At 41.6% G+C, this 144,179-nt stretch overlaps 6 protein-coding genes across 18 annotated transcripts in view; 2 read left to right on the top strand and 4 right to left on the bottom strand.

The window, feature by feature from the left end:
- Nucleotides 1-10,458: 10,458 nt before the first annotated feature.
- LOC144518906 (cortexin-3) lies at nt 10,459-10,710 on the top strand. Its single transcript, XM_078251780.1, has one exon. The coding sequence runs from the start codon at nt 10,459-10,461 to the stop codon at nt 10,708-10,710; it is 252 nt and encodes an 83-aa protein (XP_078107906.1).
- Nucleotides 10,711-16,358: 5,648 nt separating this feature from the next.
- Nucleotides 16,359-34,441, bottom strand: LOC144519176 (GA-binding protein subunit beta-2-like). 4 transcript variants are annotated; one of them, XR_013502087.1, is made up of 10 exons: nt 34,293-34,441; nt 32,649-32,756; nt 29,257-29,424; nt 28,718-28,912; nt 24,003-24,111; nt 22,100-22,264; nt 20,221-20,342; nt 18,499-18,931; nt 18,064-18,121; nt 16,359-17,057 (listed from the first exon to the last, which is right to left on the bottom strand). XR_013502087.1 is itself a non-coding variant. In XM_078252137.1 (9 exons), exons 2-9 carry the CDS (start codon nt 32,754-32,756, stop codon nt 18,114-18,116), a joined length of 1,308 nt encoding a protein of 435 aa, XP_078108263.1. In that variant the 5' UTR covers nt 34,293-34,441; the 3' UTR covers nt 16,359-18,113. The 4 variants fall into 4 exon arrangements, 2 of the variants coding, with proteins under 2 accessions (XP_078108263.1, XP_078108262.1); XR_013502086.1 differs by having other exon boundaries at nt 18,064-18,931; XM_078252137.1 differs by having other exon boundaries at nt 16,359-18,121.
- Nucleotides 34,442-36,188: 1,747 nt separating this feature from the next.
- Nucleotides 36,189-62,914, top strand: ptpn23a (protein tyrosine phosphatase, non-receptor type 23, a). Of its 2 annotated transcripts, XR_013502088.1 has the most exons (25): nt 36,189-36,444; nt 39,096-39,170; nt 40,628-40,755; nt 41,402-41,478; nt 43,257-43,306; nt 43,503-43,634; nt 43,719-43,799; nt 43,902-44,033; nt 44,152-44,199; nt 44,875-44,931; nt 45,743-45,801; nt 45,918-45,997; nt 46,374-46,488; nt 46,595-46,660; nt 47,088-47,233; nt 47,743-48,060; nt 48,440-48,594; nt 48,835-49,166; nt 49,895-52,418; nt 52,690-52,874; nt 53,000-53,104; nt 55,610-55,748; nt 56,745-56,858; nt 58,010-59,764; nt 62,655-62,914. XR_013502088.1 is itself a non-coding variant. In XM_078252138.1 (24 exons), the coding sequence occupies exons 1-24, from the start codon at nt 36,361-36,363 to the stop codon at nt 58,601-58,603; spliced, it is 5,796 nt and encodes a 1,931-aa protein (XP_078108264.1). In that variant the 5' UTR covers nt 36,189-36,360; the 3' UTR covers nt 58,604-62,914. The 2 variants fall into 2 exon arrangements, 1 of the variants encoding a protein (XP_078108264.1); XM_078252138.1 differs by having other exon boundaries at nt 58,010-62,914.
- scap (SREBF chaperone) lies at nt 59,352-109,118 on the bottom strand. Its single transcript, XM_078252139.1, is given in 24 exon segments — nt 59,352-62,842; nt 62,844-62,897; nt 63,112-63,318; nt 67,554-67,634; nt 67,904-68,070; nt 69,400-69,482; nt 71,953-72,038; nt 72,193-72,739; nt 74,261-74,376; nt 75,128-75,329; nt 80,149-80,298; nt 81,742-82,130; nt 83,802-84,014; nt 85,686-85,784; nt 86,817-86,911; nt 87,629-87,741; nt 90,137-90,263; nt 92,172-92,344; nt 92,604-92,709; nt 94,155-94,375; nt 96,307-96,464; nt 97,829-97,949; nt 104,765-104,965; nt 109,019-109,118. Coding segments are annotated over 24 exon segments (3,975 nt in total). The 5' UTR covers nt 109,093-109,118; the 3' UTR covers nt 59,352-62,650.
- A 2,748-nt stretch (nt 109,119-111,866) lies between these two features.
- Nucleotides 111,867-120,552, bottom strand: elp6 (elongator acetyltransferase complex subunit 6). The gene is made up of 7 exons (XM_078252140.1): nt 120,253-120,552; nt 120,052-120,130; nt 119,854-119,924; nt 119,379-119,503; nt 118,209-118,425; nt 114,286-114,447; nt 111,867-112,653 (listed from the first exon to the last, which is right to left on the bottom strand). The coding sequence occupies exons 1-7, from the start codon at nt 120,304-120,306 to the stop codon at nt 112,528-112,530; spliced, it is 834 nt and encodes a 277-aa protein (XP_078108266.1). The 5' UTR covers nt 120,307-120,552; the 3' UTR covers nt 111,867-112,527.
- A 15,961-nt stretch (nt 120,553-136,513) lies between these two features.
- The window catches only part of cspg5a (chondroitin sulfate proteoglycan 5a), a 59,971-nt gene continuing 52,305 nt past the window's right edge, over nt 136,514-144,179 (bottom strand). For 4 of the 9 annotated variants that reach the window (XM_078252143.1, XM_078252142.1, XM_078252147.1 and 1 more), the window contains exon 5: nt 136,514-137,036. In XM_078252143.1, the coding sequence (XP_078108269.1) occupies nt 136,869-137,036 (168 nt within the window). In that variant the 3' untranslated portion in view covers nt 136,514-136,868. Of the gene's footprint in view, nt 137,037-143,295; nt 143,353-144,179 lie in introns of all 9 variants that reach the window. The other 5 variants (XM_078252145.1, XM_078252144.1, XM_078252148.1 and 2 more) reach the window with 4 other exon arrangements.

Genomic DNA, 144,179 nt, shown 5'->3' on the forward strand with positions numbered 1-144,179 from the left:
TCCAAACAGGAAATGTATCCAAGTGGAATAATCTTGTAATCAGTACACCTTGTCTGAGGTCAGGTTTTTTTGTAGTTTGTGCAACTTCTCTTCAACATGACAAAAACAATGTCTTGTGGCGTGAGCAGGTGTCAACATTCTCAGATGTTAAAATCTGTCTAGTCTGCACACAGAAATAACAATCAAATCAAATGTCAAATCGTATGTTGTGAAGTGATCAAGGTTCCCTTTTTGATCGCAAAACATTCTGTAGATTTGCAGATATTTCATAGTCCAGTTCAGTATCTTTCACCTAAATGATTAACAGACTATAAGATGATGACTTATTGTAGTAATAGTAACCTGGTGTGCATGTAAGATTCATCAAATAAGTTTGAAAATGTTTAGAAAGAAACAGGGGCTATTCTAGGATCCGACCTTTAGGGGGGACTCAGCCCCTAATTGGAATGTGACACGGATACAGTGCCTTGCAAAAGTGTTAACCCCCCCCTGCTAAATCAGTAATTTCATTAGCCGATAATCTCTGAGCTAGCTACTGAACAACAACGTCAGCTAACATTTTTTGACACTATTAACACTATGATGGAACTAAACCTGACACTTTATAGGTCACAGTAATAACGACCAATTTGACACAATGTTCTAATATTCAGCAAAAAAAAATTTAAGATTATTTTTTGGGCATTTTAGGTCTTTATTTCTATAGGACAGCTTAGATTTGAAAGGGGAGAGAGAGGGGGAATGACATGCAGCAAAGGGCGCAGGTCGGAGTCGAACCCACGGCCGTTGCGTTGAGGAGTAAACCTCTATATATGGGCGCCCGCTCTACATTCATCAATTTGAGTTGCTTACGTTTTAATTGGGGTTCTAATCTGCGCCATGAAATTACCAACTTCTTCTCTGGGGACTACCAACGTTAAACTTCACAACCGTCTCCTGCTCTCCCTCTGACAGATTAGATAGAGACTCAGCCAAAGGCGGGAGTCTGGCGAAACCACCTCCGATTGGCCAAAACTACGTTTCTGTTAAAGCAGTTACACACCGGGCCGATAATCATCCGTTGGACAGTCTGGCGAGGTCAGTGACTCGAGTCTGTTCGGTGTGTTCCGTGCCGTCGTCCGTTGGAGGAGCTGTCGGCCTTCATTTTCGGCGACCTGACATGCTCAGTCGGAGACAGGGCAGTCGGGACTCACCCGGAAATGGCAAGTGGGATGAGCGTGACTAAGCCTCTCAAAATCTGCCGAAAATCTTTTAAACTGACCTTTGTCGATCTGAAATGAAGACAGATGCCTTTTCTGCCAAGGGTCGGCCGTCTGGTTGGTCTGTAACTGCCTTTAACCCTTTCCTTGACTGGGTTACAGGTTCATAGCATTGGCAACAGCGACACAGTATATTAAACCTGTTTCTTTGAACCTTGTAATTGTAATTGTTTGTCCTCTGTCATTAACAGACACGTTTGCAAACTCTAATTTGAAGCACTAAAATTGATAATAAAAAAATTAAAAAGAATAGCTCCCCTAAAAAGGGTCTAAAATTGCCAATGAAAAGAAATACAGTACAATCAAACAGTTGTGTTGTTTGTTCATGTGTCAGGCACACAGCGTGTAGTGCAGGAGAGAAACAAATGCATTCATATCGCATCACATAGTGTAGTTGTTTAATGCAGCTGATGCACAGATCTGCTCCAGCAATCGGATATTAACGGTGAAATTGTGCAAAAGTCCGCTCTTATTTTTCTCTGATCTTTGTCTTCTGAAGCATGAGCTGAGGGCTGAGAGACTGACACCGCAGCAGCAAGAACCAATCGGCTATACCTCAGCTGTTCTAGCTGTCCAATCGGCAATTCCCCACCCAGGCTTTCATAACCATGTTGTATGTACAGTGTATTATATATGTGCATTTTTATACAGAGGGTGTCAAATATATTTTAAACTTAAAATCCCAACTTTATGTCACTCATAGTTGACCAAATTGCAGCAGTCAAGTCTTGAATTATTAGAATGTCATGATAAGGTGACAGTAAATCATATATCAAATGCTCGTCTAAAAAGCAAATGATAACCTAAAACAGGGTTTCTTAAACTTTCAACCTCATTTATAGGGTCAGGAATTCTCATTAGCACCTATTAAACAGATGTCAAGTTGTCATGTGGGCATCGAATTTTGTATTTCACTTTTGCATACAAATGATGCTAGCCAAATAAGAAGATATGAGTAAAAGAAATTACCAATCAACCGCCTGGACTGGATTTAAAGCAGCCCAAAATGGGCTCCACACCCCAAAACGTAGACAAGCAGCAGCTCTTTTATGTTTTGTGAGAAACTGATGATTGTTTCCACCGTATTATCCACACTCCTCATGCAACCACAATGGAACAGAATCCCCCCAATTTTAAACATTTAAATTAAGATGAATTAAGATATATGGAATAAGGGGTAAAACAATATGTATTTAATCCTCAGTGGACTCTGTTCTCATCTTGATTATTGATGTAATGTCTGACGAACTTGCAACAGAGCAATCCCAGAAGTGGAACGTCGTGAATATAGACTAAAGGCCGGCTAACCTAAACTAACCTACCTAAGTCCCCTAAATGAATCAGCTGTTAAACACACAATCAGGATGAGAGCAGAGTTCACCAATGATTTAAATACATATTGTTTTACCCCTTACATTTTCTCATATTTCTTACATACATCACCTTCATCGTCCTATACCGTAAAATGCTTTAAAGTTTAAAATGATGGGATTCAGAATCCAAATCCAAATCACAGAGCAGTTTATTGCCACAGTAGTGGAACTACTTGGAATTTGCCTTGTATTGGTAATTGGGTGCATACATATAAACAAACAAACGTAGTAAACATGAATAACAATACACAATAAATGCTAAAACAGAGACAAATATGTACAAAATAGTTAGTAGCTTAGTCTTTGTGCTAAACTAGCTAACTATGTCTTGGCTAAAGCTTCATATTAACCGTAGAGATATGAGAGAGCTATATTAAATTTAGAGCTATAGCTGTGTGCATAAATAAAGAGATTATTTATTTTAGCTTTATTTAAGAAAAGATGAACTCCTAAAAATACATCCTCTTTTCCTGCAGTTGAGCTTTGGATAATATCCACCATACTGTATCCCTCTGACATATAGGAAAGTAGAAAAAAAATCTCATTACTGATTAAATGTGGGTAGTCAGTGGATTCACTAAATATGTTTTAGCACCTGCAGTCCTCGCTGACCTCCACCAGGTGGAAACGCTGCACAGCATTTGGATGCTGACAGTGGACATTATGTAAGCTGAGATTTCCCCCAAAGTGCTCTGCACAGTCACTTTCTGACCTCTTTGTGGACTGTCACGTCCTTCAGGAGCACTGAGGCCATTAGCATCTGTCAGGATTAGACAGCAAAGACTCTGAAGCTTGTCACAAAAAAAAGAAGAAAAAAAACATACAAGGGAGTGTTTTCTGCTTGAGATGCCTATCCCACTTTAAACTCAACATTGTGGCTGTCCGCATCCAGCCTGAGCAACTAATTCAATTCAGTTTTATTTTATTTATAGTGTCATGGACACTTTACAGATCAAGTATGTCTACACCACGCTATAACACCCCCCCCCAAGAGCAAGCATTTGTCCATGCAGCAACGTCTGTGTTAATGTCTTTTCCTGGATACTGTTTATTATAAAGCCTATTGTTTTGCAGAATATGCTACTAATTTAGGATCAGAACAATGTGTCTTATATTAACATAATAAAATATATCATAAATATCACTTTAAACTCATCGTTGACCTCCAATGATATCTTTCTGAGAATGCTCCTTTTTTTTAAAGTGTTATAGCCTATTTGTTTATTATGAATAATTATTATTATAAATCAATGTACTGACATAGCATATGAGGGCCACACCTTTCTCCTCATCCGCCTGCAACATCTAGCCTATACCTGGAGGATTGCTATGGCAACAGGTTGCCAGTAGCGACTACATCCCTGCCTGTGTGTCTGCGGGGATGAGCGGCGCGTCAGGACGAGAAGAAAACAACAAGCGGAGCAGCAGAGGGTTTGGTCTGCGCGGGCTCAGTCAGCAAAACACAGAAAAATAACCACTGTCAGGCTTTTTTTCTGTCATAAAGTGAGGAGCCCCGCGGTCAGCGAGGACGGTCGTTGTTGTTGCTTCGAGTCTGGAAACAGAAAGGTCAGATCTGCCAGGATGGAGAGCCACCGCTGACGGAGATTCCCGAGCACCACTGATAACAACAGGTTAGTGTTTACAGACTCGGGGACTTCCACCTGCAGCCGATGCTCTCATGACCACGTACCCTTTCACCTGGAAGCCTTTTCCCCTAGAATATGTGCTTTTTATGTCTTGATTTTGCGCTGTGAAGGTGTGAAAGGTGTGTTCAGACGCACCGGAGAGGAACAAGATAGCCTTTGGATGCGTTTTGATGCATCCACGTGTGCAGCGGGGAGTCCGGCTGCCTGCGTTTGTGTGTGGCTCATCATGCAGCCTGCCGGCTATTTACAATGCAATGCTGCCAACGTGCAGCTGGTTTGGGGCCAGTTTTCACAGAAAATATACAGATTGTATTAGCCTACGTTCATTTAAATGGCGGCTCTTCATTTTTGCGTTGTATTGTTCTTGAGCTTGAAGCCGCGCGGATGTGTCTACCTTTGATCACAATTGGATAAGATGCTTTTGGACAGATCAGGCAAAAGAAAATAGCCCAAATTATTCATATTCTTATCAGCACTCTTTTTTGCATTTATTTATCACATACATATTTATGCAGGCTTACTTATGGCGTCATATTTATACCTCATAAGTAATTTTGTAATGTTTAACCCCTGTTTCTCCTTTGCTTGCATTTCTTTACATACAAATATGTCTCCTAATAGAATTTTTTTTTTTTTTTTTAAAGTTGAGTTATCGTTTACTTTAATTAGGCTATAAGATAAATATTAGCCTAAAATATTTTTAATGATTATTTAGACATTTTTATTACAATTTTTGCTGTTTCACTGGGTTTGTCACTGAAACGCCTGCATGTGTTGGTTTATTTGTCACATACACAGACAGCATGTGTAGTGAAATACAATGTGGCATTTTCTAAAGATGCTAAAAGATGTGTAGAAAAAAAACAGTAACAAATCAAGATTAAAAACAAATATATGTTCAAATATTGGCTACATTTCTACATATATAAATATGTATATTGTAGGCTATATTGTAATATAGTCTATATTGTATTATTTATTTTTTTTATAGTTAAGGGTTATATTTTATGTATTTGTACATTGCACAACTCATAGTGGCCATTCAACAGTTGCCTGCAGTCCTTTATTAACACAGGACATTTTATATTGTGAAATGATTGATAACATGCAGGAAAATAAAGTCCAATAATTCACCGAAACCACTTCATTTCACCTCCTCTAAAGCATTTTGAATTCTACATTAGTCATAGTCATCTCCGACACACACACACACACACACACACACACACACACACACACACACATACACACACCTGGCCCGGCCTGCAGGTTAAATCAATTTTTCATCAAAATCTGCTTCATTTCTAAATTTGGCTCTATGTCACACACTCACTTCCTTGTCAATTTCACTCTCTGTTTCTGGCATTGTTTCATCTCCTCACCACAGCAACTGTCACTGATGTTCTACAGTTTGATTAAAATAACCCGTCCACTTATATAATGCTGGTCACTTTCTAAAATCAGACACTCTATTTCTGTCATCTGGAGGCTTTTTCTGGGCTTCAGAAGTAATTATTTTTTCCTAAAATGCAGCTGCTGATGATCAAAGTACGCAGATGGACAGATAATATGACATTCAAACAGCGGAGATCTCATTCTAAAATGGGAATATCTCTTTCCAAACTTGTCAAAGGAAAGCTTAAATGTTCAGCGTATCTTTATGTTAAGAAAAGCTCTAAACTCTGAGTACTTAGTCATAGAGCTTCTGATCATGTAACTGTTGGGAGTCTTTGATGTGCATTACATAACCTGCTAACCAATAGCAGTGGGGTTTCTGGCCCAAAAGTGCTAATACTAGTAGCCTCACAGTGTCTTTGGAGGAAAGAAGACAAGATTATGATTTGACAGTAAACACTGATGGAAAAGCAGAGGACAAAGAAAAACAGCCCGTTGGCTATCATTTCTCACAGCGACGGTAATGACTCACTGCTGTGAAACATCATATTTGAGTTTTAAGTGTAATGGATTACAGGCTGCTCAGCGAGGCAGGGTTGACGGCTACTGCTTTTTTTCTGCCTCCTTTTCTGACTCCTGGGAGTTGCCCACAGAGATTTTTATTTTTTTATTTTCTTTAGGCAGAGAGAGGCCGCTCTCTTGCCTGTCTTGTCATTTCAAGCAGCCTCATAACATCCACCACCCCTCCCAAGTGATTGTCAGTCTCTCTGACGGCTCTTCACGCTTACTGGAGCGTGACCGAAGCACACAACCCAAAAAGAGTTAAGGTTATGCAAAAAATAATAATTCAGAGGCAATTCATAATCTGGTGAGGATTTAATTTATCTTAAAATGATTGGTGGAGCCAATTTAGCAAAGTCATTCAATTACATTTTTCAATTCAATTTTATTTATAGTATCAAATCATAACGAGAGTTATCTCTAGACACTTTACAGATAGAGTAGGTCTAGACCACGCTCTATAATTTACAAAGACCCAACAATTCCAGTAATTCCCACGAGAGCAAGCATTTAGTGTGACAGTGGCAAGGGAAAACTCCCATTAAGGCAGAAACCTAGCCTAACAAGCCAGGCCCACATTACATTTGCTGCCGCTAGGGTGTGACTAGATTTCTAGGCTAGCAGAAACCTTGAGTGGTGAGGAAAACTTCCTTTTAGGGAGAAACCTCGGACAGACCCAGGCTCTTGGTGGGTGGTTGTCTGCTGGTGCCAGTTGGGGGTACGATGAACAGTGGCAATAATAGTCACAATAAAGATAATGGAACTATGACTAGAAATAGTAGTTGTTGTAGTAGTTACTGGCAGCAGGGCACTGCAGGGCGCAGCAGGGAGAAGCAGGGCACTGCAGGGAGAAGCAGGGAGAAGCAGGGCGCTGCAGGGCATAGCATGACGTAGCAGGGCGTAGCAGGGCATAGCAGAGTGTATCAGGGCATAGCAGGGCGCCTAGCAGGACCATGGCGACAGTTGCAACAAAATTCTGCGCACGAGTGAAGTCAGGGCCACACAACACAACACACTGGGTCTTTTTTTTTTCTTAATTTTGGTTGTATTTCCTTTTTGGTTATAAGATTTTACTTGATAACAAAACTCCTAAGATCTGGGGATGCAGCTCAGGGCTACAGTGGAGTTTATGAGGACAAGCAACACAAGAAGTCAGCCAATCAGAGTTTGGAGGGAAAAACAATGGTGAATGGTTACATTTCCTTAATTGTTCCTCTGTTGTAATGTGCACTCAGTTTACAGAGCTACTTTCTGCTTCAGCTTCAACTTACTGTACTTACTGTAAATATGTGCACGGACATTTTGTCATTACAATGGACAATTGTAAAGGGCATTCGGGTATGTGTACTTGAACTTCATATCCAGATAGTTTGGTTGAGGTAAGTGTTTCCTCGACAGCCACAAAATCTGAGCAGTCATGAGAAGATGAACAGGATAGGAAAGCAGAAAAAAAGCTGTTTCTGCAACCTCATATTGTGTAAATTATTCAGATGTTCCTCTCGTCTTTTGCTTTTTTTCTTGTTCATTTAATCATTTAAATGAAACAAGAAAAAGAAAAACTACTTTGGTTGAACTGGCCACTACTAGTCGATATGCAACCATAGATGTTCACTTTAAGAGACCACAAGCCAAAACATTTGGGAAACTTTGGTTCACATAATTGCATCTGACTGCTCATGTTGCTTGCTGTGATATAACGATGCCCTCAGAACTCGGCAATTAAGTTGGTGAACAAATAGGATTTATGTCCTGAGCTACAGAAATAACAAGGAAAAAAAAACCTTTAAGCAGGAAAAGCAACCTTATAGCAGTCCACATAAGGTTTAAATTAAACAATGTTGTGTGTAGTGCTCCTGTACTGTAGGATAAAAAAAAGACAAATTGTAAAACTGGTTTGTGGCAATCACTCTGAGAGTTTGCTCAGCAGGAGAAAAGACATAACGATGAACAGCGCTGGTGGCTGTTTTTGGATTGATGAATTTATCTCCAACTCTCTTTATAGAACAGACGAGCCAACGGTCTTCTCCAAATTGAATATATTGGGCATCTTTTTGCCAGAACAAAGGATCCACACAGAAAGCTGCAAGCTGTTCTTGCTGTTCAAAGTCATTCATGAGAAAACTGTGTCCAATGCTATGGGAGCAATTACTGTCACTCCTCAATCTCTGTTGTGCTGAGCCTCAACTAACTAAACTTAGTTTAACGTATTATAAATCTGCATCGTATGAGCTGAGAATTGAACTCAAGTTGGTGGGTTTAAAGGTGATTTATTTCTTCCTTATGCCCATTATGAGAAGCAAACTCGTACTAGAACATTGCTATTTCAGGCCTGCGTAACCTGCCGGGGGCCCCACGGCAAAATTAGATGCTGGGCCCCTGTTAAACCCCCATTTCCCCGACTCTTTGGGCATTGTGTAAGACTTAAGTTATTGTATATTTTTGTTATTGTCAACAAATGCCATTCTAATCCCAACTAAAAGCAATGTTAGTCCATCTCTCAAAACTTTCCGACTTCCTAACCCTGTTGTGGCAAACAAACAGGAATAAATAGTCCATTTGTTTGGGACTATTTTCAGCAGTGGATTAATCCAAATTTGGTGCGCTAGGCAATATTTACGGCAGCAGGGCTGTGTCTGTGTGTGGGATTGACTGAAGCAACGATGTGGCTCCCTGATGCGTTTTTAATAGTTTTTGGACAACAATGGAGCTCTGTGGCGCAGAGGGAGAAGCTATATCAGGCTTTGATACACACACAACACTGTGAAGAAAAGAAATTCATTCGCTTTTGGTATTTTAATGGAATTGGTTGACTATAAGACAAATACAGAATATCACAAGCTTTATCCTTTGAACACACATTGATTTAATAATATATGAATCTGCATTATTCAAGCACAAACTGTGTTTACGGTGCACCGTTACAAGAACGTCAAGATTATAGGTAAAAAAGCAGGACCCATGTTAAGGCACACTCATTAGTTCATACTGCACTTTATTGATGTATATTTCTAAACAAATGTTCAGTTTTATTAGCACAAACCATTTGACACAGCTTCTCTGGGGGCCTGGGGCAGTTGCTACTCCAGATTTCATTCAGACTCATCAATCAGTCAGACTTTATTTGTATAGCACTTTACATACATATAAAATGTAGCACAAAGTATTTCACAGAATCCACACAAAGCAATAAGTGGTTTTGTAATTAATAAAACACTCAACCATAACAGCATTCACTAAAAATAAAAACAGCAGCAGAGGAACCACTATCGTCAATCTCATGAGGAAGGATTAGAAATAAATACAAACTCCAACTTGGTATATACCAATATACATAAAAAAGTAAAACAGGCTCAAATGCATAGATAAATAGACAGATACCCAAATGTTTCATTCAATGTTCAAAACTAAATGGTGACACTGAATATTAATTGCTGATGCGGACTGGTTGAATAGTAATATAGTGCATTGGAGACAGATTTGGAGACTTCAGAATAACAAGCTGTGGTTTAATGAAGCCAGTGACATATCTACCTCCAGAGAAGTGTTGTTTCCAATAAATGTTGTATAACTAAAACTCCAAAGTGCCAATTCACACTCCCTGCGCTGCAGAAATTGAAGGCCAAAGGAGTCCATTTCGCCTGAAATTCCAAAAATAAACTCTGAGAGCCACTTAGTACTGCAGTCACGTTTTGTTTCATTCCTCTCTTCTCTATAAAGTCTTTAGATTTTAGACTTTTTTCTGTTTCTACGATTACATTAAAGAGACATTTTGCTGATTTAAATCCAGCTCTGTGTCATGGCAGTGTGTGCAGATAAACAGTGTGTGGCTTCTCTCTGTGATCGCTGCGCATGGAGCTCCCAGGAGCAGAGGAGGTCTGTTGAGACCCGTAGGATGACACAAAATACGTCACGGAAGTCCTCTGAGATCCGCTAGAGGATGTGAAACATATCGAGATCGGCAGATCTCGGCTTCTCCAAGCTCTGTGTACTGGTGCCAACACACTGGCCACATAAAGTTGGCACCGAGCTGGATTAAAATTGGCAAATCATCCCTTTAAATTGATTGATTGATTGTTTGCAGTTTTATCTGTCATACCACAGAGGACACGATCTCCTGTGTAATCCATCTGTTTGGATTCTCTCACAGGTCTTATCCACTGAGCCCATCTTCCCCTCCAAAATATTTAAACAACCGACAAAGAGCTGGAGCCGAGACGGTCAAGCATGGATGTGCCCAGGATGGCTGAAGGCCTCTTCAGCAGCACGCTGTCCTCGTCAGGCGGCGGCCATCATGTGTCTTCCTACCTGACGCTGGAGCAAAAGGCCGCCTTCGTCTTTGTGCTGCTGCTCTTCATCTTCCTGGCCCTGCTCATCGTGCGCTGCTTCCGTATCCTGCTGGATCCCTACCGCAGCATGCCCTCATCCAACTGGACAGACCACACCGAGAAGGACACGTTCGATTACCGCATCGTCTGAGGAGCCCTGAGCGTGCATTACATTTACACAAATTAGAAGAAAAAAAAGGACTGATTTGATGTTTAAAGAGCACTTTGGCCCGAAGAACAGATGACTGCCGATTCACCAGGAAAACAACAGCTTTTAGAGAAATCTTCTGAAAGTTTGACAGAAAAGAATCTCAATGGCGGATTGTCGTCGAAATGAGCGCTAACCAGAGTTCAACAGCTTCTCCCTGCCAAATCTGAAAATTCTCAACTGTCACAAGAAAACCAGAACTATGCTATGAAGATTATTGATCAAACCCTCAGTCCAAGCGATGCACCAAAACCAGTTAGGGTTACCCATAACTTTCATTCCCTTCCATCAGTTCCCTTGTGGACTACCTCGTTCCTCCTCCTCCATCTCGTGTGTGGAAGACTTAGTGTTTTCTCACATCTCACACAGGGTCGAATATCTTTTGAGGTCCAAGCAGTTTGATGATAACAGTGTTTACATCTAATCATGTTTACGTCCTTAGATTTTTATTGATAATGTAGACAATCAGTGTTTAAAGTAGTTGGTGAAAAAACGAGTTACATAGTTGAGGTTGTTGAGGTCTTTTGTTTTTAGCGTATTTTGTCTTAATTTGTGGACAGACACGAGAGGTCCAAGAGACTGCTATGATTCAGGCGAAGAGGAATTTAATGCCTTATGTCTTTGTCAGATATATTGGTGGTTGTTGCCTTCTAGACAGTTGGGTAAAACTGGTATCAAGGTCCTAAAGCGGTTAAATAATCACAAAGAAGGAAACTGTCGTGGAAAAAGTTCTCCCTTTAATGTTTTGGAAAGGTTTGGATAGATAGGTGCGAGCTGCGAGTATCTACAAGTGTTCTGTGTGTGTGTGTGATACAAATCAATTTGTCCTTTAAGTCCTGGAGGGCCCTTCGGTGTCCACGTCTTTTATAGTGTTGACAGCCAAAAGAGGTAGTGAAGAAAACATTTACTGTGCTGTACCGTGTGCCTAATTTGAAAAAAAAAGGTTGATGTTTTGAAAAAGAAAGAACGTGGGTTCAAATGTCTGTCTTTAAATGTAGTTTTTTTAATTTTTTTGTGTAGTGCCCGTTTAAAAAAAACTTAAACAGCATTTTACTGCCTGCAGTTGGTATATTGACAGTTGGTGTGCCAGATCTGCAGAGTGTTGATGATGAAGATGACGAGGCATTTTCACATCAAACCCTTTACAAACTGATGTGGCTCTTTTGTCGGGCAATTTTTCAACTGTGCGCCTTATAGTGTAGACTGTTTACAGTATCGTAGGTAGCGGAGACGCTGGAAATCAGCCAACACTGATGCGACTGTGTCTTTGCACTTCACGGAGATGTCATACACACCCTGCTAAAAAATAATAATAAAAAAAAAAAAAAAAAACATTCCCTGTTTTTGTTCCTGCCGGGACAGGAAGTGAACTCTGACCCTTTCGGCGACGTGTGATGTGCTTGTGATCTGCTGTGGCCTTTTCCTACCTATCGCAGATGTTGCGATGTTGTGCTGAGGTGATGTGTCCCACGCCCCCCCGCCCCCGCGCATGTAGTATTCTCTCTGTGCATGATAAATGGTGAAGCGCTTTGATCCTGATGTTGTAGCTGTGGGTCAGTTGCTCAAGCAGCTATTTCCTGTCTGTACTGGGGCCTTTAGTTTCAATCTGTTTTTCGCCTGGAGCCACTGTTCTTTTTCTAATAAAAATGTGCACAACTGCCTTTGAATGTGTTTTTTTATTTATTTAATTAGATTCATTCACCAGGCGGTAAGAGTGGCAGGTGTTAAAGACAAACAAAGAATGGATGAGAAAAACATTCTTCCAAGCCACCTTGCCCTTTTCAAGGCGGCCCATATGTGCCAGAGGCCCAATACATTCTTTTCCCATTTTATCAGCAACTGGCAGTGGTAGCCGGGAGGTGTCCTGATTGGTTTTCTGTGAACCCAGACACTTTGTCTGGCTACACACACACACACACACACACACACACACACACACGGCTCCAGGCCCAGTTTGCTCTTTGAGTTGAGACCCTCCAGAACGCCATGCAGAATAACAATCTTCTCTCTGACACCAACGCTGAATATGTCTATATGCAATCATCGACTGCACACCTCCCAGAAAAACCTGCATCATTTCTCACATTGAAGCAAGACGTGAATAGATTGACTTATGAATTTTGTTTGCGAGTGCATGTGTGCATTTGTTCTGTGTTACTTAACAATTCTGCTGATATCACACATCCACAGGTTTTATTTATATTTTTTTTTTTGAGGGAGGGCCAGGGAGCTGAGCGGATCAGAATTTTAAATGCGAACTGATCCCACAGAGGAGAAATGTGCAGTCTCTGCTTTTTGGATTATTATGTAAGAGACAACCTACGTCTTTACTGAAGCCTTTTCACTGTTTGCTCATTTTTAAAAGTCAAAATAGTTTTGTGAATGTCATCCTCGGCCGATTACGGCTGTAATGTTAAAGCAGAACTAAACGTGCCTTTGCATTTGTTCCTACAGAAATCTGCTCTTGCTTAATGCATGCTGGCAGGCAGGAGAAAGAAGCCAGCTTGTTACCCAAGCAGCAGCTGTTAGTAGTGAAGACAATCTGCTGAGATGTAGAAAACACATCTGAGAATAAGGTAGCATATGGATTAGGTATCCATAGTTTGAAAAGAATAACAATTGAACTCAAGAATGATCCTGACATGAAAGAAAAACCTCTTGAAAGTTTTCTCAGCCCTCCTGAAACCTTTGCTTATCCATAAATACTTTTTGTTTTTACGAGTGTCACCCAAGGGGTTTGACATTCTGATCATTTTGAGCGATAACCCAAAATAGAAACAAATCATTTTGGAATGAAAGCCTTCAATTTCTGTCCTCAAAATCTCATTAGTTTATGCCAAACAAAGATTATAATCCAATCTAAACACGCCCAGCAAGTGGAAGCGGCGGCACAGAACATGAACCATTATGGATCAATATCACAGTCATGCTTTATGCAACATGACTCACATAGAAGAAAGCCTTTGATAATTGAATTATTTTCATTCTCTGTTATGCGCGCTCAGACACCTTCAGCTGAATTTATTCCCCTCCCAAGCGTCCCATTTCACTATTCAGTTCCTCCAGTTAATTTTCTGGTCTCTGAACAAGTTGGAAGGGACTGTTCCCTTGTGAATGTGTGCAAGAGGACATAAGGAAGGGGACTACTGATATTAATTGATTTTGCAGCGATTCCTCTTATTCCTGAGAGCCGGTGACGTTTACACTTATCTGTCACCGATTTCACTGAATAGTGTGAGGCTTCAGGGAACATTGGCACCACAGAAAAGATGATCGTCAGCATTATTCAAAGATGATTCAGGTCTGCACCTTTCAGAGAAATATTGGAAAAAATAGTTAGATCCAAGCCAAAGTCTATTTCCGTGATACCGGCCCCTAAAGATGGCGCTATGTGGAAAGTTGAGGGATCAGCAAAGTGATTACAAACTTAAGTGGATGATTTTGGCAATCCATCCAATAGTTGTTTTCACTCAAAACCACTAATGTCAACCTTGTGGTGCCACTAAAGGAAAAGTCAGAGGCTCACCAAAGCCAGTAAGATTCATCCTCTGAGGACCAGGAATGTCTAAACAAATTTGCATGGCAATCCATTGTGTAGTTTTCGAGATATTACAATGGTGGGCTGACACATCGACATTGCCATCCCTGGAGCGCAGCATGGCTGGCTAAAAATGGAAATGACCACCTCGCTGACACTGGTTCAACAACAGCTAAACAGTCTTAGCCTCAGAATGCAAGTATTTGTTCAAAGTCTATTGCATTGAATTGTAGCCTAGAGCTCTCCAACTAAAGCAACAAAAAAAAAACGAAGATAACTGAAATTGTGTGCAACTGCATTATAAAAAAGGTTAAAGGATTTTAAAAGGTGATTCTAAAGATGACAGATCAAACTAGCCATTCTCCTCAGGCAGGTCGTTCTGAGCCTCGGGCCCTGACAGATGAGATGCTGTCAGTCCTGGTCTCTCTGGGACAGCCTGAGGCGCCCTGCCAGGTGATGTCAGGCTATAAGAGAGTGCTCATACAGCGTTCAGAGCTGTATAACGTAGCAAGGACTGGGACATGAAGTGCTTTTAGGGCTAGAATTTGTGATCAGTTCTGAAAATTACAGGCAGCCTGTGTGAGTAGGATAAATATGGTTCCGTATGATCCCGTCTCCTCTCTCCAACGTCTTGTTTTAATTCTAGAGCTGGTCTGTCAGATTTGTGTCAGCCAACATCTGCTTTAGCCCTTAAAGTATCTCAGAGGAAGACAGCCGTTCAAGAACTCACATCAAATACAGCCACTCTCTCCCACTGCTTTTAAAGGGCTTTGCTAAGAGAGCCGAGTGCTACGATATTTTTCACCACAGCGTCCCACTTTTGGCCACTGGGCGCTGCCCAGTTTAATGACAGTCATTACTGGTGACCACCGAGAGCTACACTAGAGCAGCTGGAGGGTAGATGCTTCCACTGCAGTACAAAGAGAAAAATGGAACATTTACATAAATTCATAGGTGTAATTTACCCCCCTAGTCTAGCTTTGCCAGACCATCCACACGCTGCGGAGCAGAGGAGGGTCTGGCTAGTCCACACAGCATTCTGGGATGGGAGAAAGATGTGCTCTGGTTTATTGGCATTTCTTTAAAACAATCACAATCGTCATGGGCGGTGCTATGCTCCGTACGGACAAAGTTGTGCAAGTGAAAATTCAGATTGGACAGATGGTCTAGCTAGCTGTCTGGATTTACCCTGCAGAGATCTGAGGAGCAGTTAACCATAGTCCTCAGAAATCCACCAGAGTTTAAAATTACAACACAAAGAAAGAGGAAGGAAACGGACATCTGCGAAATGCATCCGGCAGAATTTCCTGCGGCACCGGAAGTGGAACATCAAGGATATAGACTGCAACCCCCCAATATCTTACCATAATGATGCATGGAAACTAGTCTTTAGTCCATATTTTGGTCCTTTTTTTTTTTGCTTTCCCATAATGCTCTGGGAGGGTCTCTTTGACCAATCAGAGGCGTTGCTTTGCCCATTAAATAAAATGTACATTAAATTAATACAAATTTGACCGACCCACAATGCTGCAATAATTTTTACAGAATATGAAATTAAGTGCAGTTTAATTGTAGCATGACTATCAAATGGCTGAAGATAAATACTCATTTTACTAACACTGAAACAACAGATTTGTATTCAAAAAGTGAATGATTTTATGCTATTCAACTGAACTAGTTGAGATACGTAGACCATGTTGTTTTGCTATGTCTCTTAAAATGAATGTGAAACAGCCTATTTGGGCAGACGTGTCCCGGGACCTTCGTAGATAGTTGGAGATCTTAACCCCCCCACAATGTTGAACCCAAAGTTACGCCCTTGGAAATTATAATTTTACATGCAAATAATGATGAGTAAGTGTTGGGATCTTTATATACATGAAGATACAATGCCAACTGGGAATAAAGAGCATTTTTATTGAAATGTAAATGTTTGTTTTTTTAAATATATTCCACATGTAAAACTATTCAACGGTATTAAATACTATTGTTTACATTTTAGTTTCCAAAACTAACTGTCCCTCTAATTATAAAAGCAAAACAACCACAACAATTAATGAGTACACACTTTATTGCCTCAGTGACAAAAAACACAGACACAAAAAGAATCATATAATTACGTTTTACAAACTTGTTGTGTCAAAAGATAAGACGTTCTGATGAATAAAGCCCTGAAGTGCAAACATGTAAACAAACGTCCCCTGACAGTTTCAATAATGAGAAGATGGGCTGTGAATTAATGAAAAACAAACAATCAAATTCAAAATCCCCAAACTGGCTCTGTAATTTGTCCTCGTGGGAAATGGCTCTAATGCTGCTGCGTTTAAAGATGAACCATCCTTATCCCTGCACTCATGATTTTGGTCGTAAATGTCTCCCAACAGACGTGTGTGAAAACCGTCATGTAGACAAAGAATTAACATTAAAACGTAATTTTACGTCTTGTTGTTACTCGTATTGAATCAATAATATTACACAGTAAAATAACTGGGTGGACGGTGGCTGAGTAGCTGAAGATGCCGTTCTAAAAATATAAAGGTCACAAGTTTGATTCCCAGAAAAGATAGGGTGTGTTCATCAACTGCGGTGCATTTTGGTAAAGCTCCTATCTGCTCACTGCAGGTCACCCTGGATAAGAGATCACCGAGTGCTCTTACTGTAATTGCTTCTCGATTATCTTTGTACTGTTCGCCTCCACTGAGGCACATTCACCGAGTGACACATCACAGTCTGAGCGCCCTCGACACAAATCCTGTCATAAAAAAATTATGTAAACACAGAAATACTTATAGAACAGAATAATGAAGGTACCAAATAATGGTACTCGTCCACTGTGGTGTTTTTTGTTTTTTTCGCAGCAGGGATCGCCCCGCTTCGCCGCATTGGGCACTTATGGTGGGCTCGCCACTAGCAGCTATCAATTTCTCTATAATGACCACTGGCAAGCAAAGAAAACATGCTACACCCTCCTACAACCGCGATGGCTGCACCTGATCGGACAAATGCTTCACGTGGGGCTGTCAGCTCCCAAATTTAAAAACAGAACAACGTGGGGGCTCGTTTGGAAACTTCCTCTTATTTTACGAAAAATGGCTCACTGAAATTTTATGCAAGAATTAAGCTGCTGAATCTGTCTTCATTTTAGATCGACAACGGACAGTTTAAAAAATGTTTGTGGGTTTTCGAGAGCAGCGAGTCGACTTGGACTCCCCTGATTTGCATGAAGTAGCCTGGATTAGAGCTGGGCAATATATCAATATTATATTGATATCGTGATATGAAACTAGATATCGTCTTAGATTCTGGATATCGTAATATGGCATAAGTGGTGTCTCTTCCTGGTTTTAAAGGCTGCATTACAGTAAAGAAATCATTTTCTGAACTTACCAGACTGTTGTAACTGTTCTGTTATTTGCCTTTACCCACTTAGTCATTATATCCACATTACTGATGATTATTTATCAAAAATCTCCTTGTGTAAATATTTTGTGAAAGCACCAATAGTCAACACTACAATATCGTTGCGGTATTGATATCGAGGTATTTGGTCAAAAATATCGGGATATTTGATTTTCTCCATATCGCCCAGCCCTAGCCTGGATTCAACTTTATGCAAAGCGGGCAGGCAACCCGTCGCCCCGCTTCTCGAAAGTGGCCGTGACGCTACCGGAATGCATTGCGCGGCTGCTCGCATGGAAATGGCGCTTCCCAGTGGACACGTACCATTATAAAGGTGAATTCTTTAGCTAGTACTATACCTAGCTCAGCTACCATTCAGTTGGGAGGCTGGTCACGAAATTACAGGTGATCACAGAGCTATGAAACACAAAGAGATAAAGTAGTGAAGAACTGAACATCATCCAAAGTCCATGATGCCAACCATTTTAATGGAATCCCATTGCTAGGCAACAGCCTGGCCTCTTATTAACTTCTTGTCAGTTGATGTCATTCACATACATTACAACAGGAAATCAACTTGGGGCCATTTAGAATGTTAATGTTTACAACTGTGAAATGGTCTATAAAGTCATGTAAATCTAAAGTCCTCTTGATGTTTGTGCTGCATGAAAACATATGGACATATTTACAAAAGTCTTTTTGTTTACAAAAGGTTATAAAATCAGTTAAATAGATGATCACAAAACATGTCAGCTAGTGTCTGCGTCCACCTCTGCCTCTCCCTCTCCTTCTACCTTGGCCTCGATGACGGGGGGAAGACTTGTGTGTTTCCTCTGTACCATCGACCTCCACTTCCAGCTCGCGTTCATTCACAAAAATCGCATCTTCTGGAAGGAAGATGACCTCTTCCCCCTCCTCCATGTTTTCCCTCTCCCCTTCTTCCACTTCTTTTGTTGCAGCTCCCTGTGTCGTCTCTAGCTGCTCCTCTACCATCACCTCCTCCTCCTGCTGCTGCTGCTTCACTGTAGCGCCGTTGTTTAAGGTAACGGTCGTCGCAGTGATGGCGTTGTTGATGCTGCTGTGACTGGTTGCTATGGCCTGCTCCAGTTTAAGGCGATACTGCTCGGCCTCCTGCTCCTTCTGCAGGAGCTGCTGCTGGTACCCCTCGGCTTTGAGATTGGCTTCCTGCAGCTGCCGCTGCAGCTGCTCGCGACTCTCTTTCACCTTCTGGAAATAAAAAAAAAAAAACAAGTCAAATATATGGGAACTTTCCTTAAGGAACACGCCACCGTTTTTTTTTAAATAGGGGTTATTCACCATCTCCCATAGATTTAGATAGGTGGGCAAACGCATTTTTGTCTCAGTGCATGCATTGTCTTAGTCTGGCAGCGCCGCCGCTAGTTTAGCTTAGCATAGTGAATGGAATCCTTTGTTGCCAGATAGCATGTCGTGAGTAAATATATGATATCTCTGCGCCCAAGTAGCAGTGCTTCGCCTGTGCTTCGCCCCAATATAGTCCCAAGTCAATATTTGCCTAGGAAATCGCCTAGTCTTAATCTGCATTGCTATTTGTACTTGTGAATACGCAGGCCACAAGAAGTTTTTTTTGTTGGCTCACTTTTACTCACTACATGCTATCCGGCAACAAAGGATTCCATTCACTATGCTAAGCTAAACTAGTGGCGGTGCTGCCGGACTAAGACAATGCATGCACTGAGGCAAAAATGCGTTTGCCCACCTATCTAAATCTTGGGGAGATGGTGGCGTGTTCCTTTAACGTAAATGCGAGTTGGATGTTGAACTCGATGTACAAGTTGAAAAAAGGTAATTATGGTATATGACAGCAGTTCTCATATGATTCACTTAAAGTCAACTCACTTTGAACTTTCAAGCAATATGTATTCAAGTTGAGTACTTTGTTTTCCTGCTCAACTTTTGGACCGATTTGGGAAACGTTACATAGAATTCGGTGCCGGTACCCAACGATACTTTTCATCTCGCTTTATGCAGTAAAAGTAAGGACACTTTTGTTGCTTTTATTGATGTTTTTTTCCGACCTTTGTTGTAGTTATTTTCAACGTTTTTGTTGCTCTTTTTCAACGTTATTTTAATGTTTTTTCTGCATTTTTTGTGCCTTTTTTTTGACAGTTGTGACGTTACAATTCATAATGTATTGTACTCATAACACAAGGGCTGGGTCCGGATTGACTTGCCATTTGGTCTGGGTGTGGACCTTGGTCCGGACTTTGAGAAGCGCTAGTATATGACATCAACGTGGCATTAGACTCAAAACTTTGCATTACAATTAATTTCAGGTTTAAATTAAATGTAGTTTAGTAAACCTTATTGTATAACATACAATGTAAATGATGTGCAGACCACAATTACAAGCTAATTGTAATATTGACTTAATCAAAGAAAACACTTGTATCCCAAGTTACCCTGTAAATCATTAGATAAAGCTAGTATATAACAGGTTTAAACAGTTGATATGTACCTAGGTACTTCTGGCTTACCTTGTCTTTTAGGCCGACGTGATTGGCTGAGGGGTCTGTGTACCTCTTGCGTTTGGGCGTGGCCTGCTGAGGATCCTCGACCACCACCTCCTCTGTGATTGCGCCAGCTGGCAAAGCCACCACTGCACCACAGAATAAAAAAATGTCAGAGGAGGGTCAGTGCCAGGGGCGGATTGGCCATCTGGCAACTCTGGCAAATGCCAGAGGGGCCGGACCATTTTTTTTTTTTATGTGGGCCGGTCAGATTTTTTTTTTTTAATATACAAATAAATTGTATTTACAGGCCGACAGCGGAGAGGACAGGTTTTTATGGTTATAATAATAATATTAATAATAATAATAAATATTAAGCATTTGGCCAGTCGGCAATAGCCGGGCTGGTCCCGAGATGGGCCGACCGACCCAATCAGAAGTTACTCAAATTGGGACATTCAGTCAAAATCAAGCACTTGCTCTGGGGGACCGGCTGCAGCAGTGAGAAGCTGCTGCTGACGGGCAGAGAGCTCCACCGGAGCTCTGACTGCTGTCCGTCCGCACGGCCGTCTGACGGCATCGGTATTAAATTGAGACAGTTTCATCACCGGTTCAAAACATCTCGTTATCGCGTTAAATAGTAGCCTAGTCCAGTTCAGTGTTTTGGTACAGTTGGTTTTAATGCCTGATGCGAAGTGTAGGCCTATAGGAGGACACATGAAAACCCTGAACAAGCAGCGTCGTTCTGCTCCGTCTTTCTGCTGTGCCCCATTCACGTAGTGTCACGTTTTACAATATGTAGGTTAAACTCTGCAATTAATCCGCGGTTCACATGTATGTATGAACTGTGGTGGCCCATTACACTGTAGTCTCAACATCACTGATCATTTTTGATCAATAGACTATAGAAAACATTACACTTCATAACGTTTTGTATCCATAACATGATTGTGTTATTGTACAATTTAGCAGTAAAAGCAGTAGCCTATGTAAGTCAACCCTACATTTTTCAACTTGGGAGCAAAACGTGCTCCTTGGGGAAAAAAAGTTACCATGAAGCCCTGTTCATGCTAATTAAACAACTGGACCTTGGGGTAAAGTGTTGTCGTATCCTGCCCATGTCCCAGATGTGAAAGCCCCCTTAGTGACTACAGTGCCAGGGCTGAATTTTGGTCCCAGTCCGCCCCTGGTCAGTGCAGAGCTGTGTGTTGCGGTCTCGGACGGTGTGTGTGTGTGTGTGTGCTGGTAGTTCTGCAGTCCTATGCAAAATGTCCTTGTGTGTTTCCCTGTCTGTATGATTGGGTTTCATTTCAGATAGGCGAGTGTAGTTTCTTTTTCCATTTTCTTTAAAAGCTCTGAGTTAGGAATTCTCTTTTTCCTATACTTTTGTCTTTGATTTGGCAACACCCACCCACCTGCACTTGCAACAAACAACTTAACTGGTTTTAAATTGCTTCTTTTTCTCCTCGAGACCCGGCTTGTAATATAGTGTTTTACATATTTAGACATCATTTCTCAATGAACAATCCTTTAGTTGACATACGAAGATGTCAAATAGTCACAAGATGCTGATTTTCCTGTTTTGTATTTTCTCCCATCACATATAAACTCATTTAATAAGCAGCTTTTTCCCCATGTTTTACTCCAAAATGCATGTAACAGCAAACTGCAATGTTGTCTGTACTAGTCCTAGGCGCTATACATGTGCCTCTGTTTTGTGTGAATTCTCCACAGGGTGTACAGAATTGTAACACTCTAACTAGCTGATTGCTAATGGGTGTATTGTTTTTATTGTTGTTATAGTCCTGCTTTTTTAGAAACTAGCTGCGTTTATGATGCCAATGCATCCCTATTCCCAGTTAGGTCCTGCTCAGTTTTCGAGAGCACCTTTGTGATGCCCACTCACTCTGCTGCCCCTGCAGGGTGAAGATGTACTGCTGGCCCAGGGACGCTGGCTGCAGGTTGCCGTGTTGGTCCGTCACTATGGTAATGACCCTTTGCCCGCCGTCGCCCACCACATGCTGAAAGGTTGCTTCCACCGACTCGGCAGCCATGACGTCCTCTGACTTGCCTGCAGACAACAGTTGGCTTGTATTGTTAGATAACACGCGTAGGACCACTCCCACATTATGATGCTGTTCAAAAATGAACCAAGGCCAGTATGTTACACAACCACAAAAAAGAAGAGGAAAAGGATTCCAATTTACACGTTTTCAAACTCTCGCTGGATGGTTAAAGACATTTCTAAATGAACACTGTTACTGAGAAGCTAATGTTTGTTGTTTTTTTCTGTCAGGAATAAGAGGATAGATCAAATAAAAAGAGGGAATGTGTCCCTTTTCCAGTTCCATTCATTACTTTATTGTCTTTATCTCAGGCATTAGTGTTATTCTTTACAAAATAAGATGTTGGCAGTGGGGGGAGAAGTATTCAGTTTCTTTACTTAATTACTAATACCACTCAGTAAAAATACTCTGTTACAAGTAAATGTCCTGCATTGAAAATGTTACCTAAGTGAAAATATGTAAGTATCATCTGGACAATGTACTTACAGTATTAAAAATACTCGATGCAGAAAAATACTCACATTTTAGAAACTGGAAACGATCCAAACTGTTCTGTCATCAACTAAGTGTTTAATGGTCTAATCATTTCAGCTGGACTTGTAGACCGTTATATTGTTGGGTAGTTTTATTTATTTTTATAGTTGTATTAAAACATCATATTTTATAAACGACATGTGTTCTGTGTGCAAAAGTCTCAGGGCCCTATTTTAACGATCTAAGCGGACGATGTGAAGTGCCTGGCGAAGGTGCGTTTAGGGCGTGTCCAAATCCACTTTTGCTAGATTGACGGCAGAAAAAAGGCTCCGTGCGCCGGCCGCATGGTTCAAAAGGGTTGGACTTAGTGTCTTCATTAATTCATAGGTGTGTTTTGGGCGTAACATGCAATAAACCAATCAGGAGTGTCATCTCCCATTCCCTTTAAAAGCCAGGCGCGTTTGTACCTGTACCTTTGTGTGTGTAACAAGCACAGTGTGCGCGCGCTGTGCATAAGCCTAGGTGCATTTTACTAATGCGCTGTTAAAATAACAATGAAATGCTGCGTTATTGGCTTTAGATCAGGTTTTTGTTGATCAATGGTGCAATCACTTCCCGCTGCCTCAAGATAACAATACGCCAAGAATGAACCTGAACACACCTCCCTGTAAGACCAGCACGCCCATGGGCGCAAAGATGGCCACAGGTGCATTTGCTATTTAAACGACGTGGGTGCTGGACGGGAAATTGACAACTGCGTTGGACTTAAACTAGCAAAGACACTTGCGTCGGGCTTTTGTGTAAAGAAACTAATAGCTAAAGTCAGATTAATGTAGTGGAGTAAAAAGTACAACATTTCTCTCTGAAATGTAGCAGAGTAGAAGTAGAACGTGGCATGAAAAGAAAATAGTAAAGTACAACTACCTCTAATTTGTACTTAAGTACAGCACTTAAGTGAATGTACTTAGTTACATTCCACCACTGGATTTTGGCAAATATGAATTGTTGTTCTAAAACTGTCTGCCATTTTGTTTCTATTCTAGATCGTGGAGTCCAGTCCAGATGTTTCTTAATTTGTTGTCAAATATGATATGTCTCTTGAGATAACACAGTAAGTCTCCTGAGGTTTCTTTTTTTTCCCCCACCTGCACAAGTTTATATTCCACATCCTTTTCCATCTGCTGTTTATTCATCCTTTTTTGGTCACTTAATATCTGTACTGTATCACTGCACCTAAACACAACTGATGGACGCATGTGTGCTGCCTACCTGCACTGGTTTTGGTGGCGTTGACCAGGTCTGAGAGGTTGACCAGCCCACCAGAACGGATGATGTAGTGGGACTCTGGGTCCATGTTTACCTGGTTCTGCATGCCGTCCTGTGCACACACACATATAACAGGAGCTGTGGTTACATGAAATCCTGTTGCAGTTTATGATAACTTACATACTGATTGAGAGTGAGAACATTTCAAATGAAATCCTTTGGGATAATATTCAAGAAATATGACGTCTGGCAAAACCTGGGACAAACTCAAAGCCTGCGCTTAACCCCACAATAACTAATTCTTTGGCTATTTGGGAGGAGTGGAAGGAAACAAGCTGTAAACACAACAGTGACATATCATGACCTTCTAGGTTGATATGGCGATAATGTAAGTCCATTTACTCTCTTTTAGCTCTACTTTGCTCTCCACCAATTCTGCTACATGGGCCAAAACTCTCGGGGCATCAAATCAATCCTGAAGGTATTCTGACATTTTAAAAACTGAAACTATATCCTAATTTTTGATTATTTTACGTTTTATTTACTACTTGCATGCATACTTGCATGCCCTTTTGAGTGAGAAAGTGGTATATGATACAATTTCTGAACTCTTATTCCATTTTAGATGAATGTGTAATCCAATTAAGGAGTTACAGGCATAAAATGAAATAATGAAACACTTTGATGTATTAAAAAAAAGAGAGCCTGCCAATTGTTTCAACTGTCTGAAACAATGATAAAAGGCTTAAACACAAGATAAGAAAGTAGATAGCATCAGTACTCTGTAATTGAAACTGACACTTTAAGCCACTAGTTTTATTCTGTTAGAAAAGAGTCACAGTAGAGCAGTTTTTGGGGCCCTGAAGAATTGCAGTTGAAAGTGATCTGTGCTGCTGAAAGTGAAAATTACTTTGAGAATGGCTTCAGTGATCATATGACATTATTTTTATTTTTTTTTAAATTGGCCCATTTTACGAGCAAAGGTAATCATGCGGTTAATAGTGAATACAATGTGATGGCTGCAATAGGTGTATGCTAAGGTTTAAAACCAATAGTTTGTTTTATTGTTTAACCACTGATGATTCATTTTCGGTGCAGCGGCGATGCGATTTCATCTGAAGGAGACATTTTATCTGCACAGACTTGATAAGAAAGAGAAACAATGGTCATTATTTTATGGATGGCACGCTAACATTTTTTGTGGCTCTATGTCTGTGTCTAAACCTAAAAATGTCCAGTAGTTTATTTGTCTTAGAAGCTAAAGTGCTTTACTTCCTCAGAGCACAGCAGTGTGTTCATTTCAGATAACAAACACATATCATGGTGCACTCACGGGGATTCAGCCCTTTCAAACAATGACCACAGGGGAACATTTCTCACTCATGGCCCTGTGGGTGTTTATGTATCATAAGCATATGTCAGTGTCCTTCTGTGTGCAGCCATCTCGCATGGGGCAACCATGCTGCTTCTGCTCGAGGCCCTACTATCTGTATCCTGGCTGGTTGGAGAGTCCTGTCCAGGGAGAGGACTTATCTAATGCTAACTAGAACCTCCTACGTACCACCTGGAGGCCCACACTCCCCTCTGTTACATAAAGCCTTGGTAGGAGAGCATGTGGACCTTTTATAATCTCATTTTTCCAAATACTGTGTCCACTAACTTCAACATAATCTTTCACCACAATTCTGTTATTGTCATTATTAGTGTGGATTCTTTATGCTTTTAAAGACAAGGTCTAATCCCATCTTGTGTGAAATGGTGTCTAAATGCGGGTGTTATTGTAAGAACTGTTTGTGCAACATGGCTGTCTGACAGAGAGATGCTGCATGGCCACTGAAACCATAGCAACGGCGGTGAGAGTCCGACTGGAGCTTTGCTAGTCGCACTTAGAAAACATCAAACCTATTTTTGAAATCGCAGGGGAACTGTGCAAACATGTCTGCGCCTGCAGTCTCACACTTTTGTCTTCTTATTTTCTTTTTACTTTTCTCCTCTTTTCTTTACTTTCCATCTGTTTTTTTAATCTCCTCTGCTCCCCCATTTATCATCTTCTTCTTCCCCCTCCTTTCTGTTTTCGCTCTCCCCCTAAGCTCTGTCCATCTTTCTCTATGCCTCTCTCACAAGCCCCTCATTTACCCGTCATGTCTTCTTGTCTTCCCCTGCCTTCGTCTATCTGTCCATCTCTCTCGCTGTTTCTCCTCTCGTCTTTATTTTTACCTGCCTCGGCTGAAATGTGCTTGGTCGTTTACTGTCTTTCTTCCCGCCCCCCCCCCCCGAGTGTCTTCTGTTCTGTTATCTTGTATTATAACCTTGCACAAAAGCGTTTAGCGTTACAGACGCCGACAGACACAGAAATGACCTGCCTCCACTCATCTCTGCTTTCTGTCCTCCTCCCTGCATGCCTCATCCTTCTTTTCTCTCTCAGTTGCCTGTCCTCATTTGTATTTCTTTCCCCCTACATCCATTTTTCTTCCCTTTCTTCCTCTCCCTCCCCTCATCATTTTTATCATGTCTCTTTTTCTCTCTCCCTTCTGTTATCCTCATTTTCTGTGTTCATCCAATCTTGTCTCTCTATTAGGGATGTCAAGAGAACCGATACTTCAGTACATAAGCTGATGCCAACATTCTGAAAACGTGACTGTACTTGTTTTTTTTCTAGGTACCGGAGATGCAATTCTTCCGAACCTGACAGGGGCAGCACATACGCCTACAAGTGTTCTAGTCTAGCGCTAAATGCCAAAGACAAAGAAAATTGAACAGCGCATAGCAATTAAATAGCAGTAAGCCTGAATTAAACTTATGCCGTACATATATGGCAATGGCTTTCACGGGTTCACCTGGAGCTCTCAGGGCCCTATTTTAACAATCTAAACGCTCGGTGCGCAGCGCATGGCGCAGGTGCGTTTAGGGCGTGTCCAAATCCACTTTTGCTAGTTTGACGGCGGAAAAAAGGGTCCGTGCGCCGGGCGCATGGTTCAAAAGGGTTGTACTTAGTGTCTTCATTAATTCATAGGTGTGTTTTGGGCGTAACATGCAATAAACCAATCAGTGTCATCTAGGGGTGTAAGAAAAAATCAATACACTTGAATATCGCGATATTTTATTTTGCGATACTGTATCGATTCTCAAAAACGCAATATCGAAGTTTCGAAGTTTTTTTATTCATGTAAGACAGTGGTTCACGTTTATGTTGTGTTTAAAGCCCCTACCGCTAGATGGCTATGCTGAGACGCACCACTAGTGTCCTTGCCTAACAGTAGCAGTGCCTGACTTTTTGCTAGAAGCTAACAATGTAGCTATAGCTGAACTTTGGCCTACTTTAGCATGTAAAAATTGGCTCACTAAGAACCTGTGAACCACATCATGTCAATATTTTTTTAAATATTCGTTTTTCTAAAATTATACTTTTAAAAAATCCCAATGTATCACCTTACGCACAGTATCGAAATATATTGCAATATATTGAATCGTGACCCATGTATCGTGATACGTATCGCATCGCCAGATTCTTGCCAATACACAGCCCTAATGTCATCTCTCATTCCCTTTAAAAGCCAGGCGTGTTTGTACCTTGGCGCATTGCTATTATGATGGCGGATTTGCACCGTAATATTTTTATTTGTAATATTGTGCATGTTTGTGTGCTGCTGCGCTTCCCTGTGTGTGTGTACCAAGCATAGTGTGCGTGCGCTGTGCATAAGCCTAGGCGCATTTTAATAATTCACTGTTAAAATAACAATGAAATGCTGCGCTATTGACTTTAGACCAGGTTTTTCTTGGTCAGTGGCGCGATCACTTCCCGCTGCCTCAAGATAGCAATACGACAAGAATGCACCTGAACACACCTCCCTGTAAGACCAGCACGCCCATGGGTGCACAGATGGGTGCAGGTGCATTTGCTATTTAAACGACGTGGGCGGTGGACGAGAAACTGACAACTGGGTCGGTCTTAAACTAGCAAAGACACTTGCGTCGGGTTTTGTGCTGCGCCGGGTGCTAGATAGGACCCTCAAACTGCAAGTAAGTCTGTTTTTCTCTGCCGTTGTTTTTCACATACAGCCTAACATCAATGATAGCTGACATTAGCACTGGTTCCAGTGGACCTCTGCATAACGACCAGTTATGTTCCATGTGAAGAAACAACGGCACAGAGAAACAGACATAACATACTTGCTGTCTGGGAGTTCCAGGTGAACTCATGGAAGACGTTCCCGTATGCTAGCTGTGTGGTGATGCCAGGCTTCGGAGCAGTGGGCCGTGGGTCCAAAAGACTGACGTTCTCTTCAGATTACATGGAAACTCCGCTCTCCTTCCCCCCTCAAATCCCTCTACTCTACCCCAAAACAGTGAGAGAAAGTTGAAACTGAAAAAAAATATGACACAAAAAAAGAGTGACATGACACCTTATCCTCTGACTTATCCTTATCCTGAAATACACATCATAAAGGAGTACATGGGATTTATTGTTTTGTGTTTGTTTGTTGTTACCGTGGTATCAAATTGGGTATCAAGAATCGTGGCATTTCACTGGTATTGGTATCGTGACATCCCTACTCTCTATCTCATCTGTTCGTCTGACTCCTCACATCTGATTCAATGTCTTTGCCCATCCTGTTTTTCTCTCCTCAGCGCTATCTGAGTGTCTGTCTCTCTCTCTTTCTTTCTCTCGCTCCCAGAATGTCTCTGTCTCTCCACATCCCCACCCTCCGTCCATCCACCTGTAGCAGTATCATCAGCTCTGTGTTGCTGGTGTCCATGGCGATGTCGAAGGGCGTCTTGTCAAACTTGCTGAGGCAGTGGACGTCTGCGCCGTGCCTCAGCAGGAGCTCCGCCACCTCCCTGTGGCCGTGCTGAGCCGCCCAGTGCAGCGCAGTCATCTTCAGCATGTCTTTGGCGTTGATGTTGGCGCCGTTCTGCAAGGGTGCACGTCGCCCCCCGTTGGCGAGAAAAGGGAAGAAAACAATAAAAGAGAGGAAGACAAAAGGGACGTGATGAGAAAAGATGTCTGTGACTAGGCAGGTAGGAAAGGTGGAGTGTACAGTCCAACAATGTTGAAAACATGTGTAACATGGTTGTAAAATGTCATTTAAAACACATTGTTGAAGTCTCTGAAAATGCTTTTGTATTTCCAAAGCAGAGATTAGAAAAGGGTTTGTCCATACACTTTGGCCATGCATTATCTACTATAATAATGTGAACATGTTGCGTGCATAACCACACTGAAACAGACAAACACACGGTAGATGTCTCTCCTCACCTGCGCTAACAGGTCCACTATGGTGGAGTGACCCTCTGAGGCGGCGATGTGAAGAGGGGTCTTGTCCACCTTTGTTCGGGCGTCCCTGCTGACCCCGGCACGCAGCAGCACCTCGGCGGTGGAGTGATGACCGTACTGGGCTGCGAAATGCAGCGGCGATGAGCCCAGCTGGAGGAAAAAGAGAAAAGAGAGAGAGAGAGACCAAGATATGTGAAGGAGCAGCTGGAGGTGCTTTTTAATTCTCTTTATGCAGGGAAAGTTCACTTAACATGAAGGTCCCCCCCCCCACAGCGCCAAGGTTTGTATTCACACAGTTGTACGCCATCACATCTGCATCACAGCTAGGGCTGGGCAAAATATTAATATTCTATCGATAACGATATATGAGGCTAAATATCGTCTTAGATCTTGGATATGTGACACAACTGTTGTCTTTTCCTGGTTTTAAAGGCTGCATTACAGTAAAGTGATGTCATTTTCTGAACTTACCAGACTGTTCTAGCTGTTCTATATTTGCCTTTACCCACTTAATCATTATCATTATATCCACAATGTTGATGATTATTTATCGCAAATAACATTGTGTGAATATTTTGTGAAAACACCAATAGTCAACCCTACAATATCGCCGCAATATCGATATTGAGATATTTGGTCAAAAATATCGTGATATTTGACTTTCTCCATATCGCCCAGCTCTAACCACAGCTAATGTTCAGCGTTCGAGGGAAACTCGATAGGTGGAACGACGAGGTGGAGCGGTTACTGAAAGGTATGTAAGCCTACCTAACCGCTAAGACTAACCGACGTGCATCATCGTTTCCAAAGGTCTCCGTTTGTGCCCGTCCCGACTACAAAGCAACCCCCGGAGTTTTCAGACCAAAACGGGGGCAGCAGTGTTTCCAAATGTCTCAGTTTCATGGACTCGAAAAAGAGTAGTGTGCTCGTGAGGCGTAAACCAGTGGTGTAGTCTACGCGATACGCAGGTATACGCAGTATACCCACTAAGAAAGCTCCAGGATTTCCATATACCCAGTTAAAAATGCCCAATGACACGCAACAACATACTTTGCATTATATGTTTGATATATTTTGAATTGTCATCTGTGTTTTTCTTCTTCACATAGGCTAAATAAAGGCATTCCCCCCGTAAATCGGTGCATAAAAGTGTATCTGAATACAGGAAACGAAGTCGTTGATGCTCAAAACTTCCCTGGGGGAGGACACCCAGACCCCCCACTATGATATGGTCCCCCCTCCCCCAAAGGCAGATTCTGGCTTATATATATATATTATATTATATTATATTATTATATATTATATATATATTATGTATATATATATAATATATATATATATATTATATATAATATGTATATATTATATAAAATATATATATATATATATATATTTATATTATATATATATTATATTATATATATATATATATATTATGTATATTATATATATATATATATAATATATTATATATATATATATATATATATTATATAATATATAATATATATATATATATATACTGTACAGTATACCCACTACAATACATTAGACTACACCACTGGCGTAAACGTAGCAAAAGATTGGTTTTTAAACCAAAATGTAGTAGTGTAAATGTAGCCTCATTTCCACAATCTGAGTACTACTCAGATCTCATGATATTACATTACTTTGACAAGTAATGAAAACTTGGGGCTAAAAGCTAAAAGTAAAACACCCCTCCACCTCTACTACAGCTCTAGGTCTGCTCAAATGCAGTGCTCACGACATGTCAGATTTACAGACCAACTAATGAAAACGCCTCGCATTAGATTTTCGGTGCAGTTACAACTGATGTAGGAGTTGAAAGGCTTGAAAGTCTCCCCCTGTGTATCATACACTGCAGCACACAAGACAGCTAATCCACCAATGTTGACACTTCCACGGAATCTAAATTCTCATCTGGTATATTCACACAGCTCAGCTTTACTTGGGAAAAATGTGACAAAGAAAGAAAGAAAAATTGAAAAAAAAGAAAATTGATTTGAATTTATACATTCTTCATTTATGAAAGCTGTGCCATTTAATACTGCAACTACTCTTCTACGTACATTTCTGAAATGTAGCACGTCGTCAGAGATGAATAATAGAACTCGAAAATCAATTCATTTTGACACACCGTTCAATCTGTTATCTGTTCTTGTATAGTAGATAAAGGTGGCATTAGGGAAGAGAACATTCAATAGAACCGCATTAGTGATGTACACACTGCCAGTGAGCAATAAATTATAAATGAATGTTATAGTGCCGGTGGATTATTTAGGTAGGCTTGTAAGTTTCTCAAAAAATCTAAGTTATTTCAAACAATTGATCTGTCATTACTGTAATAAATACATAGATACAATCATTTCATCAGTTTGCAGGCCAATTTAATTAAGTTAAAATGAAAATTAGGATAAAATGATACAAAGACACTGAATGTTCTGTGCTTGTAGCAAAAGCTCATAGATGTACTGTAAATTACGGCGCAATGGGGATTTATTAAAACTACTGCTATCCCTTTCGCTATTTTGACTGAGTGCGTGTGTAAAATATGGATAATAGTTCAGCTCAAACAATAAGTTAATTGTCGATTAGTCAATCGACAAAAAAAACTATGGGCAACTAATTTGATAATCCATTATTTATCGTTTGTGTCATCTTTCAGCTTCTTGGTTTGGAGGATTTGCTGCTTTTGTCGGTCTGTTGTGACTGTAAATTGAATATATTTTAGGTTTTGGACCGCTGTTCGGACAAAATATCACCTGGAGCTTTAGAAAATTGTGAGGAACATTTTTCAGTACCTGCTGACATTTTGTAGACCGAACGATGAATGGATTAATCGTGAAAATAATTAATACTAAGGTATTAGTTTAATAGGTTTCACAGACGTGGAAAGTTGTTATAATGCAAAGTATAGTCAGTTTATTTCATGTGCAAATGTGCAAAGTGTTGCTCACTTATGGTACCGTAACTGAGGATTGCACATGTTAGTTGTTGGCCTGCACCTACATAGAATTTGTGTGTTTTTCCTTCTTTGAACAGAGATAACCCATGAACGATATACATGTGCAGATGCAGGACAGAGTACAGTGAAGACAGAAATATAAGAGTATCTGAGTGTTGTTTTTTCCCAGCAGTAAGTGTCCGCTCAATGTTTCTTTTACTTTTTCCTGTCCTTTGACATCGATATGAGGCCTCAGCATTACTGTCATTCTGCCACTGCATGGTGACAAAGTCCAAAACGACATTAAGAGCTGACAATCTCGGTTTCTTGGCAACGGATGAGGGTTCACACGCATCTCATTACAGATTAGCCTGAAGATTATTCCATAATTAAAGCATATCAGCCTCACCCAGTCCGTGGTGAACGGAGCACCATTGGCCATCAGAGCTTTGACATCATCATCCTGTCCACTCCGCACCGCCTCCAGCAGCTGCTGCCCAAGATGCACCAGTGACATCTGCTGACAGGTAGGAGAAACACTTTGATGCTATCACATCTAGACATAACAGTCAGGCAAGGAGAAACATTTGAACGGAGCACACATTGATGTACTTTAACTGTGTGTATTGTTTCTTTTGTGGAAAAGTATAATATCCAGAATGCACATTAAGACTTGTTTGCCTTCTGTTAAGCCAATGTTTTGCAATTCAAAAAATCATGAGCTTCACAAATGTTCCAATATTCCTTACATTTGATGACAAAACGTTTAATGTCTGACTTTTCACGAAAGTGCTGAGATGATCTAAATTAATAGTTTATATAAAATGTTACTACAGTAAAAGTACATAAGTCTTATTAGTAAAATGTTAATTAAGTATCAAGCGTACAATGACTCAATATGCAGTGAAATGGTCTTCTGTCAGTGTTGGATTATTATCAGTGATGCATTAATGTGAAGCAGCATCTTATGTTACAGCTGTTCGAGCTGGAGGTACTGTTGGTTAGACTAACCTAAAGCAATGCATTTTATAAGATCATCATGTAGGCCTATTGTATGTTTTGTATACAATATCTTTAAAGTGAAAAGTGACTGGTATATTATTTATTATATTTTCCTCTGAAATACAGTGGAGCAGAAGTATAAAGCAGCAGAAAATGGAACCTAATAAAAGTACAGTATTTCAGTACCTCAAATTTGTACTTTATTCTTATTTTTGTTCTTTATGCTTTGTTCTAATGTTTATGCTTATATTTTTTATATTTTGTCTTTCAATGTCAAGTGCTTTGAGTTTCTTTCGTGTAATGAAAGGTGCATATATATATATTTTTTTATATATATAAAATTGCCAATGCCACTGTTGTTAGTGTACTGTGTGAGTAATTACAGTGGTAGTAAACAAGTGCAATGATAAGCCATTACATAAGGAATGTAAGTTACAAACTTAATTTAATAGATCATGAATGCATTTCAAAACGCACTTATAATTAATTAGTATAATAAAGGGTATGCTATATGACAGCATCGGTCAACTTGTTAAAATATAAGTTAACGATGTTGACACCGAAATGAAAGCTTGACTCCCCTGCACACGACTTATCGTTATTAGGTAGACAAGCTATATCAATACACATCATATTTGTCACTTGATAAAATACGAAGAAGGTACACAGGCGATCATTTTAAAATATAAAAATATAGTTTGACACCCATTTAAGTTAGGTTTGTTCCGGTGGAAGTTGAAGCTAGCAAAGGAGCTATTTCCACATCCGCTAGTCAATTCTCCAAACATCAGGGGGGACGACAACTCTGCTCGGATATTTACCAAATAACTATAACTATTTCAGCTATAATGAGAGCCAGCAACCTAAATATCGACACACTTGTAACTTAAAGCCTATTAATTCTGAAGTGACAATAAAAAGCTAGCGGTTGACTTAACTTAACGTTACTGTTGCTATTCGTGTTTATCACTCTGCTAGCTCTTCGCAATTCTGTGTTTAACGTTACATTAGCTAGCTATACAACCATTATATTTGATCGTGGTATACTTGCCTCAAAATGAAGGTGTCAAAAAAGTATCTATTATTTACGCGGATTTCTGGTACACGTTAGCGTATTGTAACTGTTTCGTAACTTCGCAAAAATATCATTTGTGTTTTTATTTGTGGGTCAAAGATGGCGGCGACATGACAAATGTAAAGTGAGGCAGATAATGGGTGTTCCGGTTGGACTTTCCAAAATAAAGCGAACACTGAACGCGTAATTATTTGTTTTGGGTGGGGCAATGCAGTACATGCCACTAAAAATCTTTGTATCTAGTAAAAATGACATTTTTGTTTTTGTCTAAAGCTCCTCACAGGATAAACTATAATATAATAAATATAATATCACGGCAAGAGAGGGTGGAGGGCCATGATGTGTTTCCAAGAAGTAAGTTTATTTTGAAGGTAAAATCTGGTTTCAGTTTTGTAGTTTGTAGTTAACTTCAGTCGATGTAAGAAGACTGCAGCAGGAAACGTCTGTGCAGAGTTGATCATAGTCCATTAAAACGTTTAGGAACATATGAATTATTTTCAGTAAACTTGTTTTTCTATTGTGAAATTAATAAGAACATTTCATTGACCATTAACTTGTTTCAATAAACATGCTGACTGTAAGTGTTTAATAAGATTATTCTTATTCTTATTTTTTATTTTATAAAGGACAACACACATTAATTAACATTATTGTAAATGTGCCAGTGTTAGCCAGCCGGCTAATTTTCAGATGTAGTCCTTTGGCCAGATGATTTTAGACCAGAGCGACAGGAAACAGCAAGACATTAGTACAGGTTAAACTATACAGACAGAAGTCAACAAGACACCACACAGACAGCTAGAGCAACAAATAAGCTTTCTCAGTAAGCCATGCAGAGCTACAGGATGCAGCAAGACATCAGCACAGTTACACATCAACAGTATCCCCATTCAGTATAAGAAGCCATGCAAGCATCAAAACACAGCCAAGCAACACAGACACCGTTCAACCATGCAAAGCAATAAGCAGTAGTAAAAAGATGAAATAGGCTACATCACTCATGAAATAGGCTATACATCACTCACATTATAGGCTACATGATGTCCCCTGTGGTGTCAAGGAAAGGCATAACTCTTTGGTTCATTATTCCCAATTATAGTGTTATATTATGGATAATTTTACGCCCCCAACAGTAAAAAAAGAAGAAGAAAAAAGCCAAACAAGCTCAACAAATTTAGCAAAATGAAAGCTCTAAATAAAAGCAATTAATTATAAATTTGAACAATTTAAAAGCCCTAATATTTTTTGCGTAATAGAGGCGAAACAATTTATTAGGCCTATTGGGATACAGGTTGGTAAAAAAACATAAAATACCTTTACAGACAGTGTATTTGTTTTGATGGTATTACATTACTTATTAATTATTCACACAATACAGTGGTAAACTGAGAATGACTTTGTAACTGCGTTGATGGTGATTCAGCACTGCATAAACCATTTTTGATTCTTCATGAATCTTCTTCTTTCATTTCTTGTAAAGTGTTGAAATTGAAGGAAAAAAAAATATCACCAAATTAGCAAAAAAACATGGACAAAAAGGAAAGTATTCAAGCATTGCACATATAATATATTGTGACCTGTCATATAATATTGTCACCCTGCACAAAAGTGTAGGCCTACAGCCTTGAAACAGTTATTGCACTTATTGTTTTAATGTAATATTTCTATTCTATATTTATGTTCTGTTGCAGGACTTTGCACGATTGTATGTTTATTCAATTTCCATATGTTTATTAACAAAACACACAAGGCAAATTCCATGCAAGTGAAACGTACTTAATAAACAAAAAAAATCTACTACTACTACATAAATCTCGTTCTGATTCTGACGACATTTCCCACGAACCCACGCGGCGGGTGCTGTAGTTAGGCGCTTACGTCACGTGCGCTCCCAGCTTCCGGTTGAAGTGTAAATGGATACATGACACAGTTGTTTGGAGGAAAAAGCTGCTTTTCTTCTTTTGGAAAACCGTTGACATTCACAAAACTACCGACGTGGGTTTGACATCGTAACGGCCGACAGTCCCGTGTAGACTCGGCCGCGATGGAGGCGGTTCCCCGAATGCCGATGATCTGGCTTGATCTGAAGGAGGCTGGGGAGTTCCAGTTCAGTCCGTGCGTCAGGCAGGTGAGCTGGGTGGGGAATGGAGCAACAGGGCTAAAGTCGAAAGTCAACCAAACAAGGATTATGGACGACTGGGTAACCCAACCAAGAGGCTAACGTTAGCCCCCGTTAAAACAGTTAGCCAGCTGTTACTCACTGTCGGGGATGGGATATTGTTTTCAGACCTTAGCTAGCTTTCTTATTCTGGCAAAGCTCCCTGACCACCGCCTTTTGTTTGCTAACGTTAGCTTCATGCTAGCTAATAATAAGCTAGCAGCTCAAGTCGAAGTTCATAATTAGCCCTCAAGTAGGTGGCTAACTATCGTTACTTGTGAATAAACCGCGTTAAAGGCAGAGGCACACATTGCCTCTTATTATTAAAATAACGAGCCTGGCTTCTCACGGCCCAGCCAGACTACCGACATAGAAAATAGTAAACAGTGATCTCATTGTCACATGCACCTGACCACAGCAGGTTCGTCACAAATGTAGAATCCCTGCCAAAGGACGGAAGACATGTCAAACCAGACATAATGTACGGATACTATCTATTTTATTTGCATGTCACTCTTTACATGCATTATAAAAAAAAGTTTCACCTGTTACAATACCTTTCTGACCTAAATCAGTTAAAGCTGGTGATTAAAAATGCAAACCATGAATAATAATCAGGAATACCCAGAACAAGGAAAGATATATATATATATATATATATAATAAACTGAACACAAAAGGCAAGAGGAGATGTGGGTGATGGATGATGTTTTAGATTTCATGACTTAACTCAGTGCTTTAAAATCAGTTGTTTTTGTGCGTATTGGAAGTGTGTGAAAGATAATTATAGGCTCTGAAATGTTGCTTCTTGTTACAAAGTGTGTCATAGTATAACATGTATATATTCTTATTATAATGGCATAACAACCTGATGTATAGTCAGGCGTGATGTCAGCGTATGTGATATTAAAAGGGGTTTCACAGTTGGATTGTTTTAATGCTCCCTGATTTTTGTTGTAATTGAGGTTGCAACACTGAAAAGCACATCCTACTTCCAAGCATCACAATATTTACAAGAAAAAAAGGCATATCATTATTGCGTTTTACTCATCTTTATCTGGTGACCCATTTTCCAGCACCTTCCTGGTGCAGTTAAAATAACTGCATAATCTTTGCCCTCGTGGGTTACTGTAACTCCTTTCTGTATTACTCCTGTGAGATATTTTGCAATGGACTGCCCACACCAACACCTTCATTTAATAATGCTTCTTGTCTTGTGGGACTTGTGTAAAATGTTTTCTTTCATTCACAGAGCAGCACTTAAAAGATGTTTTGTAGTGTTTCATGTGCAAATGTCTTTAAGTGACTTCTAACCTCAATATTAACCCATGCTTTGCTTAACCTTAATTACAACTTATTATTGAACAGTGGTAGTATTTCTTTTTTCATTTTAAACGCTGGATCTCATTTTGGAACGAGTCAGACTATATTACGTAATGTTACATTCCTTATAGGCACTAGTTCTATATCTGAGTCAGCTACAGTTTAATCTGTTTACCCAAACAAAAGGCAGAATAGCACATGCTTGGCTTGTAGAAGTCAGGACGATGCCTGCCTGTCTCGTTGCTGTGTCATGGTGGATCTATCAGGACACTTGTTGTGTCTCTCCTGCTTCCATGATTTCATTATAAACAAAAAACGGAAGCACTGGTAAAATAGTGAGCATGTCTGCAGGGTTGTTCACCTCCTGACCTGTCATTAAGTGGCTTGCTGCTTATTACCGTGGCTCATGGGGACAGGGAAAGTCTTGGCAAAGCATGATGGGAGAACTCCAAAGCTTATAGGAGAGTTTAAAATCTTTTTTATTTATTTTTTTAGTGCCAAAGATTAGTACATTGATGAATACATTGCAGTCAAAACAAAAGACATTTGGAGTGAATGTTAAAAACATTTATTTCCTAAACAGTTATCCTGCATGTCCAGTTTTGTTGAATGTGATTCTATTGTTGAAGCCAAAGCCTTAAAGTGCTCAAATTATGCTCATTTTCAGGTTCACAATTGTATTTAGAGGTTATATCAGAATATAGGTTTACATGGTTTAATTTTCAAAAAACACCATATTTTTGTTGTACTGCACATTGCTGCAGCTCCTCTTTTCACCCTGTGTGTTGAGCTCTCTGTTTTAGCTACAGAGTGATACATCTCACTTCTATTCCATCTTTGTTGGGAGTCGCACCTGCGCAGTAGCTAGGTAAGGACTACTAGCCAGTCAGAAGCAGAGTATTGGGGAGTGCCATGCTAGCAGCTAGGCGAGCATTATAACGTGTGTTACAAAGTGACCACGTTTGTCTCTGAAGTAAAGGCTGGACTACAGTAGAGATGTTTGGAGCAGTTTGTGATTTCTGTTGGAGATGGTAAGTCCCTTTGGGGTGGACTTTGAGCTTTTTCACTTTGTAAACCTATTGCATGCACAAAAAAGAGATATAACACAATAAAGGAAAGGGGAAAAAGCATAATATGAGCACTTATAAAAAACGTATTCCAGTCTGGAGGGTGTTTTTTTTCCTTCAAAACCTCAACAGCCTTTTTTTCAGAGTAAGCAAGGAAGGAACCTGTTTTTGTTTTTAGTTTTTAAATGTGCCACTTTTACCTACCTGTTCTTCCTGTCTCTTCTCCTCCAGTTCATCTTGAAGAATTATGGAGAGAATCCAGACACCTACAACGAACAGCTGAAGAAACTGGAGACACTGCGGCAGGTGGGGACTGTGTGAAACTTCTCCAGACACAGCAGAAACATTTTCTGTCTGACCTCTGTGACTCCATCTCTCCTGATATGGGTTCCTTTTAGAGCTGCCGATGAACACAGTGAAACGTATTCAGTTGTCTACTACAAATTCCATTTTAATACAGCAAACAAGAAAAACAAGCGCTCCCTGGTTACAGCCTCAGTTCATTTCTATGTATGACCACTACAAGTCGAAAAGTACAATAGGAAATGTCAGACTTACTAGTGCTATAAGTATCTGATGTTGCAGAAAACATACAAGGATCTCAAAAAAACAGTATTGTATAAGAAGGTTGCCGCAGCCTGCTGTGATTAAATGGTCTCAAAGATTTAGATAAACAGCACAAAGACAATATGGAGCTCGCCAGAAAGTTCTTATATAAAATGTTACTTGGCAGTGCCTGGTTTCTCTTGGTGTGTTGCCATCTCTCCGGTACTTGATGGTTAGGTAAATTGTTGAGATCAAGATTAACTTTATTGTCCCACATCGTGGGAAATTGTTCTTGGCCACTTAACCCATGCTGCAGCCATAGTAAAAACAAACACAGACAGCATGTACAAACAACAAATACTGTACAATACCATACCACAGACCGTACTATGGTCCTGATGGTGTATACAACCCAACATGGTGTTATGCAATGCATTAGTTAAACATTACTCAAAATAAATAAATAAAATAAATAAAAAAAAAAAAGAGCGCTCACAAGTACAATCTGCGTCGTCATGCAGGCCTGATGTGGTACTTTTTTGTCCTTTTTTTTTAAAGATTATTTTTTGGGGCTTTTCCGCCTTTGAATTTTTGACAGGACAGCTAGGTGAGAAAGGGGAGAGAGAGGGAAGACATGCAGGAAATCGCCACAGGTCGGACTCGAACCCTGGACCACCGCGTCGAGGCACAAACCTCTCAGTACATGTGCGCCTGCTCTACCCACTGACCCAACCCGGCCACAGTTATTTGTCCTTTTTGTGGCAAAATGAAATCTCTCTGCCATATCTGCAAATCTTTTGCAGAGATTCCACTTAAGATGGAAGGAAACCTATATCCCGTGCTTTACAACTACAGAACCCACTCTAAAATAAGTTGAGTTGGAGTTGAGCTCATTGTGATGAGAATGTAATCATACTGAATGTGTGTGCGTTTTTTTATTTTTATTTTATTTCCTTGGGGAAACTAATAGCAGATGAGTGGAGTGAAATGCTCAATCTTCCCACTAAGTGATATCTGCTGTTTTCCACTCAGTACTGATGTTTGCGTGCCAGGTTGCACATCCACCCCTGATCTGATCCCAGTCAGCATTCAAGTCCAAATAACACCTCAAAATGAGCTCTTTGGAAACGCCACCAAGATTCTGAAACTTGTAGGGTCATATGATGTCGTTAGGTCACAGTGTGTTTGATACACGGTATTTGTGTCTGTTTCAACAGAGTGCGGTAAATGTGACGAGGGATTTCGAGGGATGCAGCACACTGAGGAAGTACTTCGGCCAGCTGCATTACCTCCAGAGCCGAGTACCCATGGGAACGGGCCAGGAGGCTTCTGTTCCCATCTCATGGTAGTCACACACACACACACACACACACACACACACACACACACACACACAAAAATAGATGGAAGCACTACCTAGTGCTAGTGGTCGGAAACTTATTTTAGTGTCGCTTGGATAAAAATGTCAGCTCACTTGCCTGGATCCTTATGTACAGGAGTGGACAAAATAACAGGAACATTTTACTAAACAGTTGAATGCATGCAATGATCCCTTTCCATTCAGGATGTGTCCGAGTAGTTTTTAATAAATGGTTTGGTTCTAGAAGATTTGATTATAGGATTGTCCCTCCCTTTGTACAGAATGGGATCAGACTGATACTGTATATTTATTTGCTGATATTAACCTTTTGTTGAATATTAAAATTCCAGTCATATTGTCCTGCTCTAATGTGAACTTCCTACTTTACTACAGCAGCATGACATTAATGAAGTTCATTTGTTTTACTTTTAAACATTTCATTTATATGATTTCTTGAGCAAATGATTTGTAAGATAGCTTATAACTTGTATGTCTGTTTTTGTACTGTAGCTGTGTAGTTTTTCAAATGAATTGTACTGTTAACAAAATCATATCAAATATACACAGTCAACTCCATTGTATTTTTAATGTATGCTCTGTAATATACCCTTTTCTATCTTTGTTTGTGCAGGACAGAAATTTTCTCTGGAAAAACAGTCACCCACGATGACATCAGCTATGAGCAAGCCTGCATTCTCTACAATCTTGGTGAGTTATGTCACGCAGAGCAAGTTATGGTCTTGTTTTAAAGTAAACCAGCGACAAAACTTTGGAATTTGAACATAATAATTGAACCATTGTGATGAATCAATTATTATAATATTAGAGGTTAATAACTGGATGTGGTGCTGCAGGTGGTGGATTACTATAAATAGGCCTGCATAATTTACTTTTACAGGGGCTGTACAATTCTACAATTTTCTGTGTAAACTAGTTAAAACACAATTGGTCACTTAACAAGTCTTAATCATAAAAGACTTTTAGACTTTATTGTCCCCAAGGGGAAATTCTTATTCACAAAACCGTACATTATGGACAGCAGGCTTACAGAAAAACGTAGTACAAACATAACAGACTGGCATAAATTACACAAAAGAACACCGATATTAAGTTATTTTATTATGTTGTGGTCAAAAGCCCCTGAACATAGCTAAAACTAGCTAAAACCATTCATGATTTTAGTTTTTGTAGCACAGATTTCACATTTTCCGGAGTAATTGTCTCCTTTTCAAATGGAACCCTTCTTTAGTGCTCCTGCTCCTGCTGATTATTTTCTGGATTAATCAATTGTTCGATTAAACCTCAGAAAACAGTGAAAGGTGCCAAAGGTGATTTTTAACGATCTAAGCGCACGGCGTGAAGCGCATGGCGCAGGTGCGTTTAGGGTGTGTACGAATCCACTTTTGCTAGTTTAACGGTGAAAAAAAAGGGTCCGTGTGCCAGACGCATGGTTCAAAAGGGTTGGACTTAGTGTCTTAATAAATCGTAGGTGTGTTTTGGGCATAACGTGCAATAAACCAATCACAGTGTCCTCTCCCATTCCCTTTAAAAGACAGGTGCGTTGCTATTATGATGGAGGATTTGCTGAGCAGGAAGGAGAGATTTTCAGGAGAAGAAACTGTATATATGGCACGAGCACTATGCCACCAAAACGAGGTGAAACAGTCGTTAAAAAAAACAATGAAATGCTGTGTTATTGACTTCAGACCAGGTTTTTGTTGGTCAGTGGCACAATCACTTCCCGCTGCCTCAAGATAGCAATACGCCAAGAATGCACCTGAACACACCTCCCTGTAAGACCAGCACGCACATTGGTGCACAGATGGACGCAGGTGCATTTGCTATTTAAACAACGTGGGCGCTGGACAGGAAATTGAAAACTGTGTCAGTCTTAAACTAGCAAAGACACTTGCGTCGGGTGTTGCGTTGCGCCGGGTGCTAGATAGGGCCCAAGGTCTTCAAATTGATTTTTTTAGTCCAATTAACAGTAGAAAACCCAAAGATATTCAGTTTACTGTAACGTAAGATAAGGAAAAACATTAAAGTCCTCACATTTGAGAAGCTGGAACATGTTTGGCATTTTTGCATGAAAGATGAGTTACAGTTAACAAACAGTTGACCATAAATAATAAAGATAGTTGCAGATTAATTTTCTAGCGATCGACTAATTGTTTCAGCTCTAGCTACATGGCTACATCATGACTTTCTTTATGAAAGGTCCCTAATCGGATTTCTGTTTCTCTCCACTGTGCTTTATCAAACCACAAAAACTCACTGAGATAACATTTTAAGGAAATCAGAAACTAACCTACTGCAAGTAATAAGCTGCAGAGAAATGCTGATCATAGTCAACGTGTATGCCAAGCTGGCCAGTGTTTGCTGAACGTGAAAAGCAGAGTAGGGATTTCTGGCACACCTTCACCTACTTCCAAGTGGCATGGAAAAGGAAAAAAACCTTACTGAATCTATCTGTTGATTCTCCGTAGGGGCCCTGCACTCCATGTTAGGAGCCATGGATAACAGGGTGTCTGAGGAGGTAAGACACACACACACACACACACACACACACACACACACACACACTGTCTGTAGGATACCATTTGTAGGCTGGGATGTCTCTGCAGCACCACAATACTTAATTCAGAATGGTTTGACACATATTTTGCATTTAACAAATTATGCACAAACCTGTATGCACACACAGTCCCACTGACCCTCTGCTCTCCTTCCAGGGGATGAAGGTGTCGTGCACGCACTTCCAGTGCTCGGCGGGGGCGTTCTCCTACCTGAGAGACCATTTCAGCCACAACTTCAGCGTGGACATGAGCCACCAGATTCTTAACCTCAACATCAACCTTATGCTGGTAGGTTAACACGCATGCAAATAACACCCAAACACAAACACACAACTTGGAAAAATGTGCCATCAACCCGTGTCTGCCTCCCAGGGCCAGGCTCAGGAGTGTCTTCTGGAGAAGTCCATGTTGGACAACAGGAAGAGTTTCCTGGTCGCTCGCATCAGTGCTCAGGTCGACTTCTTACCATTAACTATTAATTACATTTAATTACATCATGTCATATCCACCAATTATTATAATATTAGAGCTTAATAACTGGATGTGGTGCTGCAGGTGGTGGATTACTATAAAGAGGCCTGCAGGGCTCTGGAGAACTCGGAGACTGCGTCTATGCTGGGAAAGATTCAGAAAGACTGGAAGAAACTGGTTCAGATGAAGATCTACTACTTTGCTTCTATTGCACATGTGAGTTGTGTGTGTGTGTGTGTGTGTGTGTGTGTGTGTGTGTGGTGTAATTCAGTGCATGTATGATTGTGCCTGTGTGTTGGCATTTGATTACAGTTTTGTTTTTTTCGCTAAACAGCTTCATATGGGAAAACAGGCCGAGGAGCAGCAGAAGTACGGCGAGCGGGTAGGACCAAAGTTCACATTAAAGATTTTTTTTTTCCCCTTCACTGTCAGGGTGCGGTGGCTTTGATACTGTTGGTCACTGCATTGTTCCAGACAGAAACCCCAGGCATTTACAAAGAATGAATGCATACTCAACCATTATTTGCAATATTTGTAAAGGTTTTGCAAGTAATTTAAAAAAGAAATTCCGCAAGAAAAACAAGAAAGAGAGCTTGCATATTTTCCGGCAGCTTTCCATATTAAATTAATGAAATTCTAAACCACTTCAACAAGCCAATGTCAACTAAAAATCAAGACTCTATTTTGACAAACTTCTTTGTAACTACGATTGGATGAACATTTCTTTCTTCTCAGGCGGCTTACGCTCCCTGGCTGTGAATTCCGCTTAAGAAGACCACATTTTTATCTTAAAGAAACACAGAAGTACTCTGAAATTCTAGCTCCTATTATTATTATTATTATTATTATTATTATTATTATTATTATTATTATTATTAGCTGTTATTTTGGGTCACAATAATCACTTAAACTTCTCTAAGCTGGTTTTTACTGTTGTCATAGTAAGCTGCTTTTCCCTTTGCTAAATGTCTCAATGTATCACTCTTCTTTCTTACTCCAGTTTTCCACTCCCCTGCATTTATTTCTGTTGCTTACTTAAATGTTCTGTTTCCAACAGTTGGCGTACCTGCAGAGCTCCCTGGACAAACTCAGTGAAGCCATCAAGCTGGCCAAGGTAGAATGGCACTGTCTTCCCAGCAACACATGATCGGATCTTTTTTGTGTCACTGTCTTTAGTTTTGTAAAATAACGTGAACACTTAAGGCCTCTTTACAGTCGCCATTCCCGACATGTCGCGCGACAACGTTACATCAAAATGACGTAGATCTCGCTGGCGCGCCAGGATTTAAAGTGCGTGACCAGAGGTCGTGCACCACTCTATTTTTTTCAGCGGCGCGCGACAAAGCGGAAACAGGAAGCATGGATGAGTTCGAGGGCAACCGGATGCCAGGACTCTCAGAGTGACTGCAAGTCTCTCTTGTAAACTTACTGGGTTAAGATGAGTTCTTTTATGGTGAATGAAAGGCTTGATCCGACGAAGTAGGTCAACGAATCGTTGTGCAGACATTCTGAAGTATTCAAACGGCTTCTCTTCGTCTATCATCCTCATTTATCTGCCGTTATTCAAAGGATAAACATTCCACCTTCTTTTTCTTTGCAAGCAGGCTCAAAAGCAGCTGTTCTTCCTCATCCATTGACTCCAATATCATCATAGCCACTGTTGACATTGACATCAATGCTGCTGCCAGTTCTGCCATTGTTTACCTTTTTCCTCTTCTTCTAGTCTGTAGAAATAACAAAGTCGGTAGCCTTTCCTCAGTTGATACCTCTGTTCAGGAGAAGACTAGTGATGCGACCACCATGCGCAAGTATAAATAGTTACGGCGCTCCCATGACGTCACACCGCCATGCGACAGGTCGGGAATGGCGAGTATACTGCACGTTTAACACACCAACTGTCCTTTGTCTTGTCTTGGTACAACCAGGGTCAACCTGACAGTGTGCAGGATGCCTTGAGATTCACCATGGACGTTATCGGGGGAAAGTGAGCAATAAATCTTGTGTCACAGTTTTGGTATTTTCATGTAGTTTCACCGCTGTCGTTCTTTTGATCAAAACCTGTAGACAATGTATGTTAAGATGTTGTCTTTTCACCTGCAGGTTTAATTCTGCGAAAAAGGACAATGACTTCATCTATCATGAGACGGTTCCTTCTCTGGAGACTCTGGCCTCAGTCAAAGGTAACAGGAAGTAGCTTCAGTGTGTTCACTCTCTTACATGCACGCAGCGCCTTTATCACTGTGTGCATGCAAAGCTGCATTTGTATATACTCTAGATGTATTTTGTTGAATGTATAGTGATGCAGAGTGATAGGAACAGCCCGTTGTGTGTCTTTGGCTGTGTTTAACAAGTGTATGTGACTCAGCAGGTTGCACCAATTCAAAATGTTGGACTTGTTACATTACTTTATAGATTATAAAGTGATTCTGTAGCTTCTGCTGTGGCTGTTTTGCAATTGATGAGATTTCCTCTCTCGTCTTCTGTTGATCTATTGTATATAAAATGACGCTTATGTGTTACTGCGCCAGTAAAAGCAGCTACTCTGTGCCCTTCTAGGTGCCCCACTGGTGAAAGCGCTACCAGTCAACCCCACAGACCCCAGTGTTACTGGACCAGACCTGTTTGCCAAGTTGGTGCCCATGGCTGCCCATGAAGCTTCTTCGCTGTACAGGTAGGCACCTTCAATCCTAAGTTGAAGATGAAAAAGAGTGTGTTTAGTCAGTCAAAAAAAGCTTACTAATGTCTGTGGTAATGGTTATGTTTTTGTTTTTTTCCAGTGAGGAGAAGGCCAAGCTGCTGAGGGACGTCATGATCAAGATTGAGAGCAAGAATGAAACACTAGAGTGAGTGTGTCTGTCTGTCTGTCTTGTCTGTCTGTCTTTTTTAAAATTTAAGTCTGGATGGTAAACTTAGTACTTTTGACATGCGTATGGACTGAGAATTGTCAGAAAGAATGACTTTAAATAACACGACACATGTAATGTTACCAATTTAAGTGCATTCCATAAAGTGATTGGGTAAATTCTTGTATGTATGTGTTCTCTATTCAAATTAACTAAAAATCCCACCACCCTCAGTTGATTCTTCAAATCAAAATGTCCATAAATCCAAAGATCAATTCCTACAAGAATCTATCATTTTTAAGAATCTTGGTACCTTTCGTGGCCATTCCATACTCTTATGTAATAGTGATTTACTGAAAGGAATAGATTTAATTTTGTACTACTTACTGTGTCAGTATGAGCTGACTGGTGTGGTCTCCTACTGCAGGCAGTTCATGGACTCTCTGGGCTTGGAGCCGGAGTCGGTGGACAACCTGGACATGTACAGCCACATCCCTCCGGTCCTGATGGAGAAGTGTGCTGCTCTCAGTGTCCGACCCGACACCGTCAAGAGTCTCATCCAGTCCATGCAGGGTCAGTGGCAACACACACACACATGCAGCAAAAGGGCCGCAGGTTGGAGTAAAACCCGGGCCCGCTGCTACGAGGAGTAAACCTCTATATATGGGCGCCCGCTCTACCAGCTGAGCTATCCGGGCGCCCTATAATTGTCTCTAATTAGCTAAAACAAATTAACAAGCAGGCCGTATGAAGACAAACCTTGACAGTTTAACGTTACATTTATTATGACAATTACTAAAATCATATGGATACTTTTTTAAGGTAATATTTAACTTACCATGACTTTTTAACATTTAAGGTTTTTTTTGAATATGTGATGGAGCTTTAGAAGAATAGCACCCAAACCATTTTGTACATAGTTTATAAACACAAACTTCTCTTGCAGCCTTTTAACTATGTTAGCAAGTGCCCTCCTGTCTGCACCCATTTGCCACACTTTTATGATTGCTTGTGTGTTCTATGCGGCACCTATTTGTGTGCTTCAGTATAAATGATGCCTGTCACATTCCTCGGCTCTGTAGGGCTCTCCGGTGTCTTCACCGATGTGGAGTCTTCACTGAGGGAGATCAGAGACGTCCTGGAGGCAGACGAGGCCGGCCTTCGAGCCCTCCAGGAGGCTGGCGGTCCTGCTGCAGGCGAGCTACACCCAGCAGCGCAGGCCCAGGCTCTGGCTGAGATCCACAGGGACCTGGAGAAGTACATGGAGGCCCATGAGAAGGCCAGTTTTACCAATACGGAGCTCCACCGGGCCATGAACCTGCACATCAGCAACCTGCGTCTGCTGGGTGGGCCACTGGAAGGTCTGAAAGAGGCCCTGCCCCGACCCCAGCTCAGCGAAGGTGAGGGGGTGTTTGGTGGTGAGGGTTTGAGTATGTGTGTGTAATTTAGCACAATGTGTTTATAGTTGTTCAAGAGCTGAAAAGGTTTCAGATGTTTAATTGTAAAGGGAAGCAGTGTCTGCTACATTGTGTTGTGAAACATAGGTACAGTATGTAGCTTATCTTATGGATTTAGATATAAACTCAATGGAAGTACAACTTTATTTAGTATACAGCACTTTTAAAAACCAGGATTACAAAATGTTTCACAATTACAAAGATGACATTTGCATGAGATTTAAAATGCTAAACGGATGTTTAGATGTATCAGTCATGCTGAATTCTATCTTATAATGTTATGAATCGTATTGTAACTCTCTGTGTGTGTACATGTATGCAGAGGAAGTAGCAGGGCTGCAGTGTATGAAGCGGATCCTGGGGAAGGTGCAGGAAATGAGGGAACAGAGAGGCTGTTTGGAGAAACAGCTCCGCGACCTCATCCAGCAGGACGACATCACCTCCACCCTCGTCACCACAGAAAGGGCAGACATGAAGGTATGATGTAGTCCACACAAAACATGCAGATTGTGACTTCATGTAAGAGTCTCCACGTTTAAATTGCACCAGTCAGTGGGTTTTGTAATATCTTGTGGCTTTTGTTTAAGTACTTGAGCTTTTTGGAGGTCTCCTAGGAGGCCATGTACTGTGGAGAGACAGTCGGCCAGGGCCAATAATCGGTCTATCCCTAAAAAAAATGTTAATCATAAAAATATAAACTAACCTGTGTCCTTCCAGCGTATATTTGAAGAGCAGCTGAAGAAGTACGAGCAGGTGAAGGTGTATATTGACCAGAATCTGGCAGCTCAGGAGAACATCCTGAAGGCCCTGACCGAGGCCAACGTCCAGTACGCCTCGGTTCGTAAAGGCCTGAGCCTGACTGAGCAGCAGTGGAACAGCACCGTGCAGGGACTGGTGGGCTCGTACGAAGCCTACGAGGACCTGATGAAGAAGTCTCAGGAGGGGAAGGAGTTCTACGACGACCTGGAGGCCAAAGCATCACGTTTGCTGGAAAGAGCGAAGACTCTATGCCAGACCAGGGCAGAGGACAGGAAGCCCGCCTTGGAAAAGTAAGGCAGACTTTGAAACAATAATGCTTTAATACCAGAAGTGAGACTTTTGGAAGTTTTAAATACAAGAAACCTGTATTTTTGAGTTACAGTGGATTACTGTCATAATATGAGCTGCAAAGATTTATGGATTAGTTAAAATAATCGCAAACTATTTTGATAATCGGTTTGAAAAAGAATCCACTTAAATGGGGATATTTTTCTATTTTCTTCACTCATCTATGACAGTAAACTAATATCTTTGAGCTGTGGAGAAAACGAGACATTTGATGACGTCATCTTGGGCTTTGGAACACACTGATCGACATTTTTCATCTTTTTATAGTCCAAACAACTAATCAATTAAATGAAGAAAAAAAAACCCGACAGATTAATCGAGAATGAAAATACCGGTAATGGGTTAGTTGCAGTGCTAGTCACAGTGATGCTCTGGCTCGCACAGTTAGACTCTTCCTGGTTTTTTTTAGCCTGCTGGTATCCTCCACTATACTTTCTTCTGTAAATGTAATCTAAAAAGTTTTGCTGCGATATTGGCTAAGTCACAAAGTGAAAACAACAAAGCGTTTTTCTATTTCACAACGTTGACCCCCCCAGATAGAAAAAGCAATTTAAGGAAACATTTGGCCTGATGGCAGAAGAGACAACTTTGTAATTATTTGACTTCTCTTTGGTGAAACTTCTATTTAAAATCCTGAATTTCACTTGCTCTCTGTTTGTCTCCTCCTCAGAGAGACCCAGAAGAAGCCCCCAGCACGGCCTACAGCAGCCAAGCCCTCCTTAAATACAAAGGCTTCAGATGTCGACTCTGCCTGCTCTAGCCTGGAGGATCCAGAGTTGGCCGAGCTTAGTGCAGCCATCTTGGCCTTGGGGGGTGACCTACCTGAGGAGCTCCGTAGCCTCCCGCCGGACATTCCTTCCTTTTCCAACACTGCAGCTCGTCTCCCCGGGCATGAAGCCTTCATGCATCCTTCTGCCAACCTGGGCGGCAGCAGCTCTCTGCCTTGGCCTGGTGCTCCAGCTGCTGGTCTTCATCGCTTCCCTGCCAACCTGCCTCCTCCAGAGCTCCTGGCACGGATTGCTCAGTTTCCTACTTCTGGGCCTCTACATGGACCTATGCCACGCGGAGCCCTTCCTCAGATGACTCCACAGATGCCTCCACAAATGCCGACTCAGGCAGCTGTGTCAGGTTATCGGCCACCCCCTCCTCAAGCCCCCCAACCTGGCCTTGTAGCCCCTGTCCCGGTTCGGCCCTCGACCACCACCGTGGATAGCATCCAGGGCCCCATCCCCAGCTACGCCTCTACACCACACCACCATGTCCCCCCTGCAGCCTCAACTGGCTACACTGTACCTCCACAAATGGGGGCCTACCCCCAGTTTGTGCCCCGACCAGGGATGCCCATTCAAGGCCCATCCCAACCACAGCAGCAGAAGCAGCTGCAGCCGTACCCTCAGCCCACTGGTCAACCACTGCCTCAGGGGTACCAGCCTGGACCAAGGGCTATTCCTGGCCCTCACCCTCATCTCCAGGCTCAGCAAGCCTACCCACATGGATATATGCCCCCTCAGCCTGGTGGGCCCCCCCATTACCAGCACGCATTCCCAGGTCAGCTGCAGCCACATCAACAACAAAATGGCTATCAGCCCCAGCCTCAGATACCCCAAGGCTACCAGACTCCACAGGGTTACGTGCCCCAGCAGCACCCTCAGTTGATGCCAGGCTCCATGCCAAGGCCACCTCAGGGCCAGATGCCACCTCAAACTTCTCAGCCAGCACCTCCTCCATCTCAACCCTACCTGCCCCACCCCCACCAACAGATGCCCCCTGGACTCCCTCACCAACACATGTTGCCACATCAGCAACAAATCTCAATGCCCCCTAACGCCCAGCAGATTCCGCACCACCCACAGATGCAGATACCGGGTGGTCCCAGAGGACAAATGCCCCCCACAAGTCAGCCAATGCCACCAGTCTCGCAGAACTACATGCCCCCCAGTAGCCAGCCCCTTCACCCTACCCTGCACCCACAGATGTCCCCAGCCTCACAACCTCATATGGTCCCTGGTCCTCAGGTCCACCTGCCAAGGGGCCCTATGCCACAGATGCCCCCCAGTGCACTACCCCAACAACATCACCCCCACCCCGGACAGCCTCCTATACCAAACATGCCCCAACAGCCCATGCGGATGCAGAGCCAACCACAGGCTCAGCCCCCTCATTCTGGGGGAGTGTGCTACCCTGGAGGGGCTCCAATGATGCCTCAGCAGCCCCTGGCACCACAGCCTGCAGCTTCCCAACAACCTCAGGCTCCCCTTCCCATGACCCATCCGCAGCCCTCTACTATGTACCCTTCAGCTCCAGGAGTGAATGTACCTGCAAGTGCCCCCCAGCAACCCACTGCCATGGGCCCACATGGTCCACACGTTCCCCCCGCTCAGCACATGATCCAGCCCTCTCCTGGAGGTCCTTCAGTGGCTCAAGCACCCAACGCTGTCCCTCCTTCCCCTTCGCCTTCCCCCTCCCCATCTCCCTCTCCAGGTCCTACCTCTCTAAGTCTGAACCCCCAGCAGAGACCCACCCCAGCCCCCACCCCTGGAGGTACAGCTCTACCCACTCTTCCCTCTCCTTCTGCTGTCTCTCCCTCCACATCGCAGTTTCAGCGGCAGAACTCAAGCACAGATGACCTCCTCTCTTCGAGCCCCGAGAGTCAACCTGGAGGCACCAAGGCCCCCACCAATGTCCTCCAACCCACCAAAGCTGATCCACAGGATGGGGAGCGACGCAAGAAGAGCTCCCAGGCAGTTCTCCTGATCCAGGGCGACCCTTACCAAACCCCAGAGCGTGTTGCCCGTCTTCACGGTGAACTTGAACGTTACAGAGCCCAGGTAGATTCCCTGGAGCACCCCTCAGAGAATGAGGGTGGCCTGTCGGTGTTGGACGCCCGCTGGAAAGAGCTCCAGGACCAGCAGGAGAAGGACGCTCGCCAACTCTCGATCGCAATCGCCCGCTGCTACACCATGAAGAACCGTCACCAGGACATCATGCCCTACGACCTCAACCGCGTGGTGCTGCAATCGGGCAAAGATGACTACATCAACGCCAGCTATGTGGAAGACTTGTCGCCATACTGCCCACGCCTTATTGCCACACAGGCTCCGCTCACTGGCACAGCGGCAGACTTCTGGCTGATGGTGTATGAGCAGAAGGTGTCTATGGTTGTCATGCTGGTTTCAGAGCAGGAGCTGGAAAAGGTATTGAGTTTAGTTTAGTTTTCACTGTGTTTACTATAGAAGCGATTAAAACAACATATGGTCTGCAGCTGCAGAACATTTAAAGAGACATTTTTTAAAAACATTTTTCTAATTTATACAAACAATATAGAATAATAATAATAAAAAAAAAGTTTCTTTTTGGAAACGGCTCATATAGATACACCCTGTAAATGTAATTTCCTTATTCTTTAACTACCGTATTTTTTTTTTTTTCGTCTGTTTTTAATGTTGTCTTCTGGATCTCTCCCAGGGAAAAGTTGTGCGCTACTTCCCTACGGAGCGCGGCCAGCAGGTCTCTCAGGGAGCAATCACACTCAGCCTGACCACGCAGAAGACCACACCGACACACGTTGAGCGCATGATCAGCCTGCAGTACCGCGACCAAAGCCTAAAACGCACTGTCGTCCATCTCCAGTTCACCTCCTGGCCAGAGCTGTGAGTCGTATATTTTTATTAACTAGTTTCTGTAGAAAATACACGTTTCGAGGTTGTTGTTGGTCTTTATTACTCTCACATTTATTTAATCAGAGGAGTCATCGTTTCTTCATATTTCTCATCAGGGGTCTTCCTGACAGCAAGAGCAACCTGCTGCGATTCATCCAGGAGGTTCATGGACACTACTTCCACCAGAGGCCCTTACACACACCTGTCGTGGTGCACTGCAGGTGAGTGTGTGTCACAGTGTGTTGAAATCCCTCAGTATATATTCAAGATTGCCAAACGATGCTTAATTCAAAGTAGCCGTTTATCCTGCAAGCTGCAATCCAGCATTACATTTCTATTAGAGCCCAACCGATATATCAGCGGGCCGATATTAGGCATTTTCCAAACTATCGTTACTGGCATTTATAATGGCCGATACATGAATATTTAAAAAATAAAATAAAAACAGACAAAACACCCTTCAACCATGTTATGAGTGTTGGTGTTGCATAGTTTGTCCACCAGAGGGCGCTCTACGTCCCTGTTGGCAACACTCGTGTTTAACCCTTTAAGTTTCATATCTTAAGTTTGTATTTTTATAAATTTTATTTATCAGAACTTTAATATATTTTGATGTTCCTCTGTTCTATTGTGACAATAAAACAAACACGTTTATTTTTAAACTGCATTATCATAATATTTTAGTGAGGATAGCTACATAGCTATAGCTACAAATAACTAATGTAAGGGAAATCTGTTTATGTTTTGTTATGCGTTTCTGGATTATTATTATTATTATTTTTATTTTATTTTATTTATTTTTTTTTAAGATTATTTTTTTGGGGCTTTTCCCTTTTTATTGTAGTGACAGTGGATAGACGTGAAAGGGGGAGAGAGATGGGGCATGACACGCAGCATAGGGCCGCAAGTTGGAATTCGAACCCGGGCCGCTGCAGGACTCAGCCAACATGGGGCGAACACTCTTACTGGGTGAGCCTGAGGCCGCCCCCTGGATTTTCTTTTTAAAATATATATCGGCCGATATATCGGAATGTTGGATTTTTAAATCACCAAATATTTGTATCGATATCGGCCTTAAAAGTCCTTTATCGGTCAGGCTCTAATTTCTTTAGTGTCTTTTAAAAGGGATGGTACAGAGACCTATTTCACAAAAGCGATTTGACTGTTAACACGCAGATGGTAACAGTGGTGATGGTGACAGCATCAAGTTTATAAATAAGCGTTCTATTCAAATTGCAGATAAATTGACCATCCGAAAGAACTTTGCATGTTCATGCAGGTATGTTTTTTTTGTTTTTTTTTATTAGTGAAACATGAACAAGATGTCATGTTGCAAAAATGATCAAATGTGTCCCTAATCTGTGGCATTCTCAAACGCACGGGGCCGGGACCCAAAAGGGTTATTAAAAGGGTTAAAAGAGCCCCTCAGCAAAATAAAAGTTTGGTTTTTACTTTAAATCACTAGAAATGAATCCAGTTCAAAAAAAAAAAAAAGTACAATAAAGAGGTTTCAGTCTCACCGCTGAAATCTAGTTAAATGAAATTCTAAGCCTGCAGGTGATCCTTCAGTACCAGTTCCTCAGCCACCTGGTCTCAACCTGTGTTCTTTTCCCTTTCAAAAAGAAGCTCACATTTTCTCGGTTAATTACCAAATTAACCTTTCAATTTCCAACACAGAAGTACTTTAATTGTTTTTATTGGGGCATTTTTAGGCCTTTATTGACAGGACAGCTGAAGATATGGAAGGGGGGAGAGAGAGGGGGGAGGGACATGCAGCAAAGGGCTGCAGGTCGGAGTCGAACCCAGGCCCGCTGCGTCGAGGAGTGACGGATCCACTTTGGCAACACGACTGAAGCGTGGTGTCGCGACGTAATACATCCATGGTTGATGCTCTACGCCCTTGACCGGCAGCTGATTGGATGAACGCGTGACGTGGGTCTGGCTACTCCCAAATTTTCATGGCGGCTCGTTCGGAATACGATGTCGTATTTTACGAAAAAAGTTCACCAAAATGTGTTTCTAAAAAACATTTTAAGCGAGAAATAGGCCATCCAGTTGCTGAATCTGTCTTCATTTCAGATCGACAAAGGTCAGTTTGAAAGATTTTCGTCTACTTCCATTGGATAGTCGCGTCGCGTTCAATGGATTCTTTTGAATAAAGATGGATCGGCCAGGTTTTTGGACGCGGAGCATTTTTTCAAATGCAGTGCCGCCTTCCCGGAATGCTTTGCAGACGGGTTAAAGTCACTTGACGTCACCCATAGGAATAGAGTGGAGTGCGTCGCACGGCCAGGTGGATCTGCACGGTGCCACAAAGTCAAAACTAAACTTATGAATAAAAAATAAGATTAGATAAGCCTTTATTGAACCACAGAGGAATGAAATGTGTTTGTTGCAGCAAGAAATAATTACAGATAAATAGTGAAAGTAAAAAATAAACGAGGTATATAAAATTTAAATATGAAAAAGGAAACATGAACTATACAAGAGCAATTAAAGACAAAAGTACAAGGCAAAAATGATAGTGCTGGGACGTGATTACTAGGTATTGTGTACATCCTAAATAGCACCTGGAAACAATATACAAATTGTGTTGTTTTTCAGGTTCAAAATACAGCACTGACACATCAGACGATCTCGTTCCTTGATCCACGGTCATTTGAACTCAATCAGTGATGTGGTGAGAGTGTTGCTAATCAGCCTGTACTCTTGTCTGTGTGTCTCAGCTCGGGCGTGGGACGCACCGGCGTCTTCTGTCTCCTGTACGCTGCGCTGCAGGAGCTGGAGGCAGGAAACGGGATCCCAGACCTTCCAGTGCTGGTGAAGAAGATGAGACAACAGAGGAAGAACATGCTTCAGGAGAAGGTCAGACACACTGAACGCTGAAGCTGTGTTTGGACTTTGTATTTGAAAGCTGCAGTAGGCAGGGTTGGGCAGGTGGTAATTGTTAGGACTTCATCACCAAAATGAATTCAGCGTGACATCGGTAGACTGTGCACTCCTTGGTCATGAATTTCCTCCTGGTGGCTGATGGGAGATCAGACGATAGGAGGTGGATAAAGTTTTCCTGATTCCAATCTGAGAAGAATAACAATTTTTGTAAAAAGCAATTTCCTGGATAACTGTTAATAAGGTGACTGCATTGTACAGTGCTCAGCATAAGTGAATAAACCCATGCTAAAGTTGACTAAAAAGAGGAATAAATAAATGGGGTACTTTCCATAAGATCATCTCTCAATGCAAATCAAACCATCTATTAGGCTAACTGAAATAAAACCATGCCAGTCTCTAGGTATGGTGAAGGGGATGTGATGATGTGGGGGGGCTATTTTAATTCCAAAGGCCAAGGGAACTTTATCAGGATCATAGTATCCTGGATCCATGAAATAACTGGCCTTTAAAAATACAAATCTGCCTGCCTCTATGGGAATTTAACATAGGGGTGTACTTACTTATGCCCCCTGTATTTTAAGGAAGAACATTTATTTATTTACGGTACATTATTCATTCACAAAGAAAACTGGTGTCCTAAAAGATTGGATTTTTCCTCATTTTTTTTAATTAAGGCATTAAGATCAATTTCCAAATGAAGATTTTTTTTTTTTATTCCTCTTTTTAGCCAACTTTAGCATGGGTTTATTCACTTATGCTGAGCACTGTAGCTCCACTTTGTGGTTTCTTCTGATGATATACTGTAGGTGCTGATACATCCTGCATAGTGCAGCTGACTCAATAAGGGTTGTAAAAATAGCAGGATAAATTTAAATTCACAACACAAATATAGTACATAAACCTCAGGGGGAAAAGATTTTCGCATATGAAAAGGCTTTATTTTAATCGTCTCTTTTGCGCCGTCTCCAGCTCCACCTGAAGTTCTGCTATGAGGCCGTGTTGAAGCACGCTGAGCAGGTCCTTCAGAGACACGGGATCACTACCGCCACCTGCAGCAAGAACACCAACTCTGCAGCCACAAAGGTTTGACACTGTCAAAGTCCAAAGTTTTCGGATTCACTTGCCTCTGTGCCCAGACGATGTGACTACCTTTTCAGTATGTAGTTTGAAAACTGACCTGATTTTTATTTATTTTTTTAACCTAACTGAGCCTCAGTATCCCATAGGAAACAAAACTCCATTCACTCCCATTATATTGCAGAAATCTGCAGGCAGAACTACCAGACCATTATCTTAACTACCTAACTATCTGCGTGAGAAAATGTCTTTTCTTTATAATTGGGGGGGGGGGGATCTGACTCTTTAGTGTTATTCATAACATGTCTTTGAAGTCTAAATGTTTTCCGTCATCAAAGCAGTAGAATAGAAGAGCTTTTCCTCTAGTGAACTTATTGAATGTCATTCCCTGATAGCTCCAACCTTTTTAATCATTCTCACTTTAGTTGTAATGCTGTATTATCTTATATTTTGCTCACCTGATTGTTCCAAAGGATTTCTACATGTTCTGGTCAGACGAGGTAACCCCTTTTATTATCAGTAAAGTTGTCAGTAGAGCAGCAGGAGTCATTCATTATAAATACATTGTATTATTATAAGTAGGGTTGGGTATCGTTTGGGTTTTTTCCCATACCGGTGTTAAAACGGTGCCGGTGCCTGAACCGATACTTATAAAATAGGGGAATGGGGTTTTACAATAACTTTGAATGCACCACGAGGCTTACTAGTTTCAAGTGAACGCACCATCTGTGTTTTTCCGACAAAAGCAGCTGCACACTGCTTAACGTCCCACTGTTGGAATCCTCTACAGTGAAATACAGACAGACTTCACACCGTTTAGCTATCAGCATTTTAACCATGTTTAAACCAGCTGCTAGCTAACGGTAGGCTAACATTACCTTCTGTCAAGTGAAGTGTTAACTAGCGTCACGTGCAGCGATGCTTCTGTTGCCTTTAACGTCTGTTTCGGAGCATCAGAGAGCAGCGCAAAAGGCATTTAATTGGCACCGAAATCTGCGTTGCGATTCGGTCCGGTAGATACCGAATGTTTAGGCATAGGTGCCGTATTAGCACCGGGTTTCATTGCCCAACCCTAATTATAAGTTAGAGGCACTTTAGTTTCTTTGTGTCTCTTCTTATCTGAACATTTCTCTTTTCTGAACCTTCCCTCTGGTCAGCCTTACCCGAGACAGGAGTCCCAGCAGGACCTCGTCCTCGGTGGTGACATGCCTATCAGCTCCATCCAAGCCACCATCGCCAAGCTCAGCATCCGGCCACCGAGCGCCACAGACCCAGCCATGGAGGCCGCCTATGGCCTGGAGGAGCAGGTTGGCACCATCTTAACCGTCCTTGACTCGCCGGGTGAAGTCCAGCTGCTCCAGGACCTCTATCCATCCACAGATCCCCAGCCCCCCTCCTCTTTCAGCCCGCCTCTCACCTGCCCTACCCACTCTCCACCACCGCCCAACGGCCTGGACGCGGCCTCCCCCTCCACGCCCCCATCAGCCAACCACCAGCCAGCCCCGGAGGCTACGCCCAGCGCCAGCCCGCCCCCTGCTTGCCCTGCTCCGGCTCCCTCATCGCTGGAGCTGCTGGCCGCGATGACACCCGAGGCCTTCTCCATGGAGGGAGGGGGCAAAGGGAAGCACAGGGTGACCAAGCAGAGCTTCTTGCAGCCAGCGGAGGGTCAGGGTCTCCACGGGACTCGAGGGGAGGAAGGCGACGACCCGCTCAGCAGCCTGGACCCGCTCTGGGGCCTCGGCAAGCGCTGAGACGAGTCCACGGATCGCTGCCCTTCTCTCGCTTTACCACCAGGCATTAGTGAAGGCCTCTAGCTCTTTCTAATCCTGCTTATAATAAGAAAACAAACCAAAACACTGAATCCTGAGAGTGTGAGACATTTTTGCAGTATTGATTACCAAGACGTGCCTGGTGGCAGACGGTAGGGGTTCAGTTTTGAAGTTTGGGCTTTAGCGGTGCGATCCCTGAAACACAAATACACTAGCTGCTCCTTCAATCACTGGTGGCTTCTGGGACCAGATCACTATGCACTTGTCTGTATTCCTTCTGTCGCTCTTTGCTGCTTTTCTTTCTATGTTTGGATGTTCTGCACTCCCAGCACCAGATCTGGGCCAAAAAAAAAATAAAAAATCCCAGAATGCACTCCACTTTTCATAGCCCCTTTCACAGGGTGTGATGGTGTTCGGCTGCTCTTCTCTGCAATTGTTTTGAACTGGAATAATGGATGCATGGAGTTGCAGGCAGGCCGGAGGAGTGGGTGGAGTTATCTTAAGGACACAAACACCTGTAACTCAATCAGTGTGTATAGCTCAGTTGTCATGGTAACACAGAGCAGCATACAAATCCGCACATCTTAACAAGTTGATTATTTGTCTTCATCAGTAACACTGTAAATACCTTACATAAAGTTAGACTACTCCAAATGTCCTAGTAAACTTTCACTAATCATTCATTATTGTAAAAAAAAAAAATTAAATAAATCCAGTAGACAGACAACTGTTGTGGTATCAAAGCCTCTTTCTTTATTTGAAAATTAGTACAAATTCAGCGCTTTTTTTGTGTTACAAAATAGTAAATTAAATAACCTCCACTACTACCAATAAAGGGAGGAGACTTAAATGTTAGAGTTTAGGTTTTTTTCCTGCCACAGCTCTGATTTTCCCGACAGCTGTCTAAACAGTAAGAAATGAAATGATACATCTGATTTCTACTTGTTTAGGCAGCAGGTGGAGGATCAGATGTGGACCACAAAGCGTTAATTTCAGAGCTCTGCCGTTATTGTGAGGATGCAGCCACAGGACATGTTCCTTTACCAACTCAAAGGACAGGAGGATGTCACGGCTGCACCCACAGACTTTTGATATGGTACACTGACAGCCGGATGAATGAAAGCAACATGAAAGGATGAAAAGGTATGTTTGAAGCAGCAGTAACGAGCATGGTTTACTCAAATAAATTGGGCAGAATCATATTAACTGACAAAGTAGTGTTGGAAATGGACTGTTACAAGGCCAAGTCCAAAAACATTCAAAAGAAGCTAAAATTCAAGTGAAATTGCCACACCACCCCTCTTTAAAGGAATAGCTAGACATTTTGGGAAATGCTTTTAATTAGCTGACTGGTGAACTGTTAGACGAGGAGACACCACTCTTATATAAGACAAAGGTACAGCCAGCAGGTTAGTTTAGCACAAAGAGCGGAAAGGGGAGAACAACCAGCCTGGCTCAGTCACCATCACTTCTTAAGCTAGCTAGCTAACTAATTAACACATTATATTATATAAGATAAGATAAACTGTATTGATCCCACACCGTAGAAATTCACTTGTTACAGCAACTCACTAGTCAAAAAAAGCAAAGGAAAGAAGTGATATCTTGTTTATTTAATTGGTATTAAAAAAAAGATAGAACCAACGTTGCTGGTCGGTAAATTTGGTTAGCATCTGAGAGAGCCAGACTAACGTTTCCCCATTTCCAGTCTGTGTAACCTAGCTAACGTTAGCTAAACTGATGCTAGCTTTAAGTTAACTGTTAGTTTAATATTAAACGGAGTGGTATCGACCTTCTTATTCAAATCTCCCTGCCAGAAAGCGAAAAACGTTAAGCAGATTTCCCAAAACGTCCAACTTTTGCTTTAAATCAAATTCACATTGCTAGAAAACATGAGTAAAAAAAACAAAAACTACACATTTTCCCGTTTCTAACGCTTTCTCGACTACCGTTTACAACAGAAAACTGGCTACAATGCCGAGCATGTCACAAGTCTGGTTTCTGTGACACGCAGTCCCAAGTAAACGATAACACTGAAAACCACCATTTCCAGATGCTTGTTTTGTGCAGAATGGAAACCACTTGCTGAATTAAAGATTTAAACAGTACCATACCAGTGTATTCTTTGGCTCTGCCCACTGAATTTTAAACCAACCAATTTACTTTATATTAGAGTTTTGAAGCATAGCTACATAAATAGAATCTGCTCTGCTCATGTGCAACATTTCAATCAAACATATCTTTATCAGGCCCAAAGCATTTCCACAAGCATACAAAGAGATATATATATATACACACACACACACACACATACATTGCTTCATCCTCCAATTGTTGTCACCTGTGGCTGAGTACTAGGAATAGAGTACACCGTTGCCCTGGGCGTTTGGAGTTACGTATATCATGTGAAATTAAATGTTTTATGCCTCATTAAGATGTATGATTAATCAAAACTTTGCACAGTAACAGTAGATAAAAAATGATTGTGGGAGCACAGAAACGGTGTGCAAATTCTATTTCTTTCTGCCTTGATGTTTCTTTTTTGGTCCAGCACCTGTCAAAATTTAAATCCATGACTTTATTTAGCAAAAGTGATATTTGTCTTTCTGAGCATGTGCAGAGCTACTGCACAAATCTAAAAAATGAAATATTTTCTAATGGCTGAAAGGAACTTAATCACAATGCTGTAAACTGTTTTAATTGGAGCTTATATATTATGTTTTATTAGCTTATAGGGGCATAAAACAAGCCACGTTTTAAAAATATTTTTGGCCAAAAAACGAAAATGCAGGAGTGAAAAGTTGAATCAGTTACAGTTAACTGTGATTTAAAAAAAAAAAAATCTCTAAAAGGGCACAATTTATAAAAACAGCCATTGTAAACATGACGTCAGCTAATGACAATCTGTGCCGAACAAAGTCAGTATTCTCATCCAAAATTCAAGCAGTTTGGAAAATGGAGGTAGCACACATCAGTAACCCCAGAATCAGAGGCTGGGATAAAAGGAGGAACCTTTCCTACTACAGCCCCCAAATTTCATAAAAACAAACGCTTCAGTGTTTCCAGTTCAATATCACAAATTGTTTTAGAACCACAGCCCCAACCCCACCAAAAAAACAATCACCATTTACATTTATGTCATTATTTCCACATTGTTATATTCATGTTAAAGAGCTGGGATTAGCCATTCATAAACAAACTGTTATTTAAAAAAAAAAAAAGTATCGCTAATAAATAATAGATTTATACATAAAAAAAACAGCCCCCTATGGAGGTTTACTTTATACAGTAATCATCAGTTATCCCTCACACACACACACACTCACATTTCACGCATAACCAAACCATTTTTGTTCTCAGCAGTATTTTTGCCATAAAAAAGGGCCTAGATTCATTCATTCAGTCTCCAACACACATATACGTACGCACGTACGTGTAACTGCAGCTCATCCCAACAGGCCGTAGACCCATAGAGCTTGCTGTGGCTGCACTTTGCTGTTGAGCGAAAGAGGCAGCAGGAATATTAAAATATAAGGAGACAGTTTTATCTTCCTCTCTGGGTGGGTGGGGTCACAGTGAAGCCCCAACCGTACAAGCAGCATAGAGGGCAGAGCCATAAAACAAACACGCATTTAAAAAAAAAAAAAGCACAGACTGGTGACTGGTGGATACTCTTTAAATGAGAAACATCCAGCTTTTCTTAAACGAACCTCCAGACCCTCGTAAATGTCAACAGTTCGGTATCAAGGGTCTGTCACTCTCCTCCGATAAAATGCAGCAGGTTGCACAGTCACTCCTCAGCTTTTTTTTTTCCTTCATCATTACATCCAGGCTTGTACTTAAAACATCTAAATAAAAAAAAGAGCCTTGTGCGCAGATGGAAACCAGTCTAATGATCTCCTTTGGGTGTCAGAAACAAAAAAAAGAAAGCAAAAAAACAAACGGGAAGTGACGGAGCTGGAAATGATGTTCCGAGTGCATGTTTTTGTTCCCACCGCCATCAACGACTTGCCCTCCATCCGTCTCTCCTCAGTCTAGTTTCTCGAGCACAGAGGGCACGTACACCAGGCTGAGCTCGCTGCCGAAGTCGCAGATGATGGCGGCGTTGTCGAGCACCAGCAGCTGCCGGACGCCCTGTCCGTCGCTGCTCTGGCCCAGGTAGACTGTCTGCAGCAGGTCACCGAAGTTCAGGTCCCAAAACGAGACGCAGCCCTGGCCCCCCTGTCACCAGGAGAGACTCGGAGATCACTCCCAGACTGGCCCCACAGCCCACCTCCTGGGGAGGAGAGAGGGGTAAGGTCGACTCACCAGGGAACAAACTGAGTGGTACATTATGTTGTAGTATTGTTTGGCAAATTTAAGATTATTATTTTTTTCTTATTAATTCACAGACAAAAAAGGGTTAAAATGGTCATACAAAAAACTGCTGCCCGTGTCATGCTCGCTGGTGATTGGTGCATTTGAGAATATAAGAAGAGCCACAACAGTACCTGCTGTATGGAGTAGAGTTTGATCCCGGTGCTGCGGTCCCAGATACAGATGAGGTCATCCAGTCCCGAGCTAATGACACAAGAGGTGGTGCAGACCAGCGAGGTGACGTCCCCACGGTGACCGTAAACATGACTTACACGACTCCCTGTCAGGACGTCCCACAGGCAGATGGCGCCGTCTTGCCCACCGCTCGCCAGAACCATCGTCTGAGGAGACAGACGCACACAGTCACAGCAAGTACATTTTTCTTGTTTGTCATCATCTTTGATCATGAGTTTAATAGGTATTTATTATTATTTATGTATGTGTGTAAGCAACAAAAACGTCATGTCGTGAAAAAGTCATAGTATAGTATGTCGAAAAAAGTCATAGTATAGTATGTCGGAAAAAGTGAAAAAAAGTACTAGTATAGTATGTCGAAAAAAATCTGTATAGTTTGTCGAAAAAAATCTGTATAGTTTGTCACAAAAAGTCATAGTACAGTTTGTCGGAGAAAGTTATAGTGTATATATAGTAAGTAAAGTCATAAATATATTACGTCGTAAAAAAGTCACAAAAAAGCCCAGCCTGAGTTCCCCCGCCCGCCTATGGCCCCCCAGTGGCTACAAATGTTGATAGGTGTAAACCAAGCCCTGGGTATCCTGCTCTGCTTTTGAGAAAATGAAAGCTCAGATGGGCCGATCTGGAATCTTCCTCCTTATGACGTCATAAGGAGGAAGGTTACCTCCCCTTACTCTGCTTTGCCCACCCAGAGAATTTGGCCCACCCATGAGAGAGAGAGAGACATCATGGCTTTCAAACGAGCAAAGTGGCAGTTGGTCAAGGCCACACCCCCACCCTCCACCTTGCCCCCCTCTCTCCTCCTCCTAGTGGCTGTAATTCTGCACCAAGGCTGAATTTCGGGAAAGAGACTTCAGATACAGTATTAGGGGACCACTAAGGCCTATATAAAAGAGACTTCAGATACAGTATTAGGGGACCACTAAGGTCTATATAAAAGAGACTTCAGATACAGTATTAGGGGACCACTAAGGCCTATATAAAAGAGACTTCAGATACAGTATTAGGGGACCACTAAGGTCTATATAAAAGAGACTTCAGATACAGTATTAGGGAGACCACTAAGGCCTATATAAAGAGACTTCAGATACAGTATTAGGGGACCACTAAGGTCTATATAAAAGAGACTTCAGATACAGTATTAGGGGACCACTAAGGCCTATATAAAAGAGACTTCAGATACAGTATTAGGGGACCACTAAGGTCTATATAAAAGAGACTTCAGATACAGTATTAGGGGGACCACTAAGGCCTATATAAAAGAGACTTCAGATACAGTATTAGGGGACCACTAAGGCCTATATAAAAGAGACTTCAGATACAGTATTAGGGGACCACTAAGGTCTATATAAAAGAGACTTCAGATACAGTATTAGGGGGACCACTAAGGTCTATATAAAAGAGACTTCAGATACAGTATTAGGGGACCACTAAGGCCTATATAAAAGAGACTTCAGATACAGTATTAGGGGACCACTAAGGCCTATATAAAAGAGACTTCAGATACAGTATTAGGGGACCACTAAGGCTTATATAAAAGCATCCAAAGAGCACCATGGACCTTTAATGGTCTAAGGTGCAGTCTGAACAGATTAGTTTTTTTCAGTTTGTCACAGAAGATGTGTAGTTTCTGCTCTCCTGATGTCAATGAGGAGTCACGACAACTTACAAGCTTGACTTTGTAGAGTGGTAGCTGTGCCCCCTTTGCAGTGCAGTGTTTATAATTTTGACCATGTCTTGTATGTACAGTGGGGAAAAAAAGTATTTAGTCAGCCACCAATTGTGCAAGTTCTCCCACTTAAAAAGATGAGAGGCCTGTAATTTTCATCATAGGTACACTTCAACTATGAGAGACAAAATGAGAAAAATAAATCCAGAAAATCACATTGTAGGATTTTTAATGAATTTATTTGCAAATTATGGTGGAAAATAAGTATTTGGTCAATAACAAAAGTTCATCTCAATACTTTGTTATATACCCTTTTTGGTAATGACAGAGGTCAAACGTTTTCTGTAAGTCTTCACAAGGTTTTCACACACTGTTGCTGGTATTTTGGCCCATTCCTCCATGCAGATCTCCTCTAGAGCAGTGATGTTTTGGGGCTGTCGCTGGGCAACACGGACTTTCAACTCTCTCCAAAGATTTTCTATGGGGTTGAGATCTGGAGACTGGCTAGGCCACTCCAGGACCTTGAAATGCTTCTTACGAAGCCACTCCTTCGTTGCCCGGGCGGTGTGTTTGGGATCATTGTCATGCTGAAAGACCCAGCCACATTTCATCTTCAATGCCCTTGCTGATGGAAGGTGGTTTTCACTCAAAATCTCACAATACATGGCCCCATTCATTCTTTCCTTTACATGGATCAGTCGTCCTGGTCCCTTTGCAGAAAAACAGCCCCAAATCATGATGTTTCCACCCCCATGCTTCACAGTAGGTATGGTGTTCTTTGGATGTAACTCAGCATTTTTTCCCCTCCAAACACGAAAAGTTGAGTTTTTATCAAAAAGTTCTATTTTGGTTTCATCTGACCATATGACATTCTCCCAATCCTCTTCTGGATCATCCAAATGCTCTCTAGCAAACTCCAGACGGGCCTGGACACGTCTGGCACTGCAGGACTTGAGTCCCTGGCGGCGTAGTGTGTTACTGATGGTAGCCTTTGTTACTTTGGTCCCAGCTCTCTGCAGGTCATTCACTAGGTCTCCCCGTGTGGTTCTGGGATTTTTGCTCACCGTTGTTGTGATCATTTTGACCCCACAGGGTGAGATCTTGCATGGAGCCCCGGATCGAGGGAGATTATTAGTGGTCTTGTATGTCTTCCATTTTCTTATAATTGCTCCCACAGTTGATTTCTTCACACCAAGCTGCTTACCTATTGCAGATTCAGTCTTCCCAGCCTGGTGTAGGTCTACAATTTTGTTTCTGGTGTCCTTTGACAGCTCTTCGGTCTTGGCCATAGTGGAGTTTGGAGTGTGACTGTTTGAGGTTGTGGACAGGTGTCTTTTATACTGACAACAAGTTCAAACAGGTGCCATTAATACAGGTAACGAGTGGAGGACAGAGGAGCCTCTTAAAGAAGAAGTTACAGGTCTGTGAGAGACAGAAATCTTGCTTGTTTGTAGGTGACCAAATACTTATTTTCCTGAGGAATTTGCAAATAAATTCATTAAAATTCCTACAATGTGATTTTCTGGATTTTCTCATTTTGTCTCTCATAGTTGAAGTGTACCTATGATGAAAATTACAGGCCTCTCTCATCTTTTTAAGTGGGAGAACTTGCACAATTGGTGGCTGACTAAATACTTTTTTGCCCCACTGTATGTAGGGCAGACTGCAGTGTATCATTCACTCTGCTAAGAATGTGATTGGCTGCAACCTGCCATCCTTTCAGGACCTGTTTGTTTCCAGGACCCTGTGATACTGTGATATTGACCCTGGCAGGAAAGATTGTGGCCGATCCCTCCCACCCCGGACACAAAGTGTTTGAACAACTCCCCTCTGGCAGGAGGCTGCGGTTCATCATGAACAGTTTCTTCCCGACTGTAGCTGGCCTCATCAACAAGGCCGGGAGGCCCACTGACATGGCCTCTTATCCCCCTCCTCATAGACATCTGTCTTTATGCGTTACATTAACACACATCTTGGACTATTATCTTTAAATCCCCTGTTAATATATTTTTGCACATCCTGCACAGCTTTCCAATTTGAAGACACTAGTTATATTTTCACATATTTGGTTATAGTATTTCTATTCTGAATTTATTTTTCTTGACTATTGCCATTCTCAGCTAATATTTTTTTAATTTATTTATTGTATACACCAAACACCAATGCCTTGTATGTGAAAACCTACTTGGCAATAAACCCCATTCTGATTGTGTATGTATTGTTCTTGTTTTTAGTGTTTTAAGTGTTCTTGTACTTGTCACGTTCATCTGTCTGTAACTGATTGCTGTGTATTGTTCCAAACATGTCTCTCTGGAAAATGAGACCTGTGTGTCAGTGAGATTACCTGTATAATTAATGGTTAAATGAAATAAAACGTATGTTGAAAAACAGTCATAGTATGTTAAAAAAAAGTCAAAATACTACATCAAAAAAAGTCATAGTATGTCGAAAAAAGTGGCAAAAAAGTCATAGTATATTACGTCTTAAAAAATGTCATAGTATGGTGAAAAAAGTCATAGTATGTCGAAAAAGTCTTAGTATATATAGTAAGTCATAAAAAGTCAATGTACCAGTATAGCATGTCATACATATTTTATAGTATAATATGTCCTAAAAAGTCTCACTGTATGTATGTAAAACAAACTAGGCAGGATAGATCAGGGCAGTCTAGATTTATGGTGATATAGTATTAAAGGAAGGATTATTACTGACCTGGTCTATGTAGATGGCTGTGATCCCTCCAGAGTGACCCTGCAGGGTGAAGAGGCAACACGAGTCCTCTAGACGATAAACCTGATTAATAAACAACAGAGAAACAGTAACACTAATACAACTGTTTGTATAGTAATGTTTAATCTATTATATATGAATGTTTGTGTAACAATTTGTAAGAAATTGGTTTGCAACATGTACACTACATTTGGCATTTTAACACCAATACATTTAAAACATGACTAAAGCTTCAGTGTAACGTATGTATGTATGTAGTATGGTTCTTCCTCTTACAAATTCTGCTAAAAACCTCAGACAGAAGCCTGACATGTTAGTATTCAGTGTGTTACCCGGACAGTGTGGTCCTGGCTACCGGCGACGACCCTCCCGGCGGCCGCTCGCAGCACCGTGATCGGCTTCTGGTGAGCGCACTGTACTGAGCGTGTGAGCTGGCAGCTGATCACATCCTCGCTGCTGTAACAGGGAGAGGGAGGCATGCTGCCCCGCCCAGGGGCACCTGGAGGAGGACACATCAGACAGTTTTCCCCATACATTTTTTTAAGAACCTTCATCGCCCGTTTTCTTCCTCCCGTTTTATCATATTGGGTTTATAATAGGGCTGCAACTAATGATTATTTTTTTTCTCGATTTATCAATGAATCCTTTAGTCTATTTAATATAAGGCCATTCACAATTTCCTACATCCCAAGGTGATGTCATGAAATGTCATGTTTTATCTGAGCGGTAGTCCAAAACTTAAAAATATCAAATTTACTACAATGTTAAGACAAGATAAAAAAGATCATTTTCACATTTGAGATCATTAAACAAAAGAATGTGTGGATTTTATCAAAATACATTACATTTCGGTCAACCTGCAGCTCTAGTTTATATTTTGTGATTTATAAAACGTAAGACAATGACGTTTCAATGTCTGAGGGAGTCTCTTGCAGCAATTATTTGCATTACGGCTGCAACCAACCATCCTTTTCGTTTTCGATTAATCTGCAGATTATATTGTTTTGATTGAGTCATTTCTTTTGTCTGTAAAAAGTGTTCATCAGTTTCCCAGTGACCATATGTCTTGGTTTGTCCGACAAACATTGAAAACCCCAATAATGTTAAGTTTACAATTATATAAACAGTGAAGCTTCAACCAGAGAATGTTTGCTGTAAAAATTAATTAAACCATTTTATTCCGATTCCACCGATTGTCTGACGATTGACTAATCATTTAATCGGTTCTTCCACCTTTAACCTACATGCATTAATCACAAATTTGTAAAACGTCTAATAAAGTTGTGTCCTGGCAAATGGTATTTGTTCTGGATTTGCGGTAAAGAGGCAAAAGTATCATTTATGTATAGATAGCCAACTGCACAAATACCAGTAAATGCTGTTTTCCAGAATTTGTATTATCTAAATGTATATGTATTGTTGTTTGATCGGTTTCTAGATGCTTAATTATAACATTACAATTATAGCAAAAAAAAAAAAAAAAAAAAAAGTTTAATTTTTAATAGTGTTTCGTGGTGCAGGTTGGCGCAGTTTGTTTTTGTTGCTGTTTGTAGAGCCTGGGCTGTCTACAGAGACCGCGTTTTTTACAGTGTGTTCAGGGGACAGGCAGCTCGCAGATAGTGAGGAGATGTTTGCTGTATGTGACAAAAAATGTTGTCGACTAAAACACGCAACATCGCTTAGAGCACCTTTAACATTTAAAAAAAATCAATAACACAAGAATGTACAGAAATGCAAAAGTATGAAACAGATTTTTACTTGTCAAAATAAAAACACAACTCAGCTACACAGTTGTAATGAAACCTATCACCATGTTGTTGAGCCTCACCTCTGTACTGCAGAAGACCCAGAGGTTTGTTTATCTCAACAGTGAAGAAATCCAGAGACCCGTTCAGCCGAGCCGCTACGATTCTGAGGAGGAAAAAAATGGAGTCTCAGGATGAAGTATAGTCCACATTGTCTTAACATTAACAATCAGGGTTCAACATTAAGGTTATTTTTTTTTACCTTGTCTGGTTGGGCAAGTGATAAAAGTTTCTACTTGCCCAAAGTAAATATTTCCTGGCACCTATACAAATAGTTTTTGTCAAAGAAAAAATATGTTAAAAGAAAACATTGAAAGCGCAAAGAAGCGTCAAAAACGGGGCAAATATATGTCAAACCTTGTTCACTTTACAGATCTGGATACAATTCCGTCGTCATTTTGATTTCCGCTCAGCTTGAGCCCCCCTAAAAAGGGTCTAAAATCACCAATGGACACCAGGTTTCAGTACCCAACCCAGAGCACCTCCGCTCTGTTGGCTTTGATCCAAAAGAAACACGGAGGTCGCTTACGGGAGTTGCAGAGCTGCTGTGGTCTCGCCTAGGCAGTGTGGAGGTACTGGAGCCGCCAGATACTCAGCAGAAATGGCTGATGGCAGCATGTCGATTGGCTTATGCCTACACCGCCAAGTGTCATCTCATCTGGCGATAGAAACCCTGCTTTCCCCGTTCTGTTGGCTCAGAGCTCCACAGCCTAAGTCCACCGGTCCAAATTAGTTTTGCACCAAATGTATCGCCAAAAGTGTTGCAAAAGTCGAGGCGCGCAGATTCGCCACTTTGTGACACGAGAGAGCACATATGTGAAGTTGCAGTGACAGATTTGAGAGGTTGTAATCGCCGAGTTGTGGTTGTGATGGAAAATCACGTTGCATTACAAGTTTGCAGCTGTCAGTGTTCATGTTAATATCAATCTACACATCTGTGAATATTTTTTCCGTGACTTCACATTCAGAATAGAGGTGTGTGAACAGTTTCTACAAGTGCAAATTTCAACTTACAAGTTCAGATTTCTTTTACAAGCTCTCATGTGTTTTTTCTTCCTTTGTGTGACTTCAAATTCAGATCACGTGTGTGTGAAGTGTGAAGTGCAAATTTGAAAATCCGAACTTGTATGTTCAGTTTTTTTGTTCTACAAGCTCTCACATGTTGCACCATATTTACCTTCATACAGTAACTGTCAATGGGCGCAGTGGAGTTATTTTATATTTTATACACATCAACTAAAGTTTGAACTGTATTTAGTTTTAAATTCATTTTGATGCAACAAGTTGGCTGATACAGCATACATGTTGTTTATGTTGTCTAGAAGAAACATTTCACACAAACGCTGTTAAATGGCCTTTAGTATGCAGCAATAGTGCAAATGTGTGCAAACATAGCAAGTACAACCCTTTGTGAAAAGGATGGGGAATTAACAGATACTAAATAATTAACCCTGACACAAACTGAGCGATTAAGTTTACAACTTAGAGTTTAGAAACTGTCTTTCATGTTGATAATTAACAAAAAATGTGCCTTGATTGTGATTGTTGATTGTTTATTGTATGTCTTGTTGATAGTTTATTTTTTTGTCTTGTTAAATTGTTGATTGCTTATTTTATGTCTTCTTGATTGTTGATTTTTATATCATGCTAAATTGTTGATTGTTCATTTTTATAGTATATTTTTTTTACCCCAAGTGAAGGAGTTCAAGTACCTTGGGGTCTTGTTCGCGAGTGAGGGGACAATGGAGCGGGAGATTGGTCGGAGAATCGGCACAGCAGGTGCGGTATTACATTCAATTTATCGCACCGTTGTGACGAAAAGAGAGCTGAGCCAGAAGGCAAAGCTCTCAATCTACCGGTCAGTTTTTGTTCCTACCCTCACCTATGGTCATGAAGGCTGGGTCATGACCGAAAGAACAAGATCCAGGGTACAAGCGGCCAAAATGGGTTTCCTCAGGAGGGTAGCTGGCGTCTCCCTTAGAGATAGGGTGAGAAGCTCAGTTATCCGTGAGGAGCTCGGAGTAGAGCCGCTGCTCCTTTGCGTCGAAAGGAGCCAGTTGAGGTGGTTCGGGCATCTGGTAAGGATGCCCCCTGGGCGCCTCCCTAGGGAGGTGTTCCAGGCACGTCCAGCTGGGAGGAGGCTTCGGGGAAGACCCAGGACTAGGTGGAGGGATTATATCTCTAACCTGGCCTGGGAACGCCTCGGGATCCCCCAGTCGGAGCTGGTTAATGTGGCCCGGGAAAGGGAAGTTTGGGGTCCCCTGCTGGAGCTGCTACCCCCGCGACCCGACCCCGGATAAGCGGATGAAGATGGATGGATGGATGGATTGTTCATTTTTATTGATTTTTATAGATTTTTATTGATTGTTCATTTTTGTTGATTGTTTTTTCTATTTATAAAAAAACTTTTTTTTTATTGCATTTTGCACCGTGGGTACGAGAGGACTGAAATTTCATTTGTGCCGTATGTCATGCATGTATAGCACATCTGACAATAAAGCTGACTTGACTTGAAAAGACAATCGGTCTCATTCCAGAGGAAGCACTGTTTAGTGTCTGTTGTGTGTATGTTTCACCTGTTGTTGAGAAAGGCTAGGGCTGTGATCCCAGAGACTCCGTCTTCATTAATGCAGCGCAACGACCCTTCCACTGCATCCCACAACTGACAAATATGAGTTTAAAGTGTACATTAATTTAACAATAATATATAGTAAATCTGGTCATCATCATGACCTGAAAAAATATTTAAAAAAAATTCTTTGCAAAAACAAACAGAAAAGGCATAAGGTGAATATATATTATAGATTTTTACCCACCTCCAGTTTACCGCTGCTCCTCCCAGCAGCTATTAGATTTCCTCTCAGCTCCATGGCCCAGACAGAGCTTTCCCAGTCTGCCGTTGCCTGCGTCCCCGCTGTGGAGGCTCTATCTTGGGTTAAGAAGGCGGATGAATCCCCTAAGCTGGGTCTTCTCTGGAGCTGAGCTCCTGACGGCGGCGAAGAGGAGGCTGAGGAAGGAGAGGGGTAGGCGGAGGGCGAGGGGGGCTCGTGTTCCATGTAGGCGCGCTCAACCAGACCTCCAAAGTCAAAGCCTTCCCTGGGCGGGGTGCAGAGGTGGGAGGGGGGCTGGTCGGCGAAGTTGGTGTCAATGAGCAGGGTGAGATCGGGCTGGTCGGTGAATAGAGTCGGCCGGCTGGGAGCAGTGCGGCGTCTCAGCGGGTAGCCCTCTCCCTCTGATAGGCCGTCACCACTGATGGAGGAGCCGTGAGCTTCAGAGCCTAAACACTCTGTCTCGGCGGCACCGCTCACGCTTTCCCAGCTGTCCCGCTGCTCCCAGCAGCCACTGCTGCTGCTCCGTCTGAGCCTGAGGAGGAAACAGAGTACAGTTAGTTAGCTGCAAGGAACCAACAAATTATACGGAGAGTAGTGTTCATTTTATCACCTATTTTTTTATTTAGTCTTAGTCTTGTGCCAAATGTCCTTGTTAGTTTTAGTCATATTTAGTCATTCACATATCTTTTTTTTGTGAGTCAAGTTTTAGTCGACTAAAAGTCTCGTCATTTTAGTCTACTTTTAGTCAAAAGAAAACTCAATATATCTTAGTCTTTTTTTAAATAAATTATTTCTGAGATTATTTCTGATAACCATTTCAGTCAAATAGTTATGACACATTCTGATTTTTTGTCAATATCATTGTACATAAAATGCGACCAAATATCGAGCCTCATCCTTATTTCACCAGTAAATTCCTGTTAAACGACAAAAACAACCACTGGATGGGAAAAGGGTATTTTACAATAACTTTGAATGCAGCACGAGGCTGGCGAGTTTCAAGTGAACGCAACATCTGTGTTGTTTTTCAGACAACGGCAGCAGCAGACTGTCGTACGTCCTGGTGTTGGAATCCTATACAGTGAAATACAGACAAACTTTTACACCGTTTAGCTGTCACCATTTTAACCCTGTTTAATCCAGCTGCTAGCTAACGGTAGGCTAATGTTACCTGCTGCCAAGTGTAGTGTTAACTAGCGTCACATGCAGCAATGTTTCGGTTGCCTCTAACGTCTGTTTAGGAGCATCAGAGAGCAGCGCAGACATTTAAGTGGCACTGAAATGATGAGGCACCGAAATCCGTGTTGCTATTCGGTAAAAGTAGAGATGATTGTAGACGAAAATGAAAATGAAAAATGAAGATTTAGAGATTTTATCTTAGTTTTTATTTTATGCAAACCATTTTAGTCTCGTCTTCGTCAACATCTTAGTCAGCGTTTTTGGACATTGGTGCAGTCTCGTCATCGTCTCGTCTTAGTTATGGAAAAAAAGGTCTTTGACGAACATATTTAGTCTTGTTTCGTCTGACGAAATTAACACTAACGGAGAGTTATTGAGAGGGTAATCGGTCTGCCTAATATTCTCAGTGGATGCTAAGATGTGTATCGTTATCAGCATACACGTCAGCTGATAACTATACAGTACAGAAATATTTACCCGGGTATGTTTTGAGGTAATTTTAAAAAAAATAAAAAAATAAATAGCGTGTCACAATCACATAGTTTGACCACAAGAGAGCACTGACAAGTTTTATTTATTAACTGCCAAATGTCCTGCTCAGTACTTGGTCATTTTGGTCACAATTGTTATCATAATATTTGTTTATTTTATGGGTTTATGTAAAAACAATTGGCCAATATACTGCTCAATATACTGCCATTAGTTTTTAAAACAAATAGACATCAGCCTTAAAAATCCAGTATCGGTTGAATTCCATAAAACAATGAAACAAGAAGCGTGGTGTTGTGATACCATACGGAACAAGCGTGACCAGAAGAAAGCAACTAAAATCACTTTCAAAAACCAAAAAAAAACTATACTGTGACATTCTCACCCATGGTTTGGGATGACGGTCAAGCAGTCACCAGTCTGGGCGTCCCAGACCCGAATCTGTCCTGCCAGGCAACAGCTAGCCAGCAGCATCCCGTCACTGGCTAAACACTCAATGTCCTGCAAGACAGAAAGACAGAGCATACACCAACTGAACACATGGGTTTTCATTCCGCGGTTTGTATTTTTTTGGGTAGCAGGTGTCCTGTTGTTGTTCCAAACTGACACAGTAATCTGACTCTTGAGGTGAAATGCACACAATGAGTGTTCCGCAAGGAAACGTAACAATGTCATAACTACATGCACTAGTACTAGTATTCTGTTTTGAGTCTATGTTTGTTGGCAAAGTGGTTCCTGTTCTATGTACCCATGGATGTACAGACAACTGGATTACTTCAATACTGAAGAAACTACTGTGTCTACTACTACTGTCTTCTTTTCTGTAATTTCTAAGTGGATTTATGGAAGTTTAATCATGATGGACATCACAAATAATTATATCCACGGGAGTATAAGTCACACTTAATGATATCAATATGCGTTTAATGTCTGTGTGATAAGAACTATGACTCCCAAGAAGTACCATCAGCTCACACAGTATCTTTGCCTCCTCTTCATATCTCCCGCATCCTCCTGGAGAGGCATTTTGGCTTTCTTTTTTTGGCTTTGTCCTGCTGTATGTCTATGGCTATTATCATAACATATCCTTAACATCCCAATGGTTAAAATGCCGTCCTGAACAATGAGTTGAATTATCACTGTACGCAAACCATCTTGACCAATCCAATATTAATTTGTTTACAGTCATCTAGGTGTGTGTGTGTGTGTGTGTGTGTGTGTGTGTGTATTCTTTATCTGACTCAATTCTCACCATACTGTGGCCCCTCAGCAGCAGCGGTGAGATCTCGCTGACTGGTGGCGAGTAGCCGTAGTCATCGCAGGGCAGGTCCCCTCGACGCCTGCGCCCATGAGTGACGCCGTTCTGGCCGTAATTACGTGGGCAGAGAACCCGGTAGAGACAGAAGAGAAGAAGAACCAGCAGGACGCCCGCTGCCAGGCCCAGAGCTGCCACCCTGAATAGAAAGAGGGACAAAGAGGGAGTCAAATAAAGACTTTTTTTTTTTTTGTAGTCAGCTAAAGCAATTATACAAATTCACACTGTGGACCCTGTCCAGTACAACCACAGCCTACCAGTGGCCACAGTTATATATTTACATTTAATAATACATATACAGTTAATCATTTAAAAAAAACATTTAAAAAAGATTAAACCTAAACATGTGCAACACATCTTCAGATCCTCACCAAAGCTGTTTCTCGTTTTTCACAACTTGATAAGTCTCATTTTTGGAGGCTTTCATTTATGCTGCCTTTAACGGTAATGTCTTCTTGTGTATCCACTTGTCAATAGATTTGTTATAATTTACATTATTTTGTGTATCATTTTATTACTACTAATTTTATTTTTCATGGCATTTATTTTTTACTTTACTTGTGCAGAAGCCGTGCATACATGTATGTATGTGTGCGTGTATGTATGTATGTATGTGTGCGTGTATGTATGTATGTATGTATGTGTGTGTGTGTGTGTGTGTGTGTGTGTGTGTGTGTGTGTGTGTGTGTGTGTGTGTGTGTGTGTGTGTGTGTGTGTGTGTGTGTGTGTGTGATTTTGTTTGTTGTATGTTGGACCCCCTTGAAAACATGATGGTTCATCTCAAGGGTTTTTTAGGTTGCCATTTTAAAACTGGCCAGGAACAACAGATGAAAATTAGCCTGCTGAGCTAACTCTGGCTCATTTACAATTACTTTGCGGTTGATTAATGAGCACTGTCCCTGTCATATAAACAAAACAATTAATTGAAAGGGGCTATCCTTTAATACACTTTCCTATTTAATAAACAATGTGCTGAACTTTCCACCTGGCTGAGTATGGCATAGTATTTCTTCATCTTCTACTATCTGCTGTGGAATGTGGCATAACTGTGATGACACCTGCCAAAGGAGTGTGACCTACTCTGCCTGTCTGCTCTGTAAAACTAAAACTCGGCTTTTAACGCAAAGCTACAAGTACATACTGAATTTGGAAGTGTGAAGAATGTTGTGTCATTAAACAAAAGCAATAAGCTAGAGTGTTTTATTCCACTATTATTCATCATCATGTATAAGGCGCTGGTAACCTGCCAACCCTTAATCCTTCTGTAAGAGATTTCAAACAGCAAATATCATGATTAATAGTAATACAATTATCAGCCATTTCTTCCAGCAGCACTACGCACAATCCTCTATCATATCAATGGTCCATTGTTGTTGATGTTGTAGATTTCTTTTGAGCATGCAAAGATTTTTTCATGCGATTAGAAAATGTGTCTGTGTTGCAACCTGCTCCTATTGTAACAGCACGTTTATCACTCCGGCCTTCTCTCCGTCTCAGGGTCATCTAAACGAGCCGTAAATTCAGCTGCCAATTCCCTCACTGTGAAGGCCACGACCATGACCTAACATTAGCTGATAGCCTTTGTATCTACTGTCCAAAGATGAAACGAGGAGCTCAGCCTTCCACTCAGCAGCCTTACACAACACAGCACAGTGAAAACTAAACTCCAGACTCTGATGTTGGCTGGTATTGTCTTATTTGGCTCCTTTTTGCAAAGAATGTACTTTATTTCAGTGGTTCCTGAAATGGAGGCGACATGTTTAACAATGTTTCATCACATAAAAAAAAGCAAGGTGACGTTTATAATAACTACATTTTCTAACCTATCAACAGAAAATCTAAATCCCCAACTTGAAGATCCTGTCAAATATGCAGTTATGCTGCAGCAAAGACTTGTGACGACAGCTCTCGGTTGGCCAGCTACAAGTAAGTAGTAATGCAACACTTTTTCCAGCACATGAGTAGTGCAGATGCACAGCATTAGTCAGACATAACTACTATCAAAACAGTGACTGAAAGATCTGTCGCTGGAAACAGAGCTCAAAGACAAACTGGTAAATCTCAGCCCTCAACACACTCTGAGATGACCAAAAGAAGTCAAATGAGACTAAACAACTTCTTGGCTTACAGCTTTTCATGGAGAAGGAAAAGTAGCTAGCCAGCACCTAAATGCCCAAACTGCAAAAAAATAAAAAAAAAAAAAAAAAAATCAAATGCTGCAATGGGGCCAAACAAGTTCAAGCAAAAGCAAAGAATCAATGCATGATGTCAGGTCTGTTTTTTTTTGTCCTTGAAGATATAAAACGTAGGCGTTAGCAAAAAAGGAATGCATTTAATCCATCAGAAACTATACAGGATTAACCCTTTTCCACTCCACTGTTGCATCTCAGATTACATGTACCTTTAAAGCAACCAGTCGGCCAGGCTGGTCCGGTCAGGGAGAGACAATACATGCAGGAGGTGGGGGATAGCAAGCCTCCCTCGTCTTTGTTCCGTTTCTTTGTCTCTATTTTTGCCTCATATAAGATCAGTCTACTGACACTTGACACAATGTTCTTAACGCAACCCTCAGACAAAGATACAGCTTGTGCTTTATTCTAATCTTCTAGAAGCAAAAGAAAACATCTATACACGATGTAATCCCAAATATGTTAACCAAGAAAACACCCAACGCAGAAGGTTTTTACAAGGTTTTGTTCTGGATCTAATTCTTTAACTTGTAGTACAACTTCGATGATCAAAATGTGTCCGTATCACACAGATGTTCTAAATGCTAAATTGCTAATCAAAAACACAAATGGGATTTGTCATATTTCCCTGCCTGTGTTAACATATAAGTGTGATAGGGCTACCCCTTGAACGACGACGACTCAAATTATCCGACTGACCCCCCTCAGTCGACTTGAAATACTCATATTGAGCAGTCCTTTTTGTTTGTTATTCAGTGTGCAATATAGGGGTGGAACAGTTAAGATCAGTATGTTTTTTTAGGGGTGCACGAGTCAGAAAATATCGATTTTTAGGCTCAGGATTCGATTCACAATCGATTCTCGATTAAAAAAACGATTCACAGTATGTAAATGTAGTTACTTTTACCATGCGATTGCAGTAGACATACAATTAAAAAAAATTAATAATATAAAAAAATGTCATGATTCAATATATATATATCAATGCATGCAAAGATCTTTTCTAGTGATTCGAAAACACTGTCTGTGTTGCAACCTGCTCTGCTTGTAACAGCATGTTCACCTTTATCACACCGGCCTTCTCTGCGTCTCAGGGTCATCTAAACAAGCCGCGAACTGAGCTGTCGCCTTCCTCAATGCGACGGTTGCGACCATGACCTAACTATTAGCTGGTAGCCTTTGTGGATACAGCCCTGGAGTGTGAGAGCTCTCCATGGCCTTGGAATAGGGCTGCACGATGTGAGGAAAATATCTAATTGCGATTATTTTGACTGATATTGCAATTACAATATGGTGCACGATATTGGAGGGAATGATCATTTTGGTGACTTTTGCGATATGTGTACCATAAGATTTTTTTTCTTTAGTCTGTAGGATACCATTTCTAGGCCGGGATGTCTCTGCAGCACCACAATACTTAATTACGAAAGGTTTGACAAGTATTTTGCCTTTAACAAATATTGCGCCCCCGTGCGATTTGAATATTGCACTAGTCCATATTGCGATTTTGATGAAATTGCAATTAATTGTGCAGCCCTACCTTGGAATCTATTCTACTTTACCACTCTACCTTTAGATAAAGACTTCTGCAGAAGGGACTTAAAGGTTTCAGTGTCCACCGTGCAATCAGTTCAATGACAATGAATTTCCTGCTGGAAAGACACAAGGCCAAGGACCTTTCAGTGCTGTGGCCCCTTCGTACACTAGTGTGTGTGTGTGTGTGTGTGTGTGTGTGTGTGTGTGGATCCCCATTCAGTCTGTCTTCAACAGAAGCTACTCTTCCTGGGGTCTCTATTATTTAATACGCTGGAATACATCCATCCATAACATTCATACTCACAGCACATCAAAAGAACAACAAAAACATACATCAAAGATACAACAAAACATACACTTCAGGGTTTTTGCTGCATAGAGGAATTTTTGGGCGCCCCCCCCCCCCAAAGAGGTTTTAGCCAGCCCCAAAGGAAAATCACCAGCACCAAAATGATAAGAAGTGAGAATAAAAATGGCAATTCAAATCCTCTCTAAATGTGTTTAAGAGCACTTTACTAAACAACCGTTGAACAAGCACAACATAAACTTGAATATGAGAGCTGACCTCAGTTTCATCGCCAGAGTTGGGCTGTAGCGGACTCTCCCGGGCATTTATTGAAATATTTCAGTTGAGTTAAGTTTTATTTACTCAAGCATAATATACATTTATGTTCATCAAATTGTCAGAAATAACAGGTAAATGAATATATTTCTGTGAAATAAGGTGGACGCAGACTCAGTTATTTTGGACCTCTAGTGTTACTTGGGCTGCAACCAATGATTATTTTTATTGCTGATTAATCTGTTGAATATTTTCCCGACTAATCGATCCAAAGCCCAATACGACGTCCTCAAATGTCTTGTTTTGTCCACAACTCAAAGGAATTCCGTTTACTGTCACAGAGGAGTGAAGAAACTAGAAAATATTCACATTTAAGGAGCTGGAGTCAGAGAATTAAAAAATAAATCATAAAAAAAATGACTCAAACCAATTAATCAATTATCAAAATAGTTGCCAATTAATTTAATAGTTGACAACTTTGCAGCTCTAAGTGTTACTTTTTTCATCCAAAGTTTTGTCGCGTAAATAAGCTCGTTAAAAACTGCGTTACTTTGGATAATATATAAGCAGGTCACTCAAGTGCACGTCTGTGTGTGTGTGTGTGTGTGTGTGTGTGTGTGTGTGTGTGTGTGTGTGTGTGTGTGTGTGTGTGTGTGTGTGTGTATACTAACTTGTAGAGAGTGAGGTCCGTCTGTATATCTGCCGCAACCTTGGGAATAGATGGTGGGGGGTGTTTTGTGTCCTGAGGGTGACGCGTCTCAATGGCCTCTTGGGGGCTCAGGTGAACGGTGACGGGAATGACGGGCAGGATGCTGATGTACCTGAAAACAGAACGCCCAGTAATAAAGAGGATATTACAAAACCTGATGGGCTCTTCAGAATCTAAATGCAGAATCCAAAACTGGCCAATGCACTTTTACATAGGGACATAAGGACAGGTCAAGCCAGTAGCAAAATGCTAGTATGTTATAGTCAAGTCAAGTCAATTCATTTATAGAGCACATTTAAAACCAACCTAGGCTGAACAAAGTGCTGTAGAAAGTTATATTAGGTTATAAAAACAAAGGAAGACAATAAAAATATAGACACAATGAACATCATACAAACAACACACCTCTATACAAATGTCCCTAAACTAAATCATACGCCAAAGAATAAAAATGTGTTTTAAGACGAGACTTCAAGATCTCGGTAGTAGAGGAGGACCTAATATGAATGGGAAGTGTGTTCCAGAGTCTTGGGGCCACAACGGAGAAGGCACGACCACCCTTTGTTTTCATCCGAGACTGTGGAATAGCTTAAAGGAACTGATGAGACCATCTTAGGTTCCTGGAGGAGTGATGTAGGGTAAGGAGATCAGCAATATATGAAGGGGCCAATCCATGTAATGCCTTAAAAACAAGTAACATTACCTTAAAATTGATTCTATATTTGACCGGTAACCAGTGAAGAGAAGCTCCTCCTTCTGGTACCAGTCAACAATCTAGCAGCTGTGATAAAGATGATTGGCAAATCCCAGAACACAAGGAATTGCAGTAGGGTGTTTGTCCAGTTTTAGAATTTTCTTTCCATTTATTAAACAAAATCCTATAATGTAAATCTTTTAGTTGTTGTTGATATAATGGCATTTTAACGGGTTGATGAAGTCCGATACTCAAATTTTTCTAGTTTTTCAAAGGTCGCTGGATGCAGCGACCTTTGAAAAACAGAAAGCAGAGATAGCGGAAGGGGAGGAGTATGCCGGCAGCCAATGGCAGGCTTTATCCCCAGTCTAGTCTATATTAACAACGTTTTATTTACATGATTGTTCTGGTGCCGCCGGAGGTTCCGCCCGAGGTTCCGCCGGATGTCCCCCGTTTTCGGTCGGATGTCTGTCACCTTCCGCTTTCTTTGTGTTGGCATTTTAAACTCTGGTGGATTTATGAGGACTATGGTCAACTGCTCCTCCAATCTGAGTTTTCTGTCGCACGACTAAAACAACTTTTGTACGTACACATGTTCCACCAAAACAAGTTCCTTCCCCAGGGTATTTTGCAGCGGCACAGTTGCTCCATCCGGCGCTTAGCGCTGCCCCAGGAAGATTGTGATAGATTCAAAGAAATGCCAATAAACATGTTTTTCCTTCTACCCCGGAATGTTGTGTGGACTAGCCAGACCCTCCTCTGCAGCGCTGTGGAGGAAGGTCTGGCAAAGCGAGACTATCCTCCTATATTATATCTAAGTCAGACTACTGTGACACTGAATACCTCTCCTGGCCCACTCACCTCTTAGCTAAAGTGATGTTGTAATAGCTGAAAAGCGATGGCCAGTGCCTGAAAGAGAGCCTCCTCCAGCCCTCCTCGTCCTCCGCTCCCCAGGTGATCTGGGGCACGGCGGGAGGCGGGGCCTCTGGGAGGGGCCCTACCCTGGAGGAGCCATGGTGGCCCTGTGACTGGTTCTCAGGTATGGGAGTAGGAGCTGGTGCGGGGTTGATGCCGAGGGTACTGGTAGGATTGCCTCCACGAAAGACGGGGGCCACCCCGAGGTGAGGGGGCAGACCGCCTCCTCCGGGATCTCCCAGAGCGCTTTGTTCAGACACCTGTGCAGCCAGGTAGGTGCGTATGCCAGCTGGGTCGGTGTAGACGAGGATGCCGATCCAGATCACCGTCCCAACCTGGAGATGGAGCAAATGAATGATAGTGATCCGTTGAGCTGTGTGATCTGAGATTTCTGCTCGAGTTGCTTTGACTTTTGCTTTCATTACACTGGTGTTCGGTCACGTCTCCACCTCCACGACTTTTTCCATGAAAAGGAATTTTACCTCATTCTTTAGATTTATGTTTACATTCATATATCACATCGCTAGGGCTGGGCGACATATCGATATTATATCGGCATCTATATATGAGGCTAGATATCATCTTACATTGTGGATATCGTAATATCGTGATATGACACACACGTTGTCTTTTCCTGGTTTTAAAGGCTGCATTACAGTGAAGTAATGTCATTTTCTGGACTTACTGTTTTATAATTCGCCATGGTATCCACATTATTGGTGATTATTTATCAAAACTCTCATTGTGTAAATATTTGTGAAAGCACCAATAGTGAACCCTTCAGCATCGCCACAATATCGACATCGATGTATTTGGTCCAAATTATCGTGACATTTGATATCGCCCAGCTCTAGAAGAGACGTACAGGATGACCTAAATTGAGGACTCATTCATTGTCAAATCACACATTACAGTAAGTGCAATATCAATATCAAGCAACTTCATTACAATTCTGCGTCACTTTTTAGTGACGAATTCAAGTTTGAGTTTTGGTAAAATGTTTTGTCAAATGTTTCCTATCGTGCAATAATATCAGAAAGCTGAATTGGGCATTGGCGCCATGGAAATAACCCATGCCAAACAAACAACTTGACCATTGTCTTTCAAGTCAGTAACAGACCGTGGAAATATTTTGTGAAAGCACCAATAGTGAACCCTTCAATATCGCCACAATATCGACATTGATGTATTTGGTCAGAAATATCGTGATATTTGATTTTCTCCATATCGCCCAGCTCTACACATCGCACTGTTCGATCATCAGGCGTACAGTATTTTCTTCTCGTCTTGATAACAAATCTTTATATTACCAAATGTCACAACAAACAAATTATCCCCATGCATTCTCATAGTAGGGCTGTGCAATTAATCAAATTTTGATCGCAATTTTGATTTCAGCTCCTAACGTTCACAACGTAATCGAGAAAAACGATAATTTTGCACATTACATTTTGCAACTAAAGGGAAATGTCACGGTTGAAGGTGTTTTCACTGTTGATTTGTTCAACTGTTTCACTGTTTTTTAGGTTCAATAAGTGCAACATTTCAAAAGTCAATGAGTTATCAAATATTTCAATATTCATCAAAAATAATTGTGATTATGATTTTCTCCATAATCGAGCAGCCCTATCTCACTGTGTGCCATAACCAGCAGAACATGATTTAGCTAGCTTAATGTGGATGTAGACTTAAGCTACCAGTCCCTGTTAATGTGGTTTCAATTGTAAATCTATTTATCCATTATAAAGCAACAGCACACATGTAAAGGTCAGCTTGAGGGTGCAGCCGTATTGATGTGTCACTGAACAAACAAACATTTAACAGAATGTTCCCGTCAGTCTTTTTGACATTAATACAATGAATGCATAGATAGAATGCAATGCGTAAGACAATAAATCCAGGCACAGGACCAGTACAGGAAGCCAACAAACTAAGACAAATGACAGATGGCAGACTGTACACAAAACAGTACAAATGTACAGCCCACTTTGAATCCATCTTCTCACCATGATGATGCGCTGAGCCAGGCGTGTGCGGGCCAGGAAGTACACCACACGCAACCTCTTGGGAAGCCTTAGATTCCTGAAGGCCGGGGTCTGCAGGGTGATTGTGTGGGGGGAGGGCCGCGGCGGAGGGGGGGCCTCGCGTGTTCGCAGCGGACCAGGCTTGGGGGGCGGGAGTCCTGCTTCGGCTGGCAGGCGGCGGTTCAAATCAGCCAGCTGGGGCATAGATCGAAAAGGTTTACACATCTGGGAGTTAAAGACTAAACTAGAGATCTTCAACAGGGGGTCCTCAGAGTTACTGCGGGGGGGGAAGGGGGGGGGGGGCACCAAATGACTGTTAATCTTTTTAAAAATTTCAAAAATTAAAATGCCTTAACATGGATCCAACATGTTATTGGCAAATATAAATCAGCCTATTTTTGTGAAGAAAAAAAACATTGATGATAGGTTTACTGGCCTATAGGTAAGGTAGTCACTAAGGTAGCCATCCACAGATGTGGGTCATCCTAAGGATTCACTATGCCACATGTATTTAACATTAAAACATGATTTATAAAATCATGCCGACAATTATTATTTTACTAGCTTAGTATTCTATACACAAAAAAGGTATGTATAAAGGCTTTAGGCCGCCCTATACGTTATTGTAGGCCCAGTTTAAAATGCAACTTAATTTTATACAATATACTGTGGTGCTCATAAGTTTATGAACCCATGCTAAAGTTGACTAAAAAGAGGAATAAAAAAAATCATCTTTTGGAAATTGATCTTAATGCCTTAATTAAAAAAAATGAGGAAAAATCCAACCTTTAGGACACCAATTTTCTTTGTGAATGAATAATGTTTCGTAAATAAATAAATGTTCTTCCTTAAAATACAGGGTGCATAAGTAAGTACACCCCTATGTTAAATTCCCATAGAGGCAGGCAGATGTTTATTTTTAAAGGCCAGTTATTTCATGGATCCAGGATACTATGCATCCTGATAAAGTTCCCTTGGCCTTTGGAATTAAAATAGCCCCCCCACATCATCACATCCCCTTCACCATACCTAGAGATTGGCATGGTTTTATTTCAGTTAGCCCAATAGCTGGTTTGATTTGCATTGAGAGATGATCTTATGGAAAGTACCCCATGCCAGTCTCTAGGTATGGTGAAGGGGATGTGATGATGTGGGGCTATTTTAATTCCAAAGGCCAAGCAGTAGGGGGTCCCTGCTCTGTCTCTCTTCAGTTAAGGGGTCCTTGTCTTAAACGTTGAAGACCCCTGGACTAAAAGGATTAATAAATAAAAATCAACAGATTACTTGATAATGAAAAGAACTGTTAGTTGAAGCACATATTTTACATATACCACATATTCTTCAAAGGATTACTTTAAGAAGATTATTTTTTTGTGTATGTAAATGTTTATGCTTCCTCATTTAGCAGGGCACTGAGCTGAACACAAATGAAAGGCTTCAGGATGTATGTGACAGGAAAAAGAACTTTGAGTGGAACAGTAAGAACTGCACATGTGGGACAGCAATTTGAAAACTATGTGGTGGTGAATGTATGTTGGCCTGTGACTTCCATCTGACCTCTTGTATGGTCTATTATCTGCTCGTGAGGAAGGGGTTGTGTGTGTGTTAGGCCCAGTTCATGCGTGTCATGTTTACATTGATCATTAGGGTTGATTCACAGATATGTGCTGCTGTTTGTCAAGAATAAATACACACAGGTTTTCAAAAGAGTCGTAAAGATTGTCAACCTGCTGTGTTTTACTTCTATTTACTTTTGAAGAAACGGTGGCATGTGTCTGTGATTTGAATGATTGACAATGTCTGAAACATAAAATTATGAGTTTATGGAGGTACAAACTGAGCGTTTTGAGTGTTTGGGTAAGTCACCTCCATGCGTCGGATGTCTATAGATAGTACTGTGGTGAAGAAGAACATCTGCAGGAAGAAGTCCGACACCAGCCCCACCACAGCAAACAGACAGAACTCCTACAACACACAGAAACCAGGGGAGACGTCAGACCAGCATACAGGCAAAGCATTTCTCACTGTAACAAACGGGTATAACCGGCATAGCAGCATGCATTGCTGCATCATAAAAATAAGAAATGCAGTAGCTTGCCGCTAGCAGTACATGATATACAAGTATGAGAAACCTCCTCAAAAAGGAGGTGTTGCAAGAAGGACACACAATACTTAAGGCCAATTTATGCTTCTGCGTTAAATCGACGCTGTCGGTACGTATGTAGGCACGTGGAGATGCCGACCCTACACAGGACCCTTCGCCACGGCGAAAGCTCTGCGTGGAGCCTCCGCACAACCATAAATCAAGTTTTAGTGTGGAACGGATTTGAGGTTTCCTTAAAGGTGCTGTAGGTAGGATTGTGAAGATCCAAGACTAAGCCAAAACATTTGAACATCGACAACTTCTCAGTCCCTCCCCCTTTTCTGCTAAAGCCCAAAACGGTCTCCTAAGCTCCTCCCCCCACGAGGGAGAATGAATGCGTGTGCATGAGCAGTGATTGACACGCAGTTAGACCACCCCCCCTGGCCCTGATTGGTGCATCTGAACAGGGAGCGGTGGATTTTTGCAAATCTCACTACAGGCTGTAGGTGGTACCAGAGGAGCTGGATTTTTTTTTTTTTTTTAATGACCTGCTTCATGTAGTTCTACTGGAACATAGGGTCAGTTTCAGCAAATATGACAGAAAGTTAGTTTTAAAAGGCTTACCTACTGCACCTTTAATTGTTTTAAGACTGCATTAAAAGGTAATTCCGTGGGTTTTTTTCAACCTGGACCCTATTTTTCTATGTTTTGTGTGAAAGTGACTGATGGGAACAACAATCTTTGAAATTGGTCCAGTATTGAGAGACACATTTAGTCACTTAGACACAAAAACATAGGAAAAAAAAAAAATTACCCTTTGACATATTCTGTCTCAGTACATGAAACATGTCTTAACTACTATTTCCAATACTTTGTTTTGTGCTGATGCAACAATACAACCATATTTCTGTTACCTGGATAGCTGGCACCAGAGTGAAATATCCAATGAGGATGATGCACAGTTCAGTGGCCATGTTCTTCATGATAGACCAGCTCTCATTACTAAGGCCTGGAGAGGGAAAAAAGACCCAACACTTAAACAAACAAAAGATACATTACATTTGGAGCTTTCTTTCTTCTTTTTTTAAACATGATAACTATGTAGTGACTAGTGGAATTTACTAAATGTAAAAAAAAAAAGTTGTAGGAAGATAAGAAATCATTCCTACCACAGGCAATAAAACTGAGTGTTAGATAAGACTCTCATAAATCACAGTACTGCACTGTGCAATTTGCACAAACATAGGTTTTACTTACATCTATATATATACTATTGTAGCTGCAAATTTTTTGTACTTGTATACTTGTATATACGTTTGTACGTTCTTTCCTTTGTATTTTGTTTTCATCTATATTTTTCAAATATTTGTTCTTGTATTCTATCCTATTTATTATTTCTTTTTAAAGATTATTTTTGGGGCATTTTAGGCCTTTATTTATATAGGCCAGCTGAAGACATGAAAGGGGAGAGAGAGGGGGAATGACATGCAGCAAAGGGCCGCAGGTCGGAGTCAAACCCACGGCCGCTGCGTCAAGGAGTAAACCTCTATATATGGGCGCGTGTTTTACCGGGTGAGCTACCCAGACGCCCCTATTTATTATTTCTTGTATATTCTGTATGTGTGCTGTGTGTCTGATGTACTGATGAATCAGCATCTAGCTGTTGGTCTTGCTGTACCTGAAAAAAAAACACACACACACACTCTCACTCTCACACTACCCTTACCCTGAGCGATGCGAAGTTTCACCTCGAGGTCGACGGGGGTGGACACCACGGACTTGGTGAGGACTAAGACGTTCTCCAGGCCGATCACCACCACCAGATATGGAAAGATCTCCCTGCAGGCAGAAGACCACATGCAAAAAATAAATCAGGACTTACTTCTAAGTGTAGGCTTGCATACAGTGTAAACACTTTGCATGAGCATGACATTTTCTCTTGCCATGTTGACATGGTTTTGAAACTCCAAATTGTTTCTAATGCAGGGTTTCTACAGGTTTCACCAAGTCAAATGTAAGCCTTTTTAAGACCACAATGAAAGAAATGTCAGACCTACATCACGACATCAAAATCACAGTCAGATGTCAGAGTCCGGAAACACTGTATGAAACCAATCTCCGATTTCCTCATTGGCATCATTGGACTGGTGTCTAGACTGGCTGCAATATAAGTTGCATGTTGGTCTCATTTGTAGTCGTAATAAATTGAATTATATTTGCACTAGCGACAGAAAGAACTACAACACCACGCAATAAAAAAAACTACATTCTAAAGTGCTGCGAGAACATTTCAACGAATCAGAGGTAGCGTTACATTGACGTAGGAAAATTAAGACCTGTTTAAAATTACTTAAGACCTACAACACAATACTTTAGCAAGACTTTTTAAGGCCTACCATTTTGATTATGAAATTTTAGATTTTTTTTAGACTTTTTCTCTAGTCAAAAGTATATTAAGCTTTAGTTCTTGGATCATCAGCATTACAAGAAACCCCAAGCAAGGATTGCAAGAGGTAAAGCTGAGTTTGGTGGAACAAATGTTCCCGTCGCCGTGTAACGGTTGTGATGAATCACTTTGCAACAATATTTTGTGCGTCACCCACAATGTCTCAGTGATCATTTATTTTACCAGAAGCTGTGCCGCAGCTGTGTGGCCATCAAGATGATCCAATAAGCTCACATTAGGTTATCCATTACAGCGAGAGTGATGGCTGGATCTAAAAAAACAAAGTGATTGTGACACAGGCCAAAACAAAAAAATGAGGGTTCTCTTTCTGCCAGAGTAGCAAATAATAACTACGCTTAATTGTTATTATTATATTATTACGGCAGGGAATTTTCTGACCTGTTGAAGTGTACGGAGAGATTAGTTTGAGAGTATAGATAAGCTTCTACTGTAGGAGTAAGTGTATAACTGGGTCAACAGCTCTGCATGTTACATCAGACACACTTAGTAACACTGTAGATAGTAGATAAAACACACACACACACACACACACACACACACACACACACACACTTCCTTCACAACCACAGTATGTGGAGTCAACTATGAGTAAGCATAAGGTGTAGCTCGCATGCCTTTCCTGGTAATGTTAACCTTTATGTGCGAGTTCATGCAAACACAGAGAAAGTACAAGCCCACAGCCGACCTGCCTGGATCTTTGTCAGTGGTTGGAAAAATGTGATGTTGTCACGCCACGATGTCTGCTTTCTATTAATCCTCAAATGATTGGACAACCATTAATATCACTATCTATATATCGCCGCCCCCTCGTGAAGTCCCACCCACATCCATGCCCCATACCTTCTTCGTCATCCACACAAACACAGATTCTGTCGCCCACCTGCTGTAAACATTAACGCAAATCAATGTGTGGGAAGTCAACAAGCCTGTGTGTGTGTGTGTGTGTGTGTGTGTGTGTGTGTGTGTGTGTGTGTGTGTGTGTGCGTGTGTGTGTGTGTGTAGACCTGTCCTTGTCTTCCTGTGAATAAGATAAGAGATAATGATGAAACTGTATCAGCCTGTTGGGGCAGTAAATATTAACAGGATACATTTAAATGTCAACAGCAGAGCAGGATGTTTGCCCAGACTAATGTAATATATATTATTATTTTTTTATTATTATTATTTTATTTATTTTATTTTTTTTTGGTGAAACATGGATGCTTTACACACATCTTCAACCCGGCAGCACAGAAGATCTATACAATCATTAAGGTAGGCACCCAAGAGTAGTGTCACCAATTCAGTATCTGACCAACTGTGAAATATGGCTGCAATCTCCCCTTCTATTCCCGAGTTATGGCATTAAATAATAATATAATAATTTGAGCTCCAAAATCGAATCAGTCCAAGGGGATGTTTGTGCCAAATTTGAAGAAATTCCCTCCAGGGGGTCCTGAAATATTGCGTTCACAACAATGGGACGGATGGAAACCCGAAAACATGACACCTCTGGCCACGGCTGTCGCTGACGCGGAGGCATACAAATAAAGTACAGCTGAGGCTGATGGGAATGTCATTATTTTTGCAGGTATTTGGTCACAAACTAAAGTATTAAAACCTGAACCCATGATGTGCCTAGGTGAACAGTTAAGGGATCGGCAAAGTTACTACGATTCATCTTCTGGGTATGGGAACCATGGGTATCTGTACTAAATTTGTCTAACAACACAAACAAGGGTGGAGACAAAAAAAAAACCTTATGTAGAAAAGAGTGGGCATTCCTACCCTCCATTGAGCGTGGGTGTCAGTCCAAACAGTGTACACAGTCCCACAGACATGAGCAGAGAGCTGAGGACTGTGACCACAGCAGCCAGAGCCAGACCCCACTTAGACTTCACCATGTCAATCTTTCCTGCAGGGAGGAAAATAAGATGTGAAGAGGACAGGACACTATAGCTATCTGTACAACTGTTACATTAACTATTGTTAACTATTTAACAACTCAGCCATGAAGTCAGATGTACACAAATCCCTCAAATGAAGGGGATCTACTGAAGAGATTACTTGCTCGATGGTGTTTTAAGCCTCCAATGTCGCCTTCCAGGCAGCTAACCCTACGGTACAGATCCATTTGACCGTGCGACGCTTCTGTTGCGCCGCGCTCCACTCTATTCCTATGGGTGACGTCAAGCGACTTCAACGTGCACGCAGAGCATTCCGGGAAGGCGGCGCTGCATTTGAAAAAATGCTGCGCGTCAAAAAGCTGGCCGATGCCCATCTTTATGCAAATAAATCCGTTGAACGCAACGCGACTAACCAGTAGAAGCAGACGAAAATCTTTCAAACTGACCTTTGTCGATCTGAAATGAAGACAGATTCAGCAACTGGATGGCTTATTTCTCGCTTAAAATGTTTTCAGAAACAGGTTTCGGTGAACTACTTTCGTAAAATACGAGATCGTATTCTCAACGCGTCGCCATGACACTCTGTTGAAATTCTCGAGTAGCCAGACCCACGTCACACGTTCGTCCAATCAGCTGCCGGTCAAGGGCGTGGAGCATCAACCATGGATGTATGACGTCGCGACACCACGCTTCAGTCGTGTCGGACAAATGGATCTGTACTGTAACCTAAACCATTGCCGCACTGCCTGGAAGGCGACGTTGGGGGCTTAAAACACCAAACACCAGATTACTTCATCAACCCAGGTTTATTATTTGAGTTGAGACAATTCTGTGCCACGGTTTTCATAAAAAGGGAGGCATGCAAGTGTTGGGGAGGCCTAAAAGTTTTTAGATGCCAGTTAATACAATTTATATAGAATAGAAGAAAAAAAAATAAACACTTTAAAAGGAGTTCTTGACTTCACAGTGGAGCAAGAAACAAGACCATTTTTTAAGAAATCAAAGAGGAATTTAGGTGTTATAATCCAATGTTGTTTCAGTAATAATATCTTTTAAAACAAAGACCTTTAAAACTTTAATTTGGCCTCTTCGTTGGCCAAAGGGACTACTTTTCAAACTATGGAGGTTTTTGCATTTGAACATTAATTCTGAAAATCCCTGAATTGTAAAGATCTAGTTATATAATGTTATTTAAAACGGATTCACATAAAGTAAGTATATTTTATAGCGATGTCAGAAAATAGGCAAAAAAAAACTACATTTTATTAAATTAAAAATGAAATAAATTATTCTTGAAAAATATAATACAAGGAAATCATTTTCTCACTTTGTCTTTAAAATCTAGAATTTTAAAAAGAAAGCTCAAAACTGCAGTTCCAAACAATTTTTAAGTAACTGCTGCACATTACCGTTTGAAAAATAAAAGTCTTTTATAAGGTGCCAAACATGAATCAACTAATTGGCTTGCGTGTGTGTGTGTGTGTGTGTGTGTGTGTGTGTGTGTGTGTGTGTGTGTGTGTGTTTGTTTTGTGAACTAATGTTTGTACAGGAAAGCCTCTGAGGGTTAGGTGGATGCATTCATTCAGCAGTGTACAATGTTCCAGTGTGAGGATTAACCCTGCACTAGACAGGAACAACGTTAGCACACAAATACACGTGCACACACAAATGGCGCAATAGGCACGAGTCCGGATCTTTGGCACATTTCGAAGATTAAGTGTTGTGAAATGTGCAAACAAGGATAAAAGAAATGAAAAAAAAAAGTGAAGGAACAAGACACACAGGACAGAGCAGCCAGGTAGGGAGTGGTACTGATGTGTGGAAAGGTAGATGTAGGCAAAAAGGATGATGTATGGAAGAAGTATGAAGGAGCAAGACACACAGGACAGAGCAGCCAGGTAGGGAGTGGTACTGACGTGTGGAGAAGTAGATGTAGGCAAAAAGGATGATGTATGTGGTGACGAGGGGGATGAGCTCAGCGATGCCGATCTCCTCTTTGAAGTGGACGTGGACCATGTGATCGTCTCTCAGGCTGCAGTTGGCTGACGGGTGGAGCTGCTTCAGACGCGCCCGCAGGCTGCCCAGGAACCTGGACACAGACATCGAGATCCTCAGCACTGCAGATACACCCCACTAACTGATCTCATTATATACAGTCACTGTAAGGAAATTATAGAATGATGCAGATGATTGGTGGTCTCCGTCTCAGAGTTTGTCAAACCAAATGAATGTCTTCCTGTCAAAAAAAGAGATCAGTCGAGCAAACCAGTTGTCTCAGTTGACACTTGTTACATGAATGCCTCAAAATCACAACTTTTATTTTCTCTTCTATTGCATATGGGACTCACCTTGCATCGTAGCGGGACAGCACTAAAGTCATTGTGTAGGTCACCACCTTCTTCCTGTTGTAGTGGCTGACCCCAGTGTACTTCCCAGGGACACCAAACAGCAGGTCTAAAACACACACACACACACAGTGCGTTTCACTGTCTTTGTGGGGACCAGTCATTGACATAATGCATTCCCTAGCCCCTTACCCTAACCTTAACCATCATAACTAAATGCCTAACCTTAACCCTTACCATAACCTAATTCTAACCCTTATCCTAAAACCAAGTCTTAACCCTCAAGCAGCCCTTTAAAGTTGTGGGGTCCAGCATTTTGGCCACATAAATCTGTTGGGACCCCACAAGTATACTGTATTCCTGGTTATTGGACCCCATGAATATAGTTAAACAAGAACACACACACACACACACACACACACACACACACACACACACACACACACAATGGCCTTAAATGTGAACAAGAGTATCGGTCTGACTGTATCTGGCAGCCAAGCTGTCCCTGACTATAGATCCAGAATAAGCTCCCCACCTCTAAATCACTTGAGCTGGAAAGGTGAGGCAGAATGCTGAGCGGGCTTTGCCCAGTCAGAGAGGGTGATTTGGTTCACTATGTCAGTGGGTAAAGTTTCCTTCAGTCAATAAATTCTCAAGGAATGAAACTGCTTTTTCTCTTTCAATATGAAAGCCTCTTAGTTCTCGGATACCATTAATCCCTGCACACTATCTCCAGACAATTACTCCTGTTGAATGATGGCAGACTGCCTTCTTGGAAGTAGTGTAAAAGCCTCTGAATAAACTCAACTCCTTTGTTTTGCACCTTCACGTCGCATTTTAAAACAACCATACAAACCCTTCCCCCACTATAATAGCTACAAATCGGATTAGGTGGATATTTTTTTTATATCAAATATGCTTGGCATACACTCAGTGATACGCCATCATGTTTGAGACTGGCAGCCTCTACCAGTGTAAAAACTGAGTAATCTAGGCTGGCTAATGTCACAACACAGGAAGAGCACAGACCTGTTGCAGCACAAGTTAAACTGAAGGCTTCGGAAATGAAAGGGTTGTCTAGAAATGAACAAATGGTGGCAGGAGTCCACACTATGTTGCAGGTTGTATTTATTATTGTATGTTGCATTTTTGATATATTGGGTTGAGATCATTTCCCCAGGATACACTCTATCAAACCATGTCACGGGTCAAGGCGAGAGTCTGTACACAGGGACATTTGACAGGTCACAAACAAGCTTAAACTCAGCCTGAAAATGTCATCACGGTCTTTAGAACAAGTGTACACTGAACACCAGGAGTCTTTTCTGGGGGGTATGAAATGCTAACACTTAAACCTCAACTTTACAATTTAAAACATCTGTGTCAATTCTAAAACTATCTAACCATCAATGCCATTTTATCCCTTTTGTTTTGAACATCCCTAAAAGCAAGGAAAAAAAAAAAGAGGGGAGGGGGAAGACACTTTTTTCACGAGCACGTGTGCAGGCTATGTATTAGCTTCTGTTACACCGTTTGGGTCCTGCTCATCCCTACCTCGCAGCGTGGCCGAGGTGTGCAGGCCTTTGGGTTCATGTTTCTGGATGGTCTTGAGGAGGTCGGGGTCTGAGTCGAACAGCTCCCGCTGGTTCTGCCAGTAGTTGCCGGGAGAAACGAGCAGGCAGCCGTGCTCCGGCAACACCGACTGCATTCGCCGTAAGCCCGGAAACAGGTCTGTCACCTGGAGACACAGAGTCTCCAGACTGTGAACCCCAGAGCTGAAAGAGGAGAGACAAGGAGAAGACAGAGGTGGCAGAGATTCTGAAGGGGGGAGGTTGTATTTGTTTGGCAGCTCAAATATCAAACAATCTTCGCGCAGCATCACTTACTGCACCTTTAATAAAGCTCACAAATAACAAAAGCTCCTCAAGTAATTAGTACTGGAGCAGAAGATAACATGAATCTATCAGTTATATATCAATATATCTGAACAATAAAACAATGGTCTAGATTTGAACAGACTGCATTAAAAATCAACTGCACTGTACAACTTCCAAGCGAAACACATTTCAGTGCTTGGTGCAGTACAGCTGCAAAACAAACAGAGGGCTGCAAAAAAGCACGTGCACGACCTTTGAGTTGACAACAGATCTATGGCTCGCTGGAAGTCAACAGTTTTTTTTTAAGGTCATAGATGTTTTTCTTTCTTTCTCTCATGCCAAAGGGCAAAAATAGTTTTGGGTTCATAGTTGGACTTTGAACTGCTAAACACTATTTTGTTAGTCGATTAAAGAGCCCCTATTATACTCCATTTCAGCATCATATTTGTACTCTTGGGGTCTACTAGAACAGGTTTACATGCTTTGATGTTCCAAAAACATATAGGGCCCTATCTTACACCCGGCGCAGCGCGGCGCAAAGCCCGACCCAAGTGTCTTTGCTAGTTTAAGACCGACGCAGTTGTCAATTTCCTGTCCAGCGCCCACGTCGTTTAAATAGCAAAATGCACCTGCGCCCATCCGTGCACCCATGGGCGTGCTGGTCTTACAGGGAGATGAGTTGGCGTATTGTTATCTTGAGGCAGCAAGAAGTGATCGCACCATTGACTAACAAAAACCTGGTCTAAAGCCATTAGAGCATTTCATTGTTATTTTAACAGCGCATTAGTAAAATGCGCCTAGGCTTATGCACACCGCGCGCGCACACTATGCTTGTTACACACACACACACAAACACACACACACACACACACAGGGAAGCGCAGCAGCACACAAACATGCAAAGGATTACAAATAAAAATATTACGGTGCAAATCCGCCATCATAATAGCAATGCTCCAAGGTACAAACACGCCTGGCTTTTAAAGGGAATGGGAGATGACACTCTGATTGGTTTGTTGCATGTTACACCCAAAACACACCTATGAATTAATGAAGACACTAAGTACAACCCTTTTGAACCATGCGCCAGACTAGCAAAAGTGGATTTGGACACGCCCTAAACGCACATGCGCCAGGCGCTTCACATCGTCCGCTGTCTGCAGTCTGCTCCGATTGGTCAGCTGGCCCACTCTGTTGTGATTGGTCAACCAAATTCAAACAAGCCACTGGGCAGGCTGCGCTTGCTCAGTTAGAACCAATGGGCAGCACAGATGAAAAACTGGCCCGGCCTTTCTCAATCCATGACATCATTAATTGAGGAATTTCAAACAGGAATGTGGACGAGCCGTTTTTAGGCAGTTGAGAAAAAGTACTGTCTGTAGAAAATAAAGCTCCATTTAGAGTGAAATGTGTTTTCTTGTACTTTATATATCTATTACATACACAAAACACTATATAACACACTAAGAGATGGGAAAAATCCAAAAAAGCATAAAAGGGGCTCTTTTTAAACATTTTGTTTTTTCCAAGAAAAAAAATGCCATAAATCCTGCTCTTAAATTACATGTATTTGCCTCTTTTCTCCTTAAATAATGCAGATTGAATATCTTTGGGTTTTGGACAGTTGGTGAGAGAAAACAACCACTTTAAACACGACTCACTTTCTGCTCTGACAGTGAAATCAATCAAGAGCTCAAACTGTCAAGTCTCAAACTGCTAATCAAGAAGATAAGCAGCAGATTGGTAGATGCAGAATTGATGAAGGTTGACATCCTTCTATTGAAAAGAATGAATCTGGTTTGCCCCTGTACCACTGCGTATGTGTTTACCTGTCAGAGTGGACGTGGTTGCGTATCTCCTCCAGTAGGCTGAAGGCTCGGCCCAGCGGCGACCGAAACACGTCCACTGTCACCAGGCTGCTGTCCCACGGAGACACCGCCGCCTTCACTAACACCTGCTGGATGTAGGCAACCGGAGGACCCCGGTACTACAGAACACACACACACACACACTCAAACATGCACGTGACACATTCAGTGTGTCTGCTGAACCAGCCTTTATAGTAAGTAATCTACCGAAGTTTAACGACCACTTTTTAAACAAGAACTCAAGACGGTGAAAGTCTTCAGTGAATGCTGTCAAGGTTGCTGTAATCCTGCCTCAACGGCTTTCTGTAAAGTAAACCTGTTGTTGAGAAGTAAGTGAGCCATTGCTTTGTGTTCACCTTTCATCATTTATGAGCCTCCATCTTTGCCGTGTATACCTCTGTCTGGGTCTGAGAACCAGTTTTAGACTTTCAGAGTGAGGACAATGTTGTGAAGAGACGTCAGTTTACGGTTGGATTCAGATTTAAAAGGAGAAATCCGGTGCAAAATGAACCGAGTCGACCGTTCTCTGGGCTATGTTTTCATGCTAATCGAATGTGACCAGTTTTAGCGCAAACCGCTAATTAGCTTATTATGTTACGCTAGTCGCCCAGTAACATAGCCAAAGCACGGCGTTCGTCGTTTCGACTGATCCCAAGATGGCGCCTGCCTGTATACGCGAACGGTACTATCTTTATAAACTACGTTTTTAATAAAACTGTCTGTACACTTACAAAGTTCTCAATGCTTCGGTTTACATGTAGGGACCCTCATTATGCTACCGTGGAAGTGTGGCGCTAATTTGAGCCTTGTTAGTGGTATAGAAATAGCGATTTCTTTTTACTTTACCCGTGCCCCGACGACTAGCGTTATAAGCTAATAAGCGGTTCGCGCTAAAACTGGTCACATTCGATTAGCATGAAAACAAATCCCAGAGAACGGTCGACTCTGTACCCATGTGTTAATAACCCCTAGGTTCATTTTGCCCCAGGTTTCTCCTTTAAGGTTATAATCCGTTAAAGATGTAGTAGGTAAGACTTATAAAACTAACTTTCTGTCATATTTGCTGAAACTGACCCTATGTTCCAGTAGAACTACATGAAACTGGTAATTAAAAAAAAAAATCCAGCTCCTCTGGCTCCACCTACAGCCTGTAGTGTGATTTGCAAAAATCCACAGCTCCCTGTTCAGATGCACCAATCATGGCCGGGGGGGGAGGTGTCTAACTGCGTGTTAATCACTGCTCAGGCACATGCATTCATTCTCCCTTGTGGGGGGGAGGGCCTTAGGAGACCGTTTGGGCTGCAGCAGAAAGAGGGGGGGGGGGGGTACTGAGAAGTTGTTGATGTATAAATTCTTTGGCTAAGTCCTGGATCTTCACAATCCTACCTACAGCACCTTTAAGGGTTAGGATTCAAGGTTAAGGAATACTAGTAATAATGGGATGTATATACTGTAAATGTGCGTGTGCTTTCTCTTCTCCTACCCAGTCGGGCCGTTCTCCGAGGTCTCCCTGAGGCTCATGGGAAGGGACGCTGTAATCTCGCACTCCTGTGGTGAACTCCACGGGACCCGTCCCAGGCAGGGGAAGCCTCAATAACGGATAGCTGGGAGAGAGAAAGGGAGGGGTACATAGTAGATGTGAAACACAAGCGTGAGAATGACTGAACCTCTGAACGTCTGCTGAATTCATCTGCTGGAGATATTTTCAACAATGTTTCAAGTTCACTGAGTTCAACTGATATTTCATACTGGGACACTGGTGCCATGTAGAACATTAGACAGGTACAACAACTATTCCCCCTAGGGGAGTAGTTTGTTTTTAATTTAAAATGTCTGGAAGAGCTTAGTAATAACATTTTCAAATTATATTTTAAATGTATGCTTTTTGTGAATATATATATATATATATATAAAAATTTTACTGATTGTGTTAAATGGGCTTATGTATTGTCTCGGTCTCAGGCCCCTGAATTTAACCGAAATCATATCGTGGCAGACTTTGTGATATCTGATTTTGATATTGTGATAATTTGACACATTTTCCGACTTTGAGGCTCAGAACTCCCCGCAGAAGCAGAGAGTTTTTTTATATTCAGGCTGTGAAACAGGTTGTGGTGAGTCGGCTGGGTGGCAGCTGCTTTTAAAAATGTAATGCTTGTTTTTCATGACTTGCTAAATTGTACGATGGCTAAGAAACGTTTTTGCTGACTTTTTTTTTTTTTTAGGGTTTTATGTCGACCAAACTGTACGGGAGAAAGCTCTATGAGACATGCAATAACACAAAGTTAATTGACTTTTTTTGTTAAATAAAAGCATGTCAATAAACTCAACGTGTCTGGCCCTTATTGTGATCGTCATTTCCAGTGTGGCCCTTGGTCAAATTGAGTTTGACACTGCTGATTTAGGCAGTAGTTCAGACCACTGCTCATCACAGGTTACCAGAGCCTAAATATTTGCCCGACAATCTTCTACTCATCACATGAAATGCAAAAACCTGATCAAATCTTAGAATTTGTGAAGCTGCAGAATTAGCTTAAACGGGCAGATACTTGATATACTGTATATAGACAGGTGCGATGCGTGTGTGTTCACTATGCAACCCCTTCAGAGAACATGACACCAGGTCCTCTGGCTTTTCTTGCCAGACTAAGTGCTACCTGGAGAGAACCCCTCCCCATTTATGTGGAAAATGGGTGGGTCCTTATGAAAAAAGTTTCCTCTGAGCAACACACCTCTCATTTCTTGTCCCGTCAGTCAGCATGGGTGTGCGAGTATGTAGGGATGTTTATTTAATAATGGGAGTTTTGAGCAAGAAGAATGAATAACAACAGTTGAAAGATGAGCTTTCAGTGGCGACAGGAGAGACGGGCCGATAAGGGGGTGTTTCTGTGTACAGTACCTGTGTTCTTTATTTCTGCTAACTGATCATGTATACCCACTATCACAGGATTAACAAAAACAGTTAACTCAAATCCTTTTCAATTTTAAAAATAATTATAGAGAACACTGTCTTTCTTTTTTTAGAATATTTCTTTGGGGGCCTTATAGGCCTTTATTGCATAGGACAGCTGAGAATGTGGAAGGGAGAAGGGAATGACATTCAGCCATAGGTCGGAATGTAACCTGCGGCTGCTGTGGCAAAGACAGAGCCCTTGTACATGGGACGTACGCTCTACCAGGTGAGCTATCCAGGCGCCCCAGAGAGAACACTTCTAGCACTAAAGCATTACTAACAGGGGTATGGGCCAACATTTTCTATCATGGTATATATTATTTTATATCACAATACAGTCGCTGTTCTGTGAATTCAATGTCATGTATTTATTTAACAGGGACAGTGCTCATTAATCAACAGCAAATCAACTGTAAATGAGCCAGCTCAGCAGGTTCATTTTCATCTGTCGTCCCTGGCCAGTTTGAAAATGGCAACCTAAAAAAAATATATTTAATATTAGAATAAATATTAAATATTATAAATAGAATAAAATGACAATACAGTCAACATATTAAAACAAGAAACACAGACCAGAATTAATAAATGGTTTATAATAACCATACTTCATCACATTTGATTATTTTCTTCTTTTATTTGGAACTTCCATACAAACCAAAAAAACATGAGACACTACTTATCTTATATTACCTTGTGTCATATTACCCAACCCTAATTACTAAGTGCCAGACTGGCATGAGCCTATCATTTCTGTAGCCTACTCCGTGACAACAGACTCCCTGAACGCCTTTTTACTCGGCTCGCGTTCCACTCTCCACAATGCTGTCTTCGGACAAAAAGTCGTGTCCTGAGATTGATATTGTTGTCAGACACTTTTAGTAACAATCTGACTCCGTCAGTGGACAAAAAAAGCAAGGCTGCACAAAAAGCCCCATTAGGTTACATTGCAGTTCGGTCCGCGCAGGCTTATCACTGCAATCTCCCTCAATACTGGACCAAATTTCAAAGATTTTTGGTCACATCAGTCTATTAGATACAAATGCATGGGGAAATGGGGTCCAGTTTAAAAAAATTTTTTAAAATTTAAAAAAAAAGTTACCCTTTAAGAAAAGTTGACCAGAGGGCTGTCGTCAAGACCAAGACGAGTCAAAACCAGAACAGTTCACTGACTAAATCTAAAACGGGTCTAATCTGAGAAAAAGCAAGTCCTCTCCCAAGACCAAGCTTGAATTTATATTAGCAGCTAGTCCTTTCTTTTTTATAAACCAGAGTAAAGACAAGAGCTCTTGCACTATTAAAGTACCAAGAGCTTTCCAAACTTTGTTCATTGTTTATTAAGGATCCCCATTAGTCATCACCGTAGTGAAGACTATTCTTCCTGGGGTCCAACACAAAAATATTATAAAGCAAAATACATATTTAGTATACATAATACAAATATTGACATAGTTTATAAAATGGCACATCCAAAGAAAGGGAGGGCTGCAGCTGAGTAAACCTCTTTCATAAAAAAGGGACACATGCATATGACCCGCGTTGGACCTATTCATTAAAAACAGCTGTCACGCTGTTAGTAAAGACTCAAGTCAGCAGCGTAGTTCCATACACTTAACTGATACACCAGAGAATTACACAAGACGTTACACATTTTGTTTACTGCCGCTTTGTTCCTGCAAAAAAAAATAAAAAAGAAATAAAGAAAGAAATAAAGAAAGAAATAAAGAAATAAAGAAAAAAGCACTCTGTCGACTGATTGATGTTTTCCTCTTCCTTAACCCAACTGCCATGAAAGACGTTTCTCTGCCACAGGAGAATCTCTGAGGGGAACATTTACAGGCTTGATGGGAATCACCTAAATCACCTAGTACAATGAGGGGACAGTAGCATGCTGGCACACACGAGAAAAGGCATTGTGCATTCTGCAATCAGACAGTGATTTACTCTGCAATCACACAGTGATTTACTCTGGAGGGTAGGCTAGACCCATCAGGAACACATTATGTGTGTGTGAATTCATGATAATGTATGATGACATTATCAGCTTTCTAAAGTTGTAAATCAATCACACAAGCATCCAAGCGGAGGGGCCTGTAAAGAAATTATCCAAATGTGGAGTTATGTTAAATAAACTTGATTTGTTTGACGTTTTGATCTTTGAGATCAAGTATTTCTGTATGTATCAACTGGACGAGAGATTAGTGCTACGTTTACACGTGGGCGGCCATTTTCATAAACGGACATTTCAACCTCTCCGTTTTCAAAAATAACATCGTGCACAGCTGTCAGTTTTCAGAAAAGTGTTCGTTTACATGTACCCGTGTATACAGTCATGTGAAAAAATTAGGACACCCATGCTAAAGTTGACTAAAAAGAGGAATAAAAAAAATCTTTAATCTTAATGCCTTAATTAAAAAAATGAGGAAAAATCCAATCTTTTAGGACACCAATTTTCTTTGTGAATGAATAATGTATCGTAAATAAATTAATGTTCTTCCTTAAAATACAGGGGCATAAGTAAGTACACCCCTATGTTAAATTCCCATAGAGGCAGGTAGACTTGTATTTTTAAAGGCCAGTTATTTCATGGATCCAGGATACTATGATCCTGATAAAGTTCCCTTGGCCTTTGGAATGAAAATAGCCCCCACCCCCCCACATCATCACATCCCCTTCACCATACCTAGAGATTGGCATGGGGTACTTTCCATAAAATCATCTCTCAATGCAAATCAAACCAGCTATTAGGCTAACTGAAATAAAACCATGCCAGTCTCTAGGTATGGTGAAGGGGATGTGATGATGTGGGGGGGGGGGCTATTTTAATTCCAAAGGCCAAGGGAACTTTATCAGGATCATAGTATCCTGGATCCATGAAATAACTGGCCTTTAAAAATAAAAATCTGCCTGTCTCTATGGGAATTTAACATAGGGGTGTACTTACTTATGCCCCCTGTATTTTAAGGAAGAACATTTATTTATTTACGATACATTATTCATTCACAAAGAAAATTGGTGTCCTTAAAGATTGGATTTTTCTTCATTTTTTTAATTAAGGCATTAAGATCAATTTCCAAAAGATGATTTTTTTTATTCCTCTTTTCAGTCAACTTTAGCATGGGTGTCCTAATTTTTTCACATAACTGTATATGCTGTTAATGCCGTAAAGAGCATGACCAGCCTGTAGGTGGCAATGTAACACGAAGCTCAAGCCCACGTTAGCCAATCAGAATCCCGAAAATAGCAACAGCAGCAACGAATCACTTCCTCTCTCTCTCTCGGCTGCCTAAACCTCCGTTTGTTTCAGTTTACATGCAAACGTGCAAACGAAGATCTCAAAAATATCCACTCTGGCCGGAGTTTTTTGGAAAGACTCGTTTTCAGAGGCGAATTCTCCGTTTGCATGTAAACGAAGGGCACAAACGAAGGGAAATGTCTCCGGTTTTCAAAATAACCATGTACGTGTAAACAGGGCCTAGGAGGGTCTGGAAAATGACCCCCAAAACCTGAGGAGCAGGTGATAAGGTATATGCTGAGTCATGGTTATTGATCAGTAACATTATCACCTCCCACGTTGCCAGTGTATTGTCAATTTTGTGCTGTTGGTTGAGAGACAAATGTTACTTATCATTTTCCTTTCAGAAATGTGCTTGTCAGTTCGGACAGAAACCTCTTCTCCCCGGTTTCTTTCCCTCCCTCACCCCCCCCCCCCCCCCACTGCCCTCTGCAAGGTCACTGTAGCTCCACAAAGGCCTCTTTTGTGCTGAGTCGGCCCCCCTCCTGACAGGCAGATGGAGGGACAGACCTCCCATTCTCACAGGGCCATTTTCTCACAGCCCTGTGCTCGAGTTCTGCCTTTAACATCCCCGTCGTCGAGCACTTTTCTTTCACTTTGCCCGTTTGCTCTGCACCCCTGCTGTAAGGTGCTGCAGGGACAGCTCGCAGCAAGTGCATGCGTGTGTGTGTCAGATCGCCGGGACGGTTTCACAATGCCTTTGCTGATGAAGCCAGGGCCAACTCTCTGACATACGTCCTCTCTTTGGACCGGAGATTGAGCAAGAGTAGAAATGTGCGTGCGTTAGGTGAATGTGTGTGTTGTGGTGTCGGCGGGGGGGCTGTTATGTGTGTGCAGATGGCCGGTTCGGATGAGCAGAGCCAGTTACTTGTCTCCTCTGTCCAGTCACTTTCTTTTTAATTTATTCTGTCGACACTGGGTGACAAGAATGCTTTTTTCTCAGGTTTTAAAAAAGGAGTCCACCCTAAAAAGCAGGCACTACACCATCCCAACACCAGTCCTACTGTCACTGTCAGTCGCTCGCAAACACAAAATCTAACTTTTGAGTGTCCAACACTACTTACTTAGTAATCCGACACGTACTGCACCTATATATTTTATCCTTCACTATGGATTGTGAGCACACATGCACGTATGGAAAAAAAGTTGGCGCAGATCAAGACAGCGAACTTAAAGTACAGTATTGCCCTAAATACAAGTAGTTCTGAGTATACTACTGCCTTAAAGGAATACTTCGCCAATTTAAATCCAGTTCTGTGCAGGGTTTCAACAAGTCAAATTTAAGACTTATCAAGACCTTCATGAATGAAATTTAACAAAAGTACTTGCAAAGTATACAAAATGATTAAATAAAGCGACACAGAGTAATAATAATCTGTACATATACGTACCGCAAATTATATTTGGACTCGTGAAAGGAAGAACTACAACAACCAGCAGAGAATAAAAAGAAACCTTTCAGTGAGCATTAGGAGGTAGCGCTACATGGACGTAAGAACAGTTAAGACCCATTTAACATTATTTTAAGACCTAGAACACAATACTTTAGCGAATTGGAGACTTTTTAAGACCTAAATTTTGATTTTTAAATTTGGGACTTTTGTAGACTTCTTAAAACCCTGAGGGAACCCTGCTGTGTCATATTTGTGTGGGCAGTGTGTGTTAGATGAACAGCGTTTGACTTCCCTCCGTAGCTGCAGCGCCATTACAGAGAGCCCATTACATTTTGCGGATTTATATCCAGCTCTGTGTCACGGCAGTGTGGAAAGTGCACGGAGCTCTGTACACCGTCCATACTGCCATGCCACTAGTTTGTGTGTCCCTTTCCTCCGATTTCCAATTATTTAATTTTTTTTTATTTTAAGATCATTTTTTGGGGGCTTTCCCTTTATTTCATAGTGACAGTGGATAGACAGGAAAGGTGGGGGGGGGGAGAGAGAGAGAGAGAGAGAGAGAGAGAGAGATGGGGGATGACACGCAGCAAAGGGCCGCAGGTTGGACTCGAACTTGGGCCGCTGCAAAGGACTCAGCCGACACGGGGCGCACGCTCTTACTGGGTGAGGTAGAGGTCGCCCCACGATTTCCTATTTTAAGCGGTAAAATTAATACAAGTTCATCTCAATTTTAAGCATGAAAAAACAAACAAACAAAAAAAAAAAAAACAGAACACCTACCAGCAGGTGAGGATGCTGGCTGAGGTGAAGAGGATGATGGGTACTGGGTAGGAGGCACACAGCAGCCCGTGGCGGTAGAAGGCCGCCGAGATCTTCTCTCTCAGCTGCTCACGCAGCGTCATCCTGGTGGGCGGGGTCAACTGCCGGCCATTGGGAAGCACTGCGCGGCCGAGGACGGTGCGCCGCGGGGCATCCAGGGACCTGGAGGAGCAAGTGAGACAACGGTTGAACAGAGGATTTAAAAACACGCAGTTGTTGGTTCGTCTTTCACGTCGTAGAGACGCTACAGAAACGTATACGAATGTTTTGTTTGCACACATATTCACCTCAACAGCTACATTTTAGTCATTCGATGGTGATACTAAAAACAAACCTTTACCCAAGAGAGGTCTGTGGCATAGCGTAAAATCAGTTTGAGGTAGAATGTGTGTTGGAAACATATCTATTAAAACACAATAAATCATTTTAGGTAAAAATACCAAACATTTGCTCCGCCTTTTACACTCAGGGCCCTATTTTAACGATCTAAGTGCACGGCGTGAAGCGCTTGGCGCAGGTACGTGTAGGGCGTGTCCAAATCCACTTCTGCTAGTTTGACGGCGGAAAAAAGGGTCCGTGCGCCGGGCGCATGGTTCAAAAGGGTTGTACTTAGTGTCTTCATTAATTCATAGGTGTGTTTTGGGCGTAACATGCAATAAACCAATCAGAGTGTCATCTCCCATTCCCCAGCCAGGCGCGTTTGTACCTTGGCGCATTGCTAGCTAGCTAACAAGCATAGTGTGCGCGCGCTGTGCACGAGCCTAGGCACATTTTACTAATTCGCTGTTAAAATAACAATGAAATGCTGCGTTATTGACTTTAGATCAGGTTTTCACTTCCAGCTGCCTCAAGATAGCAAAACGCCAAGAATTCACCTGAACACACCTCCCTGTAAGACCAGCACGCCCATGGGCGCACAGATGGGCGCAGGTGCATTTGGTATTTAAACGACGTGAGCGCTGGACGGGAAATTGACAACTACGTCGGTCTTAAACTAGCAAAGACACTTGGGTCGGGCTTTGCGCTGCGCTGGGTGCAAGATAGGGCCCTCAGTCTTTTCATTTTATACATTTATGAAGTACTTTTGGAGGATATTGTATGTTTTTTATATTATTATAAAGTATTAGATGTACAATTAGAAAATACAGGAAATTCTCAATTAAAAATCTCCAACCAACAAATGTTTGGCACTTGACAGAAATGTATTGTGATGTCCACGAACAGTTCTGGAAAGATGAGTTGTGTTATGGGGCCGTGGTGGCCTAAATGTTAATGTCAAATGCTTTCAATAAATTAATTGAAGTTGAAAAAAAAAAAATTGAAGTCATTTCAAAATTAAATCGTGAACAGGGGTCAATCGAGATCACGATTTTATAAACGCTTTATCGTGCAGGCCTAGCCCTTAACCCCAACCGCTCCAGTGGAGCTGCTCAGTGGCCAGCAGATCAGGTATGAAAGGTACTGGGCAGCTTCCAGGTATGAATGTGGAACTGTGTGAATGTGATCAGGGCGTTTCCTGCAAAAGAGGGGCTATATTGCTATATTACATATTGCACCTTTAAAGTGAAGCTCTGTCCTGGACACCTAATAAGTTACATACTCCACGTTTTGGCACACACGCTGCTGACTTAAAGGCCCCGTGTGTTTTTACTTCAGGCCAGCTCATACAGGGGTCACATGCTAGACACGACTTCAACACAGAGCTCATTCAGCAGCCAAAAAGGTGTGGACGCATTCCCCACAGGAGAAAAACATGCAACTCCGGCTGAACAGCTAGACTGAAGCAAACAGACGTACCCTGTCTCATCGCCCATACCCGGGTAAACAACCACCAGCCTTTTGTTATTGGACAACGGGTAAATTCCACTTCCACTCAGGTAGGAAAGCACAGAGGGATAAGTGGGCCTGAAACGATTCGTTAATTCATATGAACTGTCAATCAATCATTTACTGGCTCACACATCGAAAATATGAGAATTTACTTAATTCGATTTTTTTGTATCATTATAAAACAAAGTATTTTTAGGTCTTTGGCTATTTGTTGGAGAGAAGAAACAATTTGATGTTGTCACCTTAACTCTCTTAGCTGACTGTTAACATGATTAACAGTCAGTTGCAGCCCTAATAGTTACACAGCTATGATCTCAAGAAACCAGATGCTTTAAAGTAAATTCCTTTTACAAGCAAAAATGCCACAAATCAACTAGTTCCAGCAACATTTATGAATATTTTTTTTTAGACTTTTGTAATAGTAAATCAAATGGGCTACCTTTGGGTTTTGGGCCGTTGGTCGGAAAAGACCTAGACCTAGACCACATAATTAATTCCTTAATTGAGACAATATTCATCACATTGTGATAATCAAAGTAATTGTTAGTCGCAGACCAAAAATACAGCCAATGAACTGTGTGTCACTACTATACACTGTGTATTACATTACACACAACTCTTCAAACAGCCTATGTAAAACATAAAACGTACACGACTTATTTGGTGGGTTTTAAATTACAAATTAAAAAAAAAAGAAAAAAAGAGAGTTGTAAAATGATAAAACACAATATGTTTATACAGCCACAATATGTGAAATCTTTGCCTTCTGGGTTGTTTCCCTCACTTAAAACAAAATCAGTTCCTTCAGTTTCCAATATCAACTCATCGCCTGAGCACTTTTTTTTTTTACCTAATCTCAGCTCTTGTCTCTGTTTACTCAGCAGACAGGTACACACACACACACACACACACACAAGCTGGATTTGTACAGCATCTCATTCTACTGACTATTAAGCCTCAGCTTCTCACATGATGTCAATAAGCAGCCACCACATTATTTGCTAACCATGCCAAAACACAACAATGCAGCTCTTTCACATCAGTGACATGTAACCACCAAAAAAAAAAAAAAAGCCTTGAACTGTTCTCAGACCATACCTGCTAAGGATAGACCAGGCTATCTCTCTGGCTCGGAGCCGTTTACGTCCCTTGAAAGCAGCGGCACTGGGTTTGTGAAGCGCAAGCGGTGCCTTGTGGTTAACGTAGTGCTCCCTTCTTGATTCAGGCAGTGTGCGTGACTGTTCGGCTCGTCCCCCCGGGAGCAACGGAAACATTTCCTGGGAGGAATTTGCCTCAGGAGTCTCTTGAACTGCCGTTATAGATACCCTATACAGTAAAAACAGCAACGTCTTGGCAAGCTTGCACAATGGGTTCTGCAAAGTTAAAAAGAGGCTTTGAAGTGAAGCCTTTCTGCTCTCCGTTTCTGTAGGAAAGGCGACTCTCAGCCAGGTTTTGGTCCTGCTTACTTTCTCGCGAGGGAGTACTTTCATTGAATGCCTCCATCTCTCGGCTGTTTGTCAAGTTCACTGCGTGCTGTGGGGTTACACGAGTGGAGCAGCGAGACCTGATTTGGCACAGGCTCAGCAGCATCTCCGTCAGTGAACTAATCCGGCATTGAGCCGATCAGAAACTCAACGAGCAGGGCTCAGGGCCTATGGCCACCCCAGCGCTGCTGCCCTCCTCCTCTGCTGACAGCCTGTAGGTAGCCTATCCTGCATGTTGTAGCACGCCGGGATATTTATCTCAAAATAATAAGTTTGACGAAGGCTTTAAAACCAAAACTACACAACCAGGGCAGAAAATGCACACCAGCCACAGGCTGAGTGCTGGTAAACTGTTGTTTCAGGCTGGTGAGTTTGTGTTCACTCTTCAGCCACTTTGGCAGGTGACCAGCAATTGTTGGGAAATCCTATTCTGTCTGGCCGGATGGTTTGTTGGGCTATACGGCTACTACGAGGGAATAAACAAAATAAGATTTCTGCTTAAACCCAACAAACCACAATCTTTATCACAACACCCTGGAAAAATGTCTCAGTTAAATAACCCTGGGCTTTTGCACAGACGTGCTGGGCAACTAATATTCTAAAAAAGAACAGTCTATATGCCCACGTAAGAAGCCAGAACACTTACAAACAAACAAGAACACAGCTACAGACAGTTAGAGAGATCATTGTGGGTCTCTCAGCAGCTTAGTTAGGTAGCTTGTAGATTAGATTAAGGTAGATTTATAAAGCTACGTGCCTAAAACAATACTGTAAGCAAAATGGTGCACTAAAGTTACGGATAAACTGTATCAAAACAGTTAAAAAACTAAGATAGCATGCTCTGAAATTCCCTTCACTGAAATTGGAGGTGTGCAAAAAAAAGCAAAAAATCCCAGCTTACCTCTTTTCAACACTCCCTAAAATGCCTAGTTTGAAGGCATCCCCAGGGTTTATATATTCCAGTGGCATAATCATCTATGTTCTGTATCATGCAATGCATTTGCATGTCTTATTTAAAAAACTTTCAAGTGAATTACTGCAGGCTAAAAGCTACACCCACAAGCATTCCAGAGAGCTTTAAGCTACAGTGTCCATTCTCCGTAACATAACTGCATCCACATTCAATCCCATGGTTGCATAATAATGTGAAAGCATGCTCCTCTGGTCATTAGTCCTGCTGTGAAGACAAGCTCGACATGGATGAGCAGATTACTGCAACCGAGCCTTTTACAACCAGAGCTGATGGCAAAAGAGGGAAATGCCCTGTCAATCAGTAACCATGATGTAATAGCGAATGATGTGCAAGAGACAGTCCGTTTCCGCACCTGGATTTCTGTTGTTTCTGACGAGTTCTTTAGAAGAGGAAGAAAATGAGGACAATACATTTTGAATTTCACATATTTTTAACAGAATAGTTTGGTATAGTTTCAAAAGTCATCTTTTCGCAACACGTGTAACTGGTCTTTACAATCGAGGTCACATCAAACAAGACAGTGAATGCATGCAGGGATGATGGGGCTGATGCAACCCTGTGGCAACATCACCTGCCCAGAACAAGCTAATAGAGTGGCTCCCACAAACAAGGTTCTAGGATAGTCCTCAAATAAATAGTGTGAAAGTGTAGTTTGACTTTTATCATGGGGTAGACTTTGACAAAATGATAAGGCAGAACAGGATATAGCTAAGATTGAGTAATCCATCACAGGATTCTCTGTACACAATATTTACCACAACGCATTTGTCGGATCAACTTCTCGACGAAGGCCATGGGCTATTTGCTTTTGGTTGAGGAACACCTTTAACCAAAAGCAAACAGCCCAAGGCCTTTGTCAAGAAGGTGTAGAAACATCTGAGCTGGCACATGCAAATAATGGCCCAATTTGTTACGTTTTAATACTCCTCAAATTTCCAAAGATAGCACACACCTTGCCGTTTGTCCCGATTGGGCAAATACATTTTCATAAATTAATCCTTAAGTGTCAACTTGTTATCTAATTAATGTTAGTGAAAGCAGCTAGCTAACGTTAGCCACCAGTATCTTTTGCAGTGTGTCTCAGACTTTCACTACATACAACTTATTTTAAAACGTTGCAATAGCAGTCGAAATGAAATGCCAACAAGTTTTTGAATTATGTATTCAGTATTATCTGAATTTACTTTACTACCACTGGATCCCGTTGTTACTGGATTTTTGGTCAGACATGATTCTCATGTAAAAAGATTATTAATAACCACGATATACGTGCTTCATTACATAAATAAATTGTCTCTGTTCCACATCTCATCAAATATATAAAAAAGGACATTGAAGGTGCCAGCTCATTTTGTGAAATGGTTCCAGAAGATTTATGTCATCTTTTTTGTTCATGTCCCCACTCGTGTATTTTTTGGCAAGATGTGTGTACATTTATTTCCCAATATATTGACTCTGAATTTTCCGTTTTCTTATAAAAAATGTCTTTACTTATTTATTGTTTTATATATATATATATATATGTATATATATATATATATATACATATATATATATATATATATCTTACTCTGCTACCAAAGCAATAATACAGCAAAATACTCGCAAAATCTCATTCATAAATCTAAATGAATTTGTATGAACCAATGTATGATTTCCGTCTGTGTTCGGATCCCCTGGCATTTTCAGTTTCGTATTTTTTTTTGTGTATATGTTTACCATGTTATTTGTCAATTAATTCATTTTTAAAAAAAACTTGCGAATTGGAGTAGCCTTACCAAGATGAACTGTAGAAGTTAACGACAAACCCACATTGTTAGCTTGCTAACGTTATCCTAGTGCGTGTGTGACTTAACGTTAGCTAACTTAACATTGTATCGCACAAAAAACACATAACCGGAGCATTTTAAAAACTAAGAGACGCAACACATTATTTCTTAGGTTCCCGGCCACGACTAAATATACCCATACACGTATAACGTTACTCAAAATTTCTGTACCTGCAGACAACTTGAGATGGCACCAAGCTAAAGGCTGACTCCTAACGTTAGCTATGTTAGCTCCTCAACAAACCCAATAAACTCGGGTCCCAATCAATATTATTTTATGAATTACCTAAAAGATTGTGGTAACGAACCGGGGAAAGGTCTTACGAACACTCGATTAACTTCGCTGTCATTGTGAAACTATGAGAATAGTTTGTAACGTAAGCCAACAACGCTGCCAAATAACGTTACCACATTAAGGCTCACGTTAACGTTAGCTTAGCATAGTGACGACGTTAAGTTGTACCATACAGTTTGGGATATCTGCTTTTAGACAACAAAACGTGGGTATGAGCCCAGCAACTGCAATCTTGCAGCTATGGCTATAACATCCCTCATCCTGTAACATAATGGTGTGATTAGACAATTCAAAAGCTCCCATGCTCATGCTCTCAACAGCCATGGAGCTAACTTTCCCCAGGCAGCTAGCTAAAGCTAACGGGTTATTATAGCTCAACTGTTCACACACTTGCCTGGGCAAACTTCAGAGATCCTTAAATGTAGTCGCTGTTTTGGTGCTCCTGGGTAAACTGACGAACAACCGCCGTGTTACTCCTTTGTTTAAGGGCTAAAGGCTATCTCGTATGCCTCGTATCAGATGCATGCAAGAGCCGTGCTTCAATCTACTGGTTGTCAAATCCCAGAGACCTCTCCACTCCGACCTCTCAACCTGCAGTGTAGTTTGCAGAGACAGGGCGACCTCTAGTGTGCACACAGACAATGACAACAAGTTCTACTGTTTTATATACGGTCTATGGTTTAAAGAGATTTATTCAACCAAGATCCATTCTAAGATGATTCTGGGTGGACATAATCATATTTATTCATTGTTATTCTCTCGGCTAAATACCAGCCGTCCATGTAACCAATGTATGTTCTTTTTCGGTCTACAGTAAAACTAGCAATCAGTCCATTGTTTATGAATGCCCACTTACCATCACAAATGTAAAACGGTTTGCATTCATAGCATGCATGCATGTCAACACACAAAAACTGATTTAACTAATAACCGAATATTGACAACAGCATGGGTCTTTAGACACACCTTCAGCGGACCAGCCTGATAATCAGACTCAACTGTCATTTTGTTTTCACTTCACTTATTTAAATAGCTGGGGGGGAAAGTGAAGTGAGAAGTAGGCAGCGATTCAGAGGGGCTGGCAGAATCACAGCGTCCTTCCTCCAGACAGTCTGGGGTCCAGGCTGGGTCGCTGACACTAGCGAGCATCCAAATGTAAAGCCTGGCTGTGGTTGGTAAATGTTGTCCAGTTCGCCAACTACCAACCTAGCTAAACACCCAGCATGTGTATTGTCTGGTGATATTAAAAATCTAACAGTTAGTTGTCACATTTAAAAGAGACAAAAGGCAAACAAGGAAGTTGAAAGGTGCAACTAGAGAACAGCGCTGGACGTCCCAGGAGCAAAGAAGGAGGCTCCTTTATCATGGACCTTGTACTGAAAGAGTTTCTTCTGTGTGTACTGCCCATCACCTTGTCTCCTCCTCCAACACACTTCCACCTGAAAGCAAAGAACAATGAACACTATTGGTTTACTTACATTGTTTAGTAAAATCTTTTTGTGCGTCTTGCACTGATCACCTGCAATACATACTGTAGATACAGTGGGGAGTGTATTTGACAAGTATTTGATACACTGCCGATTTTGCAGGTTTTCCCACTTACAAAGCATGTAGAAGTCTGTAATTTTTATCATAGGTACTCTTCATCTGTGAGTGACGGAATCTAAAACAAAAATCCATAAAATCACATTGTAAGATTTTTAAGTAATTAATTTGCATTTTATTGCATGACATAAGTATTTGATACATCAGAAAAGCAGAACTTAATATTTGGTACAGAAACCTTTGTTTGCAATTACAGAGATCATACGTTTCCTGTAGTTCTTGACCAGGTTTGCACACACTGTAGTGTTCTTGGGGTTGTACTCATCCTCCTTCTTCCTCCAAACACAGCAAGTGGAGTTATGACCAAAAAGCTCTATTTTTGTTTCATTAGACCACATGACCTTCTCCCATTCCTCCTCTGGATCATCTAGATGGTAATTGGTAAACTTCAGACGGGCCTGGACATGCGCTGGCTTGAGCAGGGGCACCTTGCGTGCGCTGCAGGATTTTAATCCACGACGGCGTAGTGTGTTACTAATGGGTTTCTTTGAGACTGTGGTCCCAGCTCTCTTCAGGTCATTGACCAGGTCCTGCCGTGTAGTTCTGGGCTGATCCCTCACCTTCCTCATGATCATTGATGCCCCACGAGGTGAGATCTTGCATGGAGCCCCAGACCGAGGGAGATTGACCGTCATCTTGAACTTCTTCCCTTTTCTAATAATTGCGCCAACAGTTGTTCTTGCCTTCTCACCAAGCTGCTTGCCTATTGTCCTGTAGCCCATCCCAGCCTTGTGCAGGTCTACAATTTTATCCCTGATGTCCTTACACAGCTCTCTGGTCTTGGCTATTGTGGAGAGATTGGAGTCTGTTTGATTGAGTGTGTGGACAGGTGTCTTTTATACAGGTAACAAGTTCAAACAGGTGCAGTTAATACAGGTAATGAGTGGAGAACAGGAGGGCTTCTTAAAGAAAAACTAACAGGTCTGTGAGAGCCGGAATTCTTACTGGTTGGTAGGTGATCAAATACTTATGTCATGCAATAAAATGCAAATTAATTATTTAAAAATCTTACAATGTGATTTTCTGCATTTTTGTTTTAGATTCCGTCTCTCACAGTTGAAGTGTACCTATGATAAACATTACAGACCTCTACATGCTTTGTAAGTAGGAAAACCTGCAAAATCGGCAGTGTATCAAATACTTGTTCTCCCCACTGTATATGTAACCTCCTACAGACCTTGTGCCATATACAGTATATCACCATTTGTCACTTTTGAAATATATCATATTTGAATATGTCAACTCGGCTTTACATTCTGACCATTTTTGACAATTCTCTGACATTTTGTTGACCAAAGGATTAATCGAGAAAATAATTGGCAGTTTAATCATTAATAAAAAGTAATCTTTATTCACAGCACTATCCTGAACTGTCTGCAGTTACACTTGGACTATAGACACATCTATAAAGTGTTAGAAAATGTATCAATCAGAATCATAAAGACCGTACGGACAAACACACTAACCTGGCCATGTATGTCCCTGCAGAAGCCAGTGGGGAGACCCTGTACATGAAGAGTGAGGCTACACTGGTGGGTTAGGCCCTTCAGAAGTCTCTCTGAGCCTTCGTCATCTCCGTCATCCTCCTCTTCTTCCCCGTCACAGCGTACCAGCATCACCACATTGCCCTGCAGTCACAGTCAAAGTTATGTTGATAAGACAGAGTTTTTATTAGAGCTGTTCACTTTATCCGAGTAAATACATGTTACAGATACATCAGTGTTTCCTCTATGTTGATTTTGTAGTGGCGGCCCGCCACAGTATCAGAAATAGGGCAGACGCACAATGTAGTCGCGGTTGCCTTTTAATTGATTCTGCCGACATAATGCATGGCTGCCGCTCACATTGCAATTTAACAACAAGTAGAACTATTCAGAGGTTATTGGGCCCGTCCAGTTTAACTCCACATACTGTTGTGTTGATGTAGTTTATTGTCAAAACGTTCGCTTTCTTCCGAGTCGACTATTAAACCAACAGCTCCACCACAAACGTCACAGCGGTGGGTCCGTTCTAATTGGACAACGTTCAACTTGTCAGTTCTGTCAGCTCTTGTCCTGATATCAAACATCTGGAAACATTAAAACGGTAAGTGAGTCAGTGTAATATAAATTGGAAATAGTCTATAGATGTAGTTGTAACCCACTCCCTCTGTGCGTCAGCCGCCTGGAGGTACCCCTCGGCACTGCTGTGATACTCTACGTTGTGTTGTGTTAGATGTTAGGGGTGAAGTGCAGAGAGAAGGGGGCACGGGACGCTGGGTTGAAGATTGTGGCTGAGACCATCAGGTTTTATTGTCACAGAGAAGGCTGGTTCCCTCATCCCCTTAACGGAGTACATACAGTTTTAAAACAAACATGGCGGCCTACACAGATCAAGTGTAAACTACAGTGTCTTGTAAGGTACAAAAAAGCGAAAATTGCTGAACTGCATCTGTTATAGTAATGGCAACAGTGCCGCCTAGTGGCCTACTTAAAGGACAATTCGGCGCAAAACGAACCTAGGGCTTAATAACAGATGTATACCCACTCTGTCGCTCTCTGGGACATGTTTTCATGCTAATTGAATGTGTTCGTAGCTCTATAGAAGCTAGCGCGGACCGCTGATTAGCTTACAACGCTAGTATTCGGGGCACAGGGAAAGTAAAAATAAATTGCTGTTTTGTACCACTAAAAGGCTCAAAATATCACCAAACTTCAACGGTAACATAATGAGGGTCCCTACATGTTAACCGAAGCATTGAGAACTGTAAGTGTACAGACAGTTTATTGAACGAAGAGCTGCGGGAGCTCCGTGAAAAAGGGCTACGAGAGAGAGAGAGCTACCGCTACTAGTAGTAGGTACAGTGGGCAAAAAAAGTATTTAGTCAGCCACCAATTGTGCAAGTTCTCCCACTTAAAAAGATGAGAGAGGCCTGTAATTTTCATCATAGGTACACTTCAACTATGAGAGACAAAATGAGAAAAAGAAATCCAGAAAATCACATTGTAGGATTTTTAATGAATTTATTTGCAAATTCCTCGGGAAAATAAGTATTTGGTCACCTACAAACAAGCAAGATTTCTGGCTGTCACAGACCTGTAACTTCTTCTTTAAGAGGCTCCTCTGTCCTCCACTCGTTACCTGTATTAATGGCACCTGTTTGAACTTGTTATCAGTATAAAAGACACCTGTCCACAACCTCAAACAGTCACACTCCAAACTCCACTATGGCCAAGACCGAAGAGCTGTCAAAGGACACCAGAAACAAAATTGTAGACCTGCACCAGGCTGGGAAGACTGAATCTGCAATAGGTAAGCAGCTTGGTGTGAAGAAATCAACTGTGGGAACAATTATAAGAAAATGAAGACATACAAGACCACTAATAATCTCCCTCGATCCGGGGCTCCACGCAAGATCTCACCCCTTTTTTGGTAAAAACTCAACTCGTTGTGTTTGGAGGGGAAAGAATGCTGAGTTGCATCCAAAGAACACCATACCTAATGTTAGGCATGGGGGTGGAAACATCATGCTTTGAGGCTGTTTTTCTGCAAAGGGACCAGGACGACTGATCCGTGTAAAGGAAAGAATGTATAGGGCCATGTATCGTGAGATTTTGCCCTTCCATCAGCAAGGGCATTGAAGATGAAACATGGCTGGGTCTTTCAGCATGACAATGATCCCAAACACACCGCCTGGGGAACGAAGGAGTGGCTTCGTAAGAAGCATCTCAAGGTCCTGGAGTGGCCTAGCCAGTCTCCAGATCTCAACCCCATAGAAAATCTTTGGAGGGAGTTGAAAGTCCGTGTTGCCCAGCGACAGCCCCAAAACATCACTGCTCTAGAGGAGATCTGCATGGAGGAATGGGCCAAAATACCAGCAACAGTGTGTGAAAACCTTGTGAAGACTTACAGAAAATGTTTGACCTCTGTCATTGCCAACAAAGGGTATATAACAAAGTATTGAGATTAACTTTTGTTATTGACCAAATACTTATTTTCCACCATAATTTGCAAATAAATTCATTAAAAATGCAACAATGTGATTTTCTGGTTTGTCTCTCATAATTGAAGTGTACCTATGATGAAAATTACAGGCCTCTCTTATCTTTTTAAGTGGGAGAACTTGCACAATTGGTGGCTGACTAAATACTTTTTTGCCCCACTGTAAGTACAGCCCTGTTTATCAGAAAGGGGAAATCTTTAGACTGTACAAAACACTGCGTCTCTTGGGTGTTGCGACGCAACAGGTCCCACTCCGTGCAACACAGACACTCCTGTTCGGTGGCCATAGCTTCACAATGTCCGCAGGTACACCACCAGTTTCCCGAAGTACGAGGCTGTGTTTCAGCATTGACCACCGGTAACTCTCTCTCTCTCGTAGCCCTTTTTCACGGAGCTCCCGCAGCTCTTCGTTCAATAAACTGTCTGTACTTACAATGTCCTCAATGCTTCGTTTAACATGTAGGGACCCTCATTAATCTACCGTTGAAGTATGGTGATATTTTGAGCCTTTTTAGTGGTACAAAATAGCGATTTATTTTTACTTTCCCTGTGCCCCGAATACTAGCATTGTAAGTAGCCCTGCATGATTACTCATTATAAAATCGCGATCTCGATTCACCCTGTTCACGTTATTATATATATATATATATATATATATATATATATATATATATAATATTTTTAATATTTTTTTAATGACTTTGATTCTCATTTAATTTTACGAGCCGACTGCATCACTAATGTTTTTTTTTGTTTTAAAGTGCTGCAATGCTCTCCCTTCTCTTCAGTGAAGCCTCTGTGTTTACAGGCTCGTGGTGATGATCAATGTGCTATAGCTGCCAAAAAAACATCTGTTTGGTACTGCCAATTAGTTTTGTTTTGTCGTGGTTCATGTGTGCAATAAACATTACACTTCGTGAGAAACAAATCGTGGCAGAGAATCGTGATATCAATTCTATGCTAAAAAATCGTGATTCATATTTTCCCCCAAATCGTGCAGGCCTAGTTGTAAGCTAATCAGCGGTCCGCGCTAGCTTCTTTCAAGCTACAAACACATTCTATTAGCATGAAAACATGTCCCAGAGAGCGATCGAGTGGGTACACATCTGTTATTAACCCCTAGGTTCATTTTGCGCCGGAATTGTCCTTTAAGGCTACTACCTTACATAGTCATAGATGTAATGATTGGGTTGTTGTTCGGACAGACCTGCCCCCACTGCTAAAAAAAATCCTAAAGGAAACACTGTACATACAACTTACTATACAGTAGCTATGTTATGAATACATGCAACTGCAAATTCCATTCAAACCACAACCAGCTCACCCCTGGCTGTGCCGACTGATAAGAGTATATGCCACCTAAAAAATCTCAAATGAATCATGCTTTGACTGACAGCAAGGATCTCACCTGTAGCTGCGAGCAGACGGTGGCTCGGCAGTAGTGGCTGAAGTCCAGCACGGCTCCAACGCTCACCCCCAGACTCAGCAGCACGCTGAGGTCATCCACCAGCAACACCGGAGGTCCCCACTCCTCTGCCCCATCGGCCTCTTCTTCCCCGCCACCAGAACTGGTCACACTGGACCGGACAAACTCGTACAGGCTCTTAAGGCCAACAGCAGGATCACTGAAGACAGAGACATGAGGGAGACGGAGAGAGAGGACACACGGTGTCAGACAGGCAAATGTGTGTTGTTATCACAGGGTTCCTACATAGGTCTGGAAGTCTGGAAATATGTGGAAACATTTATAGAATTTTACATCTTGATATGTTGGAAAAGGACAAAAATGTGAGTATAAATGTAATATTGTTGGATTGGTAAACCAGATAGACGGTTCAAAATGCAGAAGGCAACACATCACTCCAGTTCTGGCTCACCTGCATTGGCTACCAGTGAAATACAGATCTCCAGTCATCCTCACAACAGATCCTCCTAGTCCCCTCACTCACGCTGCAAAACTAAAGGGGACCGTGCTTTCTCCATGTCTGCTCCCAGGCTTTGGAAAAGCCTCCCGCCCCATATTAAGGCATGTTCTACGACTGAAAACTTCAAATCTAATTTAAAGACCCATTTTTTTCCCACTTGCTTTTAGCGACGTCTGAGGCTGCCTGGCTTCTGTCAAGCCACCTCCTGATCTGTCTTTTTATTCCCTATACTGCCTTTTAAGCCATTGCTGATTCCATTCACTCTTCTAACGTCCTTCTTTTTTGTCGTCGGTTTTACCATGCAAGTTGTTTTATATTACATTTTGTGGTGTTGTGTTTGTTATGTACTTTTTTTCAAATTTATGTAGCCTGCTGTTGTTTATCTTTGTTACTGAGGCATACTTTACCCCATCTGCCCTGGTTGTCAAGCACTTTGGGTCAGCTTATGCTTCTTTAAATGTGCTATATAAATGAAGATGACTTGACTTGACAACCTCAAATACATATAATGATAGTTACGTTCATTTACATCACTGTTACAAATAAACAGTGATGATACATGATATATGACAATAAAAAGATACAAGTCTGTAAACGTAAGAAAATAAAGTGGAAAAAAACAGAAAAAAATGTGTTGTACAAAATGTTTGTACCTGAGGAAGCCCATGGCTTGACTTGTTGTGTCAGTTTCTTGAGGAATCAAAACAGACAGCGACTCATTCAGTCCCTCTAGGAAAACCAGCTGACCCTTCTCCTTTGCTTGTACTAGGCTGACACCCTGAGGACACACAATTCACACACAAACAACATTTTTTTTTTTTTTTTTTTACATTTCTGAGCTGTCAAAACTAGGAGAAAGCCACCAATAATGATAAACTCTGTCAATATTCCTGTGACCCGAAGAGAGACGTGACAAGAAAAGAAATAAGAATTAAGAATGGTTAAAGTGTGTTTTAAAGTAGGAGACTGACATGATGAATTCAGTTGAGTAAATGCTAAATAAACACATCAATAACTGCAATGTAAAATGTTAACCCTTTAATGTCATGAGGTTTTCAAATAACACTCCTCTTACAGTGTAAATGTTAATGAGAATACAGTACACGGATGACAACATTAGAGACTCACCAGTCTTTGACTAATTGCACTGTAATGATTGAAGGACTGCACCAGACCCAGAAACCACACTTTGCAGCGTGCTGACATAAAAAAAGAAAGAAAGAGAGATCAGCTGTGGCTCAAACCTCTAGCTAAATAAGCTGTATCATACACGAATGAACAGTTTCTTTCATTTTGATACTTTACACTTGACAGGTGATAACTCACCTCGTAGGTACAAAGAGAGGAAGTGGTGAATGAGGAAAGAGGCATCACTCTTTCTGTCTGAGAGCAAGACAAATTCCCCCTGTAACGTTACAAAGTTACAAACTTAGGCAAATATGGATGCCGTAACATTTTGAGGTTAACGTTAAGAGGAACTCACACATAGTAACGTTATTAGCATGTAGAACAGTGTTAACTCCTCACCTGTGTGAAGCTGTCGGGAGTGGTGTTCAAGATACTGTTGAGCTCTGTATACATAGCTAACTATAACGCTAACGTTACTAGCTAACCTAACTGTAATTAAAACAAGCTAAACAGTGTGCGAGTGGGCTAAGATAACGTTACAAAACAGGAGTTGTTAGCAGGAATCGATCTCAAAATGTGTCGTGTAAATTCGTAGGTTAAAAAGTAACGTCAAAGTTTCTACTTTACTGCACAATGTAATTCCTTTCCTCTCAACTAGCTAGCTGCTGTGCTAACGTCAAGTAGCATTCTATGAAAGACGAATAAAAACCTGACAGGAGGTCTCACTCTGCACTTAGCGGAGATGTAGCTACCTTTGGACTACGGAGAAGCCGTTAACGTCTTCCTGCTGTGTAAATATATTACGTTACATAATTATTTTGTTGTATTGATTCTAGACTACACAAAAACAAAACAACAAACGTCTTAAAAGTGAATTTTAGGTTGTCATACGTATTTGTTTTTGGAAAAACATCCACATCAAGTCTGTGACAGAATGGTCTCCATGGCGACAGCTTTGTACAGCTATCTTAATAGACGATCTTTGCTTGCACATGGCGACTTCTTCGACGTGTTTCCATTCTTAAATCTAAGACACCGCCACCTGTTGGTGGTACCGTGTTAATGGGAATTCGAAGTAGTAGTAGTAGTAGTAGTAGTAGTAGTAGTAGTAGTGGTGGTGTTAGACCCAATGTTACTATAAATAGACAGTTACATGCAGGAATAAAGTCAGCCACAGTTAAATGAATGACAGTAAAGGAATTATTCTCGTCTTGTGACAAATTCTGCCTCAGAGAAACCAAACCTGACCTCTACTTTTCATTGTTCCACTTTAGATCAGATTCTAAATTTGTCAATCTTTAGCATCCAAATGTGACTCAAGAGAGAAGTAAGTCTCTTTCAAAGGTGTATTTATAATACTGAATTGATTAAAACTGAGATTGTCGAAGTGCTTTATCCTTGGTTATGTCCATGTTATGTTTTGTAATAATCTACGTTCTTTTTTGCCTATCTGTTTTTGAGACAATGCTCTGCAGAGAGATTTCTGCACAAGGAAACCAGATGTGAACCTCGTTCATATACAGTAAGAATATATGAACAAGTATGTAGAGGTTATTAAGAAGGACGTCTTACATTATGGCAGAAAATATGTTTAAAACATCAATGAGAGGATGGCTTAAATCCTTATTTTTTTGGCTCAGCATGCTCTGTCTGCACAAGCCTGCTTCCTGCTCAACATGTAATCAACCCTATGCTAAAAGGGAGAATATGGAGGCACACCTGTGTTTTACTTCGGGCTTTATTCAACTGAACTTAAGTTTGCAGGCCTCTGCAGCACAACTCACTCTCATTGGTCTCACCATGCTGTTTTCGAACTCCTCCTTAAAAACATTCCGATGCCAACAAAAAGTGTGTGCTGACCTGGCTCGTTTGAATAGAAAAAGCAGAAAACCTGCAATGTATCTTCCTTTTTTCTTAAGTGTGGTCGAATTCAGGCTGGGTTATGCACGTCATCCATCTTATCCTCATTCGGTTCATGCTGCAGAACAGCGGCATGAAACACTTTTAATTAAAATGGGAGATAGAACAGTTGTAACTGATCATGCTTTGAATCAGCAGATGGCAGTGTGTAGCTCTCCAGCAGCTCAATATCAAACACATCAACACTGCAAATGCAATGAATCTGCATTTTAATCTTTAAACATGTTTTATATTACCCTACTAGGGACACAGCCCTCCTGAACATCTCAGACAGAGCAATACCATCCCTGCACTGCAGTTTAGCTCACACATGTTTATTGTTATTACACCAGACTGAATCCTTTCCATCTTCTCCACTGTTATATGGTACAGCAAGGTTTGTTGTCAAGTCATAAAACCTTACTTTTGTCACACCAAAATATTGTTATTAGATAGTATGTTGGCTCTTGGTTGTTTTTTTATATATTTAAAAAAATATATAATCTAAAATGAGAGGTTAAAGCTGCTTTAACAGTTTTTTGACCACTTGGGGGCAGCAGAACAAGCTGTCAACACAACTTCAACATATCGCTTTATAATGTTGTTAGGGCGTTTGAGGAAACTTTTACACATCCAGCTGATCAGAACATCGGCATTTGGAGTCATGTTTGTGTCACTCTCCTTTAAGCTTTGTTTTGGTCTCCGCCAGCTCCTGAGTGAAATATTTGGCTTTTTAGCTGCTACATGTTCCACTGTGTTCACCAGCTATAACTGTCTGTCTGCTGTTTGGTGCTGAACAGGCAGCATAGGCTACAGTGGGTTTATCAGAGGTTATTTCTCTGGAAAGAAAATTGATGAGAGCGGTGAGACTGAACCAAAGCAGGGAAGTTGAAGGCGTTAAAATCAAAACACTGATGCTGCGTTCTATTATTCTCAACGAACCGACTCGGCCCTCGGATATGACGTCACTTCCATACTTCAAGCAGATATGTTTTGCGCGTCAGAGTTGGAAAAAAAACATGGACGCCACCCGGAAAGCTGTTGTTGTGGTAGCACTGACCGTGTACCAGGCCAATCTTCTAAAATTCTAAAATTTTCACTTTATTTCATGTTTTAGTTTATCTTCTGTTAGCAATGCTAGCCCGTTTGAAAAAAGTCTTCAATATTGCACTCACAACAAGACCAATTCCTGGGGCAGCCTCTAGCTCACCCAGTAAGAGCGTTCGCCCCATGTTGGCTGAGTCCTGCAGCGGCGCAGGTTTTGAATCCGACCTGCAGCCCTTTGCTGCATGTCATCCTCCATCTCTCTCCCCTTTCATGTCTATCCACTTTAAAATAAAAGGGAAAAGCCCCAAAAAATAATCGAAAAAAGACCGATTCCCATACCCACTGGCAGTGATACGGACGCAGAAATACAAGTGATTGAAATTGTCATTTAAAGGTCACATGACATGCTGCTTTTTGGAGGCCTTAGTGGTCCCCTAATACTGTATCTGAAGTCTCTTTTATATAGGCCTTAGTGGTCCCCTAATACTGTATCTGAAGTCTCTTTTATATAGGCCTTAGTGGTCCCCTAATACTGTATCTGAAGTCTCTTTTATATAGGCCTTAGTGGTCCCCTAATACTGTATCTGAAGTCTCTTTTATATAGGCCTTAGTGGTCCCCTAATACTGTATCTGAAGTCTCTTTTATATGGGCCTTAGTGGTCCCCTAATACTGTATCTGAAGTCTCTTTTATATAGACCTTAGTGGTCCCCTAATACTGTATCTGAAGTCTCTTTTATATAGGCCTTAGTGGTCCCCTAATACTGTATCTGAAGTATCTTTTATATAGGCCTTAGTGGTCCCCTAATCCTGTATCTGAAGTCTCTTTTATATAGGCCTTAGTGGTCCCCTAATACTGTATCTGAAGTCTCTTTCCAGAAATTCAGCCTTGGTGCAGAATTACAGCCACTAGAGCCAGTCCCACAATGAGCTTTCCTTAGGACGTGCCATTTCTGTGTCTGTAGCTTTAAATGCTATTGAGGAGGAGGGGGGGGGGCAAGGTGGAGAGTGGGGGTGTGGCCTTGACCAACTGCCACTTTGCTCGTTTGAAAGCCATGATGTCTCTCTCTCTCTCATGGGTGGGTCAAATTCTCTGGGTGAGCAAAGCAGAGAAAGGGGAGGTAACCTTCCTCCTTATGACGTCATAAGGAGGAAGATTCCAGATCGGTCCCATCTGAGCTTTCATTTTCTCAAAAGCAGAGCAGGATACCCAGGGCTCGGTTTACACCTATCAACATTTCTAGCCACTGGGGGGCCATAGGCAGGCTGGGGGAACTCTTATTAATGTTAAAAAATCTCATAAAGTGAAATGTTCATGCCATGGGACCTTTAAACAACCAAAGCACAAAAACAATGAAAACAATTCATACTTTAAGTCACACAGGGCGCAGCCATCTTGGATTCCGTATCTGAATTCTTGCTTGGTGTCCTCAAGGTTGACCGAGTTCCAAGCTCGGAAATCTGAGGAAAGGGGGCGTGTTGGTGCGTGCCGCTTTCTCGTCGGAACTCCGACACGGATAGCTAATCGAACGCAGCATGAGCTTAAAGTCACAAAAAGGCTTTGAACTGCTGAGGGGAATAAGTCACATGATAGGTTATTCGTAATTCGTATTGTATTTTGTATTGTAATTCTAAACTCCGGTGGATTTCTGAGGACTATGGTTAACTGCTCCTCAGATCTCTGCAGGGTAAATCCAGACAGCTAGCTAGACTGTCAATAGATGTGTTTTAACTTGTGTTTCCATTCCCTACATGTCTGCCTGTAATCTTGAGCAACCTGATGAGCAGCTCCAAATTAGGGTCATGCTGAAAAAAACATCAGAGGTTGTTAAGTTCAAGTTGCGGAATGAGACTCTACGGCAAGTCAGGTAGTCTAGTTTTCTGCAAAGAAAAAAACAGACTATTCCAGCAGGGATCAATAAAGTATCACATAATACATTTTTCTACATGTATGCTGACATACAGTATTACTGTATTTCACACTGCTGAGTCAGACTGAATGGTCCAGGATCAGAGTACAAACATTGAATCATGTGAGAAGAGTAATATAAAAACAATCCAGTGAGCTGTTATTGACTTATCGTTTGGCAACCTGCCTGCTTGTTCTGGTATAATTGATGGTACAGACATGCAAAAGCATAAATAAATGCTTGTGTTTCTGTCTCTGTGAACGTTGGTAGCAGCCTTTGTGGTTGGACACCCTGCTAATTCCTACAGTCCCTGAAGTGTTCTTTAACGACACAGTCATATGTACTGTCACAGCGCAGTGTAGTTGAATTGATTGCTTCCTGGAGAACAGCTTAATTCCATGTGTTAACATCATTGCACAGTAACAACAGTTTTTTTTTAACATGCCTCAAACTTTGACATGAAACCTGCAACATGACAATTATTGGGTTCACAGTTTTCTAATTTTTAAAAGCTGCCAGAGGAGGCCAGTGGTCGTCTACAACAAAATGCAAGCTAGCATGAGTCACTTCCCATGTTTGTCCCATAGACTGTATTGTCCTGGGCCAAGAAAGACACTTTACATACCTCTACATTATGCTCCAACTTCTGGTTTCAACCTGACATACAGTAAGTCAAACTATGGAAGCAAAGTCCCATAGAAATTCTTGTGTTTTTTAGTTTTCCTTGAATAAGAGCTTCTGATAAACAGCAACAAAATGCAACATATACATTCACAGAACAATTTTCAAGATGACAGCCAGGACAGCAAGATATGTAGAACTGTTCATCGTGGGCTGTAGGGGTTCAGAGTCTGCAGTCTGGACCGCTGAAGCTCGTTGTTCATGGAGGCTGGCAGTGAGTGAGTGCTGACGGGGCTGCAGACCGAACAGGGGGGGGAAGGAGAGTATGTGTCGTCCTCCCATCGCAGGACTCGATTCTTAGCTTTGCTGCGACCATTAACAGTCTTGGCGCAGGGCCCGTTGGGGATTCGAGGTTTTGTTTTGGGTGCCCTGTAGAGGTAGACGTCATAGTAGCCAAAAGGACCCCGCGAAGACTTGAACTTAGTCCTCTTGGCGAGGTGGAGCTCCAAGTCGATAGTCACCTTACAATGCAGGAATAGATTGGTTATTGACATGCAAAACAAGTAAATTGACAGAGATATACTGACACAGAAACACACAGGATAGATATAAATCCATACCCATTTAGCTAAAGATTACAAACACAGAGCTACAGAAAGTACTAAGGGTACGAGAAAAAATCCTAACAGCATAGTATCGCGATATTTTCCCTGGAAATACTGTGTCACTACACGGACGCCAAGTATCCATCTTTTATTACATAAATTGCATATGAGAATTGAACTTTTTGGTACTAGAATAATTGATTGACAGGTGATCATTTCTAGGATAAAGAAATATCACTTTAGCCAAAGATGATGCTCAAACAAAGAAAACACTTCATCACTGACCACATACATAGCCATACTTATTCTGCTAGTATAAGGTGACTGCTAATACACATATACACATGTATTACACATATATACAATACATATTTATATTTAATTTATATTACTCTAAACCACCTTCTGTAAACCAACTGTATACTACTGTCTACACTGCACTATATTTCTTGTCCTGTCTGTGCACCACCTGTCTATACTGTATCTGTCTATACTTGTATATCGCATTGCACTTTTCTGCTTTTTTTGCACTTCTGGTTAGACGCAAACTGCATTTCGTTGTCTTTGTACTGGTACTCTGCACAATGACAATAAAGTTGAATCTAATCTAATCTAATCTAATCAACAACAGAACAGGGCAAGACTTTAGTCATGCAGCCTCATCATCACCATCATCATCAATATAATCATCATCAGCATCACCATCATCATCATCATCAGACTATAGCCTTCCTGAAGCCAACAGTTGGGTCACATCACTCTCAGCCCTCTGAAGTCATCACACTGCCTTGCTGCCAAACCGGTCCCTCATTCACATGTAGTACAGGACACAGCGAGGGAGCGGGGGTGTTACTCTGCTTTAGACTGGTAATGCATTGCATTTCCATCAGAAAGAAAGCCAAACGGGTCCTGTTCTGATCAGCAGCATTCCTCAGAGTCTCATTAGTAAACTAGACGGTGCCAGAACGATTCAGTTAGACTTAACCCCCCGCTTCTCTCCTCTTTCCTTTTGGTTTCAATCCCTTCTTTGTAAGGCGCACTGTGTGCTTGTGTGCATGCATGCATGTAATTCTAAATTAGGTGTGTATCCATATGTGTTTTGTTTTTGTGTGTGTGTGTGTTAACATATGCTTTGCATAGGATTTGTAGATCCAAATGTGTACATTTTGTGTTAATTTGAACATTTTCACGTGTTTTTGCATACATGCATGACTTTGTGTGTGCGTTTGCCCGTGTATGCCTCTATCATGCACTACTATGTGTGTGTGTGTGTGTGTGCGCGCCTGCATCAGCCAATCACGGTGGCTCCTTCAGTATCCTAACACCATCATTCCACCACATCGTCAGCCAATCACAGGCCGCTGATGAATCCCAAGTCCCAGCAGACTCTTTGACTCGGAAGAGCAGAGAGAAAAAAAAAAAGATATAGAAAATCTTGACATGCCTCCACCATGTTCTCTGTTTCCTAATTCTTATACCCTCATTCTCCTCCACACGCATTTTATACCCCAGAGCTCTAGCTGTAATGAGAGCATGGCTGCATGATTTTGGATAAAATATAAATGAAAGTAACGCAATACATTTACAGTATTCTGTATAGTATAATTTTGAGGTTCTTTTATTTTACTACTTTAATTCAGTGATTCTCAAAGTGGGGTCCGTGGCACTCTGTCAGGGGGTCGGTGGACAGTTTTCACATTCATTAATTTAAATTATTATGAGATAAAAATGTATTTATTTATTTATTTTATACAAAAGGCTTCAACGAATAATATTTCAATTTTTCAGTTGATTGTTCATAGATTCATCCAACAAATCTCTAACTCTTAGAATCATCAATGTCTGACATTTACAGTTTCTAGGTACTTCGCAGTTTAAGATTTTGTAAAACATAATCACATAGCATATGATGCTGATGATGTCATAGCCTATAATTAATCTGGTAATTCTCAACCTCAAGACCCCTCCATGGGGTCACAAGATAAATCTGAGTTGTCACAGGATATCAAATGGGATAGGAAAGGAGAAAATACATACTTTTCGCTGTGAAAAACTGAATATTTTTCTTCTGGTCTCCAACAGTTCACAACATAACAAATAACACATGTAACTTCTAGACATATGCACCCTGTGACTTTTAGATCTGGCTGCTGCTGTTTTGGTCTCCACCAACTCCTGAGGAAAATATCTAGCTCTTCCGCTGCTGAATAGTCCTCAATGTTCACCAGCAAGTTGCTAGAGCTATCTGTCTGTCTACAGAGAGCTTTTTCACTGAAAACAGCTGCCTGCTGCGGCCGAAAATGATGCTGATGAGAGGGATGATACTGAACCAAAACAGCTGTGGGCAGTGATACAAAACAATTAATATGTCAACCTTTACTTAAATAAAGTAATGCACTTGAAGATCATAATTTGATGTCTTTGCAAGCACACTGCCATAATCCTCATTATTGGTAGCTGGGAAACAAAAATCTGACCAGTCATGGTGAGGACAGTGCGCACACACACACACACACACACACACACACACACACACACACACACACACACACACACACACACACACACACACACACACAGACACACACACACACACAGAAAACCGACAAAGGGCCAGCAACGCTGTGGCCTCATCTGAGACCCATTCAGGGCTGTTCATCACGTGTGTATGTGTGTGTGTGTGTTACTGTTGTACTTCTATCCTTGTGGGAACCAATTTGAGTTTTATACTTTTAGAGTGAGAATACTTTTGAAAGAAAGAACATTTTGTCCAGCCTGCCTTTACACAAAAGACTAGGCTGAAGGGTTCAAGGGTTAGTTTGGATGTTTTGAAGTGTGGTTGTATGAGGTAGTACTTCTCCACAGTCAGAGTATCACCTACAGTAGATGGCGGTTGCCACGCCTGCAGTTCGGAGAAGCAGACAGAAGTCCAACACAGAAGCTAAAGACTTGACTTGGACTTGTGTCAAATGGCTTCAGAATCGACTTTAATAGACCTCGAATGACATGAAACTCAACTTGAGACTTGATTAAGACTTGTCTCGAAGTTGACTTTCCCTAAAATACTTACTTAGGGTAAGGGGCCAGTAAATGCATTTAATGCATCAGTGAGGGTCCTCACAAATATAGAAGTATAAATGTATGTGTTTGTGTATGAGAAGGAGGGTGGCGGTGAGCATGGGAAGCTGACAGATGCTTTGAGCATGTATGAATGTATGTGTGAATATATGTGTGTGTGTGTGTGTGTGTGTGTGTGTGTGTGCGTGTTTGCCGCGAGAAAATTGTAAGTGACAGCTGGACAGCTGTGCAGGAGAGGATTAGGGTTGTCTGAAGAGATCACAGAGTGTGACGTTGGACCTAATGTGAAGTGGAGAGTAGTTTAAATGCTCTGATATGCTACAGTTTGTTACTCGACGACCGCAAAGCTGCAGTAGAGTCACTTAATCTGCCTCGCCCATCCGCATGTGGGTGTGTTTGTGTGTGTGTGTAAAGCTGGAGGAACCCAGAGGTCACAGAGTTTGGATCGCGTCTGCTCAAACTGTAGCATCAGAACAGGTTTCCATGGCAACGACTTCCTCTCTGTGTGAAGATGCATGAAATCGCCGCCAGCAGCAGATAAGTGAGAGTGAAAGAGAGAGGAGAGGAAGAGAGAGGAAGAGAGAGGAAGACAGGAAGAGAGCAATTTGGTGAAAATGTTCAGAAAGTCACACACACACACACACACACACACACACACACACACACACACACACACACACACACACACACACTCTCTCTCTCTCTAAGGGTTAATGTGTCCTTTTATTGCTGTAATAAAGACAGATCAACCATTGCTGCTTTACTGGGAGGGATCAGGTGCTCAGGGTTCAAGTTCTTATTTCGTCATCTTTCACACAGAAAGAATGCTTTGTGGAATATTTTTCAGCCCTGACTATGACCTCCTTATCTAGTTTCTACAAAGCATTGGACAGCCCATACAGCAAACCATTTACATATAACATCATTTTTTTGTTGGGGAAAAAATATCAAACTAAGTATTTTTTTAAAATGACTTTCGGGAGTGGAAAATAGCAAAGTGTGGATAAAGCCAGAAATCGATTTTCTTTTGTTGCTTTTAAATGTATCTGCCTTAATTTGGCCCAGATATTACGTAAAGGAAAGAGACGATGCTGTCTCTCCCACAGTGCTTGATTGACAGCTGATCCCTGACAAGCAGTGACACCACAGTGATGAGCACTTCTCCAAAAAGATGGAGAAAAAATAAAATTAACAAAAGGAGAACAATCTTGCAGATAACCGCTTAGCAGTTACACTTGCTGGTGCATTTTACTAGGAATGTATCATAATTTTTTAAGTTTTTTTTCTGACGCTGTGGTACTATTCTGGTATTGTGGTAATATTTCACTACCTTAAGTACAAATAAACCAACAGATCATCAAAAAAAGCACCTCTTTTCACAACTAAATACATCTTACATTGACTGTGTACAAAAAAACATCTACAATGACCAATTTCACATTGAAATACACTACGTTCATACAAAGTACATGCATAACTTTGGATAGGATTTTCTTCTCAATTGTTAAAATACTTTTTACTAACACTATGCTCATTGTTCATAACTGATAGTCAGTGAAATATTTTCTTTTGTGCTTATTGCAGTTTTTTTTGTCACTATGGTACTATTATCAAAAGTTGAAGTGGGTAATTCAAAGGGTAATTTTGCAACATGTATCTTACATTGTTTGGTCTTGGACTAAGGGATTGTTACAATAACTGCACTATGATATGTTTAGGTGACCTAACAAATGTACTCGTATTTCCAACCTGTTCTCACTCCGAACTCGTAAAATACGGACGTTTGGACAGTGGCTGTCAGCGTCTGAAGCAACGCAAAAAGCACCCTACAGCGTGTAGAGCGCACCAGGGAGAGCAGCAGCTACACAGGGTTTGAAGATGACGTAGCACTAAGAGCAACTACGGTAGCGAGTAGTATAAAAGCCCGAAAATCCCCGTAGGGAGGTTGGTTGGGGTGGTGGATGGGTCAAACAACACAGGTTCACCCAGGAGACTGGTGATCATGTCCCTTGTGTCACGATTCCTAAACCCATCCGTCCCATTCTTCTTTTCCTAAACCCAACCCGTCCGCTGTATACGGCCGACCCGTTCTTCTTTTCCTAAACCAAAACTGTTGTTGTCCTGCGTGTCATGGAAACGTAAGCCCACCCACAACCTTTTCCTTAACTCAAGGGGCCGTGTTCATTTCACGGAATTCTTCCGTGGGCCCATCACGGAATTTTAAGGGGCCGTGCCGTGAGCCCCTCATGGAATTTTTGGCGATTCCGTGAAACTGCCACTTTCTTTTTTCGTTTTCTTCTTTTACTAAACCCAACGTCCCATTATTGTTTTCCTAAACCCAACCGTCTGTTCTTCTTTTCCTAAACCCAACCGTCCGTTTTTGTTTTCCTAAACCCAACCATCCCGTTCTTCCCGCGTGTTATGGAAACGTAAGCCCACCCACGACCTTTTCCTTAACCTAACTGCGTCAAAAGTGACGACAATAGTCCCGACCAAGCGCGTTTAGATAAAGCGCGTTTAGATCTGACGCTAAAGGAGACTTTTATCGTAAATAACAACGGCAAAGGCACCTGACCAAGCGTCCGTATTTTACACGATGGGAGTGAGAATCTGTTGGTATTTCACCAGAAACTTAGTGGTTGAAACATTGGTCTTCTAGTGAAAGATGTTGTCTTGAGAGTTTTGAAACACTGCACCATACTATTGGTAATAGTACCATAGTGACAAAAAAAACCCCACTCTGTCACAGTGCTACTCTCAGAGGGATGACGGCCCCTCCCCCATCCTGCTTTACTTCGCACTGTTGGTAATGTAATGCCCACTTGTTGCCATGGCGTTCACTGGTACTAGAGCGTGTGTGTGTGTGTGTGTGTGTGTGTGTGTGTGTGTGTGTGTGTGTGTGTGTGTGTGAGAGAGAGAGAGAGAGAGGCTGGCAGGAATAAAAGAGGGTGATAATTACTGTTGCTGCTGTTTTTGTAGCTCGCCTACTGCTGTTTCCTATTCTGGATACAAAAAAAGTCTTTTCTTTTACCTTCTGGGGGCTAGAAATGCTCTCTTACCCCCCCCTCCTCTTTATTTATTTGAAGAAAGAGAAGTGCACCCAGACCTTCCCCCACCCTCCATCCATCAGCACCCCTCCACCCCGGGAAGGATCCCCGACAATGACACTGTTTAACCCGTTGCTTTCTCAGTGATCCAAAGGAGAAAACCGACAAAGGGCCAGCAACGCTGTGGCCTCATCTGAGACCCATTCAGGGCTGTTCATCACGTGTGTATGTGTGTGTGTGTGTTACTGTTGTACTTCTATCCTTGTGGGAACCAATTTGAGTTTTATACTTTTAGAGTGAGAATACTTTTGAAAGAAAGAACATTTTGTCCAGCCTGCCTTTACACAAAAGACTAGGCTGAAGGGTTCAAGGGTTAGTTTGGATGTTTTGAAGTGTGGTTGTATGAGGTAGTACTTCTCCACAGTCAGAGTATCACCTACAGTAGATGGCGGTCGCCACGCCTGCAGTTCGGAGAAGCAGACAGAAGTCCAACACAGAAACTAAAGACTTGACTTGGACTTGTGTCAAATGGCTTCAGAATCGACTTTAATAGACCTCGAATGACATGAGACTCAACTTGAGACTTGATTAAGACTATTGTCTTGAAGGACTTAGAGCTTAGATCGGGCCCAGAAACTCAAGCTCGACCCAACCCGAACCCGTGCACGTTGTGTCCGAGACCAGCCCGGCCCGACACATTAACTGGAATTATGAGCCCGAGCCTGATTTCAACCTGACGCTTTTTTAATACGTGGGCCGTTATAACTGACGTTCTCAACTACAATTCAGAGTTGTTTGAACTCAAAGCACTTCTCTGTGGGGGCTTGCTTCGCCCTCATGCTTGGAGAAGTAACAAAAGAGGACGTTGAAGGCTGACTATCATCTTTTCTGCCACGGCGAGCCTGCTTCATGTGTCTGTTCATCGTCCAAGTCCCCGTTTTATTTGCTGTCATAGGCGAGCAGCGTGCCGCACTTAATGCACTCGACAAAGCCGACACACGTTATCACTGCCCACGACTTGTTTAAAATGGTTCCATACCTCCGACTTTCCTCCAAACTTGCTCAAAGGTAATTCTCCTGTTTTTCTTTTTTTCTTTACATCCTCAAGCTCCATGTTGCACTTAAGCCCAGCAGCCCCGGTGTGATGTGTGCGAGAGGAGGAGACTCCGCGCATGACACGTGTTGCATTTTGTAACTGTAGTCCAACTTGTGTAACTTTTTGGACACATTTGTTACTTTGGCCTAAATGTAGCCTATATAGATAATATTTCTGATTATGGCATAGCTTTCTCCCCACCCAATTAGGCTAATAAAGTAATGATTAAAAAAAACACAAATGCTTGATCAAGGGCCCGGCCCGGCCCGGGGATAGTGGCGGAAAATAACGGCCCGGCCCAGCTCAGGTCGGGCTCGGGCAGAGAATCTAAACTCTAGAAGGACTTGAGAGTTGACTTTCCCTAAAATACTTACTTAGGGTAAGGGGCCAGTAAATGCATTTAATGCGTCAGTGAAGGTCCTCACAAATATAGAAGTATAAATGTATGTGTTTGTGTATGAGAAGGAGGGTGGCGGTGAGCATGGGAAGTTGACAGATGCTTTGAGCATGTATGAATGTATGTGTGTGTGTGTGTGTGTGTGTGTGTGTGTGTGTGTGCTCTATTGTGCCAGTTCAGCATCCTGAATGGAACAAAATGCTCTAAAGCAGAGCGGAAATGTGTGTGTGTGTGTGTGTGTGTGTGTGTGTGTGCGTGCGTGTGGGGGTGGGGGGTAAACCACTTAACCCTCCTGTTTTCCTCGGGTTAAATTTGACCCATTTTCAAAAAGTTTCTATATCAGAAATTCAGGTTTCTTTCAATCAAATTGTAAAAAAAGAAAGAATAACGTGGATGGTTCTGTACGACGCTCTTCACAAGTAGACAAAAAAGATCAGTTCACTACTTTCATTGAATTTGGGTGTGTTATTCAATTGTATGGCATTTGAAAAAAAGAATTGACAAAAGAACTTCCGAAAAAGAGACAAAGAGACAAAAACAAAAAGTGACAAAAATGTTGGAGAAAGCTTCAAAAACGTGGTTAAAAACAACAACAAAAATGTCTTTAAAAAAAACGCAGGAAAAAAAAGAACTCCGTGAAAAGCGACAAAAGTGTCTTTCGGTTTTAATTTGAATATTCTGACCCAGAAAAACTAAAAGATGCATCTTGCATGGTCGACGGGAAGACAACGCAAGGGTTAATAGGCACTTGAATGTGTTGGTCTACAGAAGATGTGTCACAGTTCATATACTACTATACTAATATATGTGCATGTGCAAGTGTTTTTTATTTATTTATTAAGTGTGAGCATGTCTGCGTGGGTTCAGTTGAAAACAGGGGAGCGTCTCAGGAGGCAGGAAACATGCAGAAGCAGCAGACTGGTACCTGGTGTTTGCCATCTTGATTTGTGTGCAGAGAAGACAACTTTCTAACAGTAGACCAGCTGTCGACTCTGGAGACGGTAAAACTCAGAGACATCATCGACTTTTAAACCACAGAGGAACATAATTGAGACATGCTGACCTTTAAACTCCTAGTTATTATTTTTCTTTATCCATCTATTACATTACATGTCATTTAGCTGACGCTTTTATCCAAAACAACTTGCAATTGCTATATATGTCAGAGGTTGCATGTGTCTGGAGCAACTAGGAGTTAAGTGTCAATGTATCACAGTGGGAATTGAATCCAGATCTCCCACACCAAAGGCATGTGTCATATCCACTGCGCCATCAATCTACCTATTGACCCATCCATCTATCCATCTATCTGCTCTGTAGCCAACATCCATGTAATGTGAGAACATTTTTTGTATTGTATTCTATTTGTTTGGATCAATGTCACCTGCTGTATGTGTAACTTTCTGGCGTATTATACCAAATTGCTCTTGTAGGGTCAAAACCTTCTAATTTTAAAATTCCTGCTTGTTTTTGTTTCACAAACCCAGAAAGCATAATACTTTTCTCATCTCTGCTTGGGCCAATTAATCTATACGAAAATATTACCAATATGCAACATGTCAGCAGAAAACTGAAATAATGAACACAGGGACCATTTTGAAGACGTGCCCTCCACATTAGAAAATGAAGGCAGGGCCCACTGCTATCATGTCAGTTGATATGGTGCTTGAGTGGTGCATATTCCTGAAGATTTAAAAAAAAAATGAAATCAGTGTAGTTGGAACACAATAAGTCTGGGGTTTTGGGGTCCCAAACGCAGTTGCACGCTTTGCCCAGTTGGTCATTTCTTACAGTAAGAGCATGTAATAATGACGCAAACATCAGAGTTACTGTAAAAGATTTTCGTCAAAAGGATATATTTGCAAGTTACTATCCTTTTTATATGTGTAAATCCATATTCATTCAAGTCACTCATTTGGTTGCTCCAGAGCTTTCAGCCACATCTCCTGGCCTTCATCAGCAGATTGTGTTGGCTCGGTTGTCATGAAGATCGGTTTAGTTATTATGTAATATTGCATCTCCATGACAACTGAGCCGATGAAGGCTGTGAGATGTGGGTGAAAGCTCCAGAAAAGCCAAATTAGTGCTATTTTCCAGGTCAATAATGAACCTTCAAGCTCATATGAAAGTCTATTCTGATTTACTTTTAGTTTTAAATAGTAATAGAATCTTACTCTGAGATCTGTACATGTTGACTTCATAATGTGGAAAACATAAAATATACCTGAACCTGGGTGTCTATGTGTGTGTGTGTGTGTGTGTGTGTGTGTGTGTGTGTGTGTGTGTGTGTGTGTGTGTGTGTAAGCAGGGAGGCACATTTATGACACGTATCTAAGAAGCTGCGTTCAAAGCCATGCAGAATGTTTGAGAGTTCAGGGGGGAAAAGGGGAGATGCTGAGGAAAACACAGGATCCACAGTGGTCATGTTAAAAAGATTTATTTCAACAACTGTCTGAATCTTGTTGGTTTATTCTCAGTTCGAAGTCCCAAAAAAGTACAAAATAAAACAAAAAACAAGTACATCAAAGGATTAGAAATCACATCAATGAAAACCAAGACACATTGTGTTGCTTCTTTTTAAATCAATCCAAGCAATTTTAGTTTTATCCAATATTTATACACACTCACTGGATTAGTCAGACAAACATCAAAACCTTTCAGTAGCTTTATCTTAACTATTTTTTTTTTTTTTACAATGACGTATTAAGTACGTTTTAAATTTCTGTATGATTTATTTCTTTTTACAAAATACACCAATGCAGGCAGGGGAAGGTGTGTGTGTATGTATACATATAAGCATGTTTATGTCTTCATCTTTTCACTGTGTGTGTGTCTGCATGTGTGGGTGTGTGTGTGTGGGTGTGTGTGTGTGTGTGTGTGTGCGCAGGTAAGCGATAAGGGAGAGTAGAGTGACAGCAACAATGGAGGCGGGTCAGCAAAACAGGGGGAGTGTAAAGGGGGGTTGCAGGGCGGCGGCAGGGTGAGGTTTGTGGGAGGGGGTTTTACTTTCAGCAGGGGCAGTGGCGGCGGCGGCGGTGGTGGTGGTGGTGTTGTACGTTTTTTTTGCAGCGGCCCGGGCCGCTTGGTGGCAGTGTTGCCGTGTTGGAGACAGTTGCAGACTGGGTTTGGCTGGCTGGTACGTTGACAGGCTGGTTGGTTGGTTGGTTGGTTGGTTGACCGGTTAGGCGCACTCGGCAGCGGGCGGACGGAGAGCAGTGGGGGATTCGGGGGCTCCCATTGTCGGGGCACCTTGGCGTTTGTCGGTGTCGTGTTGTCAGGTTGCTGGGGGGGGGGGGGGTTTTGTTTTTGTTTTGTTTTCACATCATGTTGTTCTGCAGTGAGTTTACCTCCGAGGAGTTCTCCTCGCCCAGGACCTTGTGGTTCTCGTGTTTGGGGGTCAGAGAGTTGTGGATGTTGAGGGAGTCGTCCTCCTTGGGTGGGGCCTTCACCGGGTCCTCAAGCTTGTTCTGGGAATTAGGATCATCCTGCCCAGGGAGGGGTGGTGGTGGTGGTGGAGGGGTAGGGGCAGAAAATACAGTTAGAATCACAACACCTTTCACTTTCCTGTTCAGTTGTAACTTTGACCCTGCCGATTATTTGCCGTCAACTTTACAATTGACTTCTCTTTAAGCCTTTGCAGCAAATTCTGACCAACCCGCCAGAACTGGATTCCCTCAAAGACTATGTTCATCTTTGTGAAATGCAAAAAAACCCAGCCTTTTATCCCAAGGAATTACATCTATACTGGACGATTCTGCACATCACAACTTACGTCCATCGTCAACATTCAGCGCCAATTCAGGATATAGTCTGTCATTTATGTAGCGAGCAGAAGGTAAAGTGTGTAGTGTGTCTGGTTTTCATGCAAAAAACTAAAGTTCACATCCCGTCACAGACCTGCAATTAACATTGAACTCTTCCCACAATGTTTTTCTTAATGAAAACCAAGAGTTTTAGTTGCCTAATCCTCATCATACCTCAACCATTGTTTATTTACCATAACCATGTTCTTTCCCTAACCTTAACCCTACCGTAGTTGCCATGTGCAGATATTGTACAACGTAAGAACAAAAAAAACTATAGCATTTGACATAGAAATCGTTGTCATTGAGCGTAATCTTGTGTTTTGCAGAATCGTCCAACATCGACATTCTTGTCTGGTGATTCGGTTGAAGAAAACAAAGATGAATTTAGGCCCAGTATGCTTTTAAAAAATCCCAGAGCCTTGGAGTTGTCTTTTATTTCATGCACTCTGATGGATTTTCATGTTCCACCTTCATGCTTTAAAGAACCACACCGGTGTGTTTGCAAGATTTAGCTCCTTCACTACAAATACTTTTACATTTTTGCTGACCTTTTCTGAACGCTTCAGGTACAACTTTGCAGTTGTATTCCTCATATTCCAGGTAGCTGTTGGTTTCCATTCATTTCTGTACCAGTGTGGGAATCAATAAGCAGACTCTTGAAACATGCTTGAGTTTTGTATTCCATTACAGCGAACGATAAAGGCCTTTTTTTTTTTTTTACACAAGATATTTTGACATGTCAAAGTGAGAAAAACACAGGTGTTACTACTAATATTAATGATGGCTGGATTCCATTTAGCTGCTTCAGTTTCAGGGTCCTGGTATTCAGTATGTTGGCTCGCTGTCACAGCTTATTGGGACACTTTAATAGAACAGAGCGATCGTTAATGTTATTAGTAAATTATTACTAGTTATTATTTTTACTATGACAAGTCAAAATGTCCGCTGTGAAAATGACCTACAGTAAAACTTATATATACAGTAATGTAACAAACATCAGCTCAAACTTGATGTTATGCTGTGATAGACTCAACTCAAGCGAGTTTCAAGAGTTGGCTAATAGAATTTCCAACTGTAGAAAGGAACAGGAACTAATGGATACCTGGAATGGTTGAAAATGTAACTCTCTAAAAGACAGCAGCATTGTTTGTTGATGTAGACTATATTCGATTTGTAGAAAAAAGGGCTAAAACCAGGTCTTTTAGAGAGTGCCAGAATGCAGCAAAATCCCATTAAATATTCAACAAAAACAAACTGCAGCTACTTATTGCAACTTCAAGCAAAACCCAGTTTCAGCAGCAGCCATTTCAGTGGCTTGGAGGCTCCACTGTCTGCTCATCGTGCTCGACGGGCATGTCATGTTTGGTTGAGGAGACAGCGAGGTGAGCTGCATGAGCGACACAACCACCACCCCCTCCCCCTCTTTCAGGCAACCCAGGAAGCACATGCACATCCACATGCAAGACCCTTCCATTAGTTCCCCGTGTGAACAGTAATGATCGCTCATGCAGAACGCTTTGTCTCCTCCTGCTTCACCTCCTCCTCGTCATTTATTGTCCCAAAACAAGAAACAAAGAGACAAATAAACTCTCCACTCTGGCTGATTATCTATGGGTACCACCATCATACATAACCAAGCAGTCGCGGGGGGGGGGGGGACATGTTTCAAAAGGTTTCAATTCAATTAATTTGAAGTTAATTAAGGTCAGAGAGAAGAAATTGATTGCAGAGTCCATTTTAGCTTTGTTTTTTTTTTCCAGCCTCTTATCCCCATTAATATTGCATGGCATCATCGACCCTGCTGCACTGAGGCATCCTGGGGCGCCCGTCTGCGCCTCGTCGTCACACACACGCACGCACGCACACACGCACGCACACACACACACACACACACACACACACACAGGCTTGTGGCACTATCTTTGTGGGGACCCGTCATTGACATAATGCATTCCCTAGCCCCTTACCCTCACCCTAACCATAACCTAATTCTATCCCTAATACTACAACCAAGTCTTAACCCTCAAACAGCCCTTTAAACTTGTGGGGTCCAGCGTTTTGGCCCCACAAAGCTGTCGGGACCCCACAAGCATACTGGACTCTGCACACACGCGCACACATGCATGCATGCACGCGCACACACACACACACACACACACACACACACACACACACACACACACACACACACACACACACACACACACACACACACACACACAGATCAAATTCCAGACCCTAAGGCCTGTGCTATTTACAACCACCCTGATTAAATGTTTGCGTTTGAATTCAATGGCACTTTTAGAAAGGAAGAGCAGTGAGAGCATTTACCCGCTGGCTGTTGGCCTAGATAGTAACTTCGGGCAGGACGTGTGGATACGTCACTTCCATGGTTACGGGATAGGGGCCCTCTGTCCTCCCGTCAGCGTGAAACTGGAAAATGTTTTTTGTTTGTTGGATTTCATTGTTGTGCATGGGTGGAAAGTGGGAGCGAGCAGTGGGTGGGAGGCACAGAGTCACGAGGACTTTAGAGCGGGTATCATTTTTGGGGGAGTAGGAACAGAGATAAACAAGGTTCTGATGATAATGATGATGACGATGGAGGCACACGGACAGTTCCTAATTTCCTTTTGTCTTTTAGTGGGAGGGTAAGAGTGGGTTGTACGTTTGCTTTAAGGTGCTTCATGACCTACTTCACCACCAGGAAATAACTGTCATGCTAATGCTAAGACAGAATTATCGTCACTGCTGCATTTGAGAGGAGAGACACAAGAGAAGCTTTTGGAATTTATACCAAATGGGAAAATACCTTTCCAGTTATGTTAACCCACTTAAAGCCCCTCTGTGTAGATTGTTTTATTGATTAAAGCAACTTTGAAATAATTGTGAGGGCATACGTTATGTTTGTCTCTGGTTGGATTCAAAGTGCAGCCAGGTGTTCTGAGAGTTTGTGTTTGTGTCTGGATCAGTCATTTTCTTCAGCTCTGCCTGCAGCTGATTAAATATGTTTAGGGATTGACATTGTTTGAGAGTCTGTACACCTGGGTGTTTGTTAGCTTTAATCCTTTTTTTAACGCTTGGGCGCATAAACTTCAGATTAAGATATTTGCATTAGTATGTATGTGTGTGTGTGTGTGTGTGTGTGTGTGTGTGTGTGTGTGTGTGTGTGTGTGTGTGAGTTATTAACCTGCCTCCGTGCGTGTGTTTACGTAAGTGTTTTTTTTTCTGAGTATATAAAGCATGTGTCTACACTTGTGTTTGCATTGAAGAGTTTCAGGTTTGTGTGCATGTCTGTGATTGTGTGGAGTGCAGAGAAATAAGAAGATGGGAAGGACAGGTCATTATATTTTGAACGTCTTTAAATGAATGAGCATGGTTTGGCACAGCACGGCCTCTTGCCTCGAACTAGGACGTGCAATTTATACAGGGTCACACTGTTATAAATCGCTCCATGAATAACAGCTGGACATGATGTGCTTCAAGATAATAACTGCAGTGTGTAAAGGGACCATCTCTTGGACATTGCATTGAGTACGTTTACATGCACACCAATATTCCACAATTATTCCAAATATGACAATATTCCAAATTTGATACAGGTCATGTAAACAGCATATCCTGGTTGGATAATCCAAATAAGGTCTTTTTCCGAATATAACATTTTCCGATTAAGACGTGGGATATTCCGATATTATTTGTGTTTTAGAGGCATTCATTGGACATGTACTGTATACAGCACATTTGGAATATGCGTCTCAATCTGGGTTTTTACCGCAGTTTACGGCCTCTTGCCTGTTTACAGCTTATGGTCAGCTCTGTGCGTTGCTATGGTTGCTGTACACAGACCAACCAGCCAACAGTTTGCAAGGCTGCAGACCAGATAAGAAGGAGAAACACAGCTACTTTTAAACATCATCAAAGACTTGGATAACAACAGGTGTTTGGATATGCACACACATCGCTACACCAAACTTTTCAAGAAGCTGGTTGAAGGAATGAAGGAGGGTCTTTCACTGCTGGAAAACTTTGAAAAAAATCATATTTTGCACGGTTACATGTTAACGGGAATATTAGTGGAATATTCACTTTCATTAGCCAGGTAAACAGCTTAATCGGAATATTGTCTTTTTCGGAATAAGGGCAAAAAAACGGAATATTATCTGCATGTAAATGTAGCCAGTGATGCAAAGTCTAGGTGTCGTTTTTGTCTTTAAAGTTCAAAATTCATCTCATATTTTCATATAAACTTTGCAATCTCTCCTCTGTATAATCTGCAACTCGTTCCTCTGGAAAGTCTTCTATCGCAAAGAAAGTGATGTCCTTTTAAATTACCACTATGGTAACAGTGTTTTGTTTGCTTGGAAACAGCGATGGCACCAGTGCTGCTCATCCTAACTGCCTGCAGACGAAACCCACATTAAAAGTTACGTTTCAAAATGCAAAGAAAAGAATGTGATATCACTGCCACGTTGTGGGACTGACTGTGCAGGCAAAGCACAGTATTAGAAAACAAAGATAGGCAAAAAAGACAAAAGAAAATACAACTTTTCATCAAGAAATCACAGAATTTGGTCACTACATGGTCCCAGTACTTTCTGTTCTCACTGCATAAAGGATCATATCAAAATATTTAAATAAAAGGGACAATTAGCTTATTTTTAAATGTACAGTTCTACTGCACGCCTACAGCATTTGGACTTTAGGGTCAATTCAGTGTTGATTGGTCAGTCTGAAAGCTGATTCAGTCGATGGAAATGAAATCGCTTAAAAATTACGACCAGCTCTGCCACGTCAATTCATTTTCTGTGTTGAATTTATTTAGTATTGACAGGAAACAATTCCATTTCAGCGTTTGCTGCAGAGGAAACAGTGTGGCTGAATTACTGTGGAGGGGAAGATTGAGGACAAGAGGGTTCAATCTACCGCAGTGAATGAAACACAAAGCATCCTATTACTTCAGGGAAACACAAGTGCTTTTTGTATTGTTCAGAAACGATTGATGTGTTTTGTGTGCTGGCTTTATATATGCAAGATGTCTGTGTGCATGCATTGTTTTTCTTACATGGCCATCTTTCAGTGTTTGTGTATGGTTCAATGTATCTGTAATATGCAGCCTTTTGTGTGTGTGCGTGTGTGCGTGTGTGTGTGTGTGTGTGTGTGTGTGTGTGTGTGTGTGTGTGCTTGTGCGTGCGCGCGTGTGTCTGTCTGGACGTGTAACAAGGACCTTACAAGATCTAGATTTGTTTGTGATTGGGTTTGGATTTTACCTCAGGCTCTGCATCCTTAATGTGTATTAAAGGGTGATTTCACACAATGTTCATGGTTTTACCTCTTCAGGGGCTTACATGTAACTCTCTGTCCTTTTGGGAGACAGGTTGCATTGCAAAAAATAATATATATATATATATATATATATATATAATAATAATAATAAAACATAAATTGATACTTTTCTCAGAATATAATCCATGTTAGTGTTTGTTTCCATCCTTTTGAACATTAACTGGAGCTCATGAACAGTTTATTCTTTTTTTATACATTTTCTTGAAGTCTGCCAGAGAGCGCTGGGGAACCTGATTTCATAAGACTAGAGAAGTAATTCCTAGATCACACTACACGACTTTAGCCCTGTTGTGTGAACAGCACAGAAATCTGACAGCTTTGAAAGTCACGTAGTGTGAACTTAACTTAATGAGTTAAGTCTTCAGTTCTAACAGGTGACATGATGTGTGTGGATCTGTCTCGTGTCACGCCTTCCTGACTGACGATATATTTTTTATTTTTATTTTATTTTTTGGTGGGAGGGGGTTAAGACTCAGATTGATCCACTGAGAGTTGAGAGAGGGTGATTGACACGGCCACAGTAACAATGAGAGAGCTGTTTGGGAGGGTGAGAGACGGGGGCGGGACTTTCTGACATTTCGGGATTTGGTCTTACCTCACAGTCGGACTCCTCTTTGGTCTTACACTCCCAGGTGTATCTGCTCATGGTTTTCTGAGGGGAGGGGGATGGGGCAAAGGGTTATACTCCTCGAAACCATACAAGGCATCCTCAGAGAGAGACAGGCAGAGACGGACAGAGGAAGAGGGAGGATGAGGAGAGACGGATCAAAGTGGACAGAAAGAAATTAGATGAGTGGGAGACGATACAGAGAGATAAAGTAGCCAGAGAGATGGAGAGAGAAAGAGGAGGCAGACAGGAAGAGATAGAAACAGACAGATAAAATAGACAGAGAGAGAGAGAGATCGAGTGCTGGAGACAGAGAGCAATCGTAGGAGAAACTTCCTTTCAGACGCCAGCCGATACTCCCAGCTGGCTACAGTATCTCTGAGGTAGACACAGACTCTCTGGTGCTGCCGGGCTCTTATTCTGTATGAGCCCATGTAGTAAATACAGGTTTGGTTATTTCGGGTGAGGTGTCTCCAGCGTCCTGTCACAGACATTGGGCTATTAGTTTGGAAGGGAATTGAGGTTATTTGATTTATTAGTGGGTGTGTTTTGGGGGAAATTGGTAAGTTGGTATGGGTTTTGGTTTGGGGAAGCCTACTGTACATGTCTATGTGAGTTTTGTACGTGGTTGGAACATGTATTAGAGGATAACCCTGGGCTGAATAGTACTTGGAAATCTGTTTGTTTGTTTTAGGTTAAATGGATGGACAAAGTGGAGGGCAGAGTGTGCTTCAGCTGGACCCTGCAGATAATGCCAAGAGAGGTTGTCAGACACAGAGCTTACACCTTACACGTTCATGTTTTTTTATGACTTTACTTTAACTGACGTGACTCATTTGTCACTAGGGTTGGGGTTCGATACTGGAGCGTGC

This window comes from Sander vitreus, chromosome 6, assembly GCF_031162955.1.
Source record: "Sander vitreus isolate 19-12246 chromosome 6, sanVit1, whole genome shotgun sequence".
Taxonomy (NCBI): domain Eukaryota; kingdom Metazoa; phylum Chordata; class Actinopteri; order Perciformes; family Percidae; genus Sander; species Sander vitreus.

Excerpts from the sequence above, each read along its gene's own strand:
- LOC144518906 (XM_078251780.1), top strand. The coding sequence starts at position 10,459 with ATGGATGTGCCCAGGATGGCTGAAGGCCTCTTCAGCAGCACGCTGTCC.
- LOC144519176 (XM_078252136.1), bottom strand. The coding sequence starts at position 32,756 with ATGTCACTGGTGCATCTTGGGCAGCAGCTGCTGGAGGCGGTGCGGAGT. Across the intron at positions 24,112-28,717 it reads AGCTGATGATACTGCTACAG|GACGGCATGCAGAACCAGGT; the intron begins GTGGATGGACGG and ends GTGTGTGCACAG. Across the intron at positions 22,265-24,002 it reads CGCCACCAAAACCAGTGCAG|GCAAGTCAGAGGACGTCATG; the intron begins GTAGGCAGCACA and ends TGTTGTCTGCAG.
- ptpn23a (XM_078252138.1), top strand. The coding sequence starts at position 36,361 with ATGGAGGCGGTTCCCCGAATGCCGATGATCTGGCTTGATCTGAAGGAG. Across the intron at positions 49,167-49,894 it reads AGGAAGCCCGCCTTGGAAAA|AGAGACCCAGAAGAAGCCCC; the intron begins GTAAGGCAGACT and ends TCTCCTCCTCAG. Across the intron at positions 52,419-52,689 it reads CAGAGCAGGAGCTGGAAAAG|GGAAAAGTTGTGCGCTACTT; the intron begins GTATTGAGTTTA and ends GATCTCTCCCAG.
- elp6 (XM_078252140.1), bottom strand. The coding sequence starts at position 120,306 with ATGTATACAGAGCTCAACAGTATCTTGAACACCACTCCCGACAGCTTC. Across the intron at positions 119,504-119,853 it reads GTGCAATTAGTCAAAGACTG|GGTGTCAGCCTAGTACAAGC; the intron begins GTGAGTCTCTAA and ends GTGTGTCCTCAG. Across the intron at positions 114,448-118,208 it reads CCGTCTGCTCGCAGCTACAG|GGCAATGTGGTGATGCTGGT; the intron begins GTGAGATCCTTG and ends CTGTGACTGCAG.